Here is a 144,179-nt window from a genome sequence, read left to right on the forward strand (position 1 = left end):
CTCTAAACTTCCACCCTGGTTTGACAGGTAAACAGTAATAGTGTCATCAGGCTCATTCCCCTCACTAGAGGAGCGAAGGCGTAAGCCTTTTGCAACTAATACCTTAGCATTCAAATAGCATGAGGAGGTATTTGTTGCTGAATTTCTAGCTTGAGCTAGTCTGGCTCTTGGTCATTAAAGTCTGTATCCTAGCCTTCCTCAGCTGAACGCCAGCCAGTGCCAGTAAAGTCTACTTAACCAGTGCTGTAATGGTGTTAGCTGGTTTCCTTGCTAACTAAGGTTGACAGCGACTTTAGGTTAGTAACAAGGTCATCTTTAATTGCCAACACAGCTGGAGCAACAGTCAGTATCATCAATTTTCCCTAATGACCTACAATGCTTTCCAATCAAGATCAGGTGTTTGTGGGTTTTTCTTCACCAAGAGCGCCTCACAATATCTATTTCAGACAAGGTGGTTGATTTTCTTTGTTTTACAAAAGCAATATGATTCCTATTTGAAAATAATTCACTTTTGCACAACAAGTGACCCACAGGCCAATTTCAGCCTCACAAGAAAACAAAGAGAGCTGCAACAACTTCATTAGGACAATGTGTTTTGCTCTGGAATATTTCATTATCAATATAAAGCCACCCAGTCCCAGCCCCACCCCCACACATCCCCTTTGAATATTACTTTGTTACATACTTAAACTAAAGAACAACATCTCAATACACTTCAGTGTCAGCAGATACAATTTGACTCATGAAATGACATCCTTAAATGTAATTTTTCCAAGAAGGCAAACACTAGGACTGTATACAATGGACTTCTTAAGCTCATTTATGCCAGTTTTTCAAAGTCAGTAAGGGTCTTATTACCCTGGGTAAAGAGCCAAGTGGACCAGACTTGTCAGAATGCCTTGGGGAGCACTCAACATCAAAATGATCCCCATAAAGTGGTCCTTGTGATTCCAGCCAGAACTGCTATTATGTACAATAATAATTTTTACCACCTTGGATGCCCAGCTGAGCTATCTCCCTTTACCCCTGCCTCTGCCCGAACAGCCCTTTATCTTTGCTGCTTCAAGTGGATCACTTTGTTTTCTTTTTAATGATATGATAGGTATATAGAAAAAAGTCATCTAAATTCCCCCATACAATCAGTCAGTCATATGTGAAGTGACACATTGGGAAAATACTCTGGGTGGTTCTGTCCAGTTTTCAGAGTTCTGAGTTGTATTTCCTTTAACATTTCTCATTAGTGACTAGTGCATCACCATCTCAAGGAATTTGTTTGAATGGGTACCTTAGGTGAAATTAGCCCTATTAAACATGTTTTCTCTAGAGCAGTGATACACAAAGTGCAGTCCCATCAGCATCATCTGAGAATTTTTAGATATGCAAAGAGGGAGGCCCCATCCCAGACCAACTGAATCAGAAACTGTGAGGGCAGGGGCCCATAAACCTGTGGTTTAAAAAGCCCTCAACCTTCAGTGGAATCTGATTCATATGGATTTCTGGGCACTATACCCATAGTTTCTGGTTCAGTTTGTCTAGGAAGGGAAAGAAGATCCCTAGTGATGTTGTTACTGATGTTCAAGGGAATACATTTTGAGAACCACTGCTCTGCAGGAACTGCAGGATCCCTTTGCCCATTATCTATTTTGGTAATAAGATGGACCATAATTTAATGTGCTGGCTTTAAGAGGATCAAAGAAATGCTAAGTGCCATTCTGAACAGGTTCATAGACTAGTCACCTTAGGGAAAGAAAAAAAAAAAGATACTACATTCCATCATGGCTCTCTTTTCCTATCCCTTGTTATATAGTATATCCCCCTACTTGTAGGAAAGCAATCAATCAATGCAAACTAAATCCCTTAGATTGCATGAAGAAGTTTTCTTTCCCAGGGAATTTCTGAAAACTGTTGTTTGAAAAGTATGTCAGACTCCAAAACCAAGGGATTCAGGATAAATGGAATAGAGCTCTTTAGGATTTAGGAACCAAAATTGTCCCCTCATATTTAAGTGTGTAACATGTTTTCGGAAGGAAAATAAAGAATATTTGGCCTTCTGGCCCTTGTAACTTTTCTTCAGGCATGTTTAAAAGGAGGAAAAAAACCCATTGGCCAAAGAGAGATTTAGGATTCTTGCACAAATTTTCTATTTGCAGGCACAGCCTGCCTGTAAAATCAGCTTACAAAGCCCTCCTAGGATGCACTTGCACTTCTGGGAGGACGCATACATCAGAAAATTGTAGGGGAAAAAAAGATATTTTCTTAATGAGAGGAATCCTGTGAACATGCTCAGTAAAGGCTATGGAAGCCAAAAAAAATTAAAAATAAAAAACTCTGACTGCCCACTGAGAAGAAAGTATTTGGATAGGGAAAAGGGATAGGTTCACAGCTTAAAACTGAATTCTGGGGAGAAATGAAGGCAAAAGAAAACTCAATAAAAACAGCAGTGTCAACGCCACTGCTACTCTAACCATTTTAAACTTGGTTGGCAAGAGGCATGGCAGTCATTGGAATCTCTGATTCAGCAGCCATATAACATTCCATTGTCTTGCACACCTGTAGAAAACTGTCAAATCTGACGTCAAAGTGACCTTGAGGTGGTAGCTAACAACATAATATCAGGATGGGTCAGGGTAAGGAACAGTCTAAATTCTACAGGCAGCCATCATAACTTAAAGAGGAAACTTTCATTTTTAATATGTTAATCAAATAGTCACTTGCAAAAAGAAATAAATACCTAATTCAGAATCTAACAAAATGAAATAAATCATAAGAGGAGAAATTATATGAAAGAGAATGAAATGAGGCAAAATAAAGATGTTATGGTAAATTGATCTCTAATTGTGTCAGTTTAGAGGGAAATTTGCAGCCACACCAATATTTTGCATGAGGTAGTATTCAGCACTGAATAAGAAATAAGAATGAATTTGTAGCTCATTATAGGTTCTTCCTCAGAAATGTTCTCCCCTACCTAACCCTACCCCCACTGCTTTACCCACCCTCCTCCCTCAAAACCCTTCCCCCTCCCATAAAAGAAAATATTCCTAGTAATTTACAAAGCTAGAAACTCAGGCAAAAATAACTAAAACATTTAAAACACATGACCTTATTTACCTAAACTTAAGAAAATAAATTATCTTTTGCATTCTAGTACTCTAACCTAGGGCTTCTTTCTGGGTATTCCTGAATTTCAAAAAAATGAAACAGAACAGATCCACAAAACTTGTTTCTCAAGAAACAACTCTTTTAAGACCAAGGCAGAAGGTAACATATTTCTTGAGTTTTATTTCTAAAGAATGAACTCTTAGGCTGCAAGAATACTATGTTGGCTAGTGAATATTAATAGGCAAATTATAAATTGTGGATTTAGAGGAATGTTAAAACAACAACAAAGAAGAAATGTGCAGTCTGTTAATAAAAAAAAAGGTGTATTCCTAGCCTACAGCAAAAAGAGTTAGCTAAATCTAAAAGATTTTTGTTTTAATAGTTTCTTGTTCACATTTTTAATCAAAAAAGTATTAGTCATAAAAAGACGAGTTCAAGTGTCCAAGTGTCTCCATTTAGAAGGCACAGTAATTGGATTAGTGATGCTGTTGCCTATTACCTGTCTTTTCCTAAATGTACATTTTGTACTGCTTACTCTATCCCTATTTATAAACCTAAGATACAGAGCAACATGGAGTTCTCGATTCAAGCCCATGACGTGCTTTACAGTCTAATTCCAATCATGATTGGGAAACACTGAATCAGGAAGTGTGTGTCTAAAGAGACACTAATTTAGATCTCAAAATAGATTTAGTCATTTTGAGTTTTAGATGATTGGAGACAGGGAATTTCTAAGCCTGGAACCCGATAACTTCAGGAGCAACTTTCCAGTTCAGGGTCTGAAAATTAGAAAAATGGATCTCATGAAAGTTTAAGCACAGTATTTCTGACAACTGCAAATTAGATAGCAGCATATCCAAAAATGACTTTCTGTGATGATCTATCATGGACCTGGGCAGAAGACTGAAAGGCAGGAAAAATACATTGCAAGGTGGTGAGCAATCACTACCACATGGGTTAAAAAATGTGAGTATCCTCCAAGTACTCAATCTATATGTGTGGTGTTGCTCATTCATTTGCTGTCTCAGTTGTTTGCTCTTTGTTTTTATCTGTATTTTCATTATTTTTTTAAGAAAAAGAAACACCAACCTTTAAAAGCCTTTTTGCCATCACCACACACATAGCAATTTGCAATATCAAATACAACAATAGCACAGCTAGCAAAAGGGTTCTTAAAGCAGGGGTGTCCACAGCAAAGTAGCGGCATTAGAAAGTACTCGAGCTTCAGAAACAACCTTTTGGGGCTCGATTTCACATCACTGAATCAATGAATAGTACACAATAAATGACCATTAACTTGTCTACACTACAAAAAACAGTGGCGAGCTTATTAAAGGTGTCCAGAGCTTTTTTTTTTCTTTTGCTTTTTTTTAAATGTAATCCTCCACAAACAATGGTAATTTATATTATAATTTTGACATAGAAAAATATATAAATTCAAACACTTAATACATAATACTTTTCACAACTGAATTTGTCTGTTTCCCCAACATCAAGGCCCCATGAACAACTCAAGCCAAAGCTAATTTGCTCTAACTGAACACCCCTGCTGCCTGTTGAAACGAGAGGGATTGTCACAGAATGATAGTCATTTATAAACAATACATTTAGGGAAAGCTCTGAAATATAGCCACTCAAGAACCAACCATTGGTGAGCAATTAAAATGAGTAGCTCCTACATCTTCGCTAGCCAGCGTAGTTTCTTTCTCTTCTTCCCAGAGACTGGTTTAGAGAACGATATCCTTCAGACGCTTCACACCAGGGGACTCTTTGTCGCGACCCTCCTTCAGAATGGGGTTGACCTCATGCATGACTTTCTCGCTGTCAGCTCCACGGGGCTCAGCTTCAGAGGGACGGGAAGGGCCATTGTTGACATTATTGACATATTGCTCCAGATCACGGGCCGGGGGAGCCAGGGCAACGGTGTAAGACATGGAAGGCTTCGTGGGCAGAGGGCTCTTGAGGTGGAGGGGGGAGGTGACAGGGCTAATCGCCTCACAGCCGTTGCCTGCCTCCCGGATAGCGCCGTTGACCTTGGGACTACAGACGGTTACATCGACAGTCCTCTTCCCTTTCAGGGTGGACCTCTCCTCAGCTGGGTGATCGCTGACATCTTTCCCAAAGGTTGCAAAAGTCCGCTTGGTGGGGCCACAGTCGTCGTAAGCTTCAACATCAGCAGCAGTAGCTTCAATGGAGAGCGCGATGATGTTCCTCACATGCTCAGGAGACTTGGAACGAGTGGGCATGGGATTCCGGGGCATCCAGCACCTGTCAGAGTGGCCAAGAATCCGGCATTCTTCTCTGCAATGAAATCCTTCATTCTGATCTGTTTGGAGAAAAGAAAATGTCAATTTCATCAGCTTTTCCCCAGGAATCAGTGTTACTCCCCAGTGTTCTGGTTTCTTAGGCATCCACAGGCCCTTCTGGGAAATGGTACTTTTAGATAGTCCTTTATTGCCTTTTGGGACAAGTGTGAAGAATTGTATTTTTAAAAGGCCATAGATCTCCCCCTATATACTCCTCTGTTTTTATTGTTGTTGCTGTTCCCACTGCTGACAAAACAAAAAAAAAAAAAACCTAAAGGGAAACACATTATGATGAAAAAATATATTTTAAAAAAAGTTTATCCTGAGTGTCAAGATGCTGAGAGTCAGCAATTTCATCAATACCTCCTATTAAAAATCATCTGTGTTTGAAAATGGATTCAGCAGAAGAGGGAGTACAGTTAGGGCAGGAAATCCAACAGGCAGTATATCTAAAAAGACTTGGCCATATTTTTGAGCAACAGAGGTGCCATCCACCTTTGTATCCTACCCATCACTGACACATAGTGCTTAATTTTAGATTAGTATCACACTCCCATTAAAAGTCCACTCACATCATTTCTTTTTTTTTTAAAGAGAGAGAGAGAGAGAGAGAGAGAGAGAGAGAGAGAGAATTTCAATATTTATTTTTTGGTTTTTCAGCAGACACAACATCTTTGTTTTTTTGTATGTGGTGCTGAGGATCAAACCCAGGCTGCACGCATGCCAGGCGAGCTTGCTAACACTTGAGCCATATCCCCAGCCCAGACATCATTTCTTCTTGACCACTATTCCTAACAGCCAATCTCTTCACTATACCATTTCTATGATTGGATTTTCCATCAGATTAACTACACTGAGATCCCTTCCTTCCAGATAACCCATATGCTTCAAATGGCCTATGCACACATCCCTCATATGTTGGGCATCATTTAATTAGATCCAAATATCCATCCCTCTTTATCTTTGTTATGTACAGTTTTATTAGGGACATATTCCTTAAACTAAAGAAATATAAACTGATGATGGGAATGTGAATTAGTATAGCCATTATGTAAAATAGTATAAAAGTTTCTATAAAAATAGGTCTACCATATGATCCAGCTGTCACTATAGCAGTAGTGATAATTAGACACAATACCTTTATTTTATTTATTTTTATGTGGTGCTGAGGATTGAACCCAGTGCCTTGTACATTCTAGGTAAGCACTCTACCACTGAGCCACAAGCCCAAGAAGGAATAAGTTTTAGTGTTCTACAGCATAGTAGGGTGACAATAATATACAATAATCTATTGTATACTATATTTGAGAAAAACTAGTGGAGAGGAGCTTGAAGGCCCCAAACATGAAGAAAAGGTAAGGAGGTGGAAATGTTAATTACCCTGATTAGTACAGACTGTATACATGTATTGAAATATTACACTGTACCACACAAATACATACAATTCATTATATGTTAATTAAAATCAAATATAAATACTTCATGGATTACTTTTAACCCTATTATTGAAGATCTCAGCAGCTAGAATTCACAGCTATTGGGGTGAATATTTTTCTCTTTACAGATTAGGTTCATTAAGGGTTTACTAGTTATTTAACTCTCAGAGGGGCTATCTACAGAGACTGTTTCACCAAAGCATGGCCCCATGGTTAATATCTGTCACTTCATTGGAAAACTGTTCATTTCAATGTCTAGTCTATAACCCTAGTTCCCCATACCCATTTGTATTTATGTTACATTCTTGCATTAGGATGACCTAATGAAAATTTTCATCATTTTGCACAATGCATCAAAATATCAGAAGCCTAGCATTTATAGAAAACCTTGAGGCAGAGTTGGAGGAATTGAGGAGATTAAGGGAGATTGCAAAAATGAAAAGAGTGTGTGTGTGTGTGTGTGTGTGTGTGCGCGCACGCACGCGCATACCCAGGCACAGACTTGTACACCAAAAACAAGTTGGAAACATATGCTCTGACTGCTTTTTTACAGGGGTAAAAAGCCTGCAATTCAAGTTCTTGCTTGAAATCAGTATTTATAAAACAAGCCAGCTTTGTACACTTGCATTTCTATTTTTGGAGTGTTTTCTGTTTGATTCTTGATTCTAAAGAGTAAATGGCATGGCAGAGCAAGGTATTGCTCTTCCTCATTCACCAAACACTCATTGGTGAATGGGCCCAGGGAAGGGAGCTCAAGGAAAATGGCTAAATTGGTTGTACATTTCAACATTTGGAGAAAAGGGATTGGAAGCAGTTAAAGGTCAAGGATCTAATCCAAGCTGAGTCCAGATTTGAACACAACTCTGGGCATGGTCCATGGCTTCATTTATTCTACTTAAAAGCCAATTAAAAATAAGACCCCATCTGTGTACCTGGACACAATTTGCCAATTTATCTTTAATAGGGACATTTTCTGCCCCCTTTCAATGATGGGGAATGAAACTTTTTAAGTTTAGATTAGTATTGCACTCCCATTAAAAGTCCACTCACATCATTTCTTCTTTTTTTTTAAAGAGAGAGAGAGAGAGAGAGAGAGAGAGAGAGAGAGAGAGAGAGAGAGGAGAGAGAGAGAGATAATTTCAATATTTATTTTTTGCAAACTAGAGTGGGGAACTTGAGCTTCTCAGAAACTTCTCTACAAAGACCGTGTTTACCTTCTGTTTACCCACTGCCTAAAAGAAATGAATTGCCCTTCTGAAAGGAAGAGACAAAAGTAATTTATTCAGCACCCCAAAGAATGCATTCAATTTAAGTCTACCAACCAATCTTGCTAAACCTACCCTATATGAAGTAGAGTAATATGCAATTATCTGAGATGACTTGTATTAACTTATTATATATACTACTCTTACCTCATGCAAGTTAAGACTTAAATCTAAGATTTACTCACCCTTGGCCTAAATCTGATACCTGTGTTTCCTTTTGTCCTTACCAAAGACAGTGAGTTGCTGCTTATAATTTTTTTTGTTTCACACAATACTTCATGACATTTATGTCAATACAGTTAAAACAAATCTAACCTAGCTTTAAATATTTATACCCATTTTATGTATGAAAGAAACACAGTTAATGTATAAAAGCAGGAAGAACATCTTTGCCCAGCAAAAGGTAACCTACATACATAAATGTACTGCAAATGAATTACCTTTCAAAAATCAAAAATTCAGCTTAGTAAATAAATTAAGTGTTGTATTAAAAGTAAGAAATTTACAATATAAGAATGGCAATAAAGAGACCTGATGAAAAAAAGTGAAGATACTATTTCCAAAATGACAAAGTACTGGTAAAGATTATGTGCTAGACACCATGTATTCCAGCAGCTGGGGACAGAGCTATGAGACTAGAAAGGAACCATTTCATATCATCAAAAATAACTTGTTAAGATGCTGGCCCCTGCTTTAACACAGGTAGGCCAAAAATTCACTAACTCCCTGCTAAAATTCCTCTATGAGCCTATTTATGACTTAATATTTTGCTACATCTTTATCTGAAAGTATTGACCTAAACCTAAGCAAGATAAAATTGAAGAACCTAAAATCTACACATACTTGTGGAAATTCAAACACATTACTCTCTATGGATGAATTAATTTGCAAACTAGTCTCCCCTGCTTCTTAAGTTGTCCCTAGGATTTGCAAACAGAAAAAATAACATGAAGAAAGCATATAAATTTGGAAGGACTCAAATCTTGAGGCCTGAAAACTCCTTAGTTCAAAACAGATCCAGTTATTTTGGATGATGAAGAAAGAGGAGGAACAGGAAAAGTATGTGGAGGAGGAGGAGGAGGAGGAGGAGGAGGAGGAGGAGGAGGAGGAGGAGGAGGAGGAGGAAAGTGATAAAAGAACAAGAAGCAAAAGCAGCAGCCATCTCTGCTAGAGACAAGATAAAACTTCTTCGATCTAGACAGTAATAAGTATTTTTGGTCACAGTTTGTCATTAGGGACCTAGGTAAGGGAATTGCAAATCCACTGGCAAAAATATATAAAATCTTAAATAAAATCTTAAATCTTAAAAGCATCAGACTTGTGAGGGTATGGGAGGCATAAGAGGCAACAATGTCTAAGTCATGATGGATAAGGAAGTAATTCAAACAGAAAAAGGCCAGAATATGCTATTTTGTACACACAATAGAAAACTTTGTGCAGTGATTACTACCTTCCTTGGGATGTGAAACTGCTGTTTCTTCAGATGTGGGCAAACAATGTGCTTTTATACTAGAAAGAATCTACCCATGGTCCCAATCAAAGTAATACAAGAATATGTTGAAAACACCATCTTCAAGTTTTTCTATAACTTTAAAGTTCTAGCAGAATAAAGGAGCTGGGGTTCTATTGGGTTTGTAGAGATATCAAGTCACAATGGATATTTTCAATAATCCTGGCAGTTCTTTACTGTGATTTGGAGTTTGGGTGTATTAACTCAAAGATCCCAATGATCAGAGACAAAATTCCAATGCTAAAATAGTTCAAAGTTACACTTACAAGAGTTATGCATTATCTCTTCAGAAGCAATGTGAAATCAATGATGCAGAAAAGTTAAGTTAAAATGAGTTCCAGTTCCTGCAAACTCAAATATTTGGCTACTTCTAAGTAGCACCAGTAACATAACCTACAAAAAAGTGATGTGTAAATCAGAATACCTTCCTAGATTGTGCTTTTTACACATCGATTCAGTATAATCTGTATCAGTTCATGAAAAAGGCAATCTATGACCAAAGCAGGACCAATTACTATGAAATATAATGGAAGGGATTGTGGCATTAATTATGAAAAAGTTAAGTACTATTAAAATTGGTCACATGTGCCTAATCAAGAAAACAGAAAAGCCAGGTGTGGTGGCACACAATACTCAGGTCCAAGTTTAAGGTCAGCCTGGGCAACTTAGTGAGACATAATCTCAATATAAAAAGGGATATGGACATAGTTCAGTTGTAGTGCATCCCTAGCTAAGTTCAATCCCCAATACTGTAGTAGTTGTACTAGTACTAGTAGTAGTGGTAGTAAAAGAAGAAGAAACAGAAAACATAATTCTTGAGCAACATCACCCCTTGACCTACCTAACTCCCACTTATCTAAAGCAGAGATAACTAATTGCCTAACAAATATCTTTATTTTTTTAAATAACAAAGACTCTCTTCTATTAGGGATGGCAATGTGTGTAGCTAAAAGTCAACGAACATTTCTAGGTCCTCCCTGATAGGGATGACCATATAACTAAGATTGGACCAATGTTATGAAGGCAAGATGTCAAGAAAACTCCTTAAAAGAAGGGAGTTGACTTAGGTGGGAGACGATTTTGTCTTTATTTCTTGCCATTTTGTCTTTTCCAGAACAGAATCATAATGTCTAGAGCTAAAACATGCATCTTTACTACTAGAGAAGTAACCCTAGGATGGAAGCCATGTGCATATGGGTGGCAGAATAAAAAGATGCAAGAACCTTGGGATACTGAAGATACAGAGCCATCTCATCAGATCTGAACTTCTTTTTTTATGTAAGAGCAAAGAAGCCTCCCTCTCATTTAGGCCATTGATTTATTTTCCTTAGCAGGAGAGAGGAGTCTTTATTACCAATAGTTAAACATAATCCATGACTGACACATTATCCCTGAAGCCCTAACTGCAATTTCACTTCCTCAAGGAGTTCTTTCCTGATCCTTTAGACTAAGCCAGGTTTCATAGCACCTCCCTTTTATAGCACTCATCATACTTGTAATTACCTCTAGATGGACAAAGATTATGTCTGTCTTATTTCCTACCCTGTCCACTGAAACTAGCAAAGGGTCCAGTGCAGAGCAGGTAGTCAATAACAGTTTAACTTAATTTAATGAAAAAAGTACAGAAAGAACAAAGACTCTTGATCAACAACCCAGATAACTGTGCCACTGATGTGACTCCAAAAAGAAGAAATAACTATTCTATCTGAAGGAAACAGTATAAAAACCTGCAAAGTAAACTATGTTGCTTTGTCAAAGGCAATAAAGTAAATGTAGAACTTGAGAAACATTAGTTCAAGTGTCAAGTGCCTCTGGGTGGTTTCTTGCACAGGATATGCAAAAGAGATCTAGTGTGCTTTGATGTCCAATTAAAAATATACTTGCTTGTACCTGAAAGTATTCTATCTTAACAATAGTTAACAGGGTGTGTACTGTGATAATTTAAGAACACAATAAGCAGAAAAGTCTAAACTGAGCTGAATGAGGGAGGCTTCTTTGCTCTTACATAAAAAAACAATGCTCAAATATTAAGCATTGTTTTTGACATGAAACAAAATTGTCATTATTTCCTATAAAAGGCCAAAATGTGACCTATGATAAGCCTTTTAGACCCATTGCAGATGTTGACTTTTTCACTAATTAAAATATACATGACAAAACTAATATTCCAATCTAATATGCTAGGGAATTGTGAAGAAAAGAAATATCCAGGAAAGATTTCTTAAATGCATTTGAAGGCCTTCAGGGGCAAGAGAAAGAATGCCTATCCTGTTTATGTAACTAACTACAAGGCAAGTGGAGTAGCAATGGGCTCAATGTAAAAGGAAGAAAGGAAAGAGGGAAAAGTGGAAGAAAGGAGAAAAGCAGGAATTACTAGTCTTCAAATAGTATATCTTGTTTTGATTTGACTGACATCTTAAGAACTGGGCTTCTTTGGGGTGTTTAGATACCATTTTAAACAAATCAGACATAACTTTTCTATGTTCATACACAACCAGTATAACTCCACATCATGTTCCACCATACAAATGGGATCCTAATGAGAATAAGTTATACTCCATGTATGTATAATAAATCAAAATACACTCTACTGTCATGTATATCTAAAAATAACAAATTAAAAATATTTTTTAAAGTATCTGCTAATCATCTTGCAAAAATTCAATAAAGACTTAATGACAATTTCCCAGAACCATCAGAGTCTGTGATGCCTTGGGGGGGGGATTACATTCACTTCTTAAAATAAAATTTTAGCCAGAAAAATAGAACTCAGTATGTGCAACATCCAAGGGAACATCAATGAATGATGAGACATTTTTAGAGACGCAGGAACCAATGACACCAAACTATCCTGTAGCAAGTCTAATTAAAATGAAAAACAATCACAAATTATACTACAAACAGCTACTTGTCTCTTTCTCAATACCTTCTTCCCTTTCCTTAAGCAATTTCTTTCTATTTTAGTTTCTCCATTAAGCTTTCTTTTTGTTCTCTTCCCTAGCCTCCTGCTTATTTGCAGCCCTTCCTATAGTATTTTGCTCTAACAGACAGTGGGGAGGAAGGGTAGGATGTCAGAACTGTGACTGGCATTAGAAATACCTATCTGTATTATTTGACAGATGCCAAAGAGTGCTATGCAAAAACAGCCCTTGTAACATGGGGAAAAAAATCACATCCTTCATTTATATGGGTATACACATTAAGAAATGCCTGTTAAAGGAGGCAAGGCAGTGCATACCTGTAATCCTAGCTACTCAGGAGGCTGAGATAGAAGGATTGCAAGTTTGAGTGCAGCCTGAGCAATTTAGCAACACCCTGTCTCAAAATAAAAAATAAAAAGGAGCTGAGGATGGAGCTCAGTGGTAATTCACCTGGGTTCAGACCTTAGTGCCCAAAAAAAGCCTATCAAAATAAGAGAATACATTGCCAATTTGAGATCATCAGATTTTCTTTGATTATTTAGCTGGGCCCTGGCTGAAGAGAACCCAAATCAGAGAGTTTTGACAAGTTGAGAGACTAGACATGTCTGGGGAGTGGAGATGCCTTGGGAAGGATAAGGGGGGGGGGGGATAGGGCACAGAAACAAAGTTCCCAAGGCTGTCAAGAGGGATTTGCCAATAAAGAGAGAGGACAGATACAAAAAAGCCTGCTCTTATTAGCATAGCTTGCCATTTTCAGGATGGCTGACTAAAGAGCAGGAATTCTGTAAAGTTTAGTTTTAGCTTTGAGATAGGGAATATAGCTGAAAAGATTGATGAACCCCCAACATGTCGTAGTCCATTTGACATATCAGCATCAGTTAACAAGTGTCACCCAATATTTGGCCTCTGTGATGCCAAATGGCACATAGGCCTCTCTCCTCATTCACAGTCTATGTACCTGAAATTCACTTACTCCCAGTGCAACATGAAAATAGATTAAAAAGATGCCCCTTTTAGAATTCAAAGCAATTGAATTATCTTCAATGGAATCTTTAGTGCTGAGCTGGTCGAAGAGACAAAGTTAAAACATATTGAAGTATAAGTGCTTGAGAATTTAATATTTATGATAGATGATAGTGTTGCATGTACAGTCATATAATCTAAGTTGCAATTTGGGCAATCACAATAGTTCCTGGAGTTTTCATTTTTGTACTGGGGCTCAATTCAATTCGATCCATAAAGAAGAGATTTCAAGATGTGTATAAGTATAAATCATTTGTGCTGATGCATGGGGAGCAAGGAAATGAAGCAAAAGGCTGCCTGGAAAATTGAGACTGAGAAATAAGAGGTGCTGACAGTGACTGAGATAAGCAGAGATTGACTAGACTGGAATCTTTGTATTTTGGCTTCTGTGATGGAGAAAATTACATGACAAAGTGCTGGACTTCATCTAGGTGCTTAAAAACCATTTGAAAAAGCATCTTTATAAGTAAAATATGAGATGACACAGAGGGCCACTGAACTATTTCCTAAAAGGAGGAGCAGTGAGATATCACAACTCTGAGCAACATGAGGCCATTTTCAAGAGTTTCATGCTAAGACACTCACAGAAATGTCCCTTAGCCTATATCAGTAGGATGCCTACAATACCTAGTCAGTTTTCTTAAGAGTTCAAACCAGTTGTTTGACTGTGTAGATTAAAAATAAGCTGTTTCACACATTATACAGGTAGTTATGCTACTGGAAAGACCTAGTCTTTAGATCAGGCTGATAAGCCCCTCTAAAACTGAAGTTGTCTGCAACTTGGTTTTTCTCCTTTTCATGGAAATTAGGCAAAGTGTTAATGCATCATAAGCTTATGAAAAAAACATTTTTTATTATGACTATGAGCTTCTTGATGTCTGAGAAAACAGGTAGTAAGTATGGCACAAACAATGCTGGTACAGAAAGCAAGAGAAGGTAGTACATGTAGTCCATGAGAACAAAAATCTTCCCTTTATAATGAAAATTTAATGCTGGAGGTTTCGAAAAAGGCACCCAGAAGCTGGTGTCCCCCTTACCAGACCTGACACTTCCTTCAGTCAAGTCCCAGGACACTCAGTTTTGTAGAACACATAATGCTTGATATAAGCCAATGAAAAAATATTGCAACTTTAACTTATAGATTCCTTAAAGCTTCTCGATGGCTAAAATATTTGTGGGATTTGGTGGGAAAGCTAAGAAATAGCATTGATAATTTCCCAATCACTTCTTCCACAGATGAAAAAGTAAATGCTTAACTAAGCCAGTCACTGTCTCTTGCAATATTTCAAAAGAATGATATGTCATGTCATCAACTGGGCAGTAATCACTAGAGACGATCACTGGAAGCAAATAGGAACATTAAGAGAATCAATGTGGATTAGGTACTTAGAATGGACTCTTTGTTACTAACATAAACCTGGTATAAAAGGATAGCATTATCTCAATATTTCATCATAACTTCAGCAGCCATCTGGAATACTATAGTGCAATGACACTGCTTCTGGGTATAACAAACAGCACAATCATTGAAAAAAAATCCATTCCAAATATCTTCCTTCAAGCTAATAAATTTTACAGCAGTTTCAATCCTTTTTCATTGCAACAAAGAAAAGCTTAGTTCCAGACAAATTAAAAGTAAATTGATTGCCTTAGGGGAATCCATTCAAATATCACTTTTCCATGTTAGAAATCTTTTTTTTTCCTAAAACATTAAGAAAGGGAGAGCAAAAGAAAGAGAGAGCAAAATCGTGGGTGGGAGAGTGAGATGGATGTGATGGATGATAGAGATAAAGAGTGTGAAAGGTTTAAAAGTCAGTATACAAAAAAGACAAGCTATAGCAACAGAGGGAGAGGGAGAGACAACTGAACCCATTAAATCTTTGTTTGCAAAACGAGGTAGAAATCAACTTAAAATAAAATGCAAATGTGTCACTGGGGTGTAAGCCTAACATTTGTGCTGGAATTTATGAATAATAAATATGAATAATGAATACTAAAATTGAAGGGATCAAACACCACCTTCTATGTTTACTTGTCATTATCCATCTTTCATGGACAATACTCAGTTCATTTTTTTGTTTTTTTCCTTAAAATTTCATAGAATTATTCTTTTTCATTTGTCCACTTAATCATTCTAGTAGGGGAAAGCAAGCTGTACTTTATTAGGGCATTGCCTCAAAGCAATTGCACAAATTCAGAAGAGAAGCCAATTAATCAATTCTTTGAAGAAGTCTGATAATTTGAAGCCATCCTACATTTGTCCCAGTGCTCTTATTAAGAAGAAAAAGTCCTTTATGACTTTAGCACATGGATGTTCCATCATGAACCCCTGACCTCCAGCTTATCCAACTCATCTATGATGGAGAGAATGGCTGCTCCATCTGAAGCATCAGGAAGAACTTGGAATCTATTTGGGCCACAGCTAAAAGGATCTTTCTGAGTTGGCACAAACTTTTGCCTATGGGGTTAGCAGAAAGCTCTCTGATTGATATTACATGAGCTAAGACACTCTGTCACAGCTCTAGAAATATTTACATAGGAAACAATGCATAGAAAGCACACACACACACACACACACACACACACACTCAACACCAATGCTACCACCACAATTAGTCCTCGTTATCTTTAACACTCATTTAAATTCACGAATTAAAACAATGGAAATCAAATGCTCTGCCTATCTGTAGATTATGTATCTTTACACCCTTGGAATGATCTCTTTTTCACAACATTGCATCTCATTTCAATTTTATTATATTTGCCTCTTTTTGGATCAAATGCCAGTCTTTCATAGCTAGGTTTGTGAAACACGGGGCTAATGAATGAATGTCATACTGTGGTGAGAGGAGCCCTGAGGAATCTAGTTCTGTGTACAGAAAACAAGACAGCATTGGGAGTAGAGAATTTGAAGGTTCATTCAACCTTGCTTGATTTCCATTCTCTGAGATTCTAATTCGGCAGTTACAAGAGGAAGGGTGCAGATTTATAAAATAAAAGATTTTGGACTCTAGCATAAAAATATTCTAGGAGTAAACTGAAATTATTATTTAAAGGAAAAGCCTTCTTTAGCCCTGGAGCTTCCTTATCTGCTTACCTTTACTTTGCAATATTTTTCATTTACTTCTATCAGTTAGTGAACAGCAAATAATCTGGTTTATTATTAAAACTTCAGATAAAATAATCAGCTTTGGCAGTGCAAATGGTGCCTAGCTAAAGGGCTAAGGATCATCATTTGCTCATATATTAAGACAGCACAAGTCCTTCATCTATCCTAATGGCCCTGGATTGGTGGGTGTGGGTGGCAGAGAGGTAGAAAGGCATTGGAAAGAAGAGTGGGGCAGATGCAGAATGATATTTCAAAACTCCTGCTGGTGTTCAAAGAGCTCTCAGCTGTCTCTATCTCCCTCTCTCTCTCTCTCTCTCTCTCTCTCTCTCTCTCTCTCTGTGTGTGTGTGTGTGTGTGTGTGTGTGTGTGCACACACAGAGTGTCTACACAGAATTATAATGCTGACATAGCTTTCTGGATAAAATGCTTATAGGACAGTAACAAACAAGGACATTGACAAATGATTTTCTTCTCCTGGGGAATCTTTGTCTGCCTTCTTCTAGAGTTTATGCAAACTGAAAAGTTTATATTTTTAACACCCTGTTGTCCATTCCAATATAAGAGGTCAGTGATAGTTCAACAAAGAAACCACTCATGAGTAATGATCTTACAGAGACAAGAGTAGGGAAATGAACTGTTTGAAATGAGTCTAATTCCTTGTGTGACGGCTAATAAAAAGAAACATCTGAACACAGTGCTTGAGAAGCATTTTTGTACTGTTCAACAGACTGAAAATAATAGCCTTTTTTCTGGTCTGCATTACCATTAATAACAGCCTTCCCTTCTGGTCATGTGTGTTTACAGAGGGAATAAAGATTGATACAAGAGCTCATCTTTCTTCTGTACCACCCAACTAGACAAAAACTGGCCAAATGATTTTTTAGCATACATCAACTTTAATTTGAAAAAGCAAAATTAATCATAGCCTTTAAATATTTCAGAAATTACCTGGGAACAGAGGAAACCAGAAATTCTTCAAGATAGTTCTCAGTAAGAGGTTGTTTGGAAAGTTAAAGGTGACACTCACATCTCATCTTTATTTAAGAAAGCTCTTGACCTCTCTTCAGAGAAAATCTTTCATCTTTTTGTATTTATTTTCTCCTGACCACACCCTGCAGATTGTCCAGGCCAGGGGAATAACCCACAACCTGCATGCTGTCAACTCACCCAGTGCATTTAAGATGCAATTGCCTTTACAAATTTTCAACATATTCAGACATTGCATAAAGGAAGTTTCCCCTGTTCAATAAACCTTTTATTCCAATCTATAAATAATAAGTGCTTTCATGAATTAATTTCCATTCTTCTCATCTCATCTCCCTGATCTCCATTCTGTAGTGTTTAGCTCATCTCTGCTATGACCAAAATACCCTCTCATCTTACCATTCACCCTATACAGACCTCATGTCTCTTCCTTCAGTTTTGTGGCCTTTTTTCACCACAGCAAATCCTTCTGCTTAAAAACTCATACCACCAAGAAAGCTATAGGGAGGCAATCATAGACAATTGAAGTGACCAAGTCTCTGCCAGAAAATCCACTGATATGGAAAAGATCTGTTCTCTTGGGGCATTTCCTCCTTCCTACCAAAGAACCTTTAGAGTAAGCTGGATTGTTCTGTAGGGCCCCTCCTATTATTAGAAACAGCTGTGTCTGGTACGTCCTTAGCAGGATATGTTACCAGCACCCCTCACAAGAAAAACTTAATAGGAATATTAAATGTACAGTTACATAGTCTGCACACCCTATAAAGAGAATCCACATTTCTCTATGAGAGGAGTAATGGTTAACATTTACAATACAATAAAATTTTAAATATTTCAATTCCCTAGAATTCTAAAATGCTGCCATGAATTTTGTGTCTGCCAAAAAAACACAACAACCAAAAACGCAATGGGGAATTCAGTAAATCACTCAAATATTTGCTCATTGGAAACTCACAGCCTAATGTAACACTGGTCCTCTCTTGTCCTTCATGTCAAGATCATTGGGCCATTGGCCAAAGCCTAGAGAAGTGAATTGGAATTCACCAATTCATCTTGGTGAATTGGAATCTCTGTGTCAGATACAGTCAGTCTGACTAATGGGAAGCACAGCTTGCCAAAATCTACAGCCTCCTTGTCTGTTCCACCCATCAAATATGCTTAGAAGTCCCATGGCACAGGCCAACAGTCTACAGATCCCAATCAACTATCAATAGTTTAAGTGTAAGTGATTGTGGATAAAGTACAAGCCAAATGTGTTTCCTTTTTAGTTGCAGGAATTCTAATGCTATTGTGGCACCCATAATGCTCTCACCTAATGATTTAGACAAGAATCCAGGAACTGAGTGTTATGGGATGCTCTGCACATAGTACAATTACAACATTCAGTACAGCACTAATAGGCATCTCAATTTCAAGATCCGGGGACACCATATGAACAATACTGACAGGACTTCCCCACCCTAGTTGAATATGATGGAATATGGAGGTGTCCCCATATGCCCTGCTAGTCTTCTGGAGGAATGTTTCTCTTTCTTCAGGATCCACAGCTGGTGAACAAAGGAATGCATGTATACAGATCACAGTTTGGAACTCTCTAGTGAGTCTCTTATCTCCCTGCTATTCCAGTATTGCATTAATGGTAATTCATTGAATTTTATTTCCCTTTTTATAATTAAACACTTTTCATATGATTCAAACTCAGTGCACTCTATCAGCCCAGATTTTTCTTCTCATTGCAGAGCATCCCATCCTGTAAAAAAGATTTTGTCTCAGAAACAGCATTTTGAAATGAGCTGCTTAGGAAAAAGGGATTAAATATCACTGACTGAATTATTCCTAAATGCAGTAACACCGCAGTGCATTGAAAACAATGTTTTTCTTTCTTTCTTGGTCAGGACCCTGTCCTTACATTCATATCCAGAGAGAATCCAAGTACCTTTGTGTTAACTCTTAGTCACCCTACCCCAAGAATAATCCGGAAAATCTGAGGCATCAAACAATACCTGATATCTCATAAATAACCTCACACTTTGGAGCTCAGGAATATGTATGCCCATGTGCCTCTTTAGAAGGAAAGAACAATTACTAGATCTCAGACTACTGAACTGAGAAAGAGCCAACTTTGTATAAAATTGTGGGTGGTGGTGGGAACAAAGAATTAGAATGATCCATAATATTTGTATTTATTATAGAAAATCACACTTCCATATTAATAGTTCTCATATATCAGAAGTCTCAAACATTATTTAATTACCCATTATTTAAACAAATCTCAAGAACAAAGCTGAGCCCAGATATCAGATAGGATGACAATAGTTTTTTCCAATCAACATGATATCTCTCTGCCCTTGCTTCCAGTGGCCAAAGAGAAAAATCAAATGGAATATAAATACAGCTACAATTTTAGTAGATTTTATTGGATTTTTCTTGCCATATTTAATATTTTAGGCTTCCTATTTTGTCCAAAATCTTCCATTTCTTTGTTTCCTACTGCCATAACTGGAATACCATTGAGGATATGATTTTATATTTCACTAACTCTTTACTAGTCCTCATCCCTTACTGATAAGCAGCTATAAAACAGTATAATTAACTCCAGCTGCCCCATCTTCACTTCTGACTCCAGGAGCTGAGCAAGCCAACCCCGCAGGGTGTGGACTGAAGTGGGTGGAAGAATGTCTGGCTCCATCCCAGTCATGGTGTGCCTCTCCCAAATTGCAATCCTCCCCCACTAGACAATACCTAAGTTCTGCAATCATGTTTACACAGCTGGAACTAAGCAGACCCTGAATATCATGCAAAGAAGACTGAGTAAGACTGTCCCTTCCTTCACTCTGAATTTAATCCTATTTATTGAAAGAATAAATGAATGTATTAAACTTCCTGTGTTAGGGTAAGGGCTACTGAAAAAGAGAATGAGTGCTCCCCTTCTGAACAGAATGCTCATTACCATGATTGCAGCAGCTCACAGGTGTGAATATTTCTGTCTGCTAGTAAATAAGCAGCAGCCAATAAAATCTCAGTCCAGAAGGAAAAACCATACTAACTGAAAACACAGCCATCCACCTCAGAAAACAATTCATTGAATCACTTCCTTTAAAAAACCTCTTGTTAGAGAAAATGCTGGCACTACCTGATTAAGGCAGGGTTTCTAGCCATTCTGGTCCTTGAGTGTGTGAGTCTGCTCTCCCTTCACAGAACCCCTGCCTTGACCTGGAGTCTATCATACTTCTGCTGTCTAACATCAAGGAGAGACCTTACATGGTCCTAAAGTAAGGAAAAGATAGAATGTAAGCTTGGTACTGGGTATTTAGCAAGAATCCCTGAGAAGCTAAAGCCATAGGGACTTGTGAAGAAACTTTAACATTGCTAACTATGGGGTGCAAAAAAGCAAAAACAAAACTTTCTGCTGCAGCACTGTGCCCAAAGACAAGCTTCCATCTAGAAAGAATGAGGCATAAGCCAGATCTGTTCCTCACCAAAGGAACAGATTACTTCACTGCAGCACATGTGAAGTTGATTCCTCTCAGAGAAGTATACAAGCACATAGGACACCAGCCCTTTCCCAAAGGCAGTGTAGCCATGGGTCAAAGAATGTGGGGTTTAGGGGCTGGGCATGCGACTCAGTAGTATAGCACTTACCTAGCATGTGTGAGTCCCTGATTTAAATGCGTGCTCTGAAACAAGACTGTCTTAGGGTTCCAGCTCTAAGTCTTAATAGACTGTCATAGCCCTGTCCTATGAAAGTTACTTAAACTTACTCTCTGGGCTTTATTGGTTTTGTTTCCATCTATAAGATAGGACTAATAGCACTGACCTCATGGGATTGTTGGGATGATTACAAGAGAAAAGGCTGTAAACTGAGCTTAAAAAGTGCCTGGCACAAAGGAAGAATTCAATACACATTAGGTACTCTTATCCATCAGACAGCTCTAACTCTTCTGGATAGGTGATGTCCACGTTTACATTATTCTTATACCATGTAGTTAACTACTGTTGGGATATGAAGGAAAGGATTCTGAGAAAGAGCTCACCTTAAAGACATCACTCCATCAGGTTTCACTGGTGACCCAAATGCCTCTGTTATTTTCTTGGATTATCATTACATTAAGATATAAATGCTATCTGGAAAGGGAGGACAGTTCGTTTTCAAGGTCCCTAAAAATAAATAAGGCTTTGGGGAAACAGAACATGGAACAGGTACCTTTTTGCATGGGAAGTAGGAAACAAGCAAAGAAAGGCTGAGAATGCAGAGCCATGAGTAGAAAATTAGTGATGAGGGAAACTAAGAAAAGCCAAAGACAACAACATTCAATGCCTATGCTCCCAGATGAAGGGAAAGGTATAGTCAGATACAGCAGCACTGCATACACAATTGTGCTAAGGGTGGGACCTTGCACACAACTTCTGAGAATGTGACAAATTACCCTGTGCTTTATTTTCCTACTAAGCACAGAGCTATTATTTCTGTTGCAGATCTCATCATTTAAGTGGTGGTGGAGACCACATGCAGAATGCATTCAAATTTAAAAGACAGACCTCAAACAGGAAATATTGATGAATGTGCCTAATATGCTAAGTATGTGGAATTAAATTGAATGAGCAAAAAGAGGCTGCACCACACACATGGAAATGCAATACTAAACCCACAGTATTGAGTGCTTTTGGTTGATTAACAAGGGGCATAATGTGAGAGGGGAGTTAGAATTAAGTGGAGAAGCTGACTTGATATCATAAATGAATAAGAGGAAATCCCAACAATTAGCAATGGGTGTGGAATGATAAAATTAAAGGCCAAAGGGGTAAAGTCAAAGCACCTGGGGAAAAACAGCAATATCTTTCTTAAATGCTGGTACATAAAACTAAAACATAAAGACTAATAGGCAAGGGAGCTTTTTAGAAATCATTGTCAACCACATGACAAATGAAGGCCATTTAATTCAGGAACAAAATACATTTAGGACTTCTTATTCTCTATTTCTTCATCAAAACCATATCAAAGACACCAGGCTGGGTTTTCCTCATGGATCAGTGTCTCAAATGATTGAACAATAGAATCACTGGAGATAATAAGGTAAGTGGGGTTCTGAAAGATTGATAAGTTCCATACTTCATATGAATTAAGCTCCCAGAATATCAAAAGGCCTCAAAGGCAAATTGGGGCAACTCTGGCCATGGGATTTGGTACTTCTTTCACAAGAAATGGGCTAGTAGTTCTGAACTAATGGCCAGTTAAGAAGTCAAAGAAAAGAGCTAATCATTCCATTTTGGGAAAGGAAGAGGCAGCTGCCAAAGCATCAGAGGGGAAACAGCTGTGTTCTTCACTTAGGGGAAAGACCTAATTAAGTTGAAAATTGCAAACTATTCAGAAATGGATGATTCAGTAAGGGAGAAGGAAGATGAGAACATGAATTGGGTGTACAAGGAAAAGAGGACAATTTCCAACAAAAATACACACACTTGAAAGCAGAGTTAAGTTAAACATATGCAAACAAAAGCCAAAGAGGAGAAAGAAGCTGTGAGTATTTAACACAAGCTAGCTCCACCAATTTTCCATCCTCATTTCCCTTCCACAATGGAAGGATTTTTACTACTCAAAGCCTCATGACTAAGTCAGATTTCTCACCCTAACTTGTTCTTTAGAAATATAGGAAAATTCAGCCAAAATATGCTCTGCTTTCCCAATACTCCTTTCATGCTAAATGAACAACAGTAGTAGAATATTAGCAATAGTAAACCCTGTATAAATCACTCCTGTCCAAACTCCTCAATACCTATATAGAAAGTGGGGCCCAAAGAAAAGAAGCAGAGTACTTGATGTCACACATGGAGTTAGTGGCAGATCTAGGACTTGAATTCAGAAACTTGATTGAATTTTTCCCACTCTTTGTACAAGAAAAAAACACAATAAAAGGAAGTGAATGATAGGAAACATCTTAGTAGTCAAGGGTGATCACGTTCCACATTTTGACAATGTAAAAAAACATATTTTAAAGATCATCACTGAGAAATGACCATCTCCAAACTGCCCATACATACAGCACCAAAGAAGAAGAAGGAGGTGAGGGGAAGGAGGCAGCTACCACTGCCAATCTAGAAAGGCTGGGCCTCAGCAAATTTGCTGTCCAATAACCCAAAAAGAATGGAACCATCTGATAAAATCTTTGACATTTAGTGAAAACATCCAGCCCATATCAGCAGAAATAATGAGGGAAGCAGAAGCTAAAGACTTGAATTTCATCAGGTATTTTTGAAAGAAAAAGATTTGGACACCAATCTGAGTAAGAAGTCATCAAGGTTGGAAAGAAGGAAACAAGGAAGACACAGTTGTGATTCAATGGGAGTGTGTAGTCAATGGAATGACAAGTGACAAGGATAACAGCAAGCCAACTCAGAAAGTAAAATGTAAGAAACAAAGTGAGAGGCCAGTATCTGTACAGATACCAATGCTGTAGAGATGCCTGTTACTAAAAACCCTCCCCTTGGGCTAGTTAGCCACACCAATTATTTCCTCCCATGTCACAGTAATGTTTCTGACTCCCCAGTCTTTCTGGTTTAACTGCTATGTTCTATTGCAATTTCCCTAAGCAACATCTCTTCTAAACTAGAGGAGGTAGCTCTTTTATAACAATGAAAACTTCCTGCCAGTCCAGCAGCCTTTGAGATTTCAAATGGAAAAGCAACAATGCCCTAGAATAGCATAATATATGGAAGAAACAAAAACTCTTTTTTGATCTGTGCCCTGTCTTGGAATAAATCATTTCACCTCTGGCATCTGTAAAATGAGGTGGATGAGAATTGCCCTGGGAAGCAAAGATTGGTAGATAATATGTGTTCTTTGGTAGTGTTTAGAGAAATGAATTTATCAATACTTGTTCATTGAATATCTTCTTTATTCATAGTATTATGCTATCAGCTCTGTGGGGAAAGGGGAAAAGTATTAAAGAAGACAACTATAGAAAATTTTAAAAAGCCATAAAAAACTTCATAAGGGAAGCCTGAACCATGACATCCAAACAAAAATTTTCATTCAGTCTCAATGAAAATATCTCTACTCTCTGTAATAATACAATAATGAATTAGAAGTTGTCCCTAGAAGGAAAGGGGATAAAATTAGGCTGACTTGAAAAGAGAAGTTTAAGGAAAAACTAAATGATCATCAAGGAAATACTGTGTAAAGTGAGGGGGAAAGGAAGGAAGAGGGTGGGAAAGATTGTAGTACAATTAGCCTTTTGCAACTTCGAGTGTTAGAATTTAATAACAAACTGTGAGAGGTCTCACACATTAGCCAAGGAGGAGGAGTCTTCTTAATCTTTTTTTTTAAGGAAAAAATGGAGGTAGTGATCAACTAGAAATAACTACCTTGCTTAGGAGAGGAAGAATGAACAGATAATTAAGGCTGTTGTACCCTTAAGAATTATCCGGTCCCCAATATTGGGGTTAAAAGTCTCTCCCTTGGAAGAACTTCACTAGTTCTTAGTTTAACTGTAATGCCTTTTTTAGACAGACAAGTGACCTGATACTTCAGTTTGATTTTCACCTCAAGCTTTATGACATTGCCATTGAGCAGCTTCCAAGGAAGGAATGCCAAAGGGAGGAAATTAAGATGAAAGAGCAATTACCCCCTCAAAGCAAGCACACCATACCATCTGTTAACTTGAGTATGGCACTCATTAAGATCCATTGGCAAATGGCTATGTGCTCAGGAATTTGAAAAGGTTGTGCCCAGAACCCAAAATCAGAATAAAAGAAGCTTACAAGTTAAAGGGACTCATTAATTACCAACCCCCTCATTCTGCATTAAAAAAATAAGCAAAACATGAATTCGCACCATACAAATCATAAACATAGATGTTGAAGAGTGTGCCAAGTAGAGTTCAGGATGAATTAAGTGTTAGACAAGAAAGGCTTCTTAAAGGACTTAAATATTGCCCTTGATTTTTAAAGTGAAAGAGAGACATGGAATTATGAAGAAGGAGAGAGAAAACCAAGGAGAATGTTTCATTAGTATCATCTTACCAACATCTATGAATGCCTACTCTAGAATAGGCACTGTGCTAAGTGTTTTATACATATTATTTCATTTAATCCAAACAACCTCCCTATAAGGCAAGTACCACCAACACCCTGCATTCTCTAGATGAGAAAAACAAAGACTAGACAGACAAGCAATTCACTTATAGTCACACAAATATTCATTTGTGGAATGTAATGAGAAGCTAAACCTTGGCTCTCAAGTCAGTCCCCTTGCTGCTAAAACAGACCATGCTGAGATCAAAGTGTTCAGGTCAACAGGTCAAGGAGGAAGGCATGAAAAAAAAAAGAAAGAAAACACTAGCTATCTGATTCATAATTATACTGTACTGGAAAAAGCTACTGCACATATATAAATATCAGTTTGGTTATTGATCTTACCAACATTGTTCATCATCCCACTTATATATGAATTGAGATTTTAAGAGGTTAGTGACTTTCCCAAGGCTATATGATGAACAAATACTAGAGTAAAAGTTAGAATTCTCATTTCCCATTAGGCCACATGACATTAAATTATTTTAGGGACCAAAATGATTTTGGACTATTGCATACATCATATGGACTTGAATTTTTAGGAAGGCAAGAGTTATGTACTTCCATTTACATTGTCATCATGGAATGCGATATTCAAGCTATGAAAGAAAGTTATTTTCACAATGAATCTGCCTTTTTCCAAACCATGATGTTTTTGCATGTGTTTTAAGTTCTTTTTGCATATCCATAATGGCCCACAGTTCTGTGTGTGTGCATGTTTCCCCTCCCTCCTTTCCATTTGTATATCAAACAGAAACATGTCATAAGGTCTCTCACAAGCCAAAATATTTTATGTCACAAAACCACAGCCTGCCAGCTAGATTCAACACCCTAAAACCAGTGAAGGTGAGACATCTAACTTACTTAAAAACAAACAGCTTTAAACAAAACAGTGGTACAAAAAGTTTGTTGTTGTTTTTCCATTTATCAATTGTGAATCTGAGTTGCTTTCTCCTGGGATTTATATAGAGAAAAATTTTAAGTCTTTTTTTGCAATCATTAACAAAGTCATTTTTTCCACTACAAAAAGAGGCAGAAATCCAAAGTCACATAAATTCCCATCATTTCTCAGATGACAGTGTCCCCATGGACATGCTGTGAGCTCATTCATATGGCAAGGAGATGTGACCTTTCAGGTAGGAGCTGGGCATTTTTCAGCCTTTTGTTAGGAAAAATGAAAAGGAGATCCTTTGCAGGGTGACTTTTTAGAAGAAAACTAGAAATGAAAAATGCATCTTCTCATTTATTTTTTAATGAAAGTCTGGGCTTGAGGTGGGAATGACAACAACAACAAAAAGATCAAAATGATGTCTGCCACCCATTAGCCATTTAAGAGCAGTAGGGCAAGAGAAGGAGGATAACCAAGAGGAAAGAGAGACCCTGGGGGCTGAGGTGTACATTTTTTGACACAGGAAAGGGAAAACAGAGTCAACACCACCAGAAAAGAACAGAGTTTTGCTCATCTCACCACAAGTGCTCAAGAATATGTGCTTTTTGCTATTTAGATGGGCACAGACCTCTGTTTAAACCTTTGGTAGGCATCCTTTAAATTGTCAAACCAAAATCTAGGCTTATTCTGAAAAATAATTTGATACTGAAGGCAGCTTTCTAACATCCATACATTCCACAGTGAGTAAATCAAATGACAATTACCTCATGTTTCTTTGGACAGTGACAATTCCCTCGGCAAACACCTGAGGTTGGCACCCCTTTTCTGTGCATTTCCCTCCTCTAAGATTCTTAATGTTCAGTGTTCTAGAAAACATTCTCCCCACATCCTCATCAAATTCCAAACATGGGGAAAAATATCTCATAGCAGCTATTTACAACTAAGTGTGAATTTGAATAGATACATTGCTTCTTCTTATGGGCTGCTTGAATTTTGAACAATAATTATTAAATGAAATGTCTTACCCTCTGTTAAAAGGATAACAGACAGCAGAAAACAGAATAGGAGTTCTAGGTGGTGGGGACCCTGAAATCATACAAACTGGAATATCTCATAGACTCAATGTACTTTCTGTTTTGGACACTCATTAGGTGCAAGGAAGAATGCTAAATGCTTTACCTGGATCATCTCACAAACATCCTGGTAAGTAATTTCTATTATTACTTCCATCTTGCCAAAGAGAAAATTGAGTTTAAAAAAAAATAAGTAACTTGGCTGAGGTCAATGTCTTTAGGTGGCAAAAGTAAACATGAAATTCAGATTTTTCTTACCCAAAGTCTATACTCTTGGCCACTATGGTCTTCTGTTTGCCTTTAGGTTTACAGGCAGACTAGCAATGCATTCTTGAAGATAATGGAATAGTGTGGAAGTATTTATACTAATTAGGACTTGCTCATTTTAGTTGGAGCCTCTATCTGGAAGACTCCAATAAGAAAAAGAAGTCTCCAGTTTACCTATGAGGATAAACTAGATAGTATATATTAAAGAATCTGGATTATAACCCTCAAATCCCTGCCAATCTTAGTTTCAACCACAAATATTTGTATCTTACTTCATTTCTCTCTTATCAAATCACTTTAACTTTCGGAACTTCTCTCAATCTACTAAGATTCTGATTTGGTTCAAGTCATTTAAATGGCTATCATTTCTCTCGACTTTTTGGAATTCAATGCTTATCTCTTAGTGTTGCTGTAAGTGATAAATAATACCATAAAATGTGCTCCCTATTGCAATGATTTCATGGACTTTTTAGTACTTTAAACATGATGCATTGATATCAGAGGAAACTTCAGATACCAAAGGAACTCTTGGTAATGCTGCAAGTGGAATACTAGGATCTGTGCCTGAATTTTAGTCTGTAAAGCATCTGGATGATTAACATTACACTTTTAGAGGTACCCCTTTTGCAAATCACATAAAACAATGTCTAACATTCAAAATCTCACTTATTTCATAGACAACAAATTCCTAATCTAGAGATTCTGCCACATATGGTCATATAAACCATTTATTTTATGTAATTTTTTCTTTTATAATTAAATTATTTATTTATTCTAATTTGTTATACATGATAGCAGAATACAATTTATTTCATATTACACATATAGAGCACAATTTTTCAAGTCACTGGTTGTACAAAGTATTTTCACACCATTCGTGTCTTCATACATGTACTTAGGGTAATGATGTCTAACTCATTCCACCATCATTCCTACCTCCTTGCCCCTCCTTTTCCCTCCCTCCCCTTTGCTCTATCTAAAGTTCCTCCATTCCTCCCATGCTCCCCCCACCAACACCATTATGAGTCAGCATCCTCATATCAAAGAAAACACTCAGCCTATGTTTTGGGAGATTGGCTTGCTTCACTTAGCATTATATTCTCCAACTTCATCCATTTACCTGCAAATGCCATGATTTTATTCTCTTTTAATGCATCTTTTCATTTATTTTTTAATGAAAGTCTGGGCATGAGGTGGGAATGACAACAACAACAAAAAGATCAAAATGATGTCTGCCACCCATTAGCCATTTAAGAGCAGTAGGGCAAGAGAAGGAGGATAACCAAGAGGAAAGAGAGACCCTGGGGGCTGAGGTGTACATTTTTTGACACAGGAAAGGGAAAACAGAGTCAACACCACCAGAAAAGAACAGAGTTTTGCTCATATATATCAAAGTTTTGTGTATATATATCAAAGTTTCTTTATCCATTCATCTGTTGAAGGGCATCTACGTTGGCTCCACAGTTTAGCTATTGTGAATTGTGCTGCTATAAACATTGATATGGCTGTGTCCCTGTAGTATGCTGTTTTTAAGTCCTTCAGGTATAAACTGAGGAGTGGGATACCTGGGTCAAATGGTGGTTCCATTCCAAGTTTTGCAAGGAATCTCCATACTGCTTTCCAGATTGGCTGCACCAATTTGCAATGCCACCAGCAATGTATGAGTGTGCCTTTTCCCCCACATCCTCACCAACACTTATTGTTGTTTGTATTCTTGATAGCTGCCATTCTGCCTGGAGTGAGATGAAATCTTAAGAGTAGTTTTGATTTGCATTTCTCTAATTGCTAGTGATGATGAACATTTTTTTCACATATTTGTTGATTGATTGTATATCCTCTTCTGAGAAGTGTCTGTACAATTCCTTTACCCACTTATTGATTGGGTTATTTGTTTTATTGTGTGTGTTAGGTTTTTTTAGTTCTTTATATATCCTAGTGATTAGTGTTCTATATGATGTGTGAGGGGTAAAGATTTGCTCCCATTCTGTAGGCTCTCTATTCACCTCACTGATTGTGTCTTTTGCTGAAAAGAAGCTTTTTAGTTTGAATCTATCCCATTTATTGATTCTTGGTTTTAATTCTTGCACTACAAAGTTGGGGGCTAATCTGACATGATGGAGATTTTTTATTTAGAATAAAAGAGAAGTAAGACACTAAAAGGTGCAGATCGATGAGCAAAAGCACAGGATGAACACATGGGTCCAACATGCTTGAAACACTTATAATGCTCTTTGTTTAATGAAACACTTCCTGGTGTAAACACTAACAAAGAGGGAGTTAGATGGGGACTTAGAGGAGCAAATAATGCTGCTTCTCCATCTTCATCATACAAATAGAATAGTTTCAATTTGGGGTGTGCCTCTTTGATAACAGATCATTTTGAGTTAAACAGTGCTTCAACTCAGAAGACATTTTTTCTTCCCAGTAGTAGTACAACATTTATTCCTTGGCTCATCACCCCACAGAAGGGAAGCAAAACACACCTCTTACACTCCTCAAGCAAAATCTAGAGGAATTCAATCCAAAACAGAAGGCAGTCAGGCAGTCTGGCAAACAGGACTACAGCCTGGAAATGGGTACCTTCAGACCATCAACACATAACAGTGGTGGAAACATCTGCCACCCACTTCAGTACCACCAGAATCTGGAGAGCATTATAAATTATACCAACTGCATCAGCAACTTTTTCTGGCATTTTAATTACCAGAACATTACAGATTAATCATCTCAACTTGATTTAAATGGCAAGTCAGTCATTTTCCTTCATAAGAGGAAACACTACACAAACAGAAGCCTTAAAGTGGACTGTGTTTCTTTGAAAACTCTATTTTAAACCAAAGATCCAGGGCAGATAGCTTTATGGGTCTCTAATTAACATCACAAAGGCAACACCAAAAGGTTAATAAGAGATGGTTAGTTAGGAGTGGTGGTTTCCTGGTGCCAGCTCCAGCGGCTCAGTATGTTTGCAGACTCATTAGCTGCATAGATTGATTATCAGCTGAATTCAGGAAGTGCTCACTTGCTGTGTTAGCAGAAGGCTAGTGTGATTTGATACAACCCTCCAGCTAACTAGCACCCAACAGTAAGGTAATGTTTTCTACAATCAAAGAAGGAAGGTTTTCGTCGCCTTCAATTTCAGTTGACATCAATTATAAATCTGAAGTGTTTGGTGAAGCTCAGAGAGACATAATGAAGCCTTCTCAGTTGACAGTTGGCACAAACAAAGGTCTGGCTCTACATCTTTAAAATTCACTTTGTGTATAGGCACTGTATTTCTGAATTCTCATCTTGCCACTAAACAAAATTATCCAGTGTAAGAAAATTCAAACTTAATAGAGTACTCACAAGATAATCACTCAACTTTTCTAAAATGTAGAAACAGTCTGATGGGCATTGAATCAAGAAAAAGAATTTGCACTTTGGGTTCACTCTGGACTTTGCTATGGATTTGTGTTCTGGCATTTATAAAGTCCTTAAACATTTTGTCCATTGGGTTTTCTTCAGAAAACAAATGGAACAAATATTTATATGCAGCATATCTCTAGAATACAATGGCTCCTTGATTTAAAAGGACTAAATTTTCTGGCTAAAGATGATAATAATAAAAGTTCTCCAAGTTTAAAATAGTTTACTTTTACATATGAGTGACAGCTCAGCTTCTGCTTCTGACTTGCTTTGGTTTGTCAATAGTGTACAACCTCTTACAAGCTGGAGGCATTTTTGTTTCAATAAGCTGATTTTTAAATTAAATTAAAATCAAAACCACTCTTTTGGTTCACCTCCCATATTAGAGCAACTGACAGCCTCATTAATGATTAAAAACAGCAGGTGGTGATGCCTTGGAACAGTTTGACCAGTCTAAATATCTTGGAACCTACATCATTCCTCTTTTCCTCTTCTGTATACTAAAAGGGAAAGATTCTTGTTCACACAGGTTAGAAACTCTATACAGACTAAAATAAGAGGGAAGAAAGCAAGATGTCCAGCACCTATTAAAAAGGGAGAGAGTATGGGATGGGAGAGATGGAGAGAGTAGTCACACAAAGTTGGAAAATAAATCTCTGGCACTGGATTTGAATTTGTAAACTCATGCCTGGGAAGCTGCCTTGCTACAATCAATTAAGGCTACCAAGTTTTTCCAGGTAATCAGAGCAGTGTATGCCTACAGGTTTCTACCTTAAAAGGCATATTATAAAAGTTATGTTTTTATTCAAACCAGATTACAGTTACACTCCTCCATCACTTAAAGTCTAGATACTTGACTACAATTTAGGAATACTCTAGGGCTTAGCTGATTTAAATAGAGGCAAAGAAACTTGTGTGAGGGGTTCTAACTTCAGTCAGGGTAAAAAACTTCCTGGTAAACCAAGGAAACTAAAGAATCTCAAAAGCTATTAAACTAGGTACTACCAAAGTTAAAAAGAACTAAACCTACAATAAGACACTGTTGTCTGTTCTTTCATATTTAACCACTTGCCTGTTTGTCGTCTAATCTGTTACGAAGGATAACAGACTAGAACTATTATTTCTGATTACCAAGCACCCTTAAGAGACAAACTGTCTCTCAAGAGGCAACCTCATTTGACAATGTGAATTCAGCCACAAAGAGTTCATATTTGGAAAAAAACTCCTTTAGCACCTTCTGGATTCATTACCTTTCAGTCTCTGCTAAACACCATATTTCACATACCTACAACCATACAGTAGATCTTTGACCCATATTTTTTATATAAAGTCCAGCATTTGACATAAAACCCCAAATCCCACAGTACCTTTTCATTTTGTTACCTGCACACCCATATCTGTAGCCAAATTATTTGTTCAAGACCAACTATGGACCCTACCTCATCATTAATCTCTTTAGCCCTAATTGTCAATAACTGCTTTGTATTCTCTAGAGATGGTAATTGATTGGTTTATGGAATTACATTCTGCCCAGTTGCAAAAGAGTCAGTTTTGTCCATCTGCCTTGAACTTTAAAAGACCATCTAAGACTGGTGCAGTGATATATGCCTATAATTCCAATAACTTCACACACTGAGGCAAGAGGATTGGAAGTTCAAGGCCAGCCTTGGCAACAAAGCAAGACCCTCTATCAAAAGAGAAAAATAAAAAGGGAAGGTCTGGGAATGTAATTCAGTGGTAGAATACCACTGGGTTCAATCCCCAGAAATCCCCAGAATCCTCAACAAATAAATAAATAAATGACCACCCAAGACCTAAACCTAGATTATGTGACTTAGAGATGGAGAGAGTAGTCACATAAAGTTGGGAAATAAATCTCTGGCATTAGATTTAAATTTGTAAACTCATGCCTGGGAAGCTGCCTTGCTACAATCAATTAAGGCTACCAAGTTTTTATGTGAGAGCTTTCAAAACATCTCCAGAAGAACCTGTCCATATGTCCTTGAAAAGCAACTTTTCTAATGGACCTAAATACCTGTCAAACCTTGTCTGATCTGGTGCTTAGTTGTTTTTTCCAGAGTGCAGTTTTACTGGGGGCAAACTCTGTAGGAAAAAAGGACTTTCATATGAAAAAAGGGATGTATCAAATGAGCTTTTCTTGGCTCAAAGTCTACTGAAAATAAGACATCTAGTGAAGACAAGAGATTAAAAATCCCTGGGAAAACCCTAACCCTGGATGACAAAAATCATCTATGGTAAGGGAAGAAAGCCATCTCACAAGTATTTTGACTACACAATAAATAAATGATGTAGAATTTTGGTATGATGATTTAAGTGGCTTCTTAAATGATGACTGGATTTAATTCCCCATATTTCTTTCATAATAAAGGGATTAGAGGAAAAATAAAAAGGTACTCTATAAATTCTTAAATGTCATGTTTAGATTCAGGTTTTTCCATCCTGATGGAGTTTATTTATGGTTCTTAACCATCTTAGGACAGAAATAATATTATATAAAAAGAAAGACCCAAAGAAGATAATGATCTTGATATTTCAAAGGGTTTTTTGAGCATATGAACCAGTCTACATGATCTGGTCCCATAAGACAACTTGACTTTTTTCTCATCTATTATCCTCTTAGCAGTATCCCTATTTATCATGGCCTACAGAATTTGCTTTTTCATGCAGCAACTGGAAAACATTCACCCAGCAAATCACCAAAATAGAGCATAATTTTATCTAGCATACCATGTTGGCAACTGTCTTCCACAATTCTGTCAATGGGATTCCATTACACCAAAGTTTCCTTTTAAATGTGTTTTGTTTTCTAGTTCAAGTAAACTTAATTAATTTCTTCACTGATCCTATGTAGCCTATTCCACACTGGACCATTTGTGCTACTGCGCCATAAACTCCTAGAGAATGAAATTCTTAATTGTTCAGTGTGCTCCCTTTATATAGCCTCCATGCTCCAATGCTTTCCAAGTATTTAGAAACATAGACATTCTTAGTGTCAACTAGTCCAAAAAAAAAAAAAAAAGCCCATGGCATTCATTTTCTTGACAAATGGTCAATCCCTCACCACAGGTAATAATTTTTAATTTTTTTAATTTTTTTGGGGGGAGGGTACTGGGAATTGAACTAAGGGGCACTCGGCCACTGAGTCACATCCACAGAAGTATTTTTTATTTTATTTAGAGACAGGATCTCACTGAGTCGCTTAGCACCTCACTTTTGCTGAGGCTGGCTTTGAACTTGTGATCCTCCTGCCTCAGCCAACTGAGCTACTGGGATTACAGGTGTGTACCACCATGCCCAGCCCTACCACAAGTAATAAATAGCAACAGCAAATTTTAAAATGACCTTAATTATGAGACAACTAAAAGTTCCAAGGGGATATCAGAAAAACATTTACACATACAAATTGGTGTGTGTGTGTGTGTGTGTGTGTGTGTGTGTCTTTTTGAAAGAAAATGAACAGGTGGTATTATTCCTGATGTACTTTATGAAAAAACTGATGGTGAATTGTCCTAAAAGTATTCTCTAACCAAAATGACCATACCAATAAAATGCTAGCAAATAACTGCTAATAGCATAGATGTTTCCATTAGTTAAGAACAACTTTTTATTCAAGCAACTGTCTTGTCAATAAAATGTAAATAATGCTTTGGAAAGAATCCAATTACCTGGTGCAGCAATGTAGTTGAAATAAACAATGCTCCAACTGTCACATCTCTTCCTACAGAAATTGCTGAGATTGGGAAAGGATTAAGTTTCCAGGCATCGAAGGCAAAGAGGGACTAGCCATTGAATACCATTGAACGCCTCTAAACCAGAAAAGGAACTGGGTGTATCAGAGATTAAACCTACCATTCTATTGTGAAATTAACCAAAATTGAGCAGGAAATTCAACCTCAAAGCAGGCAGTTTTTTAAAAAATGTTTGCTAATGTAATACTGTTCAAATTAGAACATCAAGGAAGAATTTTCATGATATTCTTATTGAAAATAAGACCTTATTTGCAATAGTCTTCTCATTTTTTTTCTTTATTGGTACAATATTAACAAATTTTCTAATAGTTGCAAGCCCTATTCTTATGGTCTTTAAAATGAAAATTGTTTATTTTATCATTCAGGTGAACTTGGTCATCTCAATAAACCCCAGGTAAGCCAAAGTAAAAAGATAATTGCTTACAGTGAATGACACTTCCCAGAGCCCAACACATAGTGAGCCCTCAAAAATATTGTTGAATAAATGAATAAGGTATATCTGTAAATAGATTAATCCTGGCTAATATTAGTAATACTTGAGGCAGGATGAAAGAATCTGAAAGCCACATAGAAACACTATATACACAAACCTATGTTCAAATAATTAAACATTTCACTCAGTATATTTTCAAGAGAATGAAGACTTTTTTAAAAAAATTCTATATGAGCAAAACTAGGAAGAAATAACCGCATGAATTGCAAAACAGTATATCTAGCCTAAAAGATGCTAATTCAGGTCCAGGGGGATCTAATCAACCTCTTTGTTGAAGTAAAGATAAAACTTTTTGACAGCAAATGCTATTCTGATAAAATGGAATTTTCAATTACTTTATGAACATCTGGTCTATGCTACCATTTCTGGAGCCCAGCAGCACGCTGCTTTGCAATGTCACAAAATATTCTCCATTGAGAACTCCCTATTTTGCCAAGAGATTAATTGAAATGAGTGTTTGGAAATTTAGTGAGCGGAAGATAAGTCAGGGGGATAGGTAAAAGGATAAAGAAAGGGATATTTAGTCACTGAATCACAGTTTCATTAAAAGGCTAGAGAAAATGAAATTGCACATTGTATAGTGTTGAAAGTGTAAACAGCTTAATACACCTGTGGTTAACATTATACTATGGGTAGAATGCAGACTATAGAACATTTTAATGGCTAATTTTTATAAGTTTTACTCCATGTATATATACCTTTATTTTATTTATTTATTTTTATGTGGTTCGGAGGATCAAACCCAGTGCCTCACATGTGCTAGGCGAGTGCTCTAACACTGAGCCACAACCTCAGCTCCCTTCATGGCTAATTTGTAGCAGCAATTGCATTAGGCACAGATCAAGTTCTTCAAATCCATGTTTTGCACAGAAAATATGTTGAATGATATTAGGTGATAAGATTGGAAAATAAACAAGTTTAGTAAAATCCAGAAAAACCTACACTTCCAGAAAATAAAGAATCATTATATTTCTTCCAGATGTGAAAAGGAGATAAATGTTACTGCAAATTTCTGTACATGGCTTCCATTTGGTATCAATTAACATGGGAGGGAAATCAATTCAGTGTGTACTGAACTCCAAATTGGGTGCATATTAGAGCAATTGGAGTCATCTTCTCAACTGAAGAATTTATAATCAATAATTGAAATCATAAGGAAAAGAGACTGGGTATGATTTGGAGCAAATTAGTTGGACTTGGGACTAGGGTACAGTTCTACAATATGATCCCCCAAAACCCCAATTTCATATCAGGACTGCATTTTTAAGTAAGCATAATGGAATATCCAAGTCACCATAAATGGTCATGCAAAGAAGCAAGGAGGAGCCAGAAGTCTATTAACTTCAGCACTATTCAACTCAGAAATAACCAGGATAGGAAGAATTTCAAATCCAGTCATATCCGAAATCATGCAACAAACCCATGAGCTTCTGGCACCTCTGACCATCCTACTTGTCAATTGCTCCTTCTAGAGATTTGCCTGTAGGAATTGTATGAGGCAAAATTCCTATCCCCACCAGAAGGTAGTCAGTTTACCAAATAAATTCAGGGAGGGAAGATTTGATTGTGACTCTCAAGCTCCAAATGAGGCATTAAACCTGCTCAAAATGACCACATTTACTTGTTGTCAAGGTCCTCTGAGAGCTATTGGGAAATAGCATCTTAAGCAGTACCATGTGCCAGTTAAAAAAGCACAAGTTAAAGAGTTATTTATTCGCATTCATTTCTGGGAAGCCATGATGATAAAAGCCATTGAACTAGGGAGAGACATAAATTCCTGAGCACGGTGGAGTTTGTAATTCAGTCAGCTGGCAACCAGAAAATTCAGTTCAACTAGTTCATCAACCTACTGACCTGGTTTTAGACATGTTAAGAGAGATGCCAGGATTGAAAGTAAAACAGAAAGCAGAGATTCCTATCATTCCTTCTTATCTCTACTCTGATCCAGCTCAGATCAGAGTAGATCAGAGTTTGGATGGGGTAATCAAAACAATCCAAACTATCAATAACTAAATACCTGAACTTTGGCCTCTGTGTTAAAAAGTCTTTTACATATTCCACTTCCTTCATTGAAACTATTGATTCTGAATTCCAATGGCTTGTAAAGTTCTCAGAGAATAGTTATTGAAACTTAAGACACTTGGGCCCTTACATAAGTCATAAAGTACCCTTAGCATTCACACTTAGCATTCTTCTGCTACTGTATAGTATAGTTATAAGTACAAATCCCAGAGGAACTTTCAGCAGTGTGAAGAAGCACAGGGCCCAGTGTCTCTCAGAAAAGGAGGAGCAAATACAGTTTGTATCACTTCTTTGAACACTAGCAACACAATAATAGATCACTGAAGAAACCATTCCTGCTCAAGTAAAAATGAACAGATGCAGAAAATTTTCTTAATTTTGAAAATTCTGAGACTTTCTATCAATTACATGTCCACTTACATGCAGTATCAATATTGAAATTAGAAATGTCATAGAGCCACAGATAGGATATCCAGGGTGAACCAAACTACTCAATACAATGATATAAGGTCCACTCTATCTAGGCCAAATTTGGAGTGGTTCTAGCAGAACCAAAAGAAATATCAGGATCAAAGTTTAGGCTGAGAACTTCAAGATCAGGCATGTATGGTAGATTCACCAGCAATTGCATCCGCACAACTGTTCCTTAGGATAAAATGAAATACACTTACCATGTGACTACAGGTTGAGATAGTAAATCTATGAAATGTTAATTGCTGGAATCATTGCTATGTTTTGAGGTAGTAATAATCAACCCAAGATTGTGGTGATACAATCTGTGTGGCAAGCCTAGAGTTGATTTGGGACATACAATTAAATATCATTATGGAAAGCTTCAGAAGTAGTGGGATATCACAAGGTACAGACTATGTAAACAAGACCTTCATACATAAATTTTAGCCACTCAAGTTGTAAAGAACCAACCGAAGGATTGGCTCAAAGTTCAGCCACTGCTGGAATAATGGGAAAAATAATGGACACGCATTTGCAAATCAAATACTGAGAAACAAATGAAGAAGTATTGCCAAAATGGAACAGCAAAAAGTACATCTGTGCGTGTGTGTGTGTGTGTGTGTGTGTCTAATCATCTCTTATAATAGGAGAATCTTGGGATACTGTCACATCTTGCTTTAGAATATTCTCGTTATTATCCAATCTACACAATATATAATGCATCCCATTTGTAAGAAACAGAAAATCTAGCTACAGTCCACTTATATTGTTTTCCTAGAGAAATGTGCTAAAAATTAAAACAGATGTTGTTCTAGCCAGGCATAAAGAGAGAATCAATTATGACTATTTCTTTTCCTGGAGTCATTTCATTTCACAGAGCATCTAACTAAAACCCTTTCTGATATAAATGAAAAAGCATTTCTTTGAGACACATGCAAGGAGTAAACGATACATATCTGTCTGCATCCTGTGACACACTGCTAATCCTCTGAGAATTAAATTGCTCCTGTTTCAGTTATATAAATGTTTATTTTTTTTATCGTTAGTCATAGTAAGGATTGCCAGAAAGTATATTATCTCGGCAGATGTCACCACTCACCAATTAGCGAAGGCAGCAGTGAATAATTGGTAGTGACCTCTCTATATTATAGACTTTGACACTTGGGTCTGCTGGGGAGGGAATGGATTAGCAATTTAATAAAATCTACAGTGACTATTTTTCCCATAGAAAACATTTTGTTTTGTGAATCATGCATTTTTTGATTCATTTTCAAAACCAAAACAAAAGCATTTAATGATGTTTACAGTGAAATGAAACAGCTGAAGACCAGCACATAATCACCATATTTTGTTTCCTCGTCTTTAAGACTTTTAGCAGTAGGACTTCCAGCTGAGCTTGAGCCTAGCTTCTCTAAGACATAGCCAAGTATTCTGAAGCTTCACTGAGCCTAAACACTAAGTTGAATTCATACTTCTTAATTGAAAAGGACAGGCTGTTTGCACAGCATGTTTGCATCAGTAAAATATTGAAAATGACATTTGTGCCCAAGTCCATCTGAACATTCTGCCTTCCTGAACTCTGCTAATGCTTTTTATATCCTGGTTTTTGCCTAGCATAATTTTAAATAGTGCTTCTTGCTGAGGGATGTGTGGCTGAGTTCACAAAAACAGATCCTTCTTCATACATGAGGATGCTGCTCCTGACATGTGCTTTCCACATTAGTGGAATGTTTTACATTGATTCAGCTGCATTCTCTTGCCCTGGTCTCCCCTATGACTGATGGCATGGATTCATGTGGCAGCCAGACAAAATGGGAAGTTCAGTACTTTCAATCCTCAGCAAAGAGCACACACAATCTGTAGTCAGAGAACAGTGTCTCTCCCGGTAAATCTAACTAGCCTGATTGGGAAATAAAACCTACCCTCTGGTCTCATTAGAGTTGTGTTCTATGCAACTCAATTGATCAGCTGAATTCAGGCACCATAGCAAAAAGAGGCATTTATTCCTGGTGAGAAGGCATCTGCTCATTTCCTGTGTGCTCGCTCAGTGCAGTTACTTTTGAAGTGAATGCACACAATATGTATATGGTGTTATCCTGTAAAATGACCAAACAGTATATGATCCTGAGGGAATCATTCAGGGAAGCAGAAGAAGAATCTGACTAGATTCTGCTGTAGGTGCTGCCGAGTTATGAACTTAGTGGATAACTTGATACCACATTCATTAAAGTAGTAAAATGTGCCTGCAAACATTCTGGGTTCTTTGGAGTCTATTGTTGTAACTTACAATCAGTCAACCCTTACCATGGTCAGGCATCTGAGATCCCATGGAGGTCACACTGGTATTCAGCACATCATTGACAGCAGTATCACAATACAGGCTCCTCTGGACATCATGCTCACTGTCAGTCTGGTCACTCTCCTCATGTCCACTATCCTTCAGGCTGTTGCCCTCTAGGTCCTTGAAGGTGGAGCTGCTGGGTTGAAGAAAGAATGTTCATTTACGACTGTGATAGATCTGACTTTTAAAATCTTTCCAAGCCAGGATGATGTCAGTTCTGTAATGGAGCCAACAGTGGCTAGATTGCCCAACAGAGCAGGGATGAGGGGAAGAGAAATTTTTGTTTAAAGATAATGGAACTTAACATTGCAGAGAAGTTCCCACTATTGGATGCTGATGCAACTAATATTTTCATTCACTCATTTTCACTGCATTTATCGCTATAAGCAAGATACAAGAAGATAAAAATCTAAAACAACCACCTCTAAAGAATGCTGTCATCTCAGGATTTTTCTGTTTTAATACAATTGAATTTTTAGTGAGAGATTACTATTCATGAGTAACTGTTTCAACTGCTTAACATTAACTTTTTAAATCATCACAGCTCTATCAGAGAAAGGTGCCATATTTATAGATGAGATAGCAAAAAATATATAGAAGTTAAATAACTTGCACAAGGTCACATGGCTGACAAGAAGTTTATCATATCTAACACCAAATACAGATAGTCTATCTCCAGAGCCTAGAACTTAACCACTATGTATAATGCTTCTCCAAATATGTCTACTAACCAATGGTAAAAAAATAAGAGTGGAAGAAGTTGATACAGCACAATTAAAATAGAAAGGGCTGTCAGAATTAGAGAACCCAGATCAGTTTTAACTGAAAAAGGAAAAAGGACAGATTCAAAGAAAAAGAGGAGGTGAGAAAAGAACCTTGGTGCATGGAAGGTGTGATGGATAATTCTGTGTCAATTTGACTGGGCCACAGGATGCCCAGCTACCTAGAAAAGTGCAATTTCTAGATATGTCTGTAAGGATGTTTCCAGAAGAGATTAGGAATTGAATTGTGAAATTGAGTAAAGCATGTGACTCTCCCCAGGGTGGATGGGTATTACCTAATCCCTCCTAGGCCTGAATAGAACAAAAAGGCAAAAGATTGAATTTGCTCTCTGCCAAATTGTCTGAGCTGGGACATCAATTGTCTCTTATACTCATTGCTCCTTGTTCTTAAGCCTTGAGAAACAAATTGGAATGTATACCATTGGGTATCTGGTTCTCAGGCCTTCAACTACATTGCCAGCCTTCCTGGTTCTATAGCTTCTAAATGGAAGATCACAGGACTTCTCGGCCACCATAACTGCATGAACAAACAACTTACAATAAAACTTTTTCCAGACAGATATAGATATTTAAATGCCTATTGGTTCTCTTTCTCTGGAAAACTCTAATATAGAAGGTAAGATAAAAGTGAGAGGCAGAGAGCGAGCATTAATGTAACTGTGGATATAGGTATACTAAAATCAAGAAAACTGTCAGCTCAAGAGTTTGTGGGTAAATTTTTTCTTGCATTTATTAAACCAATGCACCATACAAGGCACTACGCATACTAGCCAAGAACTCCACATCATTTTTCACAGAGAGTAATATACAAAGTATACCCATAAAAAACTCACCTGCTATTTATAATACTTTGTACATCTTGCCTGAAACTGCAATTGTGCTATACCATGGATCGTACATTATGCATCTAAAATAAGGAGTGGATGGTGAATCCATTCCCTAGTTAGTGAGATAGCAGCAAAGGCACACTCAAGAAAATGTGTTGCTGTCCTAACAAGGAAGAGTGGTACACTTGTGAATTAGGACAAGCCCCAATAGACCTACTGTGCCTCTGCAAAGGGAGCCCTGTGGAGATAGTACTGCAAACTCGCTTGATCTGTTCAAATTTAAACATTCACAGGCCTGACTCTCTGAGACTTTCATAAGAATATTCAGCACATATGATGAAGAGCTATGTCATATACACAATAAATACACTGTAATTCTTTGCACTTGGCCAAAAGGACTCACAACTAATTTTTAACATATGACCCACCTAGGTGCTAAAAACTGGCTGACCTGAATTTTAAAAGGAAAAGATCAAGAGGGTAATAACTGGAAAGCAAAAAGTATAAGAAAATGAAGAGTAGGATAGAGTGAAGCACTGGCCTGTTGGGTAATTATTTTCAGAAAGGAAAACTGAGCATCAACTTACTTCACTAAAACTAAAATCACTTAATAGGCCAGCTCACTCAGATAACTTAGCCCTATGAACATACCAGGATGCAGCTCTATTAAAACAAAATCATTCTATAATTTTTTCATGGTCAAGAAGACCAATTGGAAACACTTCATTTGAAGTATCTTATAATTTCTAGCTTTATGGTACAGATTCTGTAAATACCAATTCCACAGTTTAAATAGATTCAAAGTTTCTACTTTAGAAAAACAATTAGCCCTGCCTACAAGCACTCATATTCTTCAAGAGAAGGGAAATGACCTGTCTGGATGATATTACAGACTGTTCCATCTTGATAACAAAAATTAACTTTTCAACCTGTATTATCTGTTATCTGAAACATAATGAAAAGTTATTTAATCCCCAAAACAAAACTGGCATATTAAGCCAGAAAATTCAATTCTGAATTGACTGCATTTCAGCAGTTTCCAAAACTTACATAAAATATATGATGGTGAGGGATAGAGTGCAAGGACAATGTAGTTGACCATCCTTCAGAGCAGGGTTTCTTAACCTTGGCACTATTGACATTCTTGGCCACATAATTCTTTGCTGTGGCTGTCCTGTGCATTGTAAGATGTTTAACAACATCCCTGAGCTTTATCCATGAGCTGACAGTAGTGGCCCACAAGAATAACAATCATTTTGTCTCCAGGGAGATATTGTCAAATCACCCCCAGTTGAGAACAACTGCTTTAGATTCTCTAAACTCTATTCCTGTAACAGACTATACTGGGAAAAGCACTGAACTTGTAGTCATTAGGACACATGAAAATCTGTCATCTGCCCCTTCATCTATGTGATCCTAGGCTTGATATCTGATGTCTTTGAGTCTCAATTTCCTTGTCTATAAAATACAGTTGCTAAACTCTCCTTCAAAAGACCATTTTGAGGATTCAACAAGACAATACACATGAAGTATCACATATACAAATGCTCAATAAATATTACAATTTAATATGATCATTACCTGCATGGTAATACCTTCATTGAATTGTAACTAAATAATATATCCATGGTCTTTTACCAGATTGGTATAGGAAAATTTATATTTAAAGACTATTTCTACACTTCTGTAAACAACAGTCACACATTGTCCATAATGTTATTTCTCCTAAAATTCAGGAACAGAAAAAAAGTAGTTCTCTCAAATATGTACATTTTCTTAATTGAATAATGAGAACTATATGACCTGATGCATTTATTTTTCAGTCTTGGCATCTCAAAAGATGCAAGGTAAATGTAATCTTGAATTGCACTGAGTTACCTCCCTGGATGCCAGGAATCTCTATCTTGCTTCTCCTAATTGGTTTTTGATCTGCCTTTTTAAAATTTGATCATCCATTTTATATGCATCTGAATGTTATAAACTACCTCAGAGCTTTTTTCTTTAGGCAAAAATGATAGAAATAATAAAACAAAACTGTAAAGGACTAGCTACTGGAATCTAAGGGACTGTAGTGTGAATTTGAGAAGTTGTGTATTCTCAAAAAGAAAAGCAAAAGATATAACCACTACCCACCCCCAAACCTTGGAATAGTTAACTCATTTAAGGATCACTTTGCTCATCTGACAAACTAAGTACCACTGACTCTGATCTTGTAAGGACATTTATTGGCTTAATGAATGGATTTGTGTAAGGCAGTTTAAGACTCAGTGAGCAAGATGCTACAAATTGTAAAGCAGTCTGATAAATGGCTACTCACCCAAAACAAATAACAATTTATGTCAGGCATTAAAAATGCTGATTTCACTTACTTAATTACCTGTGTACCTCTTGGGAGATGAAAGACTTATAAAACAACTTTTGTAGGACAATAAATTAAGGGTACCTGTTTGCAATGGTATTGTAAATGCAAATGTTTCTATTACTGTTCTGGTGGCCAACAGAACAGGTTCTCTTGAAAACACCTTAACAGGACTCTGCATACAGAGTTACTCAGAAAATATTTGATGAATGAACATCATACACATTCTGATCTGTATCTACCATTTAAAATATTAGAATTCTTTTAAAAAATTAGAATCTTTTTCAATAATATGAAGAATCTGAAAGGAAATAGGCCATATCTTCCCAGTAGGTGACACCACATACCCAGGGAATACAACTGAGACTAAAAATAAGAAGGGGGTAAGAGTTGAAAGAGTATTATAACTGTGTTTAGGAATCTAAGGAAGATCCTAAAGTGGTTTCTAGACCAGCTGTATCACAATCACCTTGGGAACCTGTTAAAACTGGAGATTCTCTAAGAATGGGGCTAGAGACTGTATTTAACAAGTCTCTTAGGTGATTCCCAACACACACTAAAGTTCAGAAATCATTGGCTTAAAGGGAAGTTTAGCACTAGTTTTTAATGGAAAAAAAAGCTGAGGTTTCCTTCAACCTCTTTCTTCCATTCATTCAGTAAACATGTACCAAGAACTTACTATATTCAAGGCACCATACCAAATGCTACAAAACCTCAGGACAATGTTGGTGATAAAGGAAAGCACTGTGCATGGTTTAGGAGCTGATGTTTATTTTCCTTTCCATGCTGCTTCAGCATCTTGTTCATTTCTTATTCTATTTCCTTTGATCTACATCCTTAGGCCCTGCTTGATATTGCTCCAAAAGCACTACAGGAGTGGATATCAGACAACAGCATAGAAAGCAGGCATGAGCAAAGACAGTGTTGCATCAGGGGCAAAGTTACCACTGCTGGCTTTCTTCTTCTGAGAAGATAGCAAGAAAACAAATACAGCAGGAAGGAAATCCATCCGGAATAATTTTCAAACTCTCTTGGTTTGCTAATCTGGAACTCTTTTATAAACCTCCTTGAGATACCTCCAGACTGCAGATGATGTTCTGGAGAAAAAAAAAACTACAAAGATATAATGCTAGATTCTTTATTTAAAAATATTATGGAGAATGTGCTATATATCTTCCTGTTCCCTTCTAGATTCACTCTTGATTCTTCTCAACTTTGATTTATGCCTATGAAAAATCCCCTTGCCCTGTGGCGTTCCATTGGGATTAGCCCATGGAGGACATGAGAAGGAGGTCAGAGGGTAAGAGGAGAGTGATGTTAGGGTATTCATTATCTCTGCTCCCCTCTTGCAGGGTCACTTAATGGTGACTGTATCCTTCAATTGACCAGAAGTCACTATTATTCTGTAGTCAGTGTTCCCTCCTTGCTTTCTTCCCTAGTCTTTTCAAAAGTATTTTCAACTCTATTGTTCTTATACCAGAATACTGTGTTATCTCTTGCCCAAGTCTTTGCAAATAGTCCCTTTGTAAAAAAGAACTTTCCTTAAATTAGTACAATTCAGTAGGTCAACTATATCATGTAACTATTTCCTGATTGATACAGGAAAAAATTAGAGAACAATGGCAGGCCTGTTCAACTATCTAAGATAGATATATATGAAAGAGGAAAAGATCTCCATGTATAAATAGATTGTCCAAGAATGCCAGGAAGAATGATCCAAGAAACATCTTTGGATGAGTAGATAACGAACAGAGGATGAGAAAAGAGACAGGAAAACAAGTTCACAAAGTAGGCTTGAGATTAGACTGGCATTTTCAAAATTAAAATTTATAATCCAATTAAGAATTTCCTGGCCAAGAGTTTTTCCCATGCATAGATATGGATCTTCAAGAAACCACATATGGAAAAAACCCTTTCAAAAAATTGTTGTGAGCTATTTGAACACACTTTGCCTGGTTTGAAAACTTGGTGTTAGTAACTACTCTCTTTTAACATTTTCTCCACACTTTATACTTATAATGGTTACTCCACAGGAAAGCATAGCATACAAAATAGCACTCTGTATCTTTCCAGGTATTGTTCTTTGTTTAAACTCAATTGACTCCATAAATTCCAAGGCCTTAATGGTTTTCCAAAGCCTTTGCAGTCCCATAACAGAAACTGGCAAAAATGCATGTATGTCTCTCTGCTTTAAAATATTTTGTCTTAATGAAGAAGGTCCTTAACTCAATGTATGTGCCCATCAATAATCAAATGTGTAAAAATATTGTACTTATATACTATTGTTATTTAGTTGTAAGAATATTTTGTCTCTTAAAGTCTTATAAGAAATATATGCAGGACTTTGCATTAAGTGAAATGTGGCAAGCAGATATCAAGTTCAGGAACATTTGATTCACATGAGGAAGTCGGAAATTTAGTGAGTAAAATTTTGCTCACCAGATACTGTGTTTTGTGAAGGGTTGATATTATAGTCAAAGTCTCCATATTTTTATTTTATTGAGCATAAGAGGGTAAAGAGTTTTGTTTTACCACATGGTCAGTGTATTATGTTTTTCATAAAACTAGTAGAAGGAATACAATACCTTGTAAGCACAAAGCTGATAATTATATGAAATAATGATTGTGTTAATTCATTCTATTTAGTCATTTTACCTTGTATATATAATATAAAATACTATGATACATTTAGTAAATAAACAAAGTTGTATTTATCAATGAAAAAAAAAAGAAGAAGGTCCTTAGTGAAGACTTAAAAACTCCTATTTTTTGTTTCAGCCACCATCAGGCCCTATTAATTCCAGGTCATGCCCTCTCTCTCTCTCTCTCTCTCTCTCTCTCTCTCTCTCTCTCTCTCTGTGTGTGTGTGTGTGTTATAAAGTAATCAGATGAGAGATTCCCAGTTCCCAGTGAGTCAAAAAGCTATTGTGGAAATACACATATCCCAAAAGGTAAATGTTTGACATAAGTTTTAATTTCATCAGTCTGCCTTTTAAATTGGATATTCAGGGCTGACCTAAGACATGAGGGTCCCCAGGAGTCTTAGCTTTCTGCCAGGCAATGAAAATACGACTCATGTTATCAGTTTAACTTGGTCATAGAATTCCCAAGTATCCAGAAATAGCTTGCCCAAGGGACCTGTAAGGATAAGGCAAGTCACTGTTTTCACTAGAAATTTTAAAAGAAGCTTTGAAAACAACAATCTTGAAGCAGAAAACAAAGCAGACCTCTACTGCAAAGCCACTCTAATCAGTGTTTATAAAGATTTTTCCTTCCCATTAAAACAAATTAGTCAGAGAATTTTAAATTCCTCACTGTTTGCTCTATTCTGTAGACAAAAAAATTATTCTAAATGGATTCTTCCCAACCCCTCAGAAAAATTTCAAACTATACTATGCTTGGTATACAGTGCTTTCCATTTTCAGATGATTAATGATCATCACTTAAAGTCACATGTTGTCCCAAAATGATACAGATAAACGTAGCATGATGTGGGATGGGGGTGGGTGGGGGGGTTACTGTAGCACCATGAATTAAATTACATGTGAATTCAAGTTACTTGTACAACAAGCTAGTTTATTATGTGAATCCTACCCTTCCAGTGATTTATGTAAATTTATGGGATTAGAGCCAGCAAAACAATAGAAGCTTCGGATCTTCTCTACAGCAGCTCTAATACACCCTGCTTGCCTTTCTATTTTGTTTCCATTATTTTAACAAACACACTCAGTGTTCCAATTTTAGCTGCCAAATAACCACTGGACCATTCAAGAGGCTATTTACATGAAACAGTAATAAAGGCATCATCTGAGTGGTCAATTCTGGATTATTTTTGTGTTTTTGTTACTTTTATTCACAAGAAAATTTCTCTTTTGCTTAGTTCTCTCTCTTTAGAAGGTTTTCTACATGTCTTTTTTTTTTTCCTATTGGATGACTTTGGTGCCCACTGCACCAGGTGAAACCTTCGTCAGTATTCACAGAAACACTTCTAAATATCTTTAACAAGAGTACTAAATCAGGCAATTTTCTTTTCCTGTCTCATCTAAAAAAAAAAGCATTATAAAACATAAACAGTTAATTTTTCTGTCATTAAAATATCTTTAAAATTTCAAAGTTGTCAAAATAACAGCAATCTCAGAAATCACTGGAAACTCCATAGGAAAAAAAAAACTTTTAAGGCCTTTAAAATGAATAGCAACAAGTATTTTGCTAAACAAGATTTTGGAAGTTTTCTAATATTTCTCATATTACATTTTTAATCAACAAAACTATATTTTCATATAACTCCAATTTTATTTTTAATTGTGAATATGTATACATACGTTTTAATCGAAAGAAATATGATAAAATGCCAACAGGATTACCTTTAAGTGATGGAATTACTTAAATTTTTCAAACTTTCTGCAATAAGCATATAGGCATTCATTTTAAAATCCAAAAAAGTATGTTTTTTAAAAAAAATCTGGTTTTCTTTTTTATATTAAATCAAGCTAGGTAAGCAAATCAACATACCTTTTGATTAAATGGGCTCGGCTGTTCACATAGTTGGAATCAAAAGAATAATTTTCAGTCTGTAATAAGAAAAAAAGAATTAAAATGTTACACAGGTAATTCATAAGAAGAATCCAAGTACCTACTTAAAAGGATTTTTTTTTAAAAATAGGCAAGAAGCAATAAATGAATCAGAAACTAACGCCATAGTGGGGCAGCAGCCTGGGAGGGGCGGGGGGCTATCCTCTGTGGAGGTAGCAACTCACCCCTGCAGACCAGGACAGACTTGGCACAAACATTTCCTAGAATAGGGCTGGCTACTGACCATGCAACCACTTATAGAGAAGAGACAATATGACTCACAATCGTTACAGAAACTAATTGCTTCCCATTCCCCAGTGGAGACAATTCTATGCCCATCAAATTGACTGGAAGTTCAAAGGTATTTTTATTAGTAGTAGATAATTAACATGTTAAAATATTTATTCCAAAGATATGGAAATGCAGGCAAGGTAATCCCCCACTGTGGATTTAAACTCTGCACTTCCCTTTGTTTTAAGACATTTGCTCAGCACTGGTTATGCAGAAGACCTTCTTTTATCACAAATACAAAGGCAAACAAGTACTATGCCTAAAACAGGGTAAAGGGCAGACCACAGGGGGTACCAAAGCCTTTCATGTCAGACATGAAGTTTGCAAGCAAACCCCTGTCTCAGTTTTTATCATTAAAACACTAATGTCTAATCTGGTTACAGTAGACTGCCAGAGCAAGTTTTACAAAAGCAAATGCAGAATACCTGCCAGATGAAAGAGATGGGAAAACCGTTTATGAGCACCCAACGGCTGGATGAATTGAAGGGGGAGCAGCACCTCTTAGAAAGGGTGGGAGATAGGGAAGAGTCTACACTGAAGTAAGACAATGTCCTAGTAAAGTAGACCTTACCCCCAACACTAAAGTACAACTCTTGTTGAACCATTGTAGGAACTGAAAAATGCCCAAACACATCTCCTCTACCCTCCTGGCCTCCTACAGGAAATCCCTACAATGCCCACCTTTCCTTGAGGGCCTTCTGCAATCACTTCAACTGAAAATGCCTGGAAAAGGAAACACAATAGTTGTCTAGAGAACAAAATAGCAGATACCTTCCTGATGATTACCTGTCACACATTTACTGCACTAGGCTCTTAGATACAGTTCTTGCTTTCAAGGAGTTCACAGTTTGATAGAGGAGAAAATGAGACTGGTAATAGCAGATCCAGCTCCCACATAGGCACTAAACAGCCAACAGTCAGAATAAGGACCCTAACCACCTAGAGTAAGTAAAAAGTGGGCGGTGAATAGTTGGAAGAAAGGAGAGAATTGAGAAGGAAACTAAAACCCAACAGTGCCCTGTATTGACTGGGGTACATCTGTGCCGCTTGCACATGCCTCTCATTGGAAGACACACTGTATAATATCCACTCGCACTGCTTTTATCTAGAAGTTTATATTCCCTTTAATGTAAGCCACAAGCAATTTTTGGTGCTGTTAGAAGTAATGGTTTGAGAGAGTAATAACCAAAGGGGTCAGTTCTTTTCTGATTTGTTCATAAGAGAATGAATGGCAAAATTGTTGCAAATATAACTACAGGAGGAGGAAGCTAACTTGAAGGTCTGTGTTGGGAATGCAATCTAAGTATTTGCTAGGATAGGTTATCCATCAGTCAGCCAAACAACAAATGCTTTTTGAGTCAATTCATTTTATCAATATAAGAGGGGGAAATGGGGTTGATCAAATGTGCTCTTCTATGATAATCACTGCAACATATAATTTAATGAATGGAAGTTCCCCATCCCCTAAAAATTAAAATAACAGTTCACTTATTCATTTCACCATGCAAACTTGGGTACATTATTTAATCTCTGTGTGCCTCAGTTTCCTCCTCTGTAAAATATGGACAATAAAACATGAATCCAAGGAGATTACAGTTGCATTTCTCATCACTCATAGTGGGAATCCTTATTCTTTGCTATCTTCAAAACTTGAAACCCCAAGGAGGACCAGAAATTTGACCTCATTCAAGGCAATAAAACAAGAGCACACGTGTATTCTATCAGCCAGGTTCAAACTTATCAAATCACGTTTTGCAAGAAAAGTGGTAGATTCCAAATAAAAAGGAGAGGAAATCTAGAGGACATTGGCTTTGTAGGGAAAGCATGATCAATATCCCAAGCTACTGTCATGTTTTTTGTTTTTTATTTTTGTCACATTTTTTGAAAGTCAGTTTTCAAGTAGAAATTTTTACATGGCTTTGCATATGAATGCATCTAGCCTGTGTTCACTGAGCACAAATATGGAGCTCTGTGGATATCTGGTCTCTCATCAAAAAACCAGAACCACATGTTTGGGCAAAGAAGAAAATTCAAACCAATTTTATCTCTGACAAATATACTATTTCTTGGTTCTAATGGAATAATGTATATGACCATGAGAATTCCCACCTTAACAGTCCCTACCCCCAAGACAAATCAGTTAACTCGGGACAGATGCTACAGGAATCATCTGCCACTGTAGGTAAAAGAATGTCATTGTAATTTATCACTTTCCTCTCTTTTTCTGTTTTTACTCTACCCGTTCATTTTTGCACTGCCCATTCTTATGGGTCCTAACCTTCTAATGTAAATATCCCTTCCCCCAAATCAGCACAAACCACAATGGGCAAATGCCCCATGCTTCATCCTAAATGTCATTGGTAGCACTAGTCAATGAGGCAGGTACCTAGAACCAACTTTTCCAGAATGATTGGGGCTAAACAAATTTGTACATTGTCTTTTTCCTTTGTAATCACTTTCATCTCTCTTTATGTATGAAGCAGTTTAGTTGCAGTTATAGGAACAATATATGGAACAGAATCATTTTAATTGGACAGATACAATCTTTTGACCTCATTAGTGCTATATTCCAAACAACTGAGTTAAAGGCCATAGGTAGCCTATTATATGGTGGGTCTCTATCTACTGATATCAAGTATTCTAGTTTATATTTGTTCTAGGTGTGTGCTCAAGCCCAACCCATATGCACTGAAAGAGTAGATTTTTTTTCTCACTACTGGTGGAGCATAGAATAAGACTCAGACCTCCCTGAACAAGGAAACAATATTGTGTTAATAAATAGTTTTCATGTCTTAAGCCAGTGGTTCTCAACCCTAAATGCACATTAGAATCATCTGAAGAACTTAAAAAAATACTGTCACCAAAGATCCACTTCAAGAGACTCTGAGATAATTGACCTGGAGTTGGGCCCAGACATTGGTATTTTTTAAAGTTTCCCAGATAATTCTAATGTACCTTCAGGGTAGAAAACTAGTGTTGTGAACAAAGAGCTGGTGACAGGCTTTGACCTGATATGCTGTGTTTTCTAAGGCAAGCCCAGCTGTTTAGGAGATTGCACCTTTTCTGTCAAATTATCTACTGATGTTATCTCAATATATGATAAAGAACCAGAGAAGGAATTCACTTTTCAAGAAATAACACAAGAGCTTTTCTGTTTTGCATGAATGTATTGGCTCCTGGTTAGCCTTATTTAATCAAAATTTGTTTGACATTATTCCAATCCCATCTTTAAGTATTCTAAATGGCAAATAACATGAAACATTTGAGAGAGGAAATTTTCTCTAAATGTCACATTAATTTCACTAGGAAATGTCCCCATCTCTAATGAGACAGGCAGGTTAACAGAGAAACACAGCAAAGAGATAAGAACAACATTTGTTTCTAAAAAACCTAATTTTGACATAAAAATGGGTCTACAGCAAACTTTTATTTCCAGTCTTGATGGCAAATAAGTCACTTTTTATCACTTAATATACTTCTCTCAAATCCTTTCTCTAACAAGTAGCCTTTTTTCTAGGAATTCACTTAGAGTAGGTTTCTCCTTGGCCTAGTTTTAATAAAATCTTGATTTTGTACAATCCCTATAGAATAAATAATTCTGCATAGCTTGGTTTTCCAGATAACTTACGGTTTTCCCCTTTAAGAACTGAAACTCTAATTTAAAACCCTAACCATTATACCTTATTTCTAGAATGTATCACAATGTTGCTCCTTTTAGAGTAAAAAGACATAATTGTACATTTTATTTGTTATTTTGGTGCACCCTTCTAAATATAAATCATTGTGCCCTGAAGGTCTTGCCTATATATTCAATGACCCCAAAGTACTGTTTTTTGATTTCTTGCCTTTAATTTTCAACAGCTGTCCTTCAACTAACTTGCAATCAAATATTCAGTGATGCTACTTATCAGTGATGTTAGAACAAAAGCAGCTTCTCTTCCACTTCAAGTTCAATGCTTCTACTCTACCATGCTTTTGGAAACTACATACTTACATTTGTAAGAATAGACTGGAACATGAGTTAATAAGTTCTGAGTAGAGAGCTGAGATATTTTTGTCCTAAGAGGGAAATTACATGATCTTTAATATATGAACTTCTGTGCAATGATTTGGGTTTTGTTATTTGCTTGTATTTTACCTGTTCAGAAGCCTTCTTTGCTTACTGCTTTCTGTTCTCAACTCCCTTCTGGATATGTGAGGCTTTTAGTGAGACTTTTGGGTAGATTATATTTTATTATGTTTCTATGTTAATAAGTCTGGCACATCAGAAGTCAAATGCTTCCACTTTGTCAGGCCCCCAAGGTACCAGAGAATGCCCTACTTTAATTGTCATTTTGCATTACTTTTACAGTTCACTGAATTGTGCCCTAGTCTCTGGAAGAGTGACTGCAGCTCTCTCAGTACCACATTTATCACCAGGGAGACTTCAACCCCGAGGAGAAAGAAGCCCAATAAATGCGGATATCTAGGACTAGACTCTTTGCCTACTGGCATAAATCCCCAGGTCACTACACCAAGCTAAAAAAGGTTGCAGACTCTTGGATTAAAATAGAGATTCCTCAAACCCAAAGGTTGTATTTGAAAATGAACAACCTTCTTAAATTACACTTTAAAAGTCCCATCAAACTGAAAACATTATAACTGCAATTTGCTAATTGGGTTTTTTTAAATTTTAAACCCTTAATTCATTTTAGCAATACAAACCAGCAAAAATGGAATTCCAGATCATATGCACAGAAAAGTTATTCTAAAGTGTTGGTTATTTTTTTTAACTGCTAACTTCCAGTAATGTTAATTGTGCCTATCGATTCAATGATGAAAAGACCCATAAACTTTTCCAAAAGGGGTTGCTGTTTTAAATGCTCAAATGGCCATCCCCTCACAAAATGATTTTTTGGAAATGAATCCACAAATGGCTTTTTCCTATTTCCTATGCCTAATACATAAAAATGAAAATGCAAATTCTACATAAAGATAAAGCCGGCATGCCTCTAGCTAGAATGTATATTCACAGACTCATCCATCCAGACAGCAGCAGATGAAGTGGGAATTAGTGAAGGTGGAATAAGGCACCATCCCCATAGTTACCATCACTGGAAAGCTTATATTTATGCCAAACTTGAAAAAAAAATCTAAGTAAGCTCCTACTAACCACATCTTGTAAGTCATATGTTCTCCACATACCACAGCCTTAATTCTCATACACAAATTCATGCAGTTTGACTACAAGAGCAATTTGGTCTGGTGGGGAAACCTCGACATCCTCTCCCTATTTTTCACTGAACTCACAGATGATCTTGGATAAGTCAATTTGTCCCTCTTAAGACTGCTTTATCCATCTATAAAATGAGGCGAAAAATCCAAATGATTTCAATGTTTCCTTTCAAACTCTAAAAATTCTAGGCTTCTAAAACAAACATTGTTATTAACTTATTTGTTCACTCATCCATTGAATAAACATGCACCAAACCCTGAAAATAGAAAAAAATGCATAGCCTATGCCTTCAAGGAGCTCATTAACTAATGGACCTCTTACTAGGGATGGGAAAAATGTCAGCCAATTAGATAAATGAACATAGAGACTGAGACAGTACTACCTGCAGATACATGCACATACTCGTACACAGGTTCCTGGAATACAATTTAAAGAATTATACCAATACTTTATAGAATTCAAGAGCACCCTAATGATTTGATGAGCACACATGACTACCATAGGAGAATCTGGCCTTTATATTTGTTACATCTACACAATCCACATGTTATCAAATAGATTTTAAATTATTACCCTTCTTAGAAATAGCTCATATATCTTTCTGTTTGGTTCCATTCCCCAGTATCCATCACCTTTACCACCATTCCTTCATCTCCATTTGTGTTTTGCTTTGGTTCCTTCAGCAATATGTTATTTGGATAATCTTCCTTGTCCACTATTTTCATCATGTCATTTCTCTTTTCAAGACCTGCAGTGACTCCTTATTATGATTAGCATTAAATCTAAATGGAAATCCTTAGCTAAGCAGTCCTCCATAAAAGGCCTCTACTTCTGCATATCCAATCTCTTCATTTCTAATATATATCCATCATTGATCATTCCACATTGACTAGCATTTTCTTAGCACTTTGTATATAGACTATACATGTGATTGTGCAACTTTGGTTCCATGATTATTTCATGTGCACTGTGTCAATTCATCTTTGAACTGGACTGGAAGTTCTCTTTGCCATCTGCTACAATCCTAGTCACTTATTATTCATGTAATTCAAAAATAAATGACCAGAGAAAGATGGAAGGGGTTAAGAATGAGGTTACTTATCACAATTAAGGTAGATGGCCAATTCTATTAGACCAAAGTGATCCTGTTTCTTCAGAAAGTATCCATTCTGTATACTGTCATCTTCTGTAGTTAGAATTTATTCTCTTATCATTCCCAACTACAACCTTATAAGTACACAGCAGTGTGGATATAACTGTCACAGATAAGATGACACAGTTAAGTGCTTCCTGCTCATCTAACTCCATCAGTTCTGCCACGTCTCTGAGAATGGCAGTGGTAACACATGATAATGATTTCAACTCAGGGTAGATAAAAAAATATTATATGAGAAAATAAAATATGTTCATCAGAACATAGACCTCTGACACACAACTGACAGTGTGGCAACTACTTTTCTATATGTGGTAGAAAACTGTAGGATTCCACTGGGTTTTAGTATAGGGCTATCAATGGGAAACACAGGCTATGTGGTTAACATACAACAAGTTAATTTGAAAGAGTTACGTTTTGCCGGCACCACTGAAATGGTCAGACTACCTAGAATGGGGCAAAGATGGCCCCAGGGAAAATGCTTTCCTCTGCTCTCATTTTTGGGTCAAAGTAGTGCCTTTAGAAGGACAACCTAATTACAGGTTTCACTACAAAGGTCTCCTTGAGAAGCCTTGCTGTTTGCTGTAGGAATTCATGCAACTCAGAGGCAAATAACCTGCTGACAGACCAGGCTAAACATTGTTCCACTAAACAAACAAATAGAGCCTTCTGAATAAGGCCTTTGGATGCTTTGCTAAGTCCTTTATGGGGTACAGTACTCGGAAATAGTATTTGCTTATAGAAAGCTCTCTGGAACCAGTCATGCCTATTGTATGTACAAATGCAAAATCAACAAGGCCACAGTGTGAGTAAAGTAGCTTGAGAGTAAATAAAATGAAGAATCTAGTTTTGTAAGTCAGACTATATCTTGCTACATAAACAAAATTCAATCTGAGGACTAAATAGCTATCACCCACATATGCCTGTGGAACAAATCCTAGAGTTCAATCACCATCCCAAATATGTAAGTACAACATATTAAAGCTATTTTGCAGGCACAGAGTGCCTTTCATCTCCAAAATCAAAGCCCTTTGCAAGCAAGTACCAACTGTTATTCCTCCCCTTAAACAGCCAAGAAAACAAACATACAGGTTAAGTGCTACAGCCACATTAAATACTGACTAAGTTAGAACATGCCACAACAAGAATGACCAAAAAAAAAAAAAAAAAAAAAACAGAAGGACCAGTCTTGGCATAACCTACTACTGAGATAGAAAGCAAATATAATACAATAACATCAGATCAGTCTGCTTCATACCTGTTTTTCTAAGAGTGGCATTCTTGGCTACTTCTAGTAAATGGGTAAGAAGAGTATAGCCTAGCAGTTAGACAAAGGAAAAATGCGGTACACACTAACTAGAGATGGTCCTTCAGACCTAGTTCAAGGACCAGGACACAAAGCCCAAGAGCTTCAGGAGTAAGGTGCTTTGTTCCCTGGAACTTTGACAATGATTTATGAGGTGGCTTCAATTCCAAAGTCTATAACTTGATACAGCTGGTCCAACAGCAATACAAACTCCACCTAAGACTTCCCCAAAGCAATGAGATCCAGGGATCCACAGTATGAGCTCTCCTGTATCCAGCCAATCATTGAGCTCCTCTGGCTCAGAGAAGACCCAGCACTCTCAGAACCTGAGCTGGTCCATTCTTTTCTGCTAAATTCTATTTTATCAGTGTCTCAATTCCCAGTAGTTAGCAGCTACAGAGCCCTGACTGCCTGCAGAGTGCAAGTTCTATTGAGCGAGGCTTGTCAGCTGAAAAGACTTTCAAAATATTTGGAGGGAAAGCGGCAGGTGGCCCTGTGCCTGTGGGCCAAAACAACACCCCCAAATTCAGTTCCAACCCCAATCCCATTATTTATATTATACATCACTTAAAACCCAGTTGCCTCCACAAGCTTATTTAAGAATGAAAGAGTAATAGCCTTTGGCATATCGGTCTAAATTCATTTCCCTTGTACCAGCTTGTTGCTCAAGCCTGTAATATGTGATCATGCTAGCAAGAGACAATGGAGTAATATACCATCTTCGAAATAGCAAATGCATTAGCTTCTAATATTGATGTTTTCTAATTAGATACAATATAATAGATCATTTTCTTGTTTGTGGTCAATGAAACCCTCCACAGCTCTCTTTTGGCACAGAGATTTTGATTACTGCTATGGCAAATGGAGTGGTGTCTCAGTACACTGGAATGAGTAGTCAAAGATGTACACACACAGCATCCACATATATTTACTGTCACAAAAATATAAATAGATTATTTATTTCTGACCTTTTAAGTACTAATTTCAAATTTAATGAGGCACAATAAACATTTCTCAAACTCAGGCTCCATGGTTGCTTAATATTGGCAACCTTCTAATTATGACTGTAGTTTAAATAAAGGGCACTTGGTTTTGTGGAAATTATTAGGCACTGAAGGAAACCCACAGTAGCCTCCAGTTTCTAGCAACAAAAACAAGCACTGCAGCAAATCTCTGTTGGAGGCAAGATAGAGCTTACACTTTAGCATCACTTTGTGAACCATAAATTAAAAGCAATAAGAGGATTCAAGGATGTAATGGAAATGTTTACTCATTCTCTAAAACCCCCTACCCATTCTCCAAAATTCTAACAGACCTTCTCATTTTATGCAGGATGGAGGGATGAGGAGAGGTGATGGCAGATTAGAATTTGTCCTTTTGAACACAGAGATTAACCAAAAGGCTACTACTATATGACATAATAAGAGTGCTGGCAGCCCTGTACAAGAAAGCATAATTACACCTCCCAAAATGGCTAATATCAGCAGCTTGAGAGTGTCATAGTATTAGCAATCTGTAATGCAGTTATGCAGTGCACCTCCAGAACAATTACTAATGCTCCTTGTATTTGTGTGGAACCTTTTATCACAAAGATTTCCAGAATGTTTAACAGGCTATTATAAAAAGGGATCATTTCTCCCCATAGCTGAAACACAATAGTCATTCTGCACCAGTAACAGTAAATATAAAAGGTTGCAGGAGAGAAAGAAATTACTAAACCTTAGAGAAACTATAAAGGAGAGGAATTATTTTTAGATGGGCAGAAAACAGATACCCAAGTTGGAAACTACAGCTGACAGTAGCTACATTTTCTACAGAGCTCATAATGCAGAACTGAAGAATTTTCCTTCTCATACAGCCAGCAAGATTTCCGTAAAGTGCTTAATTTCTATAATAGAGCAGGTGCCTCCTATTAATAAGAATTTGCATTTGAAAATGAATACAATGCACAAAAACTTTTTCTTTTCCTGAAAGCCTTTTTAGCCAACATGAACTAGTTAATCCTCCTGCTACCATTATGAGCTAAATAAATATTATTAACTCCATTAACAGCACCTCAGAAGAGGTTAAGAGACTTGGCCTCTACTAGAAAGAGGCATCTAGCATCTGCAACTAGAATTTGAGACTCCTCATGCTGGGTCCTGTGCTCACACCACCAGGCCACACCTCATTAGGATTCTGGAAAATGCAATGAAATGGAAGTAATTAGGACTGGCTGACTGAGTATACTATTTGGGAGAAAAAAAATTCCCTAGCCTGCTTAAACATGACAGGTCCAAGGGCAGTGAACACAACTGTAACAATTTCCTCCTGAAGGAAGATTAAGAAATAATGAGGGGGAACTCCTCACTCTCCCTCTTCCATCAGATTCCCCACAGCAAAAAAAAAAAAAAAAAAAAAAAAAAACAAAGACAATTACAAATTTAATTGTCAAAAGAAAGAGAGAGAGAGAGAGAGAGAGAGAGAGAGAGAGAGAGAGAGAGAGAGAGCTGTTAGAAACAACACCACATTGTGTCTGACAGCATATCCCCTTCAATGCATGCCTTCCTTTTCCTACCCTGTTCTCAGCTTCCTGCCTCCCAGCTCTTTGCTGGTCAGTTTTTCAAATGGTCTTGGAGACACCTGTCTCTTCATTCACTCTTATATGTTCACACCCTTCTCTCAATGTAAACTGGTACACCCACTCCATTATCCTGCTTGGCTCAATACTTGTGTCTACTTGAAAATGAACATTTTGTTTGGAGCTAAACCAGATGTGAGTAGTCACTTCTCCCTTCACACACACACACACACACACACACACACACACACACACACACACACAAATTTTGTCACAGAAAGGAAGATGTATCTTTGGGTTTAGATATTTAAAATTGCTTGTTCCTGGTATACCTAAGCTACAGTTAAGGTCTAAAATCACCCAGGTGATTGTTTTTACAGACATTTATAAGCTTAGAAAAGACCACAGAATATTAAGAAAAATCCCAGAAAGTCTCCAAAAACAGAACCTTCAAGACAATAATAGAAAAAGTTCTTACGAGCTGTGATACCTTGTATACATCATAGAATCTCTCCAATCAGCCCTAACTAACTTACAGAATTGTTACTAGAATCAAATAAAATAATGTATGCTCAAATATTCTCTAAAACTAAGAATCATCAGACAAATGGTAGGTCTTCTTATTATCAGGTAACAAACTTGATTTTTCTTAAATATTTATTTCTGTCTACAACTAAATTTCCATTGAACACTGTGAATGGCTTGCTTTTAAAGCTTCCCTTCTCTGCTAGGATATTTTACCTTGTTCTTGCCCTGACTGTTGTATCAGAAAAAAAAAAAGAATAATACGGTGTGCAACTTTTCTTTTGGCTCTAACCTTTCTGATGGTTGATTCATATAGGAATAGAAGGAACCTGACCCCCTACAACAGACACCAGAGAGAGAGAGAGAGAGAGAGAGAGAGAGAGAGAGAGAGAGAGAGAGCGCACTAGCTTAAAGAGTGTTAAAATGACCTCACACCATCTGAAATTATGAGAAAAGCAAGATTTGAGACAATTTAAAACCCTTTATAAACTAGTTTTCTTTCGCCCCATTTCCTTCTTTTGTTATGATTGAACTGTCACAGAATATCTTTTTTTAAAAAAAAACTCATCCCAGGGTTAAGTAAAGCACATTAGCATGCATAATTCAGAGCTGTCAGCTGGAAATGAGCCATTCTAAGGCTAGTACAGTCTGTGGATAGGAAAACAGAATTAAAGCACTGGGGCAGCTGCACCAGAGCCCACTAGGTATTGCCTTGGAGACTGACTATGGACCCACTCTACCATTCCTTTAGAGCTGTGCTGTTCAATAGCATAGATACTAGCCACATGTAGAAATTTGAATATTTAAATTAACAAAAATGTAATTACATTAAAATTTTAGTTCTTCATCATAGTAATCACACTTCAAGAACTCAATAGCCATATGTAGGTAGTGTCTACTGACTTGGGCAGCGTAGACAGAGCATTCTCATCATCACAAAAGTTCTTTTGCACAGTAGTGCTTTAGAGGAAGATCTTTGGCTTGTGATTCAGCATTCTTCTTTTCTGAAATGTTATACACTTAATAACTCAAGGAAATATAAGGAGTATACTTATATCTCTCATATCACATAACATGTTTTATGACATATTTATCTATCAATCTCACTACTCATTTGGCAAAGTACTTCTTTTTTTTTTTTTTTTTTGTACCAGGGTTTGAACCCAGGGGCACTCAACCACTGAGCCACATCCCCAGTCCTTTTTCATATTTTATTTAGAGACAGGGTCTCACTGAGTTTCTTAGGGCCTTGCTAAGTGGCTAGTGAGGTACTTCTTATGGGTAAAGAATATATCTTTAAGGGCTAGGGTTGTGTCTCAGTGGTAGAGCACTTGCCTAGCACATGAGAGGCCCTGGGTTCGATCCTCAGCACCACATAAAAATAAATAAAATAAAGGTATGCTGTCCAACTACAACTAAAAAATAATTTTAAAAAGAATATATCTTTAATGTCTGTGCCTTCACTGCCAATCACTGTTCCTGACACACAGCACATGCTCACTCACTTCTGTTAACTAATTAATAGTGACGTTCGAACCATCTATGAGATAGGAACATTTCTCCTCTTTCATAAATTAAGTCAGAAATGCAAAGTTTGCTAAGCTCTTTTAAGATAGGCTATTGTGCTTCTAACACGTGTATTTGTTTTAACATTTCTCACAAATTGACAAATAAGGGACTGGCTTAATCCAAAAAACAACAAATTGTCTGTTTCCTCAACCCTCTATTTCCATTTCTATCATTCATCAAAGTATCATTTACAAACCTAAAAAAATTAAAATGCCATGCTTAGTAATATTAAGATGCCAATGTGTGATATAAATAATATTGAACATAATATAATTTGACAAAGAGAGTGTTTTACAATTTAGCACAATGAGAAATATCTGTTGGGCTATGTATTTCAATGACCCAAATTTAAAAATTATTTTCTCAAATAGCATCTTATATTGGTATGATGATTATTTTAAGATAGCTTTGACCTGTGTTCTATTCTAGTAACTATGTTTTGATAAGTACATAGGCAATGTATCATTTTCCCTTTTAAACAGATGGAAAAACCAAGGTCCAGAGAGTTTGTGAATCCATGACCAAATAGCCAATTATTGGAAGAGTCAGAGCAAGAACCAGACCAGAGGATTTTCCACGATACAGACAGTAGGAAATGGAAACCCAGTTAGCTGATTTACCACTTTTGCTTTTAATCTATGGTCACTTCCGAGATTTACCCTTCATAAAAAAAAATACATCCTTTCATGCAACATTAATTATTTATTCAGATCATGATTGAGCCTTCAGTTGCTTTACTGCCAAATGTGGTCATTTGAAAAGGTTCCTGAAATGTTTACAACTTGACAATCCTACACTATCACAGCAGGCTTTGAAAAATTCTCTTTTGGGCCCAGGATCATTAGAGAATCATATGCCCACATAGCATTAAAATTCAGTATAACCTTAGAGATTATCTAATATCTAATCTTTGTCTTTCTCTTTCTTCTCCCACCAAATACACACACACATACACACACACACACACACACACACACACACACACACACATGAAAAAAGGGGCTCAAAGAATCTTACCCCAACCCCAAAGTCACACAGCTGGTTATTAGAAACCCAGGCCTGGGTTCAGAACTCATCTATTCTGATATCTAGGTCATAGTTTATCCTTCTCCATTTGCCTAGCGCCTTCCTGTTATTTCTCCTAATAAGTCCCAGAAGAATAAAACCTAATGTTTGAGGTCTCATCAACTCTTGGGAAGAAAAAAGTAAAACTTGGTGCAAATGATGTTTGTAAATCACTTTCTGTCAATATCCCATCATTAAGAAAAGTAATTGTTCCTAGGGATATTGTAGAAAGAGGATGTATAATCTACCCAAGGAAATAGACTGTCTTTAGCTAAGTGATCAGGAGAATGTCAAATGATAAAGCTTTGTGAAATACAGCCTCATTCTAGCAAATGACTTGCTTTGTTGCCACTTAAATTGCTCATCTATAATTGCTGGAAATAAACTGCAACCAAAATACAGTATCTTCTATCAGGTTTGCCCACTGGGGATTGTCTGATCATAGTGAAATTATCCAAAAGGTAAATTTTCTCATTTTTACTGCCTCAGTGAAAACTCTGGCATTAGGCCACTGAGAGTAGCTGGAATGATGGCAAGAATTGCCTTCTGATGAGGAAACTCTTTTCTTCTCTAAATAGGACTAAACAACAGTTAGCTTATACTTCTGAGATGAAAAACAACTATATAGGAAATGAAAAATCATCATCTTGAAGTCATACCTTTGCAGTTCAGATTTCACTCATTCATATTTTGTGATCGATCAGATGGATCTAGGCTGCTGTATCTATTTTTATGAAGGATTGCTGGACAAAGTATGGTATAAACAAGATTACAAGGAAAGTGTTTAAACTACTTAAGAAAATAAATTGTTTTAAAGCACTTTAGAAGCAATTTACAAACAATAAATATGTTAATTGCACACCATTCTTATTTATTCATTAAAACAGGTCCAAGGACTTCTACTTGGCAAAACTTCCTGGCAAGGGCTTTATTAGTCTACTTCTTATTATTCTATGAACTTGAAAGTAATAAAATTGCATTTGTTTTCTATCTATAATTCTGACAAGCCTTCCCCCAAGTTAGTCTCAATTAATCAGATTTGATTATACTATATAAAGGCTGAACAAAATGACAAAGCCACCAGCCTCAGGTCAAAATATGTAAGTCACAGAAGTTCCTGTACCATGTTTAAGATCCTTCTTTGCACAAACTGAAAGTAACCATTAGTGGAAAAGGGTAGATGAGAGAAAGTAGAAGGAAAAGCAAAAAGAGATCATTCAGAGGCCTCCCACAAGTGAAAAGATCTTCCTCATGCTCCCTGGCTATCCTTGACTGACTGTTGCAAAACAAATGGCAGCTAGTACAGCTCTGGCTGAAATAATTTAATTCTACTCAAAGGATACTGTTCAGTCTAGGTGAAGTCTCCATGATGGACATAAACTCTTCTACTCTCAAGGAACTTACTTTTGAAGTACTGAAGATGGGTAAATGAAGAGATGATTATAATGCAATGCCATAACTACTACCAAAGTTATACCTTAGTCTGTTTGTGCTGCTATAACCAAATACCTGCAGTTGGGTTATAAATAACAGAAATCTTATGACTTGCAGTTCTGGAGGCCATGAAGTCCAAGATCAAGGTGCCAGGAAATTTGATGTCTAGTGAGAGTTGTTTCTGCTTTTAAATGGTACCCTATTGCATCCTCCAAAGAGGATAAATACTGTGTCTTTACATGGCAGAAGGGCAAAAGTAAAGTAGCTAATCCCTCAGGTGCTTTATAAGGGCACTAATCCCATTAATAAGGGCAAAGTCCCCATGACTTAGTCACCTTCTAAATATACCACTTTTAATACTATCACATTAAGTCTTAGATTATAACACATGAATATTTTCTGGGGACATATATATTCAAATCATAGGAGGTAGTATATGCATTTGTGCCTTGAAAGCAAGAAGGAGAAACCAACAGAGAAGAATCCCCCCCATCAGTAATATGTGCCACCAGAACTGCCTTCAGACACAAGTAACCTGTGGGAGGATTGAACTGGGAAGAACCTTTGGTTTGAGGGAGAAGCATACTTCTCCCTGGTTTTAATTCTTGGTTTTGCAAGTTTCTTATGAGTGCTTGGGGGTGGTAGGGAGAGGGAGGGATGAAAGAATGAGGAGAGGGAGGGGAAAAAGAGAAATGGGGGAGAGAGAAAGAGGGGGAGAGGGAGAAACTTAAACAATGCTTTAAAAAATCAAGCAACTTCCCTACAGCTACAAATCCAGCTGGATTTGGGTTGGCTCTTCTACAAAGTTTGGAAGACAAGTTATCTTCCATTCTAGTGTCATAAAAATCAATGTCCAAAGGGGTACATAATTAAACCACAGAGACTTATTTTTGAGCCAGTAAAGGTTTTATGTAATGGTCAGTTGTTCATGATTTTCAAATTATTTTTCCAGCCTTTTCAGATGAATGAGCCCTGAGACAAGTCAACTGTATCTCAGAGAGTCTCTGCAAACTTGTTCTAGTCCCCTTGCAGAGGTAGGAAACAAAGGTCAAGCTCTTTGTGCAGCAGCTTGTAAGTAGAGAACTTCACTTTCCTCAGTAGTTCACACTCACTCTCAGCCCTCCAAATAGAGATTACAATATAACTTGCACATTTGGTGGGGAGCAAAGAGAGTAATTTCCTTTCTTATGTAGTTTAGGGATATGGGTTTTATAATTGATCTCTTCCTCTTCTGATCAGCTAAACATGTGCCTTTTCTCCAAAAGAAGCTAAAAAGCTATTGGGTCACACTCCAGTTTTCCAGGTGCTGCTGAAGCCCTAGTTATACTCTCTCACACCAGCTGTGTACCATCCCTAGAGGAAGGGTCCTATACAGTGCCCCAAAACAAGGGAAAGTCACAACAACAAACTAGGGAATTCTGGGTTTGTTCAGAAACCTGGTCTCTACACCAAGAATGATGTTTCTGTTTTCTCTTCCTGAATAGCAGTCTGGGGGAATCTGAAGCCTGTCTTTTTCTGTCCATAAGGCCTTAGGCTAACAATGTATACATTGTGTTGCTGTGCAAACAGGGATTACTTTTATCTCTTCCTCCCCAAAGTTTTCTCTGTCTTGCTTTTAAAAAAACATGAAAAGACTGAAAAGGAAGAAATAAAAATATGAATGACCATACCCTGCTTGCTCTAAAAAGAATTAGGATCTTACAGCAGTTGGCCATTTTATAAAATTGCCTTTTAAAATTTTATTTTCATAAGTTACTATTTCTTCTGTCATATGGGCTTATCATCATTATTATTACTATAAATGCCTTTTAGAAAAAGCCTACAGCATCTGGAAATCTCAAATTTTCCCACTATGCGTTCATATTCTCAATATCACTAAGAAGAAAACAAGCCACATCTAAAGTTTTTCTCAGACATGAATTATTTCCTAACCCAATTAAAAGCACATGACTACAAAGCAGCAGACAATGTTGTCTTAGTCTCTTTTGTGCTGCTATAACAGAATACTTGAGACTACATAATTTAGAAAGAGCAGTGATTTGTTTCCTTATAGTTCTTCAGACTATGAAGTCCAAGATCAAGGTGTTACCATGTGGTGAAGGCCTTCTTGCTGCATCATAACATGGAGGAAGGCATCACATGTTGAGAGAGCAAGTGGGGGACAAACTCATTCTTTTATAAAGAACCCACTGTGAGGATAACAAACCCAATCCCACAATAATTATATCAATCTATTCATGAGGATAGAACCCTCTGATTTCAATAACTCTTAAAATTCCAGCATCTGGGAAGGGTGAGGCAGGAAGATGTGAGTTCAAAGTCAGCCTTAGCAACTTAGTGAGACCCTATCTCTAAATAAAATACAAAAACAGTCTGGAGATGTGGCTTAGTGGTTAAGCACTCATGGGTTCAATCCCCAGTACCAAAACAAGCAAACAAACGAATAAATACATAAATAACTCTTAAATACCCAACTCCCAAGTACCACTATATTGAGGATCAAGTTTCCATCACATGAACTTTGGGTAATATATTCAAACCATGGCAGGTGTCAGGGAAATGGAAGACAGCATAGCAGCCATCAGTCCATCCTTTCTAGAACTCTTCTGCTAGTGGTGAGCACCTGACTTTTAGTGATAAAAAGATTAAACACAGAGCACTTTAGATAGGGAAGGGAAATCATCCTGGTCACCCAAAGATCAGGCTCTGTCCTTATGCCTGAGAACAGATTGCCCTTGCTGAATATGTGAAAGTTATTGTGCTAGTCAACCAATTATGTGGTCCTAGGATAAAACACAGTACATATTTTTACCTAAATTAACTAATTCAGAAGGCATGCTGGGCACAATGACATATACCTATAAACCCAGTTATTCATGAGTCTGAGACAGGAGGATTGTACATCTGAGGCTAGCCTGGGAAACTTAATGAATCCCCATCTACAAAAATAAAAAGCTTTTTATAGTTCTGGGGATGTAATTCCATAGAATATTAGCCTAGCATATGCAAGTACCCAGCACCACAAAGGAAATAAAAAACCAAATATTGAGAAGATTTTATGATTTTGTGATATTTCAGTCTTAGTCTCTTTTTTTCCAACACATTTGCTCAGTGTAGACAACCAATGCAAAAGTTGGCTTCATGCAACTGACTTTTTGCTTCTATCATAATTAAGCAATATGAATGTTGTTCTACAAATCACATGGTCTCAGGGCCTTTGCCAGTTTCTTGACCTTGCTTGAAGCTCATTCTAGTCTGTAAGTGTTCTACTTAAAAGAAGGCATCCAGAATTGAGTATAATTCTCCAGATATATTCTGAGTAGCAAAGATTTCACAGGAGTTAAAAACTCCTATAATCACAAAATTATATTTCATTAATGAGACCTAAAGTTGGATCTGTTTTAGCAGCCCATTTAATGTCTCTCTAGTTGCATCCCTTATAACATTTCTACCCTTCCCAAAGACCCCTTCCTTTTCAGTTCCACAAGCTCCAGTCTGGACAGATATCAGCTTGGAACTTCCAAAAAAGACCACCAAAAGGGCAAGCAGAGCCACTGAAAGGAAAGTGGACCAAAAGACAAAATAACAGACCCCCCCAAACAAAAGAAATTCTTCTGAAAAGAAAAGGAAACAGCCCAGTGAATGGTGTTGCCAATGTGCCCAGATATAGAGCAGAATGGAAGATTGTCATATTTCATGGCATGGATAAGGATATCATAGCTGTATCTCCTGCACTCTTCATTTGTAAACAACTAATTACTCCTTCTCAGGAGTACATCACATCACACTAAAGGAAAAAAAATCAACCAATTCATTATCTACCTAAGAAATAAACCAGAATGAAAAAAAAAAATAGCTGAACTGTGTTTCACAGCTGTCCATTTGGTTGACTTTTATTGAAAGTCAGACTCCTAGAAACACTTTCCTCTGACCCAGCCTTTTGTTCTTCCACCTCCCCCTCAGCTCACCTCTCTGCACTATTAAGAGTTTGGTAAATAAAGTCAATTATTCTAAAAGTGCCAAAACTCTCATTTCAACTGGTTTCCCAGTTAATGTACCATAGCAAAGAAATGAATCGTTATTACAAGGAACTAAAAATAAAAATGTTTCAGAGTCCATAATTGGCTTGTCTTGTTGGACTTTTTAGGGAGCCAAAGTACCAGTTCCAGGCTATTAGCCCTTGGTTTGTAGGAGAATAATATATTTCCTCATTAAAATACTTTGCTCTCCACAGTTTAAAAAGATGCAGTTTGTCCTCCAATCTTTGGTTTTTAGGGGATTTTGAAGTTTTGGAGGCACAATGAAAAGACAAGAAAAAACAAATAGGCACTATGCTGTGAAATCAGACATTACCTTCATTAATACTTTACTTCCTCCTAAGTCAGTTTTCTAGCAGCTCCAAAATTCACCATATCAAGAGGTCATTTTTTTCAAAATCAAATGGCCATGTTTTTGTGTGTACAAGCATCTGTTGAATATCAAATGTCAGTAATTAGCTAGGTTAGAGGCCAAGGTATCTACATGTAATTATGGCAATAAGACAATTGAAATCACAAATTCAGGGATCCTTTGACACAACCTAATCTAAATGAGATTTGCTGCTTTGTAATCCATGTCATCAGGGCCCTTCCTATGAGAATCCAGTGAACCCAAATGTTTCGTGGTATGTCTGTGGCCTTTTACCTAATAGAACTGTTACCTGTGTCCTAATCTTCATGAGTGGTACATGTTATTATCTTGTATTTCTTTTCCTCACACTTACTATGATTGCAAGTAATTATCTGCATAATCATTTTGTTAATGTCTGTGTCCTGCACTATAATCTGGGCTCCAAAAGTGTAGGAGCAATGACTATTTTGCTCCAAATATGCATCACATGCTTGGTAGGATACAAGGGTAAGTAGAGTAGATACTAATGAGTCAATGAACCATCAGCTTAGCTGGAGAAGAAAGTCTGTGTGGAGTGATGAGAAATAAAATTGTCTAATCGAAGCTTTACCTAAACACTCTCTTTAAATTTGTGAATTGTCTTCCATAATCACTATTGCCCTTTATCTGTCTTATTTATCCTCTATGACACTTATTTTCTAAAATATCATATATTTATATATTTCATCTGTAGACTTTTTTCAATTATTTCTCTCTCCCTATTAGAAAGTTAACTCCTTGATGCTAGGAAATTTTATCTGTTAACTGCTGCCTAGAACCCTGAAAATAGACTTTGAGCATGAAGTAGGTAATCAATAAATATTAATCCACTGAATGAATGTTTTGTCTAGAATAAGTGATTTGTTGCATTTTTTTAAAAAAATACTAAATGATACCACTGCCCATTTTAAATTTAGTAATGACATGTTAGAGAAATGGGCCTAGAATAGCTCCCTTTTACCAGTTATCAGCTTAATACAATGTCAGAGCATGGTCCCGATCTCTGGTTTGCTAGAACAGGGACACCCAGAAAACCCTATCCACCTCCATCTCCTTTGCATCTTGTGTAGATTCCAAGCACTACTGGCCACTCTGACAGCACACACCCTGTCTTCCCCAACAAAGCAACCGAATATAAAATAGAGAAGAAGCTTCCTTAGACTCCAGCATGACATTGGAAGAAAGTGCTATAGCCCATTTCTAAGGTATTAACCTAATGCCCTCTGCTAAAAGCTTTTTACCAGAATTGCTCCCAAACTTAAATTTTATGGGTCAGCCAGAATGCTGGCCCCTGACCTAAAAGTTTGCCAAGCTGATGGTTCATTGACTCATTAATATCAACTCAATTGCCAAAGAGACAGGGAAGAAACAGAGACAGCAAGAAAGAATTGGCATTTCTATTCCATGGAAGCTTGAACTGTGAACAAGTCATCTGGAATTTTAAAGTCCCAGAAGCCTCTCACTTTGCAGGGGTTTCGGCAGGGCCAGGGGGGACTCCATTCTAGCTGGTGGAGAAGATATGACTCTGAATCAGAAACTTGGGTTTCTGATTGGTCCCAATTGTGTATAACCTTAGAAAAATTACTTAAGTTACATGTACTTTGGTTTCTTCATTAGTGAAACTAGGATAATAATGTTTCCAGTTTCCTAGGGGTTGTTGTAAGGATTAAATTAGTTAATAAATTAGTTAATAAATGAAAATTATTGAACTGACATACATTATGTGTCCAATTAATGTTCTCAGTTCTCTTCCCTCCCCATATCCCTCCCCTTGTTTTATGCAAGAAACAGGAGAAAATTAATTTGATCTTCAAAATTATTACAAAAAGCCTCAAATTCCTTTTGTGAACAATTGCAGCCTCTGAAAGTATTATCTCCTTGAGGAAAACTGGTTTCATTTTTAACCTCTCCCTTTCTCTCTTCTTTGTACTAGAACCAAGTAAATGACTTAATATGCTGAGATACACAAGAAGAAATTTGGACTTTACACTTTACTTTTTTAGGGAGGAGAACTAGAAAGCTCTTCAGACTATCCCCTTTTTATTTTATTGAAAAAAGAGCAAAACCACCATCAGGCAATGTTATATGATCCCCAAGGCATTAAATTAAAAAAAGGCCTTCAACAAAATTAAAACTTGGAAAACCTCTGAGGGGCAGAAACCCAGGTGAGAAAAACCTACAACTTCCTTGTGAAGGAAAATAAGAAAAGAAACTGTTCAAATGAATAGGCAGCAGAGCATGGCTATAAAGTTCTAGATGAGGAAAAAAAAAGAAAAAAGAAAAGAAAACAAAGCAGGGCTCTGATAAAAGTGAAAGCCAGAGGGACAGTCCCTTGGGAGCTCTCATAGGTAACTAAAAGAAAAGCAGCAGCCTCAGGGAACTATTTAGCTTCTCTTCTTAACTACATTATTTTTTCACTGTGTTTGTTGGCTTTGAAACATCCAAATAGGAAAATATTCCTTAAAAATAAGGGTTTCTCTAGGGGAGCCACCTTTGGAGGGTGGGTACCTTTCATTGATTTAAAAAGTAGCTTTCTTAGTAAAAGTATCCAAACTTTCATTTAAATTTTACCTCCCACATTTTGATAATACTTAGGCAATATCTTGGGAAAATGGGGCCAAATAACAGTTATTAATTACCCCAATTAACCCAATTCATAAAGACATATTTGTATGGCTGTCATGACAACTGCTTTGACTAACTTGCCAAGAATAGCTTAGCTGTCCATTCAAATAAATCCCTGATAATTACCAATCTAGTTTACTGGGCTTGTGTGATAATAATAATTAGTGCTACTGTGCAAAAGGTCGCACTAAACAATTTATGAATGATGCTTTTTTGCATGGAGATTATGTGAGTCACAGGCAATGTATAGAATGTTCAGCATTATGCTATGAATGTGAAAGGGAGTGGTTCGATTTCAGGCAGTGACTGACTCTGGTGTTTATACTTAAAAATGAGAACGGGGGAAAGTGGGGAATTTTGCTGTTAAATAAGGCATATCCAAGGAATGGCAGATCACAATGGAACGGACTGTTTCTCTTAACCCATAACCCATAAGTTGTGGTCACAAATCTTGGATTCAAAAGAAGATGAAATATGAAACACTTGAGTTATAGAAGTACAGGCCTTAGTAATGGTGTTTGTGAGGATAGAAAGATATGGCAATATGCACAGAAGGAGCTCAGTGAAGTTTGGAAACAGTGTAAGGGAAAAAAAAATCTGTGTTCAGATGTGCATGTTGAGCCCTATGCAATAAGGACAAGAAGACTCAGAAAAGAAAACCTGTCTACTGGTGATGACTATGATCAAATAAGTAAGTAGGACATTTCGTTTGAGATCTATGTGTTCTTCTAACAAAATAATGACATGGTCCAAATGCTATGACTAGTAATACACCTTTGGAAAATGAATTCTGAATGCTGCTGTCACTTTTTCATACTGGTAAAATCTCTTTACACTCACAATTAGATTAGGAAATACAGATATCATGCTCTGCGTTTTGGACACATGACACATTTAACTAGTTAAAAAAAACTGATAGATTTCAAAAGTGTTGGTTTGGTCACCTCTTTCTCTCTTTCTACTTTGCCTTACTTTTTTTGTTCTTCTTCAATGGCATTTTTTAAAATGGCACAAGATTTTGATGTCAAATAAAAAAAAATAAACCAAAGTCTGGATTTTTGTTTAATTCCAATAACAAAGAATTTTACATTTTAGCTAGGTCATTTGCTAAGCCATGTTTCTTTTTAATCACTATTTGTCACTTCATGCTTCAGACTATGCTATGAGTGCTATGAGTACTTTTTATATCAAATTAGAAATTTGGCATTAATGAAGCACTCGGGTTGCATTGGCAGAAAGAGATACAAAACACATCCCTATGTTGCCGGTAAATGTAGACTTTTTAAAAAATCTCCAGTAAATGCAAGGAAGGAAGGTTCATATATGGGATGTAATCACCGGGATGCTACAGTAAAGCAACTGGAAAAGCTCCTGGCACATGATAAGTGTTTAAGGAATGCAAAGCTACATGAAGAAGTAATTAAGCAGTATTTACACTATTGTGAGACATGAGATTGTGAATTTGACCCCAACTAAGAGCACAACTGTTACCTGTGGGAAACTATGACTCACTCCACTTTGTATTACTTTTTCCCCCTTCATTTCAGAGATGAATAAAATTACACAAAATTTTGATATTAAAAAGTAAAAATTGGGCTGGGGTTGTGGCTCAGTGGTAGCACACTTGCCTAGCATGCATGAGGCACTGGGTTTGATTCTCGGTACTACATACAAATAAATAAAATAAAGGTCCATCAACAACTTTAAAAATTTTTTTTAAAAATTAGAAATAGTCCCTATCCCACATGTAATGTGAAGGTATGGTTGAAAGTAGTGTACATAATAATCTTTATGTCTCTGTGTCTAATATTTATCTCTGGAAATCATACTTTTTTCATATTGTGCTAGATCCATATGAAAGCAAGACTGTTAAGAGACCCAAGAGTTTTACCCCAAATCTGCCAATAACTGCAGTGAAACCTGATAAAAAATCTTTTTACACAACTGTGCTTCTGATTTTTTTTTCATTATAGGGCAGATGAGTGCCATTATTGTGAACAAGTTGCCTTCTAAGGTGCTTTATGTCAAATACCAAACTGTTTCTAGGAAAGGAATAAAACCAACACTTACCATTCATGCACATAGTTCATCTTTTATACTGCTCTGCCCTGGCCCCACTGCAGGAAAATGTAAATTCCTTGAGGACAAGGATTATTCTGCATTCATTTTCATGAATCCTGCATTTACCTAGCACAGACCTTGATGAACAGGTGCTTAATTCCACACAGCTGAAGTAAACTGAATCTCTGAGAATATATGGCTGAATGAGGCACTGAAGTGTGAGGTCAGAGCTTATGGGGAGCCGTGCATCAAAAAATGTGCAAGAGAAGTGAATCTGAAAGTGTGTAATTAACATCCCAGTGACTGTCAATGAGAGAGAGAATCGACACTTTGCAGCACCAAACACAACTTAACAAGCAGCAATCCATGTAAGGGAACCTAATACTCTACACATTGTAAAAAGGGAAATCCTGCTAGGCAGTGAGGTGTAAGGGAATCTAATCCACTGTGAATGGAAGTCAGCTTAATAGGGTTTGATGTGATTGGAAATGCAATGTACTGAAGTAGATGGAAACCCAATACAGAGTAGTAGTGAAGAGGGAATAAGCTTTGGTGATTAACCAGACTGGTTACTGGAAGTTTCCTTTGTTCCAAAAACACAAAACCAAGCCGGATAAGTATCCGGCCCAGGAGCAAGTTTTCTGAGAAAGGGCAGAAATGACCCTTACTATACAAACACTTCTCCAAAGTCGTTCATTTATATCACACAAACCAAGAAGTAGTGTAGGCCCAACTCCCAATCATTCTCCCCTAATACAGAAGCCATCCAAAAGACAGCAAGTTGGCAGCACCACTTGCTGCATCAGAAACAGTTACTGTGTTAAATGTCCTTTGTGTTTACAGTATTAGTGTTTTGTTGGCACTGAAAGCAAGAATGCTTCTTTTGGCTTTGCAAGCTAACATGAAATCTGCCCATATGGATCTTCAAGACTGGAGGGGGGGGCACCCTAAAGTCCCAAAGGGAAAAGTTGAAAATAATTTTAGTGGGAAATCATTCTGCTTTTTAAAATAACCTGTTCTCCAATACAACTCTTTTCTGAGCTTGCTAATGATAAGGAAATTTACATGAAAAATGGCCTTTAGGAGCCATAACAATTATTTATGAAGATCTATAACTGTGCCTGATGCTTTACAATTGGCAGAATATGCTAAACTAAACCTTGCCTGTTCCTCCAGTATAGTACTCATTATGGGAATAGTTGGTTATAAAACACCCTACACTTGTATTAACAACGTTATTCAGCATAACCACCAACAGCTAAGCAATTCTTTGTGGCACAAGAATTGTTTGAGCCATCTAGTACAAAAGTCAGGTTAAGACATCAGAAGGAGATTGGCACTAGGGGCAGATGAATGTGAAGTGTGTGGGCTTTTGTCAGAAGACTATACTAAGCTTCACACCTCCTTACTCCCTGAAGCTAGGTCCAGGATGTCTTCTCTGATTATGTCATTGACACAAACCAACCTCCAATTTCGTCAGCACTGCCATGCCAAGACATCTTTGGAGGAGCTTAAACTAGCTCTCCTCAGCCTCTCACAAATCATATACAGAACTGTCAAAGACATATGTGGATCATTCTCTGCGGCTAGTGATGTTGGAAGCAGACAGGCCGCAGCTGGATTCTCTGACCTTGAGTAGAGTGAAGAGGGCACACAGTTAAGAAGAGACAATCCTCTTTGGACTTCAGCAAGGGGCAGATTCAGTGAAGAAGTCAGATTGGGGAAGAAGCTGCATCTCCCCTTGGCCACATCATCCTCATTATTAGGACATGTCAGGAAGCGGGGCAGCTGCTAGCAGGACAACAGCCCGGGGAAAGCAAAGAGCCCAGACTGTTTGCTTTGCTATTGGCAAAACAAACGAGTCCTTTCCAAACGAGTAACGTAGGGTACTAGGAACTCTGAGATCTGTCACATACACACACACACACACACACACACACACACACACACACACACACACACACAGAGTTTCCTCCCAGATCTCAAGGAACACAATCCTTTTCTCTTTTTATCTAGACAGTAGCTTTTGCCTACCTTCAAAAAACAGGTGTAGAATAGTTGTCCTTGATGGGAATATTACAAAGAGAAAAGGCCAGAATGAATCCCTGTCTCTGAGGAATGTAAAGATGAGATAAAGACAATGAAATCACTGTGGCCAGAGGTATAAAGGTTGGATTTTGGTACATCTGTGCGCCCTCTGCTGACTGTCAGGCAGAACTTCAAAGAAAAAAGTTGGAGCAGAGAGAACAGGAAAAGAGAAACTAAGACTGGAAGCAGGAAATAGAAAAGAAGCTTTTCTTTTCTGGGGCCTGCTGCCTATATATTGAGAGTGAAAATGGAAAGAAGGGATTTCTTGTATTCTTATCTATCAAGATCAGCCAAGAAGAAAGATAGAATCATGCATATTGCTTCAACCCTACTCTGATTTCATGTTGTGGATATAACTAGTTAAGCTTTGCATGCCCTACAAAGACCATCTTATTGAGCTGCATCTACATACCACTCAGGAACATGGCTGGGGGTAAGGGCAGGGTCAACACCAAAGGCCATAGAGGAGAAAATGGATTTGAGCCACAAACTATCCACCTGAATTTGGCTGCAAGCTGCTTCTTCCTTAATGTTTCCATGGCTGATTTTCTGAAATGAACTTGCTTTTTGCACAATTCATAGTAGAATCTAGTGTTACAACTACCACCCTCCTGCCTCAGCTCCTTTCCACTTTTTTTAACCAATAGCTATATGTTGGATTCAAGCCTTCAGCACTCAGATTCAGAGCATCTTGGGAAGAAAGAATAAGTTCTTCATATTAGGCCAAGGATTTAATTCCAGATCCATACTTTGAAAACCACAATGCCACTCCCTCTCAGCTTCTGACTATCTTCCCAAATCCATTCCTTTTGACCTTACAACTCATATTCATTCTTCAAGGGTCAGCTCAAATATTACTTCCCTAATCCCCCAGACTAAGTGGGACTTCACCATTTTTCTCTTTCATAAGAATAAGCTCTTTTCTTTACAGCACTATAATTTTATATTGGTGGCATTTTGTCTCCCTACTCCATAAAGACAGAGGCTATGTCAGTTTTGTTGGCCACCATTTAACCAGTATCTAGAAAAATACCAAGAATAGGGGGTAGACACTGGGGAAAAACAGAATTAAATCAATTAATATAACCATACCAAAGCAAATTAATCTTTTCAATGAAAGGATTTATTAATATTGAAATAACCCTTAAGAAAGCATTTTGAAATACTTCCCCTAAAGTATGTTTCCTGGTCTTTATTCCTCCCAAATATCCAGATATACTTACTCACTTTGAGAAATGCTAGCAGATATTTTGTGCCACAGCCTGCTTTCTGCTTCAATCACCTTTAATTTTGTTTTCAAATTCCAAATCAAAACCCTTTTCTCTGCTACAACTTATCACTGCAAGTGCTTATGCTATGTTTATTTAATTGTGCAAACCAAGGAATCAATAAAACATTATATTGATTACATAATTTCATTGTATCCTGCAAACAGGCCATAAGCTGATACTGAACCAATTAATATTGAGCTCTATGTATTTTCGTTTGGTCTAACAGTCACATGTGATATTTACAGAGTCCATTGTTCAGCAATAAAAAGATCCTGAATTATTTGATCTATTTCTGATCTTCCAGGTGCTAAGCAGTCTTCTTTTTTCACCCATTTTGAAATATTATCTATAAGGCATTTGACCACACTGTATGCTGTGTGCAATATATAAAGTCAAAACCAAAGAAAAATGTTATTATTTTAGACCCCCTCTTCCTACTAGTAGCTGAGTAAATATGTAATATTGCCTAGCATGTAAATGTTTAACACTTATAAGCAAAAGCCAGAAGATCTTAGGTTACTAGAACTTAACTTATCTGACTTAAAGATGGGTTAATACAAATCCACCAACAGAGACATTTAAAGTTTTTTCTATGGCACGTGTCTACTGTCACAAAAGGCAACATAACCTGATAAACTGAAATCCCCAAAAGACCAAGCCTATTGTGGTCACCAAAGATAATTTTTTTTCTCTGCCACTCAACACAGAAATTAAATTTCATTCAGGGTTAATGTTTATTTGATTTGCTGTGGAGGGAGTTTTTCTCCCCTCTGGCTTTTACATGAAGAGAAAGCACATCCCATGGAATATTTTAGGTAGACTGTCAAGGCTATGGAGCACAATGTATGTGATGCACTTCTCTCCGCTACATTGTTATCAATCACTGAATTACCTTCAGCCAGAACAAGAAAGCCAAAACAAAGTGGGAGGATTCATTTAGTGCATGGAACTGCTTCTAAAATTACTTTAAAAGGAACCATCCACCTGAAATGACTCATTAGATAAGCCTCGTATTTTGTACATTTCACAATAGTTAGGATGATGTAATATAGGCAATTACACACAAGCAACTAGAAAGTTGTCGTCCAAAATAGCTACAGCACAGCTGAGGTTTACTCTGGGTCTGTGGTTTATAGCAAAGCAACAACCTTCCCTATGAACAAAGCCACTACAAATTCAAAGGAAATTCTGAGCTGCATTAGGATATCATTTTAATTTTATGCACATGGATTACAACTCTATAACCTAGAGAAGGGAAAAAATCAGCTTGTATTTAAATGAATAGAAAGCAGTTGGTACTCAACTGCTGACTCTATGGGGAACAATATCTAGTCATTTAAAAGAGCAAACTAGTATATCAAGGCTATGTACAACCTGATTAGGAAATAGTCACAACTAGCTACCTATCATTTTGTTGGCAATGATTCACTTACAGTAAGAACATGTTTGCCAGGATTCACACATTTTACTCAGGCTAAGTATTATGGTAGACAATCACACTTTGTTCTCCTCCCTTCACCAAACATCCTGGCCCTTCCCTAAAGCCCTCCAAAAATATAAATTGGTCCCCAAGTGGCCAAAGTACAATTCGGGTCCCTGCTCTAGGCTACTATTTTTCATCCCAAAATTAAGGACAGGGTATAAAATATTCTCAGAGAAGAAATAGAAGGAGCTAGTTTCCTGGGTGGGAGGAAGGTATGTCTGGGCCAGATCACAGTCCTGGGAACATGAGCTCAAAAGTTCTTTACCATGAGCTACCTATTTAAAATTCATATGTAAGCCACTTGCATGAAAGAAAGAAGAAAAAGCAGTGGCCCTGAAACAGATCCCAGGTCTGTGGAAGCAGTAGATCACAGGAGAAGAAAGACTTAGGGTAGTATTTATTAAAGTGCAGGTCACAGCCCCAAGCCAGTGTTCCATGAAATTGCCATCTCCAGAGCTTCCTAGCTAATGGAGATGCCCAGCACAGAGTCACGCAGGAGAAAGGTTGAAAAATGCCAGATTAAGGCCTAAATTGATATCCACTAACTCTGGAAAGAAAATACAAGGGGATAACATCAGAGAACGGCTTTAGGCTCTCTAACCAGCCCATCTAGGTAACTCTGATTCATGTAGGACCTCCTCCAACTTCACGGTTGAACTAGAGATAGGTGTCACAGTATAAAAACAAGGAGAAACCTCGAAGTGCCACTACTGAAAAGAATAAATGCAGTCATATAAAAGAGACTTTGTGGAACTAAGAGGAGAAAAGTATGCTGGAGTGGAACTGATTTGCAATAATGAAATGGAGGCAAATGTTTTCCTTAATTTCATAATTGGATTGTCTTGCCCTCTATAGTATATTGTCAGGGGCAATAAGAATCTAATTGCGGGGCTGGGGATGTGGCTCAAGCGGTAACGCACTCACCTGGCATGCGTGGGGCGCTGGGTTCGATCCTCAGCACCACATAAAAATAAAAAAAATAAAGATGTTGTGTCCACCGAAAACTAAAAAAAAAAAAAAAAAAAAAAAAAAAATCTAATTGCTTCCTTCCAGGTTGAGAGGTACAAATTGGATATTTTCCTAGACAAAAGAAGTTGATGATAATTAAAAAAAAAAAAAAAGCTAGCTAACACTTACTGAAGACTTACTATGTGTCAGGTGCTTGAACACTCAGATTGTTCACAAAAATCTTATGAGGTAGGCACTATTGCTCTCATCTTACGAATGAGGAAGCTGAAGCATAGAGAGGAAGTTGTTTCCGTAAAATCACTTAGCTACTGATTCTACCTTTTAAAAACCAGATACAACACATCAAAATAACTATTACATGAGCACCCAAGTGACAAGCCATGTCTGAAAACAGGACGCGCTTAGGAAAAAATATAGAAGCTAAAGTTAAGAGCTCTCCTACAGGAACTCCATCAGCTTTATCTGATTAGAAAATGCAGGGGGAAAAGAGCCCATTCAAAACAACAGATAAATCATTAAAAGGCCAGGAATAATCATAACAAGAAATGTAAGAAGGGGCTGAGGTTGTGGCTCAGTGGGAGGGCGCTTGCCTCACATGTGGGAGGTACTGGGTTCCATTCTCAGCCCCATGTATATATTAGTAAATAAAATAAAGGTCCATCAACAACTAAAAAAAAAAATTAAAAAAAAAGAAGTGCAAGGAGATCTTTACAAATGTACTGATGACATTATAATGAAGCATAACTAAATGAAAAGATGTCATATTCATAGATAAAAAAGAAAAAAACATTATAAACATGTCATTTATTCCTAAATTTATCAGCTTGACACATTTCCAATCAAAATCCCAACATAATATTTTTTAAACAAAACATGGTTCCAACGTTACTCTGAAAGAATAAACAGAAAAGCTAGATTTTTAAAAGACAAAGAATAAAGGGAAACTAACCCTACCATATATTAAAATCTATTATAAGGCATCAATAAATAAATCAGTGTGGTCCGTGGTAAAAAGTAAACAAAAAGATCAGTGGAAAATACACAATAGTTTGGGAAAGACCGTAGTTTACTTAAAATCAACATAAATAGGCTGGGGATGTGGCTCAGTGGCAGAGTGCTTGCTTGGCTTGTGTGAGGCCCTGAGTTCAATCCTCAGTATGGCAAAAAAATAAAAAGTCAACATAAATATTTTTCAGAAGTACCAGAAAGCAGTAGAGAAGGAGATGAAATAAGTGGTACAAAGCAAACCAATTAACCAATTAGAAAAGAATTTTTTTAATTGTTATTGCTAACCATATAAATTATCTCTAACCAAATAAATTCCTCATGAATTAAAAAAGCTATGAAAGCATTAATTCATGAAAACAGTAAAAGAAATGCAGTTTATATAATTTCTGGATTGGGAGACAGTTTTATAGCTCAAAAGCAACAGAAGAAATCACAGATTGAAAGACTGATACATTTTTCTACATGATCTCAAAATATTCTAAGTCAAAAGCAAGCATAAACAGAATTAAAAATCATCCAATAAACTGAAGAAAAGTCTTTGCAGTAAATGAAACAAGGAATTTACCTTTAAATTATATATATATATATATATATATATATATATATATATATATATATATACACATACACACACATACCTGGATATATTTTTTTCCTCCCAACAAGTATCCATTCTAATTAATTTCCTATGTATCTTGCCATATAATTTCATTCATTTGTAAACTAATAAAAAATGCATTTTTTCAGGCTGGGGTTGTGGCTCAGTGGTAGAGCACTCACCTAGTATATGTGAGGCCCTGGCTTTGATCCTCAGCACCACATAAAAATAAATAAAATAAAGGTATTGTGTCCAACTACAACTAAAAAATAAATATTTTTAAAAATAAATATTTCTCCTCCTTTTTTTACAGAAATTAGTGTGTGCCCTACACATTTTTTTAATCTTCATCTTTTGTTAACAATGCATATAGAGATTTTTCCCTATCAATATATAAAACATTTTTTAAACTTTTCTACTGCCGGACACACACATTGCTTCTTTTTTTGCTATTTCAAATAATACATAAGTGAATATTCATATGTATTAATATGTGTGTATACATATATAGACATACATATATACACATATTTATATATGTGTATAAATTTATATATATATATAAAATTTTATATATATATATATATATATATATATATATATACATAAAATTTTGCACATAGTCAAGCAGACATCATAGAGACAGTATGAATTCCCTAAAAGTGGAATTGCTGGGTTAAAGGGTATATGTATTTGTAAACTTAAGATTGTCAAACTGCTCTTCATTGGGACTTCTACCCATTTATACAGAGAATGTATGAGATGGCCTGTTTCCCCACTGTTTTACCTTATTGGAGATAACATTTAAAACTCTAATAATTGGACCAGGGTATAGCGCAGTGGTAGACACTTGTCTAGCATACTCAAAGCCATGCCTTTGTTTCCCAACACCACAAAAAAGGTGATGGTAATGTTTTATTATTATCAAATAAGCAAAAATAGACTCTTACACACTGCAGGTGGACAGGTAAGTTGGTACAACTTTTCTGGGAAAAAAATATCTACTAGAAGTCTTAAAAACATAAACCTTCAGATAAAACAATTTACTTCTACAGAATTTATTCTAAGAAAGCAATTAGAGAGTACAACTATATTTATGTACAAGGATATCCATCATAGTTTTGTTTTTATAAGACAAAAATTTAAATAACCATAAAGTTCAATGTTAGAAATTGATGAAAAGCAAAACTTATCTACAGAACAATATATAATTCAGCAACTAAAAAACATCTTGCTTGTAAATATTTTCTAAGGACATAGGAAAAAGTTATGATATAATATAAAGATACAAAAGAAAACAGAATAATCTCAACTAAATTTTTAGAACATTAAAACTGGGGAAGTTTATCATTAATTCAACCTATATTAAACATTTATTTTATGTCAGGCACTGAACAGAGAATTAACTGTAGTTGCGCTGAAATGGTAGAATCATGGATGATTTCCGAACTTCTTCTATTATTTCTGTACTTTTCCACTTTAGACATAAATTGATTTTATAATGAGTAACCAACAAAAAGAATCATAAAATATACTAGAACTGTACTTACTTTTCCCCTAGAAAGCAACTGCTTTTTTAATAATGGTCAAATTAAAGTCAGATACTATACTATAGTCACTGTCATGATATTAGCACATGTGTCCAAAGATATTAACCCAGGGACTGGAATTGTGGCTCAGTGGTGGAGTGCTCCTCTAGCATGTGTGAGGCCCTGGGTTCGATCCTCAGCACCACATAAAAACAAAATAAAGGTATTGTGTACAACTACAAGTAAAATAAAATGTAAAAAAATTTTAAAAAATTAAAAATAAAGATATCAACCCACTGAGATTAGCCCCTTTTGCAAGGGGCTTTTACGTATCTATGACTCAGTCTCCCTCATATAGGCACTGGGAAACAAGAGCATCTAAAGCCACAACAATTGATTCTGTTCTTTTTCTTAGGCAATAGCAGCCACAGGGAGTAGAGGATGGAGGGTACTTCAAGACCCTTAGGCCTACCTAGGATCCATAAACAAGTTCAAAGTCAGGCCTTCACCCACATCCTAAACAGCATTTTAGGAAGGCCTTCCTCAGACCCAGTCCCAAACCCACACTGACTGGCAAATGTAAATAGAATTAGAATTTTACAAATAAATGTCCTTACTTTTGATCTGTCACCTTAAATTCACGTTAGTAGTATATGAATTTTTATAGTAATACATAATTATGTATACTAATACATAATTTTTTTCAGCTGGAACACTGCTCTGCTGCATTAGCTTCTTTCAAATCCTGGCTTAAAGGCAATTAAATATTTTAATTTCCTGGAGATTCTTTTTTAATCCAAACAATTTCATCTTTAAGCCATACAAAGGAAAATGTGAACTTTTTTTAAAAGTTACTTCCTAATCGAATTTAAAACATTCTCAATATTTCCTTAAATGAAGACATTTACATTAAGGAACTTAGATTAAAAAAAGAAGGAGGAGGAGGAGGAGAGGAAGGATTTCCCCTCTCACACACAAAAAATGCAAAAGATAATTATTTCTATCAAATGCTTCATGTGATAGCATTAGCTAACTTCCAACTCAAAGCTAGATTCATCTAGTTAAATGTCTTCACATAAAAGAAAAACAGTCCTACTGAAGGCCATGGTCTCCATTTATCCAAGGGACAGACCACAGAATACGGCTGGAGATATTTTCCTGTAGCAGGCAAACATTTCATCCACAATCAGGGTGATGTTGTACAGGGTTCTCATATATTAGCTATGGGGTGGGGGTGGGGGGTTGTAGCATCTGTATTCGGGGGTTTTTTCCATGAGAATTTTCTTTACAATATCTAAATTGTTCTTTTGTCCATCTATGTGGGGCCACTGAATTAAATATTTTTCACTTAAGTACAGTGCCTAGTATGTGAGAAGTGTTAAAGAAATTTCAAATAGATGCTGGTTTTCACATTAATGTTTTTCAAAACTAGGATACTAGATAGAAAAATAATCAAATAAATTTACCTTTCTTAAAAGGTTGAACCTGTTCCACTTTGTTGTAGAAAAAATGCATTTAGTTGAAGCTGCATTTGAAATTTTCAGCATCTTAATGACCACCAACTTATTAAGTTTCTTTTTTTTTTTTTGTCGTTATTCCAAATTGTTGGGGCTATTATCTGTAAGCACTAACTATATGTGCCTTGGAGCCACGGGGCAGGAGCATGAAATCAAATATTGGAGAATATTTTAAATTGTCCATTTGATACTGAAAAAAAGGGCTCTGATAAAAATAGTTTGCCGAAAGTGGCCCTTAGATGAAGCCTATATCATTTTATAGTGTTAAAAACCTGTACAGGTTGCAGTTAAATGTTACTATTTTAAAACCTCTTGTCCTATAAATAAAACTTATGAACCAGATGTTTAACACTGATGAGATAAGCCTACTTTCACAAAGTATACATGTGGGCAAGAAGAATTAAGGAGGAAACATATTTTCATAACATTTTCTCTCAAATTTTAAACTTAAACTTTAAAGAAGGTGTTATTGTTAAATGTGAGTCTTCATACTTTTTTGAGAAATAAAAAGATATGATCTGACTGAAAAGTGAAAATAAAGAACATGTTTGGTCTGTTTTTCCTCAAGACAACTTCTTTGGCTCTTAAAACTTACTGTAAAATATAGTACTAAACTTAAATGATTGCTTTTATGATCTAAAATTAATATATTCTCAATGTAGAAAATGTGGGAAATAAGAAAAGTGTATTTAAAAATCTTCTTACAACCTGAGATAAATGTTAATGCTGTGATAATTTTTCTTTCAGTCTTTTTCCTCTGTGTGTTACTGTGAGTATAGTGTGTACATATCTGTATATGTGAATTAAACAATTGAAATCCATCTATAATAGGCTCTTTTGTTTTCTCATTTTTCTCAATTTTATCATAAAAATTTTCCTGGGTCATTAAATATTCCTCAATATATTATTTTAATGACTGCATAATATTCTGGCATATGTATGTATGATAATAATTAACTATTCACAAATGATGATATGTGGGTATTTCCAATGTCTTATTTCTATAAATTATGCTGAGATTAACACCTCTGTACATGAATTCTATGCAGATGTAAAATTATTTCCTTAGAATAAATTCCAATATAGTAGGTAAATTCTAGAAAGAGTAGATATTTTAGGGCTTTTAGTATGCATTGCCAAATTGCCCCCAAGAAAAGTATACCAGTTCCATCAATTATACTCCATATAGCAGTGTACCATAATCACGCCCTTGCCATCTCTGAATTTGTTTTAATCTTTTCCAATTTGATAAGTAAAAAGTGACATCTTATATATCAAATTGTTGTTTCCTTGAGCTGAGTTCATAAGATTGGTGAGGATGCAGTTGCGGAGACTTCAATTCCTATATTGCTTGACATTTTTAAAAATATGCATAGTTTTTGCAATTAAAGTTAATAATGGCTTTCCATTCCTATTATTTAATTACTAAGATTGAAATATTTTCATATGTCTATTGACTATTTGTACATACCTATTTGTGTTCATTTTACATTTTTATATTTTGGTTTGCCTTTGGTGATTTGTAAGAGGTCTTAATATATAAGGGTATTGCTTAAATGTCCCTTTATCTGAGAGGTCTTTCCTGATGTTCCTAGAACAACCTGCTTCCTGGCAGAACATGTATGGTTCGTTCTTTCTTATGTTTCTCATATTACCATCCAACTTTCTATTTATTATTTGGCTCAGCCCTTAAAAACACAAACCCAATGCAGGAACACTGTTGGATGTCCAGCACCTTGAATAGTGACTAGCATGTAATTAGCCTTATATAACTATTAGCAGAATCAATTAATGAATTAATTAATATATGTTCTTTATAAAAACAGAGTAGAATGGTAGTTATCAGGGAAAAATGGAAATATATTAATTAAATGGTACAAAGTTTCAGTTACACAAGGTATGTACTAGAAATCTCATATGCAGCATAATGACTAGAGTTAACAACACTGTATTATATTCTTAAATTTTACTGAGTAAAATTTAATTTAATTGGATAGATCCTATGTGTTCTCACCATTTAAAAATGGCAGCTATATGAGGTGACAAATATGTTAATTAGATTGATTGTAGTAATCATTTCACAAGTATACATATGGTCAAAACATCAAGTCATATACCTGAAGTATATAAAATTTTCATTTGTCAAAAAAACTCAATAAAGCTGAAAAAATGAATGCATATCTGTGTATGTATATATAGTCTCTGACTGCCCTATAGATTTAAAATATTTTCTCAGCTTATGGTTTATTTTTAATTTGGCTTATTATATTTTGGAACATACAGACATTTCTAAATTTTATATAATTGGAGCTACTGGTATTTTTCTTTGTGTTTATTTGAACTGCTTCTATGCTTCTGAAGTCATTTCAATTTCAAAATTATATGGATATTTATTTGCTTTCTTCTAATAATTTCACTGAGTTTTCATCTTTACCTCTTTAAATCATGTGGAATTTGTGTCATATAATGGAAAATAAAATATTTTTATATTTATTGAATAAACCTTGCCTTCCTCCATTGATTTAAAGAAAATATGTTTGAACTCACATTTTATCTCTTCAGTGACAAGATACACTCTGAGGGGAAGTACTGCTTATGTTTTTTATCTATATCTCTCAGAGGTGAGTACAAGGCTGGTCAGTAAAAGATGGTCTACAAATATTTGGTGGATGGATGAATGGGTGGATATTCTCAAGCCAACATAATTTTTTCAAAAAAAGCCTAACTACTAAAAAGTAAGTATATTCACTGAAGTCTGAAAGCAAATCTTCAGAGTGTCAAGTTTAACCTACAGTAAATGAATATCCTGTAAGAGCAGGGCACTTTAACCCCTGTAAGCTAAACTCATTGGTAACAAAAATACTTAATGAACACCTGTCCTCAAGGAACTCTTAAAAAATTATTCTTTACAGGCTTATAGTAGAAGAGTCCTTCCCAAGGTTGAGGTTTCTGACTTCCCCTTCCTCTGAAGTAGCAGCTGATTCCCAGAAAAAAAAAATAGATTACTTTGTTGCAGACAGTGCTCAAATCCTGCTGAATGCAATCCACCAGCCTCAAACATGCATTGGGTTTAATAATTCTGGAATCAAATCCAGTTTAAAAGAAAATCTACCTCATTTTTGGCTCTAAAGTAAAATCCCAAGTGTCCCATATTGATTCTGTAAGGCTCAGTTAGCCTCCTCCTATGGCCTGAAATTAAAAATAACAACAACAAAATACATTTTTATTGAATTCTGGCTCTTTGCTTATAATCTATAGCAAACAGCAAAATGAACAAAGCCTTGCTGAACTGCCTCTCATGCCAACAAATCCCACAAAGAGAATGACAATCAGTGAAATATATCGTTAAGCATGAATTTTTAGCTAAAATATCTATCTCTGTTGCAAGGTATTAAAATGAGAAAACCTTCAAAGTGGAAGCTTCAAGCAATTGCATTAGAAGTTGCATAATTTGGTTAGACTGACCTTAGAATGGAATAAAAAGTTGCTTATTTCCATAATGTTGGCCTCCAATGGTATAAAAGGTTAGATAATTTATCATGATACACAAAACAGTTCTCAAGAATAACTAACTTAGAAAGGAGATCTCGGTGACTTCCAGCTCTGTGAATTCTTAGTGTGAGAATCAACATAATTTATACTTAAGTGAATTTGCACTCTCCTGAAAGGTCTAGTTTGCCAGACAAGATGAGTGTATCTCCCATTCAGCCCTAGAACATGTAAAGACCAACTGAAACAAGGTTAGCATACTCATTGATGCATTTATGGCAGAAGTCACATTGAACAGGAAGACATATTTGAATGAAGAGGCTATTGAGTTTTGATGTATAAAACTCACAACTCAAATTACATGCAGAATATGTTGCCCTCATTTAAAAATTAAAGGACTCTATCTATTGTATCACTGCCATATCTGTCATTTGCCCTCAATACCACCTATAGAGCAGCCATTATCATCACATGAACTCAAACCTTAATGCTACCAACTATATGAAGCCCTTCAAACCAATGCTACAAAAATTCAGAGAATTACACTCAGAAATGGAAAAAATTGGAAATCCCCTGATCCAACTTCTTCACATATTGTTACAGGTTTGTTGCAGTTTGGCATTTGTTGGGATTTTTCAGAATTTTCAATGTCTTAGATTCTGATTTCCTTAGTAGTAACAGGTTTTAATAACTAAAGCTCATGTCTCATAAAGTTGTTAATTTTGCTTCATCTGTTTTGCTAACAACTTCCTCTACTTTCCCCAGATATGCAGATTTGTGCATTTGTTACCTTTGTGGATATAGTGAATCAGGGTCACTCACATATTAAAGAGAACTGTCCTGATGGGGTGTACTGGGCTCAAAGAGTGAGGAAAGCAAAATGTTGTTAGCATCACACATTTTTTATCTCATTCTTCCAAATATGACATCATGCATAGCTACAAACCTTTGCAGTCCAGAAATCATTTTCCATAATCTCTTCTTGTGGATACCTGATAATCAGATGTGGAAAGACCAAATTCCCAGATTGTCATTTCAACAATTCCCAGTGCCATGGTATAGATAGTTTACCATCTTTATGTGGTTTCATTCTATCAGGTTACTAAACAATGTATAGTTAGTGCAAAGGCATTTTAGTTTTCTTCCCATTTCAGCATTTCCTGACAGTATTTTTTACAATAAAGTGCACCCATTTTTCCATTTCTAAAGAATATCCAGTAGAAGCAAAATTAGAAAGAGTGACCTAGAGGTCTAAGAACAACCATCCCATTAGCAAATTCACAAGCCATACAGAACATTGGTATTGCATCTATAACATTTGAAATTTGTTTTTAAGGAGCTATAGCTCTAATAAATTGTTTTGCAATTTAAAATTGGGCAAAATCCCACAATGATAAAAACCATTATTTAATACTAATGTCATTGTGTTCTATCCCCTAAGCTCTTAGGAACAAACATTACCATTAGCATACCCCATCACTCAGAAGTATATACTTCAGAAATAGGAATGTACTAATTAAAGAAATGATCAGTACAGCAAGGTCATAATCAATGCCAGTCATATGAGAATTTTGTGTCTTCACGATGGCTTCTGTGCCTAGCAACATAGAGGAGGAATTTAATCTTCCAATAAGCCAGGCACCATTACCTGTTGCCAAATGCATTTGTTCACCCCTGCATTCCTAGAACCCTGCTTTTCTCATGCATGTCAAGTTTCAAATACAAATGTTAGATTACATATATTTTAGCTATTAAAAATACTTAAAAGCTAACCAATTCTAATTAATGCAGTCTTATATAGTCTCCCTACTCATGAATTATCTATGTATACAGGCAGCCCAAATCAGACTTCTCCAAACTAACTAAATTAAAGAGGAAGAGGAAGGCTTGAAACAAAATTAAGCCCAAAAGAGACAAAAAGAGAAACAAAGCCTCAGAAAATAATTTCCAAGGAATTGAAGATATTCACTATAAGATATTCTTCAGCTGAGCTTTGTGCACAGCAATGATTATTTGGCTGTTTCTTACTCAGAGATCTCAATTATGAATAGTCACAGAGAGATCTAACCTTGGGATACATCAAATCAGGGTGTCTTGGCCTCACATTTGGAGGATATCACTGACTCTGATTAGGCTTATGAGCATTTCCTCAGGGAGGCAGCCAGCAGAGGGTTCAGAGAGTGGAGAAGGGGGCCCTGAGGACCTAAGATCATAGACATGTGTATAATCAGCACAGCTGGTAAAGGCTCCATCACAAAAAAAGTCATATAAGTAAGGAAGAGAAGCAGATACACACACACACACCACACACACACACACACACACACACACACACACACACATACCACTTCCCTAAAGAGGAATCTAACCTTTAGATTAAACTTTTCTTCCTGCTAGCTTACACAGGGAATTCATTTTATTCAAAAGAGCAAACTACAAAATCTAAGAAGAGGTGCCCTTCATGCTCTGGAAATCAGATTTAGAAGATAACATAATCTAGAAAGCAAAGCCGCCAAGGCCAGTGCTGGTGGTAGTTAAGGAGAGCAGCTTGCCACAGAACAGTGGCCAGATGGGGCCCAGTGGGAGAAGCTGAAAACTGGCCACCATGGCACTCAAAGACTTAATGGAGCATCAGAAGACTATGCACACGAAGGCAGTGCTTAAGCATCTGAAAATTAAGAAGCCCTGGTGCTAGTCCATGAATGCTGAACTCAAGAAGAACACAGGTTTAACACTGAATTCTCACCTGCTTCAATCCCAAATGGTCTGCTCAGAACTCTCAAGGTACCTGCTCCTGACACCTGTCTGTTAATCTCTGTCTCACAGTTTTTTCATGAAAAGAATTTTCTCTGTTCCTAAAGGCTGGATTTAAAGAAAAAATCTTAAGAGACTCCTTTCATTTTTCAAAGTAATTCCAGTGTTCCACCCAATCCAGGAAACCCTCATTGACTTGAGGAATTTTCATTACCTGGCACATCAAGTTGGAGCCACATCTCTTCAGGAACCAGCTCAAGAAGAGAAGGCAAAAAGCATTAAAAACAATTTGTGGTGGGCTTCTATTCTTTTAGCAAAAGGCCTACAAAGAGTGGAGGAAGTACAACAGGATGGAAAGAGGATACACTGTAATATTTCGTTTCATTTTTTAAAAAATCTGGAGCAAATATAAATTACCGAAATTTTTAAAATCTGGATGCCATGTATCTGTCTTTTCTGTATATTTTAGCTGTTACATAATTTCACTTTTTAAAATTAAATGAAAATCAACCAGAAATTAACCAGTGAGAATTCAAAGGCCTGATACCAGTCAAGGAAATAAGGAATTACCTCACCTCATGAGGGTTTTGTGAATCTTGTCAATGTAATGAAACTCACTTTAAGCAAACAAGATATGTAAAAATTCAAACTTACAAAGGAAACCAGGTAGAAGTTGATTATGCACATTATACAAGGACACTTTCCTCTAGGAAAGAATCCACCACAGGGTTACTTTAAATATAGAATGCCACCACTGTGGTTAACATGAGGTCTAATTCACAAAACAGACATTCACTGACTGAATAGTTTTTCAGGAACCCAACTACCATCAAAGGTGTATCTATAGATCCTCCTGGAGAGCTCAGTCAGGTTTTCTCTTCTGTGACAGAAAACACTTACAGGATGCACCTTAGGAACTACTTACTGTCAAGCAGCACGGAGTGTATTTTGGTTGCAAATGTTGTATCTTTGAGCAAGTCATTTGCCTTTTCTAACTCCATTTTTCATACAGTAGAAAAGAAACCTTGGTCCCTTCTGACAATTATTCCAGGTATACTATGAAACTGCAATGGTCCTAGCTAATATTTTAAAATTAAATTCTGAATGATAGCAAATGAGATTTCTGCATGGGAACCCAAGCTCCTGGAGCTGGCAGAGATGCCCTCCCTGTAGCTGCAGGGCTTTCATCATTCCCCTGGGGTGACACAGGGAGATGCTAGCACACCAGGTACACCCACTGCAAGGTGAGTGACCCCACTATGCTGTCCACACAAAACCACTCAAAACTACGCAACAGCTAGAGGAAATGTAACTTGAAGAGCATTTCCCTCCACAAGCAACTGATCCTCTGGGACTTTCACTTCAAGCCTCTGAATTGTTTGAAGTAAATGAGGCTCGCATTAAAGGCCAGCCACTCACACATGAAGAAATGAAGCCTCCTCTCAGAAGGGGAAAATGGCTGCTCCAGAGCCAGCCTCCCACCTCTCATACACAGGACTCTTGTACAAATGGCTTCATCCACCCATATCTGAGGCACTTGATCCAGCCAATCATAGCCTTCCCAAGCCCTAGAAGCTGAGACATATATGCAGAGCGGTCAACATCTGAAATTCTAAGCAAACACCTCAAATCCACTGCAACACCATTAATGAAAAACTCCAGGTTTCTAGGAGGTGACTTCATTCTCTTTTTTTTCCAGTTCTCTAATTCCTCACAAGCAACCCCTTGAGCCCCCAGTTTCAGCCTCTGGGCACAATACATGGAAGCTACAGCAAACTTTGGCAAGGTAAGGGAGGGAGAGGTCTCCAGCTTCTCCCACCTTGTAAGTATAACAGAGAAAAACCAGGTGGGGCTGCTGGGGCCAAAAACAAGTGGTCCTCTGATAAGAAGAATTCCAGTGCCTCAGAGCCCTCTCTGGAAAATGTCCTGCCTCCAGCACCCGAGGGAGAGAAATCTCAGGATCATTAGCAAGCACTCTGGCTGAGCTCAACTTTAGTGAAGGTGTATAGGGAGAGAGGTGATCTCTAAGGTAACCAGTTAATTGCCAATAAGGAATGATAATAATAAATTAGCAAATACTAATGTAAACTAACTCAGTTCTGCAGCAGTTGCATGGAGACGACAGAGGAACAGTTTATTCTGGAACACATCTTGCAAGCTGATCCCCGCTGGGAAAGGCACTGCCTCAGCTAGATGTGTAACAGGGCAAATAAACGTACAATGTAGGCAATGGGTTTCCTTAGAACGTTTAATAGTAGAATTGGAGCCCTTGATTTTTGAAGAAAAATGGAGTATGCTTGGACAGATGAGGGCTCCATTGTTTTCTATTGTTTCCTTCTGCTGCCTGAGGGTTATTTTGATCTCTAGACTCAAATGATTCCAACACCCCATCATAATAAGGAAACTAAAATTTATAAAAGCAAGCTCACTGGAGAATTTGTTTTCATTGGTAGTGATATGTTGTATCATTCCATGCTATCCAAACAAGCTTCATCATACCTACTAATTTTCTAGTGCTCTCTCAATCTGCCATGTGATAGATTTGTGGCTGTCCTTATCCCAGAATTTCACTCTCATCACTGCAAATCCCTAAATTTTAAATTGTGTTTAAGGACAAAAACATGCTGAGATATTTATTTCTTTTTCATTTTTATTCATAGTCTAACTGATGTTTTATTGTCATTATTTGCCCTAAGATGACCATGCATTCATTCAGCCTTTTTGTGGTAGTCTTTTTCGAGGATAACTGGAAATATTCAATTCAGCCTGCCACACATGCCCTTGTTCTATAATCTTTTCCACTGCTACTACATAACTATTCATGAAATTGTTGCATGAGTGACCACAGCAGAGCACACACAGAACCTTTAGGACAAATCATATCAAAGATGCTACAGATTTCAGGCAAAAGGTAGGAAGTATAAGGAAAACATTCAAGAGGCTGGGGATGTAGTCCAGTGGTACAGCACTTGCCTTTCATGTCAGGAGGTCCTGGGTTTAATCCCCAGGATGGGGGTGGGGGATAGAAACTCAAGATGAGATTAAAATTGAAGCCAAATTCTAAATCCCTATGTACCTATGACTGGAATTTTAGAAGGTCTTGGCTACTATAGTCACTCCTTTAGAACTGTCAGATTAAAAACATTCAGCATCAAAAAACTAAAACTTAAAATACACCACACAAAACAGAATGAGTATTTTTTTTAACATTTCACCCCTCCTGAAGTCAGGAAAAGACCCCACCCAAGTCTCCATTCCCAGCAGAATACTATATGACATACTAAGTAACACTCAAAACAAAACATATTTCTGGAAAAAAAAATTAGGAAAGTGACAAACCTACTATCTTTCTTCATATTCACCTTCTTTTTCAAACTCCTTTCCTCTTTCTTCCCTTTTTCTCCCTGTATACACACACAGAGCATACTTTCATTCACACACACACACACACACACACACACACACTAAGTCTGAACTAAATAAAGCAAAACACTAAGAATTCAAATTTCACCCTCCAATTCAAGATATTTTAAAAATATTGGCATCACTAATTCTGCAAAAGTCTTGTATAAACAACAAAGGCATCCTCTACTTTGCCTTCTCAAATTTGTGCACAAACCCACAAAATCCACATAGTTGACTTTCCAACCAATACCAGAGGACAGGTAAACAATGATATCAAATTCTATGCAGGATTATCTCTGCAATATGAGAAGTTAAATTCAAATTCTCTATAATTGTGCTCCATTCCCTTTACTCTACTTACCTAACTGCTTCTAAATTCATGTTCCCCATAGTATCTAGAGTGAACATTGTTCAGATGCAGCTAGGTCTATATGCTGATGCAGAAACCACCCTCAGGACTAGGGGTGTGACACAGTGTTAGAGTGCTTACCTAACACATGCCTAAGGTTCCCAGCACTAACACCAAAAAAAGAAAGTCACCCACAATTCACCAAATTTGGAGAGTCCATCAGTAAATTTACATATAAATAATGGCAGGAGAAGGAAGTTCTAAAGAATCTACAAAGTAACAGGTGATTAGAAACTATCTTGTATTTTAAGATAGTTTGACCAGGCCTAGTGGCTTGCACCTGTAATTCCAGTGACTCTGGAGGCTGAGGCAGAAAGATCACACGTTCCAGGGCAGGCTCAGCAATTTAGTAAGGCCCTGTCTCAAAATAAAAATTAAAGGAGGGCTGGGGATGTAATTCAGTGTTAGAGCATCCCTGGATTCAATCCCTAATACCTGAAGTAAGAAAATAGAAAAGAAAAAGAAAAAAGAAACTATCTTATGTTGCTTTCAAGTGAAATCATATGGGTGATCTTAGCTCCCCAACTAGACTATAAACTCTCTGAGGGCAGAAGTTACGTCTTATATTTATTTGGAATCCCTATGGTACATGCTACATAGCTGAGCATAGTGGATGCACTCCAAATGCTTACTGATTTGATTTAATGCCCCTGTGATGAATTTCAAAGTACAATAGAGTAAAGCAGCATAGGAAGCAAGCACAGTAGTTCTGACTCTGCTGATGTATAATACCCTGCTGAGTAAGTGCTCTAAGGGACTCTACAGTAATGAAGAAAATGGGTTTGTCACAAAAGGGAGCCCAGTGTCCAAATCTAAAGAGAAGGAATGTTACATTCTCAGGAAAGAGATATTATCCTGAATTGAAATTATCTGTATATTGTGAGTTTCCCTACAAACTCCCTGGGGTCAAAGATCAAGTGTATTATTTTGTTTCCCTAGGAAATAGTAAGTACGGTGTCTGACATGTTCTAAATGTGCAATAAATGCTAGTGGGTTGAACTAATGAACAAATGAAAGAATTGTTTAATGAAATCACATGAAGGACAAAAGAAGTGATACAATATGATTTAGTAGAAAATTTTCCATAGAATCTTATACTTATCACATCATACAACTTATTATTCAGTTCCCTAATTGTTTAATAAATGTTGTTTTCTTGGATGGATTCCTTAAGTAATGAGGAAAATATAAAGAAAGTTAGGGAATGTAGCAGGATATTATTATCCTAGGAATTCCACTGAACCCTATAATAGTACTTATCATTCCATATTGCAAATCACCTATTTACTTGTCTCCCCATTAAATGTGCATTCATTGTCTTTTTTTATCTGTGCAATGCCAGAGCCTAGAGCAGTACCTTACAAAAGTAGATGCTCAACAAATACCAGTCGAACACATGAGTCAACCATGCCTGCTCTTCTATAGATTTCACTGGATTTAAGTATTTTATCCAGTTCACATTCAAGGGTTTCTAGTATGGAAGAAAAGAAGAAGTGTCATTTTCCCCATGCAGGGCTTTGTGACAGATACAGATCAAATGGCCTGACTGTGCTTGGCTGAGTAGGCTTCTGCCTTTTCTGAGTGGGTTTTCAATTGAACTTTCTATGAATGCATATTGGAAATACACACTTAACTTCACAGTGTCTAATACATGCTATCATGGACCTGCCTACTCCTCCACACCAACTCTGTGTGATTTTGTTAAACAAGTAGAACATCTGGCTTTGTGAGTCAGGAACGTCATCAGAACTGAGACCTTAGGTTTTCTAAATATTTGAAGTAATACATTCTTCACTCTGCCCATAAGAGAATCTCAGAACACTAAGTTCTTAATAAAACCATGTTATAGTTATAGAGCTCCTGCCTCTTGATTGTGTTTCATAGACACTTGGCCTTGCATTTTTCTGGTGCCCTGAATTGATTGCATGAATGATCACCAGGTCATCAGGATTCAATACATTTGTCCATCTCCCTAAGCAAGAACACTATCAGCAACCAAATCACAACCTTGGCATATTTCACCTCCATTGTTGAGTGATCAGTGTGAAGAGTCTGACCACACCACTTTGTAGGTATCATCTATACAGAACCAGCTTAAATTCCTCTTTGGTTATAAGTGCTCAGCAAGACACACTTAGGTATACACACCATTGTCAACAGTGATTCCCAATTGCCTAGTAAAGAAATACACCATTTTAGGGGCACCTATGAATCAGACCCTTATACTACACAATGTCATATTATCCCGTGCATGGCAAATGTACCCATTTTGTAGATGAGGATAGAGAGACTCAGACTACATAACAAACAGTGACATTTGGATTCAAAATTGTGATCTATCTGGTTCCACTACACAGAACTGCCTCTCTCCCTCTCCACTGCTGAACTATTGGTGGTCTACAAATGATCCTCCAAGTAGTCTATGGTCTAGGCCCTAGCAGTATTCAGGGATATTAATAATTACAACTGAGCCTATCTAGCACAATATTATACTTTCAATAAATTTTTATTTATGGAGCTATGAATTTATAACCTTGGTGCTTTTGTTGCCAGCAAACTACCTTCATTTGTTCATTAAAAATACAGCTTTGGGGAGCTATTAATTCTGGTGGGAACTATTTTTCAGGGGAAGCCATCAATGTAAGTGATCCTAAGATCCCTTTGTCCTACAAAATTGATATAAACACTATGCAACCATTTTATGTAAACTTGATGGCCTGGGTATACCAGGCAGAAATATTTCTGAAACAGGAAGGTATCACTGAAACAGTACTTTGCTAGAAGTTTAGCACCCTGTGATATGCCCTCCCTCTCTTGATGACCTGCTTTGTGAGTCTGAACAAATCTCTTAGCATCTCTGCACCTTTGTTTCATCATCTACTGAAGGACCATCTATCAAGATATCCAATCTCAAGTATCAAAGGAGACAACAATTGTAAAGGTGCTTTGAAATATGTTGACGTACTCTATAAGTGTACAATATTTCTTTCATTCGTGGCCTGAATGGGGGCACATGCCTCCCACTGCATCAAATTTCCAAACAAAGAGGGAATTAGGCAATTCATAGAAAAATGAAAACAACATAAAAACTACCTTCCACCTAGCCACCCACCACCTACTATCCTGAAATATTTCAATAGCCAACAAGCATCTGACCACATTGTGTTTTTAAAAATCCTTCCATTTGGAAACATTCATTCACATTAAAAGGAAACAGAATTAACACAAATGCATAGCTAATTCCTAAAATGTTCATATTAGTGACAGTTTCAACCTCCTCAGCTGTCAAATGTTATTACCAGAACTGCTGAGAAATGGCAAAGTGGCTTTCATTTTTTACTTGCCTCCCATGAACCAGCTCATCCATATTCTTGGCAAGATGCTAGAGAACAGTGGTGTGAGGGGGATAAAAAGAAAATGGGGGCTTTAGGAGGCTGAACAACTCTCACAGGAGAACATTGCCCCCACTGGAGTGTTAGAGGGTTTCATTCATTTTCAACATTACTTAGTGACTCTTTCTAAGCTATTTCAACTGGCATATTGTTACCACTGGCTCTCAAGCATGTGATATTTGCAATAGGTGGAGCAAGCTTGTATTATGCCAGGACACCGTACTGGACTTTCAAAGGTTTAGACACTTTGGGTTCCTGCTTGCAACACTGGCCCACAAAATCCATATATTTTGGGTTACCTTTTGCCCCAAGAAACACTGATAGCAAACCTAAGTAAGGAAGTGGGCTTAGGCAGAGAAGTTCTCCCTGCCACTGCAGGGGATTGTACCAGCATAACAGTCTATGGTGTACTGAACAGCTCAAAAAGAGATCTGTGAAGACCTCACAGAGCTACTCATCTACACTCACCTCAGGCAGAGGCACACCATTGATGATCAGATCTGGCTGCTGGGGGCCCTGGCTGTTGAAAGAGTGATGGTAGATGTGGTTGGCGCTGGTATTGCGAGTATTCTGGTTCTCTACATTCAGGAAAGTGCTCTCAGAGCGGCGGCAGCCCAGGGGCAGCGTCTGCTGGTGGTAGTCGAAATAGTTGAGGGAGGAGGTCAGGGAGGAGCAACTAACAACGTTCATCTTGTCTGTCTCCTCCACATCCCGGGGTACCAGGCGGATATCATTCTTACTGATTTTTTTCTTCTTGCTTGATTTCTTTTGATGCCCATAGGAGTACTCAGCGATTCTATGTGACAGAAAAGGCAGCATGAATTGATAACACCCTCCCAAACCATGCACTGATTAATAAACATTAAGCATCCCAGAGGGTTGCACCCCATCTCCGCTCCAGCTCCTTATTCTGGCGCATTACATCATCTGGTTTCTCCCTGTGCTTTTCGCATGCGAAAACAAGCTGAGGGCCATGAAGTTTTCATATTGAACATAGTAACCTCCCCCTACCCCCACCCAAAAAAGTTCCTATAATCTGGATCTGGAATTTTTCATTTGAGTGGTCAGTGAGCAGGGGTGGGAGGATGGGGAAAGTTGAGCCTGTGGGAGAGAAAGCATTAAAATGCTTAAATCTGGAGCTTCCCTGGAACCCAAAACAACTTCGGGGTAAAGTGAGAAGCAAACCCCAATTTAACACAAAGAGGAGATGGAGGGAAATAAAAAATAAACTGCTTGCCAGTTCCTCCAGGCATTTACCATGTAGCAAACTCCCTTAATCAGCTTCCTCTATGATTGACCTGATCAATTTTAGACTGGGGTAGAAGATGAGATCCTGTCCTTTGAAGTCTCCTCAACTCCTGTCCTCCACACCCTCCGCCCTGCCCTAGCCCAGCTCCCTTCTACTCTCCACCCAGCCCCCTCCTCTTACAGAGAAATCTGATAGCCAAACCCATTTGAATGAGGGGAAATGCCTTTTTACCTCTTTCCCCTTAGGCTCACTTTCTCCTCTGCCTTTTTGTCTTGCTCCTCGCTAATGGGAGAAACCGAGATGCAATGCAGACACTTGCTGTTTTGTCCTTTTATAAAACAGCCGAGGAGACAAGTGATGGTTAAACAATTACTGCAAAGGAATTTAAAGGTTAGTGCATTCAGCATCCTTCTCCATTCAGGTGTACCTAAAAGCAGCTGTGCTGCAACTGGAACATAAAGAGCTCAATTTAATTAACACTGACACAGACCCAGCAACGTGCACCAAAGACACCAAGCATTAAGAGACTTGTCAAAAGAAATACATTAAAATGTAGGCAGATTCTCAATGTCACTTATTACTTAGCACATAATGATTTCAGCTTATTGTTTGGAAATTCAATTTCTAGGCAATAATCAGCAAAACAATAGGGTTAATAAATAATACAGGTTGATCTTTACAAGGGAAAGACTGCCTGTATTCTCGCTCTACAAAGCTAATTGTCTGAATACAAAAAGGGAGCCCAATTCAAGCAGCAATTGCAGATCATCTTGCAAGTCTCATAAATGAATGCATTTCAGGAAGAGGCTCTGCAGAAGCTGAGAACAAGGAACCTCTGCCTAATCACATGGAAAGAAACGCTCCTGAACTTTAGGTTTCTAAAAAGTCTGAACAGATGGAGAGACTGCATATCTACAGAGGCAAATAATTGCTCTGTCCCTGGGATCTACCTAGAGCTAAGCAGTTGAGTTCCCCTCACCCTTTCACTCTGTGCCCAGGCAGACTTGCAATGATGGCAAGCTGATGCTACTGGGGATTGGGAGCGGATTAAATCCCCCCAAACCCCTGGAATACGGTTGATTTTCTTTTCTAATCTGTTTACAGAATCAATGGGAAGTTCTAATCATTTTGTTTACCCATGATGAGTAAGTTTGGCAATGCCCCATCCAATTATTCAGCTGAGGCATTCATTGAATAGCCTTTTCTGTATTGACCAATTATTTAATTAAACTGTACTTCATTAATCCCAAACCATCACAGGGAAGAGAGTGCTTTACAAAATACACATTTGGGTGAAGTTGGAGAGCACTGAGATTTGCACTTTTTTTTCCAAATTCAAATGCTCTCCTCCCTGTTTTAATGATCTCCCTGGCAAGCACTCAGAAAGAGCTCTCACTTCTAGTCATATATCACCAAGAGGTGGCAAAGCCTTCAATATCTTTATTTCAAGCTGATTTCTTTTTCATCAAGGAAAGGGTCTTATGCATTTACTTTATGCTGAGAAAATGGCTTAAAAAGAGTCCCCTCTATCATTATCTCCATATAAATAAAATTTTATTGACCCTGCATTTTTCTCCTATAAAAATCGCCACTGGCAGTCACAGGTTTCAAAGGTAAGAGCAATATTAATTTCCATTTCTCCCATCTGAAATGACTCGGTGCTGAAGGAAAAAAAAGTCATGGCCATTTCACTAGTAACAGGATTAAAGCATTTATGAGGCATTGCAGCTGCTCTTTTATGGCACCTGATTGATATTCATGTGTGGTTAGCGTTTGTCTACTAACTTGTGTAATGCAGAGAATAGTAAAAGGGAAACAATAATTGCATGGCTGTTACATATTCAGGGAGCTCTGATTCACAGAAGTGTGCATTTCAGATGGTGTCAACTACAAATCTGACCTACAGGAACATATTTTGACTGATTAACATGCAAGCACAGATGGCACAAAAGACAAACTGGATGTGTAGGTGTGTTGAAAGCACACACACACCTTGGTTGGAAATAGCAGCATCATTCATTTTCAGCAAAGTAAAGAAACAACTTTTTTTTCAACTGTTTCGATGAGACACTGCTGGAAAAATTATATATTAAGTTGGGTTCTAGAAATTCTTGGACTTATTTATACTATCCAATTGTAAAGAAGAACTTCAGTAAGACCCTCTAATGTGCTAATCCGGATTGTTTTTTAAGTGCTATATGTCATTCTAGTTTCCACATTTCTCTTCCTTTTCTTCACCCTTCTCCTCATCTCTCTTCTCCCCCACCCCAATATACACATCCTGCACACACTTCAAGAGAAATTGTAACACAATAGCCCATAGTGACATCCACTGGTAGCAACTAGATCTTAATGCCACAGCACAGTTCCACATAAGAGGAAATCACCATAAACTCCAAGATTGCTATTTTTATTGAAACATCTGGATGCAAAGTCTTGTCCCTCATTGGGAAGTTGGGTCTTTATACACCAACCTAACAGATATTTGAAAACATACAGATAGATGCTTGACAGAATTTCACTTTATATAGTCAGATGTTTAGGGATTAGATCAAACCAAACCAAGAAGAGACATAAAAACACTAATCACCTGTTCTTTGTCCCTTACTCTGTTTCCCAACTTGAACTCCTACTCCCAGGCACTCTTCAGAGTTTATCACTGCAGCAAAATAGGGCAGCTGCCAGCATTCCCTCTCCTTTCAGTAACTGTCTCCAAATCACTGTGCCCTCGAAATCAAGTTATGGTTTTGCTGAAAATGTGAGTCTCATCTCTTCTTATCTCTTCTTTCTCCCTTTCTCTTTCTCCTTCCCCTCTCTCCTCCCCTGCCCCTAGTTCCCATAACTTCATGGAGACAGCTGTGCAAATTTTAAAATGATAATTGCTTTTCTGCTCATCATCATTATGTGACAGAATCCATTCAAACAGTAAATGATTGTCTTCCAGCAAATTGTCAGATCAAAAGAATTGATCAACTTGGACTCTCACAAACTTTCCCCCCCTCCACAAAGAAGCTGTGTGAGTATGCTGCATGCAATTAAGTGGGAAACAAAAGCACTGGGGTTTTCACAAAGAGACACAGATACTCACACCTTACTCATCCCAGACAAAGAAGAAAAGAAAGAAAAGTTGGCTCTACCTGCAGTTGTAGGTTCGGATCTCTTTGTTGTCGCGCTTGCACTTGATTGCCACGAAGATCATAGTGACAAAGAGGATGCCAGCAATAGAGCCCAGGGCGATAATGAAAATCAAGGATAGGTTCACTGAGCCCATTGACTCTTGGGCATCAAGAGCCGGGGAAAGGTAGATTAGGACCAGCGCAGAGGCTGAGAGAGACGTCTTGCCGTGGTCATGGGCCACCACAATAAGCTCATAGGAAGCTTTAGAGCTCTCGCCGAAGGTGCGGGTGGTTCTGATTTCGCCATTAACCTGGTCTATTTCAAAGAAGCCGCGGTCACCCTCAGTCATGTCATAGGTAACTCTACCATTTTCGCCCTCGTCGTAGTCGTCTGCCTTGACAACAGTCACCAGGTAGCCTATGCCTGAGTTTCGGGGGATGTAGACCTCAGCAGTGCCATTGATTAATGGCGGGGCTGTGATAACTGGGGTATTGTCATTGACGTCTAGGATGATGACCCGCACCGTGGCGTTGCTTTGCAGTGAGGGCAGGCCACCATCCTTGGCCAGCACCTTGAATTCAAATGCCTTGGTCTGCTCATGGTTGAAGGATCGCAGAGCATAGATATCACCCGAATTGGGATTGATGGAGACATAGGTGAATACAGGCATGTCCCGCACCTGCGACGGCACTATCTGGTAGGAGACACTGCCATTGAGACCCAGATCAGGATCGCGGGCAGACACAGAGAGAAGATAAGCGCCGGGAGTGTTATTCTCCTGCACGATGACCTGGTAGTAGGGCTTAGAGAAGTGCGGGTGGTTGTCATTCTCATCAGTTATGCGCACTGTAAAGGACTTGGCACTTTGCAGCATAGGTACACCGCCGTCGCGCGCCTGAATGGTAAGATTGTACTGATCGTGCTGCTCACGATCCAGCCGACCGTCCACCAGGATAGTGGAGAAGCTCTCATACTCCTGCAGGCGAAACGGCACGTTGCCCAGCAAACGGCACTGCACTCGTCCATTGAGGCCTGAGTCGCGATCAGACACCCGAACTAGGGCGATCACGTAGCCTGGGGGGGCGCTCTCGCTCACCTCCACAAGCTCACTGTTGACCGACAGCAAGTTGATTATCGGTGGGTTGTCATTGGTGTCCAGCACGCTGACGGTGACCTTGCAGTGTGCTGGGATAGAGTTGGGCCCCAGGTCCTTGGCCTGAACGTCCAGTTCGTACACGTGGCCCTCTTCATAGTCTAGGGCACCGGTGACAGTGACCAAGCCACTGTGTGGATCGATTTGGAAGAGCTCGCGTGTTCGGTCGTTGACATAGCCATAGAAAGAGTAGACAACCTGGCCGTTGGTGCCCTCGTCTGGGTCACTAGCATTAAGGCGAATGACGGGTGTGTTGGGAGGCGAGTTCTCAGGCACGCTCACCGAGTAGGTGGACTCGCCAAACACCGGGTTGTTGTCATTGGAATCAGTCACCTTGATGCTGAGGCCCACGGTGCCCAAGTGCGGCGGGTCTCCGCCGTCGAGTGCAGTGATTCGAAAATTGTAGTGCGACTGAGTCTCGCGGTCTAGACTTTTCTCCACCACGAGTTCAGCAAAGCGTGAACCGTCGCCACGCGTCTTGATCTCCAGGCCGAACAGTTCGTTGGGCGTGAGCTCATAAGTCTGCACCCCAAAGCTGCCAGAGTCGGGATCATAGGCGCTGTCCAGCGGGATACGTGTGCCGGGGCTGGCCGCCTCTGATATCTCTAGCTCAATCTGTGCCGCTGGGAAACTGGGCGCATTGTCGTTCAGGTCCTTGATCTCCACCTTAATCACGCAGATTTCCATTGAGCTGGACATAACCTCGAGAGAGATGATGCACTTCGGGCTCTGACGGCACAGCAGGTCGCGGTCAATCTTCTGCTTGGTGACCAGCAGGCCAGAGCTAGGGTTGATGTCCACCAGGTGCGGAGCGGAATTGGACACCACACGGAAAGCGGAGGCCTGCCGGGGGTCCAGCGCGAAGCCCGCCTCTCGCGCGTCCTTGGCCACGTTAGCGATTACCGTCCCGGCACGCTGCTCTTCTTCCACTGAGTACTTGAGGTTAATGAGGGCGGCCGCCTGCGTCCACAGTACGGCCAGCAGCAGCAGCACCGGCAGCAGGAGTGACTCCATGGCTGCGCGGGGCTCTGCTTGGCCTCGCCTCTCCATACCCCTCCGAGGCCGACGCCGCCGGCGCTCCAGCTTCCCGCCGGCTCGGGCCGCCTGTTGCGCGCGCCCCGTGGCCCCGGAGGCCGCGGGAGGAGTCCCGCCCAGGGCGGCCCGGCGGCGCGGGGCGAATACCCGCGCCGGCTCCAATGCTGAGGTTGCGGTGGACTCGGCGGGGGTTCGCTGGGGGCCCGGGGGCTCCAAGGGGCCGAGGGAGCGCCGCGCGGCCCCGAGCCCCCTCCCTCCAGCCCGGCTACTCAGTTTTCCCCCTTCAAAGTTAGCCGGACGCGACTGGCCGCAGCGGCGCAGGGCTGCGGGTCTGGCGGCGTTTGCGAAGCCGAGACCACCCGCGGCTGAGTCCTGACAGTACTTGGAGCAAAGACTCAGAGGGCCCTGGGGGCGCAGCCTTTCAGGCGCTGCCCGACCCGCCGCAGCGCACCAGCACTGGGGCTGCCGAGCGCGTTGTCTGTGCACCTGGCATGCGCAAGGACCTCCCCCCAGCGCTCCCGGCTCCCTGCGGAGAGAGGACCCGCCTGGAATGCGCCCTCCGGGGTCTGGGGGGGCCACACTGGCCTCTTCAAGGCCTGATGGGGGAAAAGAGGGATCTCAGGCGGGAGTCTGAGTTGCTGGCAAGGGCTGCGGGTGCCCAGGGACCTGGCTGAGCTGGATGGCGGTCCCGGGGCTGGCAGAGGAAGGGGGAGGGGACAGAGGCTGCCGAGGAGAAAGCGTGCTCCCAGGCGCTGAGATTGGCTTCGGAGGGCTTGGGAGGCGCGTCTGTTCAGGATCCGAGGTGGGCACGGAGTCTCCCCTCCAGAGCAGTTGAGGGGCTGCGGGCGTTTCTCGGAAATCAAAGTTATCAACGCAGCCCAAGCCTCCACATCAAGTTTGTGAAAACGGGGAGATGGCAATTTGTCCAACAAAATCAAAGTCCGGGTCTTTCCAATGGCCCGGTGGGGGGAGGGAGGTGGGGAGTGGGGAGGAGGGGAAGGGAATCTACAACAGTACCGACCAGGAGAGGCGGGGCAGCCGCCGTGGATACCCGGGGCTTCTCCTCCTCCCTGGGTTTGGGCTGGGGTGTTGCTCCAAGGGTCACCGCTGCTGTCGCCGCCGCTGCCGCGGGAGGAAGCCCTCTTAGTTCAGTCGCATGTCGCCGGGGTCCGCCTTGGCAGCTTCCACGGATGACGGTTTTGTCGCTGCCAAAGTTTACTTGCGGGAGCGTCTTGATTCCATCCTCCCGGAGAGGCACTGACCGCACTGCCTTGGGCTCCCTCCCTTCCGGGCACTCGCGCCCTCGGAAGGTCTGTCTCGCTTTTTGTCTGCCTCGGGCTGTGTGTGAGAGAGAAAGAGTGAGTGTGTAGCGTGGGGAGTGTGAGTGTGGAGTATGAGCGAGCAGGAAGAGATGGGTTTGGGGTTGGAGGTTTTGGATCTTAGATGAATCTGCTCAGCTAGAATGCCGCGGAGAGCAATGCGCCCTGGGCCCGCGCTGGGCTAGGGACGCGGATGCCAGCGCCCCCCGGGCAAGCCAGGCATGGTGCGCGGGAGATGTGCTGCCGTCTGCGCTCGCTCGCCCGTCTCCCCTCTGCGCCAGCCGCCGCCGCTACTGCTGCTGCTGCTCCTCCTGATGCCGCAAACTACTGGCCGCGGAGTCTGGAGAGAGCCGGAGAGACCCGGAGCAGCCGAGCCCGGCTACGCCAGGCGTTGGCCAATCAGCGAGCCGCCCAGCGGGCTCCGGTCTTGGGGCGGGACCAAGGCACCGGGGGCGGGGTGGGGCGGGGCCAGGCGGAAACTTACACACCGGCGGGACTGAGTGGTCCCCGGGCCTGCGAAGCCCATGCGGGAGTCGGGGGAGGCCGGATAGGCGGGATAGGCAGAGGAAAGAGGGCAGGGTAGAACGGGAAGGGGTTGGGCTGGTGCTGCGGCTGAGACTCCTTGGGAACCATGTGCCTCTCCAGTTTGCAGAGATTGCAGGAGACGAGGATTTGATTCTCTTGGCATGTTTATCTCCCTCACATATCTTCGTATCTTGAATATAATATGCATTCTCTCTCCTCTTCCCCCACCAATTCTTTGTCTCATCATCCTGGATTTCCTGTTTTCCTCTCTTCCCATTCTTGGGTAGTATAAGGAAGAAAGGGAAACAGAAAGCACCCTGGGGTGGTCATTCACCCAACGCTTGGCCAGTTGTGTCTTCACTTCACTGGGGGCCAGTATCCACCCAGATTATTATCCCCATCCCTAAAACCCTGGCAGATGCCGCACTCCCGCCACCCCCCGCCCAGCAGCAAGGTCCCTGACTGGGTTCAGCTAGCTCTTTTCTGTTGCTTGTTAATCAAACTGAATCTGTGGTGCAAAGACTGAACCTCGAAGAGATCTGGACACATTTTACTGCCCCTCACCCGACTCTTTGGATAATTTAGCTCTCTATAAATAAATTGTACGTTTGGGAAAAGCCGGCGGAAGGAATGCCGCCGCGCTGCGCCGCCGCCTCACCTCGCCTTGCCTAGCCGCACCAAGCTAGGAGAGCGGAGAGCTGGACAGACGCTGTGGGGTGGGCGCGCCATTCACATAGGTCTCTGGCAGCTGGGATCTGGTGTTGGTGTGCTGGGCGCCCCAGCCTTCCCACCCGGCCTCAGTCTCAAGGGGCTGCCAGTTCCCCTTGGGCGGCTGCGGTGGCTGCGGCTGTGCCAATGCTGGGAAACAGGAGGCCAGCGTGGCCAGGACTGACATCAAGCTTAGCCTGCCTTCTGGATGGAAGGCGCCCTGGGGACTGAAGGGACTCCTCCATGCCCTGATCTGAGGCTCTTAATTAAGGTCACCGGCGGAAGGAATCAAAAATCACTCCCGCTGCACAAGTTTTATTTTTCTTTTTTAAAATCATGAATTGGGGGCAGGGGAGCAGTTTCTGAATTCCAATTCTTGGAAGAGTAAATCACCCTTCTGAGTGAGTTGTCTCAGGTATTTTGGGAGTTTTGGGTGAGCAAACTCCTAATTAGCCCAGCGATAATTGACCCGACTTAAAATGAGAATCACTTTTGTCCTTTAAAAACATTAAACAAGAAAAGGAAAAGGCATTTGGACACACAGTGGATTTTCTCAAAACTGCCATCTTCTTGCAGAGAGCAACTCCTTCCAAGGGGAGCTAGTTTAGCAGCCTTTACCTTGTCGATGGGAGGAGGGAAAGATAGCTTCCTCCTACAGAAAGAAATTTGGTGAGTAAGGTTGCGACTCTCTGAACGTACATCCAAGGCCAAGGGGAAAGCGCGGAGATCCTGTTCCGCTTTCCGCGAGGGGGTCGTTTTACTCTTTCATATCAGAATGCAATTCAGCCCAGACCATCAGGGAGAAAATTGAGGCGTCTGCAATGAGTATCGTTTAATTTTGATCATTTAGAGATCCTGGTGGACGGCAGAGAGGGTAGCTCGAGGGAGCCCCGTGGTCCGCTGGGTTTTCTGCAGACAACGTTGGAAAAATGGGCAAGTAGAGGAGGAGAATGACAACATGGCAGGCAGCGAGGGCGCACCTCGCGGGCTCCGCTAAAGGAAGGGTTCCATTTGATATATCACAGTTATTTACCTTTGATGTCAGGGAGTGGGGATGAAGTGCATCTTGGTCTAATTAAAAAGGCCTAAAAAGGCATTTGAAATGGGTTTGCTATATGATCATGGGAAGAGAGTTCAGCGTTTGGCAGCTTTCTAAAATATTGCCTAGACTATTTAAACACAACAATTAACAGCATGCTAAAGTGTTTGCATGCTATGCTTAGAAGCTTTTAGCTGTAAACTTTAAGGCGATCTGTTCCCCTTTAAGTTAAAAAAGGATGATGCTGCTTCCTTGTGGCGAAGGCTGTCAGGAACCCGCTGATCAATAAAAGTAAACTGGCGCCTCCACGGCTTGATTGAGCGGGAGCAAAGAGTCTGAGAAGTAGTCTCGGCCATTAACAATCCCCCAGGTAACAAGAAATGGAAGAATTACTCAGGTAAAATGATTAACATTGCCGTGGCATCTGAAAAGATGCACACAAGAAGATAAGAAGACTGCGGACCTCTTACCTTAGGGAGTGCTAATAGAATGTCTATATTCTGCTGTCTTTTAAAGATAAATAGGAGAATTCAATTCATGTAGAATGTCATTACTTTTGTAATCACAATCACATTGTAAAGACATGCTCTGCATTTGCAAAGACAAATGCTCTTTACTAAGGCAGTGGCACCATTTCCCCCTTGCTTCCTGCTCACTGCTCACTGCTCACTGCTCACACTCCAGGAGTCCCTCTTTTCAAAGCAGAGCACCCAAGTACTTCCAGCTATCAAACTGCTTTTACAGAAGACAGATGCTGAGAGAGGCAGGGGCGTATGTATCTGCTTTCCTTCTTTCCCATTACCTCCCCACCCCCAAGCTCAAAGTGACAGTTACGCCCCCCCCAGGCACACACAATAGTTCTTCCATCCCCCAGTCAATTTCTACAGATAATCCTTATACCCTTTGCTCTCTGAATCTTTTTTTAAATTGGCATATTTGATCATGGTAGTCCAACAATGCTATTGACTAAATGAGTGGCCAAGAACTCTTTCATGATCAAGAATTTATTAACTAACTGAATGAAACCGTTCTGCATGTAGATAATAAACACAAAAAGAAAGTTCTCTTCATTTAGCTTAGGTTTACTTCAATCCTGAAGGGAGCCCCGCCTTCCCAGCCTCTTTAGAGACACAAGAGGGACATCTAGTGACCATCCTCAGTATTTTTTATACAACTGCTGTAGAGAAACACTAGGCTCTGGGTACCAACTATAGGGTTACACAACCTGCCTCAGCTCTCTAGGCCAAAGCAACTGCTTGGGTCACTAAGCTCCCCAATCAGGACTGGTGAAGAGATTGTTTTTGTTTTTGTTTTTGTACCAGGTGTGGTGGTACATGCCTGTAGTTCCAGCTACTTGAGAAGCTGAGGCAAGAAGATCACAAATTCTATAACAACCTTAGACCCTGTCTCAAAATAAAATTTTAAAAGGGCTGCAGTGGTAGAGCACTTGTCTAGCATGAATGAGACCCTAGGTTAAATAATGAGAGAGAGAGAGAGAGAGAGAGAGAGAGAGAGAGAGAGAGAGAGAGAGAGAGCTTTACATATTTAGAATTTTATTATCCATGTTGCTAAAATAGTGCTGAATGGCAACAGAAGAGACCAAATTAAGGACATCTTTACCTTTAAATCATCCAGTGTGCCACAGTAATTCTTGTTGCCCCCACCAAGATTGATAAGGGGAGGTTTGTTCACAAAGTTTAAAATTGATAGTAGGAAATAAGATATCAGAATATGAGAGATTGAAGCACTGACAAATTTAAGGGAGCTTTCTGATATGTTTTTAAGGTGTTTGTTTCAGCCTCCAAAGAAAATAGCCTTCAAATAGCTCCAAGTCTCTCTATCTTTCTCCCTCTCCCCTTCTCCTTTTCTTCCTCTTCTCTTGGCCCTTGCTGCAGAAAAGTGGATCATCTTCTAGCTTGCCTTTTGTTGCATCTCATGGCATCCTTTCCCACTGAAATAATTTGACCAGCTGCCTGACAACATTCTCTCAGAGAAAAAAGGTTGACTTAAAATCTAGTCAAAGTCACTCATACTTTTTCTGCCTGCATCTCTGATCTCCTTACTTAGGTTATAATACCTAGAGGGAATCAAAGAATAAAAATGGTGAAAACATCACAAAACTGTCATTATTAAAGACATCATCTTATTTAATCTTCACAATATCCCTTGGAGGTAAAAATGCTTTGCAGATGTGGAAGCAGAGTTGCAAAGGAGCAATTCAGTGATTTGCCAAGATGACCTCATTACACAAAACTCAACCATTTCCCTTGTGAAATCAACAAGTACTGGCTGTGTGCCCAGTATTGTGTTAGGGACTGAGAATTTTTCTAAGATGGACCTTGTCCTTGTGAAGATTAAAACTCAGTTGGTTAATTTAATAGCACATGGAATTCTAAGTACTATAAATATTCTTTGAGAAGGAAGATGAGGTAGGTAATGTTGAAAGCTTCCTGAAATTCGAATCCCTTCTGCCCAAAAGGATTGCCTGATTTCCTCCACCCCTCCTCCTACTGTCCTAAGCAACACAAAGAAAGTCATCAAGAGCAGCAGTCAGGGATGTAAACCTGCTGGGCAAGGGTGGGGTAAGGTTTCCACCATCCTGGATGCAATTTCTGGCCCTTCTGAAGAGCAGGAAGACAGAGAATGGGACCGGGAAAAGTCTTTGAGGTCCCTTGCACTTTTCCTCTCTTCTTGCCAAGTCCCACCCCCATTCCTATCCTGTGACAGAGGATAATAGTGAATTTCAGGAGCTGCAGCAGATAAAGTAGAGTGAGTGTTAAGTGCTAAAAATGTTCATCATGACCCTGATGCCTGCTTTTACCAAGAGATACAAGATAAGAGAGGTGGGGGACAATGGTGAAAAAGAGACTGAGAAAGTTACTAATCACTCCAAGGCTTCCCATTTCTACACTCCCTGGAAAAATTATATCCAAACCCCCTCCTTGCCTTATCCCCTCTTTAGGAATACTATTTCCCACAAGACCAAACCCCTGCTGCCGCCAAACTCATAAATGTCCCTAAATAAACACACATCATGGGGACCATTTAATTAGCAAAGACTAAATCAGCAGATACATTTCAATAAATGACACTGCTCTCTAACACTTTCTGTACTACCCTGCAGTGATCACCTGTGATGTTTTGACAGCACCATTTGGGCTCTCAGCATTATCGCCTCAGCCTTTTCATGTGAATTCTCTCCAACTATATCCCAAACGCCAGTCTCTTAGGTGCAACCTCATGCCAACTATTACTGTTCCCTACCACCATCGCTTTTGAAAACAGATAACTTTCCCTTCAAAGGCACTCTGATCAGATCAGGCCCAGCCTTCCCACCACTACCTCTGCTGTCCCAAGGAGGGTAAAATGGCATTCCACAAAGGAAATGCCTTTTGACAACATGAAAAATAAAAACCTATTTCCAAATTAGAGACCTTGAAAACCAATTGAAATATGAACTACAATGTTAAAAAGAGGAAGCAATTGAAAATAAGCAGACTACAGATGACTTGTCTTAGGCTAAGTTTTTTGTTTGTTTTTGCTTTTTTCACCACTCTCCTCAGCCTGTAGTGCTGCAACCTAGTCAAAAGATCTCAGGAACCCTATGCCTTTGTAAACTCCCTTCTGATTATAGAGTTCCTGATGGAAATTTAGCTTTTAAGTCTCAGCCTGGACTTCTCTCTGTTTCTTTTGCTACTTGTGGAGTGGTTTCAGTGGTGCCAGAAGGAGATAGAAATATCACTGGAAGGAAGAGTTGAGAGTATTAAAGAACCCTGACCAAAATGTCATCTCTATACAATGGACTCTGAAGATAATTTTCCAAATTAAAAAAAAAATAGTAATCTACCTGATTACCTGGGGTTGTAGGAGGCTATTATTTTTAGAGTGGCCCACAAGACAGGAGAAAATAAACCAGACCTTTTGAAACATTGAGATATATAGTGCTGCTGGGGTAAGCATGTGAACTCCACACTACAACGCCTTGTTGCATTAAGTTCAAATGAATGATAATAGCCAAAGAATTGGTAAGAAGAGGAATGTAAAAGTCAATCTGACAAGCCAATGTCCTAGGCTTCTCCAAGTATCTTGAGCAAAAGATGATCTTGTGGAGGCACCAGACCTGCTGTATTCTCTTTAATTCTAGGTGACCAGGCTGGGACTAGATTTGCTTTTAGTTCCTCCAGAGCTTCATCTAGAACACAGCATTGTCCTTGTGTAGCTCCCTGGGAGTTCCAGCTGCTCCACAAACTGATCTTTCACTGAACTAGGAAACTTACCAGTTGGCTAATGTCAACTTAAGTAGGAAAGAAAGAAAACTAATAAACATGAAGAACTGCCAATTTGACAGCTGCAGTTACATTACCTGGGCTAGCAATGTAAGTACCAAAGGCATGTCACGTATGCCACTAACAGCACAAGGCACAGTATCTGTTCAGGTTGACAAGCCCTGGGGCAGTGGTGAGTAAACTGAAAGAGGGAGATCCCAGAAGGAGGCAGAGAGAGCACCACAAAGGGGACAGATAGAGCAGAAATGACAGAAAAATCATTGTAGCAGCAGGGAAGTTATGCACCTTTTTTGAATGAGAAGAAAACAATGACTTGCCAGCTGGGAAAGCATCCCAATTTGGGGTCCAAGAGTTTGCATATTGGTGCACTGGGCTTGGGGGAAAGCATATTAATTTGCGTCTGTTGCCTCCAGCTGGAGCCAGAATGGCCATAGAGGGCCAATGACCTTTCTTCTAAAAGCTGGGAGTAGGGAGGGGTAGGGAGAGTGTCCTGTATCACAGGAGACACCAGCTGGGCTGAGCTTGGCTGGTCTCTTTCAGCAAAGATCACAAAATGCAGCGACATCAGTACCAGGCAATATCTACTCAAAGATAGCAGCCTAGGCAGCAGTGATCAAATTAAGTCTCGCGCCTAATGATGGGTTGGTGAGAGAACTAACAGTCTTAGAGGGGAGTGGGCCCAGCTTGAGGCCTGTTCAGCTCTGCATGTTCTCTGCCCTGGGAAATGGTGGAACTTCAGATAGCCTTGATGTCTAGCTGTGCAGTTTCATTTGGGGGAACAGGCAATCAGTTCTGGAAGGCTGACCGAAAAGAGTGGACAGGATGATAGCTCAAAATGAGATCCATCAATGACTTCGTTGCAGTCCCAGCCAAACAATCAAAAGCAAATAGTCAGCTTCTAAAATCAATGCTTTGTGAGATGATGAGCCAGCCAGTGGAGTTTACATGGGGGTGGGATGGGAAGGAGGTTGGAGAGGGGAGGAGAGAAAAATTCCTTCGTTCAAGCCACCCACCAAAGCAAGCAGCTGCATTTCCTTGAAACAGCAGATTTGATTCCTAGCAAAATCAGAACTGCAGTCTCCAAGCAGAACAAAACAAAGGAGCAGGGGGCGAGACATTTTTGAAAACAGGAAGGCGTTTTGGCAACAATCACAGGAGGGCTGGTAAGCCATTGTGCTCTTGGGATCCATCTGCTGAGCTCCAGAACATCCTCCTTATACTCCACCCCCATCCAGCTCTCAGATTGCATGCCCAGGGTCAAGAGCAGGGTCATTCAGGAAGAAACAGTAAAGTGAAAAAGACAGACTCAGCCTGAAAATGAGAAGTGAGAAAAACGGACCTGATTTCTTCCATCCATGGAGGATGTGGTGGGAAAGAGAGGCCAGCCCTTCTGATTCTTGATACTGCTACAGGGAAACTAGAGGGGGCTTAATTAAATTAATGGAAAATATATTTTAAAATGAAAATCAGTATGCAGCTTCTAATCAGCCTAGAATTTACTGCTTTGAGAGACCATTGATGGGAAGATAGTGACTGCATCTTTAAGGACCTGAATAATTTTATAGCTATTAATAATTTTGCTAGTTATGCAATATAAGTGAACACTAGCAAGGTAATCAAATTGCATGTTCCATAGTGGAGATCAGGGCAATCTGGAAAAAAATTAGACATTTTTTCTTCAATACAGTGTATATGAAGACATCTTCCCCAGACCTTTATTCTTAATGTAGAAAGGACAAAAAACAGAAACACACATACATACATACACACACACACACACACACACACACACACATATATATATAATTTTATTTTTAATGGAGAAAAATATTTGATCTCATAGTCTGTGAAACTATCAGATTAAAACCTCAGCAGAAGTAATCACCTATGAGAGTCAAGAAAGAATTCACAATGCTGAGTTTCATATCTGTTTTGTACATTCCTGGAGATTCATGCACAGGCGTTCCCCGCCCCCCTTCCTTTATAACTCAAGGCTTTGAATATTACTTAGTGGACCATTAACCTGTTCCAATATAGCATTAGATTTTTCTGGCCAAGGAGAGTAAAATAAAGATGCTTAATTTAGTTCCCCTTTCCCTGAGAAATAAATAGCTGTCACACATCCAGAACAGCAGGGTTCATGAAAAGCTCTGGAACATGGAGATCAATGAAATCTGTTTGTCCCTTGAGAAGAGGAGCTCTACATAGAGTTTAACCAAAAATTTCCTACCAGAGACAGTCCCTAGTCATCACGAAGCCTTTGAAGACCCTCCCAGGTTTCCTGTTCAGTCCATTTGATCTCCAGTGGATATTAAAACTGTTGTACAGCAGTTTTATAAATGTAAATTACTCTACAACTACAAAATAATTATGACCAATCTAGGCAACTGATTCCTTATTTCTGGCAGTTGCCACAGATTAGTCTAAAACAGTGGACTGAAAGGAAAATTCAATCTTTGAAGCAGATGTATTTGTAAGGATAATGGTTATGATGATGACTACCTGTTTTGTCCCCTCTTCCTTCAACTTCTCATTCTGATAACTAATATTGGCACATAAAAGAACCTTCACATTTTGATACATCTTTATGTAATGTAGATCTCTCATAAATTGTGATTATTCATGAACAAAAGTTCAATATTTTAAATCTCCATTTTAAGCCAACAACCTCAGGAAATATTGATTGCCTACATTTGATGCTTCAAGATAGAGAATACATAATAGCAGGAGACATGGATCCTACCTCACAAGTGCTTAGAGACTAGTTGTAGATATACAAGGAGAACGACAAATACAAGGATGTATCTAACAGAACAGTAGTGCTCAGCATTGGTCTAACCCAAGTTACAGAGGGGTGGCTGGTAACCTAGAAGCTGTAGGAAAGTCTTTCCAGTGAAGGAAAGGATATTTGTGAGATCATATAAACTGAAGTAAGTTGTGTGTGAAAATATAATTTGGCTCAAGCATTCATTCCACAAACACTATTTAAGTGTTATGCTGTAGTTACTAAGGGCACAAATTATGAAGCTAAACAGATCTGGACTATGTCCTGGTTCTACCATTTCTAGTTGAGTGACCTTGGGAAAATTAATATAATAACAATTTCATAAAACTGGGATTACATGAGAGGATGCTTATAAAGTGAGATACTTAAAGCATTTCATGTTTTACATGCCTAGTACAAATAAAGAACTCAATAATTTTTAGTTATATTTATTGAGTACCACAATTCAATGTGCCAGATACAATTCAAAGTACTAGGCTACAACTAAAGAAAAGAAGAGAAAATCTTTACCCTCAAATATCTCATAGAAGGTTTATGTAACAAAATAATGGGAATTGAGGTTGTAAAGGTAGGTAGAGGCTATTGTGCAGAGCCTTGATTGCTAGAATGAAGGATTAGAACCTTATGTTGAAGACCAGTGGAGTCACTAAAGGCTTTTGTTCTGGGAAATAACTAAATATAACTTTTATGATTTGTGGTTTATTTCAAAGTAATAAAATTGGTTTTCTCAACCTTCTTCCATTTTGCCACATTTTAGGTTAAGTCACTAATTCTTTCACAAGCCAAATCCCAGTATACCATATACCAAAGTAGCATGACTAGAGTGAGTTCAGGTGTATGGGCTACTGAGAATGAGTAGTAAAAGAGACTGGAGTATTGTAATCCAGAGGAGATTGATATCAGCTACGACAGCTGAATATCTGAGGCATTGTGTCAAAAAAAAAAAATCAGGAAGTCCAAAAATAATTCATGGAAGTACAAGACAGGATAGGTCAGGAAAAGATGCTATATACCACATGTAGTTGGAATCTTGTGCTGGTTCCCAGATATCTGGTCACCTGCAACACAGAGTACAGAGAACAGGAACTATGACTTAGAGTCTACACAAATACCCAAGATTCATCTCTAACACACTTCATGCTAGGGTAATGGGTCTTTATAGTTTACAAACAAACAAATTACTTAATGTGTTTGTACCTACTCTAGTGTAAACTTCAATCATCCTGCTTAGTTATAGCTTGGATGATTGACTTGGGCTCTGAGCCGGACCTAGAAGTGGGTCACATTATTAGACCTAGCCAGAAATAACTGGAGAAAGCAAAGGTAATAGTAAAAATGAATGGTTGACATGGATTACTGTCTGGAATGTGTTGTCCTGGCATTTTGTTCTAGCAAATGTTCCTTGAAATAAAACATTCCATTGATTGAGATCTGGGAGCCTTTTGGTCATAAAGAGATTTTATAGCAGTGGAAGCTTGGAGGAATGAGATTTATAATATCTGAGTTGTTTGGGGAAATTTCTTTGAATTATCAGTCATTTGCCTGGCAAGTATTCATTGAGTTCTTACTGTGTGCTAGGCACTGTGCTAGGGAAATAATGGTGAACAAGACAGTTTTATTTTTTTATTTTTTTCCAGTTCTGGGGACTGAACTCAGGGGCTCATGCATGCTAAGCAAACACTCTTACCTTAGAGCTATACTACTGGTCCTGACAAACAGTTTTTGCCCTCATGAAATTTTCAGAACAGTGAGGGAAATACCAGAACACTCAAAAAGACCAAAAACACTAAGTCCTATAAGTAACATGAAATACAGGACCTAGGCTCAAGTGATGATGATGATGAGGAGGAGGAGGAGGAGGAGGAGGAGGAGGAGGAGGAGGAGGAGGACCATAGGCACTGTTTTAAGTGTTTTTATGCACTATAACTAATGTCTTTACTTCAGAAAACTCTGTAAAGTACATATTATGTCTATATAACAGGTAAGGGAACTGAGAGGTAAAGGGGAAAGTAACTTGCCTTATGTAACATAAATAGTGGTAAGCAGAGCCAGGAAATTGATGTCTGGCTCTAGAGCATGTTTTCTTAACTATTATACCAAATAAAGGAGGTTGGAGAAACAAATTTCAGAGCAGAGGATCAGGAAAGGCCTCTCTGAGGAAGTAACATTTAATATGAGATCTATAGACCCTCTAAGTCAGCCTTCATTAATAAGAATTCACTAAGTGCCAAGAGATTACCTATCAAACAAGCTTGATTTTCTTCAAGATATGTATTAGAGATTAGACAAGGAAAGTCTCAGGAAAAGAAATATCAGTTTCACCAAAAGTTTCTACAGTATAAGGAAAAGACCAGAGTGAGAGGTTAGTATATGACCAAGTGGTAAAAATGATTAATTCTAGAAACCCTGACAGTATATCTGTAAAACCATGATTTGCATACTCTTGGGGACTGAAGATCTTGGAACAGAACTCTCATGTGTACTCCCATAATTTCTATGTCTGTCAGTTCTTATGACTGAACCAGAGGTGTGATATGTTCCAAGCCTATGACTTATCTCTCGTTAGGTTTTGCCTTAGGATAATGAAAATTAAATACATGTCTTAGAGCAACCAGATGACCAATACCAAGAAACAACCTCTTCCATGTGAACGCAAAGTAAACCTGACTTTAAGGGTGGACCTAGGAAATAATAGCTTTCTTGGTGTTATCCACAAACTTTCTTTAGGCCTGATATCTGGGTCAACTTTAAAATTCAGAGGATTATTTCTTTCTATAAGACTTCTATGGTTTGAGTATATGTGTCCTTCTAGTATTCATATATTGGAACCTAAGCTTCAGGAAGTGATTTAAGTGATGACAGCAAAACCCTCATGAATGTGATTAGTAACTTTATAAAAGAGCTGAAGGAGACTACTTAGGTTATTTATTTATTTTGGATTTCCATCCCTTCTGCCATGTGAAGACATGCCACTTGTCCCTTCTTCTGGAGGATGCAGCAACAGAGCACCATCTGGGAAAAAGAGAGCAGCCCTCACCAGACACTGAACCTACAGCACCTTGATCTTGAACTTTCTAGCTACCAGCACTGTGAGGCATAGAATTTTGTTTTGTATGAGTTACATAGGCTGAGGTATTTTGTTATAGGAGTACAAATGGCTTAGGACAAAGACCTACCCATCTTGTGCTAGGTGAAATTTATTTTTTAAAAAAATCATTACTGTCTCCTTGAACACAAAGAACATAGCAGACTTAGCAACTAAATTCATTTTAGTCTGGACTCACAGCCCAAATCTGCCATGAGAATGGACTATGGTGGCTCAACATCAAGAACCAGCAGTGCAGATGGAACCAAAGAAGTAAGTGGCAAGGACCTCAGCATAGATTGATGATAGGAAACTAGAGCAGCCAATCAGCTTTCCAGTATTTCCTCAGTCTAGTGTAATTAACAAGGAGGCTCTCAGTCTCTTTTGATACATACATGTTCTCAGATGTGAGTTTAACAAAAAGAACTGGAATTCAGTTCAGACATAAGATTAATCACTTCTTTTTAAATTATTTTAATTGTAGGACATAATACCTTTATTTTATTTATTTATTTTTATGTGGTGCTGAGGATCGAACACAGCACCTCACATGTGCTAGGTGAACACCCACAAGTGTTGCTGAGCAACAACCCTAGCCCCTTAATCATGTCTTAACACTGGTCAAACCTGGGTTACTAGTGCACTGTTTTATTACTCATAATGAATAGCTGTGGCTGGTAAAGAGTAAAAATCTGTCTAAAGATTCATTTCTGCCCGTCTTGAAGTTTCATTCAATAGCCCAGGAACCAAACTCCATTCATAATCAAGTACCTCCCAAAGAATCAGGAGGCTTCCAGATTAAAAAAAAAATATTTCCTCAGACAAGAGAATAAATTCAGTATTTTGTTTGTGGATGACTGGCTCCTGGGAGTGAGATGAGGACAACCCCTGCTGAAATATCGCCAACCCTAGGTGTAGGACGTACAGCTTTATTTCCAGAAGCTGAGGCTAACTACTAAGCCTTAAAGCAGCTCAGCAAATGGCTGGGATCAGACAAGAAATGAAAAGTCATAGCAGGTGGCTAAGTCAGACTTGGGACTATATCTGAGGTTCCTTCAAGCCTATCCCTGCTGTGATCCAGTCACTTCTCCATTAAGGCCCTCAGATTTCTTAAAGGAGTGTTCTGGCTAGCCGCTTCACGATGGTCTCTGCATTAAGTAAGTCCCACAATGTTTTCATGTCACTTGGAAGGCCCAGGATGGCTCTGGTCTGTTCTTTTGTGAGCTTCTGTTTCAAAAAATAGTGTCCCCAGCAGAGATTGGAAAGCTGAGAAAGGAAAGAAATGTGGAAAGATACAGGAATAGTATTCCTTCTCTTTGGCTTTGCTCCATTCTTCCATTTCTAGTTCTCAGCCTAGACAAAATAATGTAAAATCTCCTAGAATGGCTTTGACCTACTCAAAATGATGGGGTGAACCTGTAGAGGAGCTAGGATGCCACCTTCTTTTCCTGTCCACCACCCAAAGTCTTCATCTCACAAAGGATGTGCTGGAATGTGGAGCTAGTTTATCCCAGGGAGATATATTAGTTTCTTGTAAATTGATTTATTTCCTCAGTGTAGCATCACAGTAGTGACAAAGGTAAAGAAAGGTCTACCAAAGGAACACAGGCAAAATTGACAAAAGGAAAATTCAGGAACAAACTTAATTCCTTGTATATCAAAGATGAATAACAATGATCTCCTGTATTCCTAGAAAATTCATTTTTTTACAAAATAATCTCACATTCACTGTTGCATTTGAGACTGATAATACTATAAGTTACAAAATAACTGTATAACAAACCAGGAAACTAAAACTCAGATGATTATGAGACTTGTCTGAGGTTCTCATCTAGGAAGTAAACAGAGGCCAAGACTCAAATCCAGACTCAAATTCTGTCTCCATACTAGCTCTTTCTACTATACTTGGAGCTATGGCCTGAATGTTTCTGTCTCCCCAACATTCATATGTTGACGACCTGCTCTGATGTGACTATATTTAGACATGGGAACTTTGGGAGGTAATTAGGTCATGAGGATAGAGCCCTCATTTGGGGGTTAGTGCCCTTAATAAGAGGCATGAAGGAGATGATCTCTCTACCATGTGAAGACACAGCAAGAAGGTGGCCATCTGCAAACCAGGAAGAGGGCCCCCATGATACCAAATCTACCAGAATTTTGATCTACTACTTTCTAACCTCCAAAACTGTGAGAAATAAATCTTTATCATTTAAGCCACCCAGTGTATGTTATTTTGTTATAGTCGCCAAAATTAACATATGTAGTTATCCAATCATCACGAATACAAAGACCTCTTTCCAGATCAAAATGTTTCAGACTCCCACAAAGTGTGGTTGTTCTTTTAGTCACCAGTAATTTAATAAAATGAATAATGATGAGTATCCTTTCCAAGTAAATAATACTTTTAAATTAATTTATATTTTAATTATTCAAATACTACCAATATTCATTTAACAATACTGAGTACATTGTTTTTAAATCTACAGATAATTCTTGGAGTATATAAAGATTTATAGACCCTGAAAAAATGTTGAGGAAAACTTCACTAAACCACCAAGTCAAAAGAACTTGCTTCATACCCTAAACACTAAACAATATAATGTAGTTATTAAATGCTTAGGATTGGGTGTAACACTTTCTGGATTCACAATGGTATCTATGGTAAGGTGCAGATGCTCAGTTTTGATAATCTATTAACAGTATTGCCTTGGGCAAGTTAATCTTCTGATCTCAGTCTCTCTTCTCTAAATTAGGATAATAACAGTACCTACCTCATATAGTTGTTGTAGAAATTGAGATTGCACACATAAGATACTTAACATAATGCCTGACATGCAGAAAGTATTCAAAATTTTGCATATTATCAGCTACTAAGCAAATGTATTATTTTTATTAGTTTACTAAAATCTTCTTCAATTATTCAATCTATACAATGGAAATTATATTAGTTTCCCTAAAGCAGGCAGTTTATCATGATGTCTTGAAGTCCCTTCCAGTCTATGATACTATGATATATGGTTCTATGACCATCACTGACTCATCCTAACTGCAGGACTGCTACTAACTTCAAGGAATGATAGCAGGGAAATCTAGAAACAGAGATGTCTATGACAATTTGAATAATTCAGAACAAACAAAAACAACTCATCTAATCTGGTATGACCTTATCTTAATTTGAATACCTCTGTAGAGTCCCATTTATAAATAATGTCAATTTTGTAGGTATTGTGTGGACATGAATAGGAGGGGGGCACTGTTCAACCCACTACACCATTGAATATCAATCTGCCTCAGTTTACTCATCAGCAAATTTGTGAGGATAATTATAATTATGGTAATTCCAAATATTCCAGAGTTCATCATTTTTATAGTTTTGAAGCACAGTATAATCAGGGGAGACTGAGTTCACAAAAGAAATTCAGAAGTGTTCAGGATTATAGTCTGTTGTCCAAGCAGATTAGCTTGAAGCATTAATTTACCAGAAAGTCCCAACTCCCACCTTGTGCCAATACTATGGTTAGCACAATGAGAGAGGGAATCAATTCTTTTATATATTTTAAACAAGTAACACCTTGCACTGTAGGTGCTTAATAAATGTTTATCATCATCATTATCTTAATTGTTTCATACATTGCCAGCAGAGATAGCTAGTGCTCATTACAGCTCTGTTTTGAGACAATCTCAGTGGGGGAAACCAGAGAGGAGGATTGTGTTCTCCACATGACATAGATTGCCCAGTATATCAAGTTTTGCCTCTAGACAGTGTCCATGGGATTTTAATACTGCAAACCCCTTAACATTTCAATCTGTCACCTACCTCCATAATTACAATATCCTAAAACACAAAATGCCATAAATCCCAAAGATAATGATTTTTCAAACTTTTTTTTCCTGGTGAAAGAGATATTTTTAAACATTTTCCTGGTAAGAGAGAATGAAATATTGAGAATACAGATAAAAATAAATGCTGGAGAGGATGTGGAGAAAAATAAACTTTCACACTCTTTTGGGCATCATAAACTAGTACAACTGCTGTGGAAATCAGAATGGAAGTCCCTCAAAAGACTAGGGATGGAACCACCACATGACCTAGCTATATTTTTTCTCAGTATTTTGTTAGAGTCTGTAAACAAGTCAAGATGGCGCCTGGCATTTTGCAGAGGGAGTGGTTTGTGAAGTAACGCCAGCAAGCCATTAGTGTGGAGATTCCTTATTGTATCTAGTTTATGTTAATTAAGATAAGCTGTGTGCAATGTATATATACCCCTCCTGTCCTACAATAAACGGCTCCCACTCCTGCTGTATCAAGGTACACAAGTTGCTCGTCACCTCCCGGTTATTTTGCTGCAGCGGGACTGCGGCAGTATTTATCCTAAAGAATTAAAATCAGCATACTATAGTGATATATGCATGCCCATGTTTATAGCAGCACAATTCACAATAGTCAAACTATGAAATCAGCCTAGGTGTCCATCAATAGATAAATGGCTAAAGAAAATGTGATACATATACATGTATATGAGTTTTATTCAGCTATAAAAACATGAAATAATGTCATTTGCAGGAAAATGGATTGAAAAGAGACCATTATGTTAGTGAAATAAGCCGAACTCAGAAGGTCAAGGGTCGTATGCTTTCTCTCATATATGGAAGCTAGATAGGAAAGAGGAAAACAAAGGTTGCAGGGGAGGGGGGTATCTCATGAAAACCAAAGGGAAATCAATAGAGGAAAGGGCCCAAGGGGTGAAAGGAGGGGAAGGGGAGAGGGGAAGTACTGGAGAATGATACAGCCAAATAACATTGTAATATCGTGTACATGTACAAATATGTGACAACAAATCCCACTATTATGTACAACTACAACACACCAATAAATATGTGGGAAAACGGGGCTGGGGTTGTGTCTCAGTGGTAGAGCCCTCGCCTAGGATGTGCAAGACACTGGGTTCAATCCTCAGTACCTCAAAAAATAAATAAATAAAGGTATTGAGTCCAACTACAGCTAAAAAAATATTTTAAAAAATGTGGGGGAAAAAAGTGGGTTTATATGGAGGAAAGACATACACATACATAGGGAGGCATCCAGGTGTCAGGGAAAACAAACACTGCACTAGAACTCAGAAATGCCAAACCTAATCCATGGATTCACTATCAGGGCTCCAATAACAAATTGCTATAGTCTGGGTGACTTAAAACAAGACAAATTCTCTCACAATTCAAGAAGCTAGAAATTTGAAATCAAGTTGCCTGAAGGGTCATGCTCCCTCTAAGGATTCTAGAAAGGAATTTGTTCTATGTTTCCCTCCTATCCTCTGGTAGTTGCAGGAAGTCCTCAGTGTTCTTTAGGTTGTTGCTGCATCATGCCAATCCCTACCTCTAACCTTACATGGCCTCTGTTCCATCATATATTCCCTTTATCTCTGAATTCAAGGATCCCTCTCCTTTTAAAGAGAAAGTCATTCAATTTAGGGTCTGCCCTAATCTGATATGACTTTACCTGAACTTGATTATATCTGCAAAGATATTATTTCCAAATAAGGCCAAATTTACAGGTTCTGGGTGGAAATGAATTTCAGGGTGGGGGACACTACTCAAACCACTGTACCAAGGTATGTCAATCTGCCCATACCTCAATTTCCTTATCAGTAAATTGGGGATTATATCTTTGGCCATGTCTAGTACACAATCATAAGACATTTCTTTGGGGAAAACAGTGTGTCCTTGTGAGATTTATGTTTCTAGAATCAGTTTGAAAGTTGGAGAAGTAGTTTATTTCCCCTTTCTAAATTACAAGTCAAATTCACTAATGGTATTTATGATTGCTCGCTTGCTTGCTATAGGAGGGACAGTTTAAAAGAAGCAAAAACACTACATGCTACAAAACTAGAGGCTGTAATATATATATATATATATATATATATATATATATATAGAGAGAGAGAGAGAGAGAGAGAGAGAGAGAGAGAATAAAAGAAAATTGTTCAGTATAAATAACAATAGATATTTCAGAGGTAATCACTTTTCAAAAATAAAATGTGCTATCTTTAAATATAAATAACTGTGTTGAACCACAATAGTGAAGCACTGTTTTTGACTTTGGAATGTTTTTTTCAGAAAAGGAATCCATATCCAAATATTACTCCTTAGTCCCTGCTATGCTTTAGATATGAGGCATCCCCTGATAATTCATGTGTGAGAAAATGCAGGAATATTTAGTGGTGGAATGATTAGATTATGAGAGTTGTAACTGGATCAGTAGATAATCCACTTAGCGGATTAATAATTTGGTAGATTAATGGTTGACAACTGTGAGCAGGTATGGCGTGACTGGAGGACATAGGTTACCAGGGACATGCCTTTGGGAATGATGTTATCCCTGGCTTCTTGCACTCAAGCGTTCTCTCTCTCTGCTTTCTGGCTGCCGTGAACTGAGTAGTTTTCCTCTGCTGTGCCCTATTGCAGTGATGTTCTGCCTCACCTCAGTCCTAGACTTATGGACCTATGGAGTTGACCAACCATGGACTGAACCTCTGAAACTGTGAGCTAAAATTAACTTTTCCTCCTCTAAGCTGTTCTTATCAGGTCTTTTGGCAATAGTGATGAAAAAAGCTGTCTACAACCATCCCCATCGATGACATAAACCTAAGGCTGGGGTAAGATCAGTCTCTGGTTAGTTCAAGTAACTGCCTTTGTATTCAACACTCATTTAATAACTGAATACACACTGTAGTGAGTCCTATTCAATTTCCCTGAATCACACATAGAGGGGAGTAAACCAATAAATTTATCATTATTTAAGGCTAACCATCAATGGGCTCTAAGGTTAAGTTGAATAAATGGAATACTATTGGTTATAGCTTCCTTTTGCTGGAGGCTTTATGTCTTTCTATTTGTTTCAGTGAAGTTGATTGTCATTGTAACATGTGCTCATGTGGGAGGAAGTATACCTCATATCAGCAATACTTTTACCTTTACTAAAATGAAAATAGCAACACAGAGAACAAATCAAGAAAGACCCCATTGGGCTAATCCTAGAGTAGTTTCCCTTGGGCCCTCTTAATTCTTAATGATGGATTGTTCTGCCACACTACAAGACTGAGAAATTCATCCTCTCTTTCAGCCTAAGCCACCTACACTTTTGTAATAGCTTTGTTCAAAGGAAAAAGAGAATTGTTTCATATGAAAATTTTAGGCAGCCAAGCAAAACTTCTGATAATAGTTCTCCAAACAACAGCTGGGTGTCAAGTTACACCTTTAGGGAAATATGTAAATTTTATGACTTTGGGATGTCACAATGGTCCTCTTCTTAGATTAACTAGACTAACTTTGCTAGTTAAGCATTAAGAGGGAGCCATGTAGCTCAATCATTTTGGACCAGCCTTTGCAACTGGGATTTCTCTGGTTCTTCCCAGAATGACATAGGCTTATTAGGGTCAGACTGGAAACAAGGAAAGGTGAAACTTGTTTGGAACATTCTCTAAAATATGTTGTAGAAGAGAGTTGTGAGCTTTGGAATATGGAATCTCTGCATATAGAGTTCAAGTGGTGTCTCTGCAGAAGTAGCTTCTTTCCCCCCTGAGGCTTTAGGGCCTTATCTGATTTTCTGAAAGATATTTAAATCATTTAATATTTGCAACCTAAAAGGCAAAGTAGTCATGACATCAAACTCAGATTTTTAGACTTTCTACATTTATTTTCCAGGTTAGTATAATTTTCACTTTTGAGTTACATATAAAGAGCATCATAATCTTTTCAGTGTTTATTAATCTGGCCAGAACTGGAGCACACAGAGTATATGGTAGGAGCATTGTTAAAAGATGTTGGAGGAAGAGGGTATAAAATCTTTGGGTCTCCAGTTGAATAATTCTTGCTACAAACAAAGCCCCTTTTCCATTGATCCTACAAGAATCTTGTGTCTCTTTATAGCAGGTTAGTTGGGGGACTGAGGCAAGACTTTCAGACTAGTTTTCAGAGAGCAGATGCTAGCTGGTGAGTCCTGTTTACCAAGCTATGACAGGTCTGCCAAGCAGAAAGACCCCATGGAGATGTTGTGGTTTGGAGACTTGTGACTATAGCTGTTCTGAGATGGTCCAGGGCTCCAGAACTGCCAGGCAGGCACCTGCTCCCAGCATTGAGATTAGGAGAGAAACCATGCAAACAAACATTCTCATCAACCAGTATTTAACCTCCTGTTGTTCAGAGTTGAGATTTCTTGATTCACTGGGGATGATGGGAAAAGGAAAGAATCAGTAAGGCTAAAGCCAAAGAGGTTAAAGTTCACCCGATGAGAACAGCCAGTACAAAGCATATTCAACTTCACAGTATGATTAGGGGTCACATTTCAGCCACTCAATCATGAAAATGAAGCTCATTGAAATTCTGCATGCCTCCTTAAACAAACACAGGTTTCAATCTTCACCCCAGGCTCTTGCCTGAGTCTACATTAGACAAATATGGAAATCCAGTTCAGGATTTTACTTCCACTGTCATGAACTGAAGAATTAACTCAAAGTCTGTGCCTAGCCTAACAACTCATCCCTACTCAATCCAGGGCATTCACTTGAAATAATTTAGTAGCAGGGGCTTTCACCTCTGGCAAGCTAGGTAAATCCTGGATTAGCAGTCCTTGTCATTCCTAAATGGCCTGCACATCTCTTGCTGCTGGGCCTTTATTAACAAACCTCTGAATAAACTGAAGGGGAAATAAACAAGCCTCTTACCGTGCACACATGTACTCACAAGCTCCTTCACGTTCCTCTCTGTTTCTCTTGCCTCCTGAGATTCTCACTTCATGCTGGGTTCTTTAAACAGCATTTTCCTCAGTGCCGATTTACTCCAATAACATGTCTACTTCTTTCAGCTTCCCTCTCTTCAACTCCTCTTTCTTTGCTTCCCAACAGCACAATGTCATCATCCCCCACAGATTTTGTTTTGTTTGCTCTGACTACAGTGACAATTCATGCTCAAAAATAGACCTCTCTCTTTCCCTACCTTTTGCCCCCCCCTCCCAACATGAACAGCCCTAAATAACAACTCATGCCATTTCAGATGACAAGATCAAGGCATGTGTGTGTCACAATGTCATAATCAGATTCTAAGGACTGAACAGCTCCATTTCAAAAAGGATCATGGAGAAGGAATTGACATGGGCAGGTGGGCAAGGAGTTGTGAGTTGGTGCCAGCTGGGTGACTTTGACAATTTCATGATAGTTTCCTATACTTCTGTGTTCCCATCTGTTTAAAAAAAAAAGATAAACATACTGAAATGCCAGCTACTAACTCATTTCATAAAAGACTTATAAGTCAGTTGCCTAACAGAAAAATTCTAAAAATGGAATAACGAGCCCTATTAATCCCTTTTTGGAAAAGCAGGAAGAGTCTTAATTATAGGGGGAGAAGGTGCTAAATTGTGCCTCCATCAATTTGTCCATGAGTCTCTTCTCATTCCATTCTCTCTTCATAAGTGCCATGATCTGAATGTTTATGTACCCCCAATATCCATATATTAAAATTTAGGATTAACCCTAATTAATCCTAAATTAGGATTAACCTTAATCCTACATTTAATAGTTATTAAGCAGTGGGGCCTTTAGGAAATGATTGAGTCATGAGGGTAGAGCCCTCATGAATGGAGTTAGTGCCCTTATAAAAGAGAACCAAGTGAACAGTAGTAAATGTGAGGCACTTCAATTGTATTTAAGTATTCCCAATATAAGTTATATAACTGCATTAAATATGTGTCACCAGTTTACATCTGTGCAAGAGATGGCCTAAAAGCTCACCTCAATAAATCTCCACCTGTGCACAAGTGACTCATCAAAAAGCTGAGGAGAACAATAGATATGTTCACTACATATTTGATATGGAAATGTTACCAAATGATCTTAAAGATAGATTGAAATCTGATACATGATCAGAGACTACTCAAGATGCAGTTATTGTACTCTGACAATTCTAAATGCACTTCAGTAATCATTGCTGTGGTTTGTGCCAGTTTAAAATATGTAACAGAATATTTCATTATCACTTAAAGATATTTTGTGTACATTTTAATTTATTATACAAATTATTTTAAAAGAAATTCTTTAATTCTCAGTAAACATTTTGACTAGATTTTTAAAAAATAAATAAATAAAAGAGAACCAAGGAAATCCATTTGCTCATTCTACCACATGAGGACACAGAAAGAAGTCAATGTCTATGAGGAACGGGCTCTCACCAGACCCCAAATGCACTGACACCTTGATGTTGGACCTCCCATCAATAAATTTATATTTTTATGTTTTTCCCAATCTAAGAAATGTTGTTATAGTAAGCCAAATGGACTAAGATAATAAGATATCTCATAGTTAAAACTTCAGTCATCACACTGGTGACTTCCAAGTCTGTATCTCACATCCTGAACTCTCCACTTATTTACTAGGGCATTCACTTACTTACTAGGCATCTTGTAAACTCTTGACTATTCTGAAGTTGATTTACCTCAAATCCTTTTCTCATATTCCTTAATTCATAAAGAGAACCAATATCTACCCAATTATTATAATAAGAAACAAAATTATCCTCTCCCTCACTCCTACCTCTATCCAATCTACTTCTATAAAACAAGTCTCTGTGTCTTCCTCTCCATCCCCCCTGCTACCACTCTAGTCATGATTGCTATCTGTTTTCACTCCTATTATTGCAACAGTCTCCTAACTTGCCATGAACCCTTACTTTTGTGTATGATCCTCCATATACTTGTCACTGCACTTTTCTCTATTAGCACTATTTCTCTCTTCATCACTATTACAGTTAAATACCTACTGGTGGCAGGCACTGAGTTAGGATCTCAGTATATGTATTTCCATTTCATCATAACAACAACCATTTGAGGTATGCACTATCATTATCACCATTTATAGGGAGGAAACTAAGGCTCAAACAAAAGTAATTTGTTCAAGAACAAATAGCTAATTTAAATTCAGTTGTAGATCTACCCATTCCACTAGCCCATGTCCTTTCCACCACATTGTACTGCTTCCCCTTTTCTATAATTAATATCTAGTATTCTTCATTATATTTATTGGCTTTTCTCTCCCTCCTAAACTATGTTTTGAACATAGGCATCATCTTGTTGTGATTCACAACTGAATCCTTAAGACAAAGTATGATGTATATTGCCCAGTGGGTACTCAAGGCATAATCATTGAATAAAATAATGATTCATTATAATTTAGCAATAATTGTCCTCTACAAGCTCACATCTCAAGTTTTTGCACCTTGTATCCCCACTAGGGCACTACTTCTCATATTGTACCTCATTTGAGGCCTGGTTTGGAACTATTACCTAGGGAGACTGTGTCAGACTTGTTCTGCTGATTCTGTCTCCACTTCCCTTGTGATGGCCTAAGATACTTTTCAACCTGCTAGGTCTTATTGCCTAATAATACTTTTTTCTCAGTCTCAGCACAGCCAGAAATGTGTCTGAGATGGCATGAGTCCCAGTTACCAGTTAGATGGGGTGGAGGGTGAAGGATGACTTACCTCTATTTTCTTCAACTTAAAGGGCACAATACAAAACACTTTTGAGCTAGACAGGGAAAATCAGGCTCACCAAATATTATACATTTTTAACTAGTAGAATTTGGCCAAGAGCCACCCATTTTGTTTAATGATGCTGCACATGCTCTTGGCACTTGAACTCTAATAAGGACTGTACAGGCACTTGGCAGCAAACGTCCTATCAAGAGGTTTTGACAAATAGAAAGCAAACAAAAGGACAATTTAAATGTAACATCACATCCACTCAGACTGTCACTCAAGTGCCTTCCAGTGATCTGACACCAAATCAATAGTATTGTGGTTCATTGAAGTCAGATCAATGGCTTCACAAAGTTTCAGAGCAGCAGCAGAAGTACAATAGCAAACTTCATGCCTGCTGTCTATTATTACAAAGGAGGTAATCATTGTCTGGCTTCTCTGAGTGCCAAAGCCTCAGCACACTATGCCTGAGAACTCTGGAACTCTAATTGAGTTGACAGGGTATATCATGACATTTTCTCTCCACCTACCTCCTTCCAATATCCTGCCTTCTCCTGCTCCAGGAACTCTCTTTGAAAACATTTTCCCCACCTTCACCTAGGAGTAGGGAGAGCCTATCTTACAGATAGGTAGAAGAAGCTCTCTGAGAAGCCACCATCAAAGTAAAAGTTCCCAGGGGATACACTACTTCTAAATGCTAGCTTAAGTTTGGAGGGTTCAAATGTCCCATGGTCCCTTCATTACTCATGTATTCAAGTTCACTTGACCTTGTGACCAGATGACAGGCTTATCATTTCAACTAGTAGAGGACCTTCCTCCAATAGTCTCTTCCCACCCTTTTTCCATTTCCTCGTGCCCTGAGTAATTAACACTTGAGAGCATCAATTTTCCAGAAGTTTATGTAGAGGAGTTCAATCACTTGAACAATTTAATAAGAGTTATGCAAATATAAATCCCCCAAAAAAGTAAAAGAAGAGAAAGCATAATTTCCAAATGTCTCCAGTACCCTGGGAAAGGGTACTAAAGGAGTATAATAAAGTTGAAAAGTTTCTACTCTTTGGCCAAAGCAACATTAGACAGGTGGGTCAGACAGGGGATACATCCATTTTAGGGCTCAAATAAATTTTTCCCCTGTGCCAGAGCACCTGTTGTACTCACCAGCCTAGCCAAAGGCTTGCACATCAATGAGATGACATGAATTATTGAAAAGCTTCTGTATAAAATGCTGCACTCTGCCATTTCCTACAAATCAAATTATTGAGGGAGATATTTGATTGTAAACATATTTAGAAAATGATTTCATTGTCTTTAGGTTGGTTTTTCTTGCTTCCCCCTCCCTTAAATTTCATTTGCATTAAAGTGATACAAAGTTAAAAAGGTCACACACCCACCCCCAACCAGGACCTTGCCCAACAGCCACAGAAGCAAATAAATTCAATCAGCAAAAATGAAAACCTATTATAAGCAATAGAAAACCCTTTAAATCATGCCTAACATTTTTAAAACAGAATTGCCGCCTCTTCACCCAGGCCACTAACACACAGTTATCCTGAAAACAAATGGCTTTTTTTCATGTGGAGAGACCCAAATTCTATTTATAGTTCTCAAATTGCAGACCTAATGGGGTTAACCAGGTTCCACTGTTAGTTCAAGAAAGTTCTCCATTTCAGTCACAGCTCACTTTCAGAGCCTAAAGTCTCTGGAAGTGGAAGCATGGCCCCACCCTGCTGGGTCTCACATAGGCTATACCCACCGGCACAAAAGCCCACTCAGCCTGCGCTGAAAGAGATTCTGCTTCTTGCTGCCTTAGGCAGAACAGTCATCAGAAAATGAGACACTAGATGACCCAAAGGCCAAATTGCTTGTGTTGAGAGACTTACCTAATGGCATTCAACTAGGATGCCATTGCCTAAGGGAGCCTCTCAGCAATGCCTTTGGCTCTAAGCACTTGAAAACCAGAAAGGATGTGGACTTCCCTGCTGTGACATATGGTTACAAGGAGAAGACTCTGGTAGTAAGAGTGAAAGATATGTTAATTTTATATTCACCCCCCCCCAAAAAAAAAAACAACTATGTATTGAGTGCCTGTTATATGCCAGGTATTGAATTTAACCCAGAATTGTGAAGTCCCATCATCAAAGTTCCAAAGTCCCCAGACTCAGTTTCCACTTAAAAAATGCAGTAATGCAGGCATAGGTCATTAAGGTGTCAAGAAATTTGATGTGTTAGAAATGAGCTTTTAGATAAGCAAATTGGTAATTGATTTAGCATGTATTCATTGATTGCTCATTTCTACAAGGAATCTTGTACTAGGCATGATGACCAATGGGAATGGGGTTAGGGCAGGGTACAAGGGCAGGGGAAAGTATGATTTCTTCCATTGGGTTGCCTAAGATGGCAGTGGGGATACCAAGAAAAAACAGAGACAAAGCCCAGTATTCATTCATTTGTTTCTGTTTTATCTGCAATTAAATAAGGCTATTTTATTTTAAATGTATCATTCATTTGTTCATTGAATATTAATTGAACATCTGTGCACTCATCACAATGCTATGCAACCTAGAAAGATAGAAATAATGGCTTACATAATAACAACAACCACTAATTGAGAATCAAACATATACCAGGCTCTCAGCTAAGTGCTTTTGCAGGTTTTTTTCAATCAAACTTTCACAAAATCACTCTTTGTCAAATGAGTTGGTGTATAATAATGTGTGGAGGTCATTTTAGGCACAGATAAGAATATCATTGCAATAGCTAATGGTGTCTTACATGTAACATAAATGGAGTGAACAGCTCCCTAGGAAGTATGGTCTTGGGAAACATTACTATTTGGTGATTGTTGATTATAATTTTTATTATATTCATTGTAATGATAACAATTTCCATCATGTATTAGCAATGCCAAATGCTGTGCTAGTGACTCTCCATGCATTATCTTCTTTATTTTTACAAAGCAACTCTACAGGGTGTTATTATCCCTATTTAACAAAGAGGAAAACTGAGGGACAGGTGGTAGAATAACTTGCCCAAGACAGAACAGCAAGTAAGAGGTAGAGTCAGGACCGAAACTAATCTGACTGCCTCCAGAGTTCTTTACACTACTCTCATTTTAATGTCCCTAACTTGAGGTGTTTCCATTCTGGTGGGACAAATGAGACATACCCAACAACATGTTAAATATGTGATTGTGGAAATGTAATTTAACAACTTAGTTTCCTTAGATAAAATAAGGATAAGAATAACTTAGTATAAAATAAGGATAAGAATAACTAAGTTAACAAACATGAAGATAATTTTGATAATCAAGTAAACTGTTTTGGAAACCTATTTATATAGCATTGCAAATTATAAAGCAAATTAAAAAATAACATATGCCATAACCAAGGCAAGATTCAGCTGTTTCAGTAGCCAGAACCCTAACCAGTCTTCTTTGTGTATTTTTCCTTATAAACCCTTTAGTAGTAAGATCCCAAACTCTAACCAAATAAAGGAGGCCTTAACATTTTCTATCCATTCTGCCTAAATGTTCTTCTCCTAGAACCTCCTATGCCTGTGATAATGACCATGAATAAAATAAAATTGTACTATGTCTGCCTTCCCATCCCTTATTTTACTGCTTTATTTTGTCATGGTATTTATTGCTACCTGAAATTGTCTCATTTATTCCTTGTTTTTTATTGTCTTTCTCTACCATTAGAATATATCCACTTCAAAGGAAACCACTTACATGTTTTTGTATCCTCAGTTCCTCAAACAAGGCCAAGAACATAGAAGATACTTAATAAATACTTGTGTAATGGCTGTAATAACAGTACATGGCAATGAAACAAGAGATATTACAAGCAAAGCTTTATGAGTATGTCCAAACCTAAGAACTAGAAATCAAAAGAGGATGCAATTACTCTGAGATAAGTCAGTAAAATACCAGATGTGCATGCACTTGAGTTCCTCCTTGAGGAAGAGAAGCATTTGAATTAGTGAAGGGCAGCCAAGAGAATAGGATGAATGTCATCAGGAGAAGACAAATGGAGGAGTGAATACACCTTGACCCAGAAACAGTGGACAGCACACTTTTTGGTGGGGTTCAAAAGTCAGAAATGCACAAAGCTGTGGGTAGGTCAGAGAGATCCTTGAGTGGCAGGCTAAGAAGCTTTGTGTTTAAAGAGACTTTTCCTAAGGAAAGCATTGAAATGTGATTTCTTTTAAGTGAAATAGGATTTGGAAGGAAAACATGCTTTATTTTCTTTTCTTCATGGTAATTATCATAGACATGGGAGGCTGTATGCAAGAGCATTTCAGGCAAAAAGAATAGCATGTATTAAGGTCCCAAATCTTCTTTTTTGGGTTATAATATGGGATCTAACAACAAAGTGCTCCTTTATCCTTCCTTTCACAGGTCAAACCGTAATAAACATATTGTACACCAAACTCTGGCTGTGATTGTTTTACTATATCACAGACTTCTTTACACACTAACCTCAAAATAATTCTACAAAATAAGGATTATTAGTGGAGCATGGTGGTGCATGACTATAATCCCAGCAGCTTGGGATGCTGATTCAGGAGGATCAAAAGTTTAAAGCCAGCCTCAGCAACTTAGCAAGGCCCTAAGCAACTTATGGAGACCCTGTCTCACAATAAAATATAAAAAATGGCTGGTAATGTGGCTCAGTGGTTAAGCACATCTATGTTAAATACGTGGTACCAAAAAAAAGGATAGGAATTATTATGCTCACTACACAAATTCAGAAACTGAGATCTAGAGTGGATAAGTAACTTACCCAAATTTCTACACCTAAAAAATGGTCAAGGCTAGAGTAAATATATTTTGGCAGGAAAATTGTTCTAACATGCCCCTTTCCCTTCCCCAGCTTATCTTTATACAAAAGTTGTGCTGCCTTTGACTAAACCTCAGGTCCAAAATCACCCCAATAAGGTAGACAAGATCCAGAAAATTATTGCCACTGATACTTTTTCAGATTTACAAGTCAAATGTGCTTGCCTGGAGTAGGTCTTCCATTTTGATTTAAGCTGCCCACATCCCCCAACAAAATAAGTTCCCAGTACAATGGCCAAATTGATCTTCAATGGTCTTGAAATATGCATTTAATAAACCATGGCCAGGAGGCACTGAATTTGCATCTCTTCATGAGGCATCTAGTTAATATTGTGTTACTGAAGATTGTGGAACCCTTTCCCAGCAGAAGCTGCAACTAAGCAAACACTAACAAACAAGGAAGGCCAATGCAGTCCCTCCACATTGGATGCTATTACTTTCAGTCAAAAAAAAAAATGTAATGAACTGTATAGGTATCATCAGAAAATGTCTAAAAATAGGCCTGTAAGTTTGAAGGATGTGAAAGGTGCCAGAAATAACAATAGAATCAACTTGTATATATATTTAGAAATGCTGAGGAAATTCAAGGTTGCTGTAAAACAGCACATGTGTTAAAATTTTACGGATTGATACTCCTCCAGCAGGAACAGTATGTAAAGCAAAAGAGGGTTGAAAAGCACTAAAGTTCCTCTTTGTTGTAAATTATTTCTGACCGTGGGTGGTTTTTGCTATTTATGAAATTAAATCAATTATAGATCCAGTTAGTAGAAACACTAGCATGATGTGGGGAGGAGGAATAATTCTTTGCCTAGGTTTACTTATTATATCACAAGTAGGGATCACATTTTTAGTTGAACTACATATATTTCATTTATTGATTGTTTGCTCTAAGAGGTCAATGGACATAGATTTCCTGTCATAAAATTTTAGATTTAGAAAACTTTGGTGAAACATAGTTATTCTAGGATGTGGTAGTGGTGGGAGTGTTCTAGGTCTTAGGAAAGGAAAGTCAGAGGCAGATGAAAACACCCTGAAATTCTTTTACCTACAGCATAACAGAACACATTCTACATAAGAACATTTCCTAGGTGACTTTTACAGTTTCCTTGAAATGAATTAGGTCACTAAATCAGTGTTCCAGTTGCCTCTTAAGCCTTTAAAAGCTCAACAAAAACACAATTGGTAATATGCATATACAATGTACATTGAATTTAAAAGGGAAACCTTCAAGAAATTAGCAGTAAATAGTCCAAAAATTAGTTCCATGCAGGTGGGAACCTTGTCTCATTAATAATTGTATCCACCACAGGGATTATCACAGTGCCTAGCATTTGGTAGGTCTTGATAGAGTTTCTTATAATTGAATTGAAAAGGGTGTGTAAATCAAGTAGAAAGGAATTAACGGTGGCAATCCATTGTAAAGATATTTTTAAATACACACACACACACATATATACATATATGTGTGTGTGTGTGTGTTATTTACTTGTAGGTGGACACAATAGCTTTATACTAGCTTTATTTTATGAGGTGCTGAGGATCGAACCCAGTGCCTCATGCATGCTCTGTGAGCTCTTTATTATTGGGCCACAACTCCAACCTCATTGTAAAGCTGTTTAACCATGCAAGTTACATCCCGACTACACCAAGGGTGCTAAGCTTTTGATCTCATGTGGTTCTTTTTTAAAAAAAAATTGTAGCTGTAGATAGAATGCCTTTATTTGTTTATTTTTATGTGGTGCTAAAGACTGAACCCAGTGCCTCACACGTGCTAGGCAAGCACTCTGCCACTGAGCTACAGCCCCAGCCCTTCATGTGGCTCTTTTGAGAATGAAGGCCACTCACTTTCTCCTATTAGGAGAAAGAGTAACTACACCAAGCCCTATTGCCTACTCTTTCCCTGAAACATGGCTTCATATCATATATCATAGGGTGAAGAAATCTGTCCATTTCCTATCAACAACATATTCATTTGAAATGATAAAATCCTATGAATAGTCACATGGTCCACTATTGTTCAATTATTTTTTTCTTACTGAGAAATGGCTTTAAAATTTCCACTACACTTAGCACAAACTATTTTTTTCTGAACTTTATTTTTAGAAAATACAATTTACTGAACATTGGTTGCCAACAAATATATCCCCTTGTTGTCTCTCTTTCCTACTTTAGTCTTGAGGGTTATGCTTTCAGTGACATGTTTACAAGCCACAAATTTTGGCTGGAAACATGTTTTTTTCTACCAGGGTTTGATCCCAGGAGTGCTCAATCACTAAGCCACATCTCCTGTCCTTTTGTAAAATTTTTTCATTGAGAGACAGGGTCTGACTAAGTTCCTTAAGTCCTCACTATGTTGCTGAAGCTGGCTTTGAACTTGTGATCTTCCTGGCTTAGCCTTCCAAGTCACTGGGATTACAGGCATGTGCCACAAGGCCTGGCAAAACATGTTTGTTTGTTTGTTTGTTTGTTTTAAGGTTTTTTTTAGTTGTAAATGAACATGATATCTTTATTTTATTTGTTTTTATTTTTTTATGTGGTGCCAGGGATTGAATCCAGTGCCTCACACATGCTAGGCAAAGCACTCTACTACTCAGCCACAACCCCAGCCCCCAAAACATGTTTCTTTATAACATAAACTTACCTATCTGGATACAATGAAAAAAACCAAATGGCACTGTTGGCCAATATTTTATAAGATATCAAAAAATCCTAGGTGCTATGATTTGCATAGGGTTGGAATATGTCTCCTCAGCATTCAGCGTTGGAAGCTTGGTCTCCAGTGTGGATGTGAGAGATGGTGGAACCTTTAAAATGTGGAACATAATAGGAATTGGTTGATATACTGGGATACTTCATTTCAGAAGTAGTAATTCTCATGGGGTGTTGATTTAGTTCTAAAAAAAAAAAAAAAAAAAACAATACCTGCTATAAGAGAACCCTTCCTTGCTCTTTGGCTTCCTGTCTTGCATGTGATCTCTCCCTCTTGCACATGCCCCTGACATTCTCATGGAATCCACTGTGGCACACTCACCAGAGATAAGCAGAGGCCAGTGCCATACTCTTGGACTTACAGAACTGTGAGCTAAATAAACCTCTTTCCTTTATAAGTTACTAAGCCTCAGGTATTTTGTTATATAGAAAGGTAATACTAGGCTATTAATATAGAGGATATTCTACCCAATAGTCAGGTACTGTTAAGACTTCTAAACAGCCACACGTGGGAACCAAGGCCAAGATTAGTTCCAGGACCTCCCCACTGACCCATGTGGGAGCCCAGGATAATGTTAGGCCCAGGACTGACCCCGCTGACCATGCCGGTGCCAAGGCTCTGGCTCAGGACTGTCCCTGACCACTGGCAGACCCACACCAGAGCCCAGGCCTAGCCTGCCTTCACATTGGGACACTGCAGCTATTGTCATAGCCCTCCCAATGCAGAAAAGTAGACTCCATCTTGGGACAACAGATAGGGCCTGGAGGCAGCTGCATCTCTGAACAGGAGGCTCACCCTTTCAGCCCCATCTCTTAAAGAGGTTGTAGCCATCTTGGGCCATCCCCACTGCTATCTTGAGTTACTTCTGCTATTGCCACCACCACCTTTAGTTGCAGTAGCATTTATCATGGGACACCAGCTGAGGACTAGAAGCCCAACACCAAGGTGAGGTACGGGTAATCTACAGGGACAGTACAAGATTATAGGGTAGAATCTGTAATATCTCAGATCTGCACTGCAAGGAAGGAAGACACATAGACAACATGAAAAGACAACAGAGGAAAGTTATTATGATAGAATATTACAATAATAGAATCTACGGACAGCATAGTTGTTGAAATTTCAGAGAAGAAGTTCAGAATGTACATAATTAAAATTATCTATGAATTAAAGAATGATATAAGTGATGAAATACAGGCAAAAATTGATCACTCCAAAAAAGAGATAAGAGAGCAAATACATGCAACCATCAATCACAGCAACAAAGAGATAAGGGAGCAAATACAGGCAACCATTGATTATACCAACAAAGAGATAAAGAGTAAATACAGGTAGCAAAAGAGTACTTCAAGAAAAACATAGCGATTCTGAAAAAAAACAACAATGAGAAATCCTTGAAATGAAGAAAACAATAAATGAAATTAAAACCTCAACAGAAAGCATCACCAACAGACTAGATACCTTGGGAGACAGAACATCAGATAATGAAGACAAAATATGCAATCTTGAAAATAAAGTTGACCACAGAGTGAAGATGGTAAAAAAACATGAACAGAACATCCAATAATTATGGGGGAGCATCAAAATACCAAATCTAAGATTTATTGGGATAGAGGAATGCACAGAGATTCAAACCAAAGGAATGCACAATCTTATCAATGAAATAATATCATAAAATTTCCCAAACATGAAGGATGAATTGGAAAATCAAACACAAGAGGCTTACAGGACACCAAATGTACAAAATTACAACAGATCTATACCAAGGCACATTATAATGAAAATGCCTCGCATATAGAATAAGGATAGAATTTTAAAGGCTGCAGAGAGAGGAATTAGATCACATATAGGGAGACTATTCGTATCTTAGCAGATTTTTCAACCAAGACTCAAAATTGGGAGATCCTAGAACAACATATACCAAGCTCTGAAAGAAAATGGATGCCAACCAAGAATCTTATATCCATCAAAATTAAGCTTCACAACTGATGTTGAAATAAAAACTTTTCATAATGAACAAAAGTTAAAAGAATTTACGACAAGAAAGCCTGCACTACAGAGCATTCTCAGCAAAATATTCCAGAAGGAGGAAATGAAAAGCAACAATGAAAATCAGCAAAGGGAGCTACACTAAAGTAGAGGCCAATCATAGCAGAAACCAGGTCAAGTTAAAAACCAAAAATAAACCAAAATGTCCAGGAATACAAATCATATTTTAATAATAACCCTGAATGTGAATGGCCTAAATTCATCAATTAAAATACATAGATTGAAAGATTGGATTTTAAAACAACCCAACAATATGCTGCCTTCAAGAGACTCATCTCACAAGAAAAGATATCTACAGACTGAAAGTGAAAGGGTGGGAAAAAATGTACCACTCAGGTGAACCACATAAACAAGCAGGGGTTTCCATCCCTCACATCAGATAAAATGGACTTCAAACCAAAGCTAGTGAAAAGCGAAAAAAATGGACATTTCATACTACTTAAGGGATTTATACATCAACAAGACATAACAATCATAAATACTTATGCCCCAAACAATAGGTCATCTATGTATATCAAACAAACCCTTCTCAACTACAAGAACCAAATAGATCACAACATAATAATACTGGGTGGCTTTAATATACCTCTATTACTACTGGATAAATCTTCCAAACAAAAACAAAACAAACAAACTATAGAACTCAACAATACAGTCAATAATTTGGACTTAAGGGACATGTATAGAACATTTCATCCATCAATGAGCAAATACACTTTCTTCTCAGCAGCACATGAATCCTTCTCCAAAATAGACCATATGCTATGCCACAAAGCAAGTCTTATCAAATAAAAAATAGAGATACTACCCTGCATTCTATTTGACCATAATGGAATGAAATTAAAAATCAATGATAAAATAAAAAGTAGAAGCTACTCTAACACCTGGAGACAAACAATATGCTATTGAATGGCACATGGATAACAGAAGATATCAGGGAGGAGATAAGAAAGAAATTCTTAGAGGTAAATGAAAACTCTAATACAACTTATCAAAAGTGTCCCCATAGGGGACACTATAAAGGCAGTGCTATGAGGAAAGTTCCTTGCATGGAGTTCATTCTGTGAAAGAAGAAAAAGTCAACAAATAATTGACCTGACATTATAGCTCAAAGCCCTAGAAAAAGAGGAACAAAGCAACACCAAAAGTAGTAGAAAACAAAAAATAATTAAAATAAGGGCAGAAATTAATGAAATTGAAACAAAAGAAAACAATTTAAAACTTTACAAAACAAAAAGCCTGCACTTCAAAAAAATAAATAAAATTGACAAACCCTTAGCCAGCCCAATGAAAAGAAGGAGAGAGAAAACTCAAATTACTGAAATTCATGATGAAAAAGGAAATATCATGGCAGACACTATTGAAATATAGAAGACAATTAGAAATTATTTTGAAATTTATACTTAAGTAAAATAGAAAATCTCAAAGACATCAACAAATTTCTGGAGGCATATGATCAACCTAAACTCAGTCAAGAGGACATACACAATTTAAACAGATCAATTTCAAGCAAGGAAATAGTAGATGCCATCAAAAGCCTACCAACCAAGGAAAGCCAAGGACCAGATGGATTCACAGCTGAGTTCTACAAGATCTACAAAGAATAATTAATACCCATTCTCCTCAAATTATTCCATAAAATAGAAAAGGAGGGAGCCCTTCCAAACTCATTCTGTGAAGCTAATATCATCCTGATACCAAAACCAGGCAAAAATACCATCAAGGAAAGAAAATTTAGACCAATATCCCTGATGAATATTGATGCAAAAATTCTCAATAAAATTCTGGCAAATCACATCCAAAAACATATTTTAAAAATAGTGCACCATGATCAAGTGGTGTTCATTTGAGGGATGTAAGGTTGGTTCAACATATGGAAATTAATAAATATAATTCATCACATCAATAGACTTAAAGTTAAGAATCAGAGGCTGGAGTTGTAGCTCAGTGGTAGAGGCCTGCCTTGCATGTGTGAAGCACTGGGCTCAATCCTCAGAACCACATTAAAAAATAACAAATAAAATAAAGCCATTGTGACATGTACAACTAAAAAAAATATACTTTTTCATAAAACTCCTATAGCACAAGAATTAAAACAAAAATCAATAAATGGGATGGATTCAACCTAAAAAGATTCTTCTCAGCAAAAGAAACAATCAGTGAAGTGTATAGAGAGCCTACAGAATGGGAGCAAATCTTTACCACAAGCACATCAGAGCACTAATCTCTGGGATATATAAAGCACTCAAAAAACTGAACACCAAAAAAACAAATTACCCAATAAACGGGCGAAGGAACTGAACAGACACTTCTCAGAAGATGATATACAATCAACAAATATATGAAGAAAATGTTCAACACCTCTAGCAATCAGAAAAATATAAATCAAAATTGCTCATAAGATTTCATCTCACTCCAGTCAGAATGGCAGCTATCAAGAATAAAAACAACAATAATTGTTGGCGAGGATGTGGGAGTAAAGGCACACTCATGCATTGCTGGTGGGACTGAAAATTGGTGCAGCCAATCTGGAAAGCAGTATGGAGATTCCTTGGAAAACTTGGAATGGAACCACCATTTGACCCAGCTATCCCACTCCTCAGTTTATACCCGAAGAACTTAAAAACAGCATACTACAGGGACACAGCCATATCAACCTTTATAGCAGCACAATTCTCAATAGCTAAACTGTGGAGCCAACCTAGATGCCCTTCAACAGATGAATGGATAAAGAAACTGTGGTTTATATACACAATGGAACATTACTCAGCATTAAAAGAGAATAAAATCATGGCATTTGCAGGCAAATGGATGAAGTTGGATAATAATGCTAAGTGAAACAAGCCAATCCCCCAAAACCAAAGGCCAAATGTTTTCTTTGATATGAGGATGCTAATAATGGTGTTAGTGGGAGGAGCATGGGAGGAATGGAGGAACTTTAGATAGGGCAAAGGGGAGGGAGGGGAAAGGAGGAGACAAGTGGGTAGGAATGATGGTGGAATGAGTTAGACATCATTACTGTAAGTAATTGTATAAGACACAAATGGTGGGAAAATACTTTGTGTTAGAATAAATTTTAAAAACTGTTCTAAACCACCAAAACAAAAGATAAGCATATGATTATATCAATTGATGCAGAGAAAGCATTTGAAAAAATACAACACCCTTTCATGTTCAAAACACTAGAAAAACTAGGGATAGTAGAAACATATCTCAAGAAGATATATAATTGATCAATGAATATATGAAAAAAATGTTCAACACCTCTAGTAATTAGAGAAATGCAAATTAAAACTGCTCTACGATTTCATTTCATGACATTCAGAATGGCAGTTATCAAGAATACAAAAAACAATAAGTGTTGGTGAGGATGTGGGGGAAAAAGGCACACTCATACACTGCTGGTGGGACTGCATTTGGTGCAGTCAATATGGAAAGCAGTATGGAGATTTCTTGGAAATCTGGGAATGGAACCACCATTCAACCAGCTATCTCACTCCTCAGTCTATACCCAAATGACTTAAAAATCAACATAGTATAATAATACAGCCACTTCAATATTTACAACAGCTCAATTCACAATAGCTAATCTGTGGAAGCAACCTAGATGCCCTTCCATAGATGAATGGATAAAGAAACTGTGATATATATATATATATAATTATGGAATTTGCAGGTAAATAGATGGAGTTAGAGAATATAATGCTAAGCAAAGCAAGCCAATCCCCCAAAACCAAAGGCCAAATGTTCTCTGTGATAAGTGGATGCTGATCCATAATGGGGCATGGGAAATATGGAGGAACTTTGGGCAAATGGGAAGGAGGGGAAACACAGGGGTATGGGGACAGGAAAGATGGTGGAATTAGATGGACATCATTACCCTAGGTACACATATGACTACACATATGGTGTGACGCTACATCATGTACAATCAGAGGAATGAAAAGTTGTGCTGCAATTGTGTACAATGAATCAAAATGAATTCTGCTGTCATATATACCTAATTTAAATAAATTTTTAAAAATACTACTAAATGTGTACTTCCCTCCATTGCATTTGCACAAATAATGAAAATTGAACCGTCTATACTAGTGAAAAAACTAAGTTTTATTAATTTAGGTTTCCTTAAGAGTTTTTATTATAAAATAATATATATTTTTATTTTTGAAAAAATAATGCACTGAAGACTTTAAACTGGAAAGCCAGACTACCACCAATATATCCCAGGTCTACCCTCTAGCAGTAACCACTATTAGCAATTGCTTAGGTATCTTTCCAAAAATTTCCCATAAATACACATACATAATAATTATATTTAAACAAATAATATCAAACATATTGATTTACAACTTGCTCTTTCAATGTCATATTTTTTGGATATTTCCTCAATAATAACATAAAAACTCATTCTTTTCAGCAGCTGTAATTTAGTCCTCTGTTATCTAAATGAACATAATTGATTTAATTAAGCCTCTATTATGAATATTTGATTGTTTCTAGTTTTTACTATTACAAATGATAATCTTTTTACATATTTCTTATTGTGAATGTAAGAATTATTAGTGAAAGGTAACATGTGGGAATGCAGCCACTTTGAAAAACCATTTGTCATTTCCTCAAGAAGTTAATCATGTGATTCAGCTAAGTATATATTCAAGAAAAATGAAAACATATTTTCAGGCCAAAACTTGTACACAAATATTCATGCCAGCATGATCCATGAAAACCTCAAAGTGAAAACAACTGCAATGTCTATCAGATGATAAATAAACACAACATAGTTTATGAATACATACAATTTCATTATACATATAATGAAATACTCCTCAGCTATAAAAGGGTATGAAGTACCATACCATTGAATGTTACAAATAAAAGTGAATTAGCTACTGATACACACAGCAACTTGAATGAATTTGAATTTAAGGGCATTATGCTGAGTAAAAAAAAAAGAGTCAAGCTTAAAAAGTCAAGCTCTATAGTTTTATTTAAAAAAATAAATTTTATTTGTTCTGGTTTGTTATACATGACAGCAGAATGCAATTCAATTCATATTACACATCTAGAGCACAATTTTTCATGTCTCTGGTTGTATACAGAGTCACACCATTCGTGTTTTCATACATGTACTTAGGGTAATGATGTCTGTCTCATTCCACTGTTTTTCCTACCCCATTATAGTTCCATTTTTATAACATTCTTAAAATGACAATGTTATACAGGACAATGTTATAGTGGTTTCTAGGGATCAGGAATGGTGGAGGGTAAGGGGTCGAAAATGACTGAAAAGGAGAGCTTTGTGGTGATATAATAGTTTTCTGCATCTTGATTGGCATGGTGATATATGTTTTTGATAAAATGACACAGAAATAAATACACACTTTATGTCAATTTCCTGACTTTGACATTATTATGAGATGTAAGCACTGGATGAAATTAGGTGAATGGTTATAGGATCTATCTATATTACCTTTGCAACTTCCTGTGAATCCATAATTACTTAAAATGAAAAGTTAAAAAATCCACATTATATTTTTCCCTTCTAGAAATTCTACATAACTGTTTTTATATCTGTTCTCACCATGATTTTTAAAATTTCCATATACTTGTTTCCTAGATTTAAAAAAAAAGGAATG

At 38.0% G+C, this 144,179-nt stretch overlaps 1 protein-coding gene across 3 annotated transcripts; it reads right to left on the bottom strand.

Annotated features, from left to right (window-relative positions):
* Positions 1–4,349: 4,349 nt before the first annotated feature.
* Pcdh19 (protocadherin 19) lies at positions 4,350–103,653 on the bottom strand. Of its 3 annotated transcripts, XM_026410511.1 has the most exons (6): positions 101,507–103,653; positions 98,601–98,741; positions 97,589–97,916; positions 48,917–48,975; positions 40,400–40,572; positions 4,350–5,425 (listed from the first exon to the last, which is right to left on the bottom strand). In XM_026410511.1, exons 1-6 carry the CDS (start codon positions 103,651–103,653, stop codon positions 4,827–4,829), a joined length of 3,447 nt encoding a protein of 1,148 aa, XP_026266296.1. In that variant the 3' UTR covers positions 4,350–4,826. The 3 variants fall into 3 exon arrangements, with proteins under 3 accessions (XP_026266296.1, XP_026266298.1, XP_026266297.1); XM_026410513.1 differs by lacking the exon at positions 98,601–98,741 and having other exon boundaries at positions 40,400–40,569; XM_026410512.1 differs by lacking the exon at positions 98,601–98,741.
* Positions 103,654–144,179: the final 40,526 nt, after the last annotated feature.

The sequence above is a fragment of the Urocitellus parryii genome, chromosome X, assembly GCF_045843805.1.
Source record: "Urocitellus parryii isolate mUroPar1 chromosome X, mUroPar1.hap1, whole genome shotgun sequence".
Lineage (NCBI taxonomy): Eukaryota > Metazoa > Chordata > Mammalia > Rodentia > Sciuridae > Urocitellus > Urocitellus parryii.

Coding starts and splice junctions, on each gene's coding strand:
- Pcdh19 (XM_026410511.1), bottom strand. CDS start 103,653: ATGGAGTCACTCCTGCTGCCGGTGCTGCTGCTGCTGGCCGTACTGTGG. Junction 48,976..97,588: donor ATGGTGTGCCTCTGCCTGAG/GTGAGTGTAGAT, acceptor TTCTTATTACAG/ACTGAAAATTATTCTTTTGA. Junction 40,573..48,916: donor CGAGCCCATTTAATCAAAAG/GTATGTTGATTT, acceptor TCTTCAACCCAG/CAGCTCCACCTTCAAGGACC.